This window comes from Balaenoptera musculus, chromosome X (genome assembly GCF_009873245.2).
Source record: "Balaenoptera musculus isolate JJ_BM4_2016_0621 chromosome X, mBalMus1.pri.v3, whole genome shotgun sequence".
In the NCBI taxonomy this organism is placed as follows: Eukaryota; Metazoa; Chordata; class Mammalia; order Artiodactyla; family Balaenopteridae; genus Balaenoptera; species Balaenoptera musculus.
In genome coordinates, this window is record NC_045806.1 from 29,289,291 (window position 1) to 29,433,469 (window position 144,179).

Below are 144,179 nucleotides of genomic sequence, written 5' to 3' on the forward strand. Positions count from 1 at the left end.
CGGGTTTATTTATTTATTTAAACATCTTTATTGGAGTATAATTGCTTTACAATGGTGTGTTAGTTTCTGGTGTGTAACAAAGTGAATCAGCTATATGTATACATATATCCCCATATCCCCTCCCTCTTGCATCTCCCTCCCACCCTCCCTATCCCACCCTCTCTCAGGTTTATTCAGTGCTATATTCAAGCAACTAGGGCAGTGTCAGATGTTCAATACACATTGAAGGAATGGATTAATAATAGGCGACAATATCCTAGCTTTAAGAATCGATTTCCAGTGGTTGAACTTCCAGCATTATAGACAGGGTTCTTACACTACAACTCAGGGGCTGCTCTATTCTGAAAAGTTTTATACTAATGAATATATCATACTGTTCTACCACTTTAAATATACCTCCTTATCTGCTTATTTGTCAAGTAAAATAAAAGCCATTAGTTTTATAAAAGTGTACTAGGATTTTAATATTTTAATAAATATAGATAGTAAATTAAGCACATTAGGAAAGTGATAGCTGAGTTAGGATGTTTAGACCAAGAGATATATTATAAAATAAGAATCCTGTAAAACTGAAAATTAGAGTGTAATGAATCAATCCCTTTGCTTGCACTAGCAAATAAATGTCATGTAGAGCTGGTTTAAAGAAATTGAATACTTGTGAACATGAATGTGACTTTTGCCTGGTGAAATTTAATTGGTAAAAGTATATCATAGATTCAGAACTTTATAATTATATAGACCATTAGCAATTGTTTAGTTTATTGCACAGCTTTTTTGTTTTGTCTTTGTTTTTTTTCTTACTCTCATCTTTTCCCATGGCATATGGTTCTCACTGAGCTACAAATCACGATAAACTGCCCTGATCACTGAATAGCCACATGACCCAGACTTAGCCAACCACACTCATCAATATGAATGCTGAGAAAGAGAAAGATTCTCAAATAATACAGTTTTAGTTTGTTGAATACTCCAGCCTGGCTTTCTACAGTTGCATGAACTAATAAATTACCTTCTTTGTATAAGTTAACCTTAGTTGATCTCCATCTGGTGTAACTGAAAGAATTATGATTAATGGGTAATATTAATACCTTAATCATACAGAAGACAAAATTGTGCTGAGAGAAGTTAAGGAAATTACTCCACACCACTCTACTAGTGAGTGAATGATCCAAGAATAGCCAGATAGCCTAATAAGCAGTCTTCCTTCTTTAAATGTCTTTCAAACTTCCCTCTTTTCTTGCTTCTGCTATTTCTTATTCCTTTGTGAAAACTTCTACTTCTGTACTATTTATGTGTTGGGATATCAATACTACTGCGTCCTTTTGCTTAGGCACAACTTCTGTCAGTTCTGCAACTTCATGACTACTTAGAGGATTCAGTAGCATCAAATGCCTTCAATCATCTGTTTGCAGCTTATTACAGAAATGAGATTAATTTGCCTTAGGGGATTCATAAATGAGCTCCAGAAAGCCCTAGATGTCCTCTCCCTTTGGAGCTTTATATCAATTTTCTCTCCTCATATATTTTTTCTTTCTTATGCAGTTAGAACAGAAAGGTAGAAAAAGACCATAGCCATCACCAAACATGACTTGTCATTCCTCTAATTCCATACTTCTAATTTTTCCTTACTTTAATATTAACATTTTTAGGAAAAAAAATCTGTAAATTATTTTTAGTCAAGTGCACAGGAGACCTCCACTGGCCAATAAAATCAGTTGCCCCCTCTACAGTGTACAGCCCTGAGAAGCAGTTGGCGAGAATAAGCCTATATTTGTACGTAACTATCTAGGTGTGACCATGTGACTAGTTTTCATCAATGGAATTTGAGTGGAAAAATGAGGGTCACTTCTGGGTCAAGGCTTTGAAAAAAGAAATATGCCTTTTCCTTTCCTTTTTTCTCCTTCCTTTTACTAGGTATTTAAAACGACAAGGCCTAAGAGCTTGCTGTCTGATACAGTAGCCTTAGCCATGTGTGGCTATTTAAATCTAAAGTAATTAAAATTAGATACAATCATAAATTAAGTTCCTCATTCATACCAGCCACATTTCAAAAGTTTAGTAGCTACATTCTCATCGCTGCAGAACACACTATTGAATAGCACTGGCTCAAATAATGGTAGAAACACAAGATGGAAAGAACCATGTTTGCTGAATCTCAGTGAAGAAAGGAACCTACCCGTTGGACACCTACGAGACTGTGAAATATCCTCTGGGTTAGTCAAGTATACATTTATATATTTTAGGGTCCATATTTCATAGCATTTTGGCCTATCCCAATTAATACAGAAGCTTACTGGTTATTTATAAAACATTCTTTAACATCTTGTCAGACATCTGGAAGATCCCCCACCTCCTTTGTATTTTGTTTGCTGGATTCTTTTTCATACAATCAAAATAAAAACAAAATAGAATATGCGTTTTAAAGCAGAAGGGTTTAAGAAGTAGCATCCTCAAGAAAATAGTCTAAAAGAAGTTTCTCCTAGAAATACATTCAGAGTGTGGGAGCAATAATGAAACTTCAGTTTTCTGCTAACTCCTGCTCTCCTAGAATTAGAAGATAATATCCTTATAAACATGAGGTCATGAAAGGTACAGTCTTTGGACTCAGAGTCTTTGGGTTTGAGTATTGGTTCTTTGATATCTGTAAATTTTGTAGTTTTATGAGTGTCCATAAATAACAATGATTGAGTCAGCAGAGTTAGGCAGGTGAAGATATCAGCTTAATTACTACTAAGAGCTGGGCTGGAGAATATGGATTAAATGTGTGGCAATAATGAGCTTCATGATACTCTTTTTTTTAATTATCAGTCATCAATTTTATACACATCAGTGTATACATGTCAATCCCAATCGCCCAATTCAGCACACCACCACCCACACCCCCCGCCACTTTCCCCGCTTGGTGTCCATACGTTTGTTCTCTACATCTGTGTCTCAATTTCGGCCCTGCAAACCAGATCACCTGTACCAGTTTTCTAGGTTCCACATATATGCGTTAATATACAATATTTGTTTTTCTCTTTCTGACTTACTTCACTCTGTATGACAGTCTCTAGATGCATCCACGTCTCAACAAATGACCCAATTTCATTCCTTTTTATGGCTGAGTAATATTCCATTGTATATATGTGCCACAACTTCTTTATCCATTCATCTGTCGATGGGCATTTAGGTTACTTCCATGACCTGGCTATTATAAATAGTGCTGCAATGAACATTGGGGTGCATGTGTCTTTTTGAATTATGGCTTTCTCTGGGTGTATGCCCAGTAGTGGGATTGCTGGATCATATGGTAGTTCTATTTTTAGTTTTTTAAGGAACCTCCATACTGTTCTCCATAGTGGCTGTATCAATTTACATTCCCACAAACAGTGCCAGAGGGTTCTCTTTCCTCCACGCCCTCTCCAGCATTTATTGTTTGTAGATTTTCTGATGATGCCCATTCTAACTGGTGTGAGGTGGTACCTCGTTGTAGTTTTGATTTGCATTTCCCTAATAATTAGTGATGTTGAGCAGCTTTTCATGTGCTTCTTGGCCATCTGTATGTCTTCTTTGGAGAAATGTCTATTTAGGTCTTCTGCCCATTTTTGGATTGGGTTGTTTGTTTTTTTTAATATTGAGCTGCATGAACTGTTTATATATTTTGGAGATTAATCCTTTGTCCATTGATTCGTTTGCAAATATTTTCTCCCATTCTGAGGGTTGTCTTTTCGTCTTGTTTATGGTGTCCTTTGCTGTGCAAAAGCTTTGAAGTTTCATTAGGTCCCATTTGTTTATTTTTGTTTTTATTTACATTTCTCTAGGAGGTGGGTCAAAAAGGATCTTGCTGTGATTTATGTCATAGAGTGTTCTGCCTATGTTTTCCTCTAAGAGTTTGATAGTGTCTGGCCTTACATTTAGGTCTTTAATCCATTTTGAGTTTATTTTTGTGTATGGTGTTAGGGAGTGTTCTAATTTCATTCTTTTACATGTAGCTGTCCAGTTTTCCCAGCACCACTTATTGAAGAGACTGTCTTTTCTCCATTGTATATCCTTGCCTCCTTTGTCATAGATTAGCTGACCATAGGTGTGTGGGTTTATCTCTGGGCTTTCTATCTTGTTCCACTGATCTATGTTTCTGTTTTTGTGCCAGTACCATATTGTCTTGATTACTGTAGCTTTGTAGTATAGTCTGAAGTCAGGGAGTCTGATTCCTCCAGCTCCGTATTTTTCCCTCAAGACTGCTTTGGCTATTCGGGGTCTTTTGTGTCTCCATACAAATTTTCAGATTTTTTGTTCTAGTTCTGTAAAAAATGCCATTGGTAATTTGATAGGGATTGCATTGAATCTGTAGATTGCTTTGGGTAGTATAGTCATTTTCACAATATTGATTCTTCCAATCCAAGAACATGGTATATCTCTCCATCTGTTGGTATCAACTTTAATTTCTTTCATCAGCATCTTATAGTTTTCTGCATACAGGTCTTTTGTCTCCCTAGGTATTTTATTCTTTTTGTTGCAATGGTAAACGGGAGTGTTTCTTTAATTTCTCTTTCAGATATTTCATCATTAGTGTATAGGAATGCAAGAGATTTCTGTGCATTAATTTCGTATCCTGCAACTTTAACAAATTCATTGATTAGCTCTAGTAGTTTTCTGGTGACATCTTTAGGATTCTCTATGTATAGTATCATGTCATCTGCAAACAGTGACAGTTTTACTTCTTCTTTTCCAATTTGGATTCCTTTTATTTCTTTTTCTTCTCTGATTGCCATGGCTAGGACTTCCAAAAGTATATTGAATAATAGTGGTGAGAGTGGACATCCTTGTCTTGTTCCTGATCTTTGAGGAAATGCTTTCAGTTTTTCACCATTGAGAATGATGTTTGCTGTGGGTTTGTCGTATACGGCCTTTATTATGTTGAGGTAGGTTCCCTCTATGCCCACTTTCTGGAGAGTTTTTATAATAAGTGGGTGTTGAATTTTGTCAAAAGCTTTTTCTGCATCTATTGAGATGATCATATGGTTTTTATTCTTCAATTTGTTAATATGGTGTATCACATTGATTGATTTGCGTATATTGAAGAATCCTTGCATCCCTGGGATAAATCCCACTTGGTCATGGTGTATGATCCTTTTAATGTGTTGTTGGATTCTGTTTACTAGTATTTTGTTGAGGATTTTTGCATCTATATTCATCAGTAATATTGGTCTGTAATTTTCTTTTTTTGTAGTATCTTTGTCTGGTTTTGGTATCAGGGTGATGGTGGCCTCATAGAATGAGTTTGGGAGTGTTCCTTCCTCTGCAATTTTTTGGAAGAGTTTGAAAAGGATGGGTGTTAGCTCTTCTCTAAATGTTTGATAGAATTCACCTGTGAAGCCATCTGGTCCTGGACTTTTGTTTGTTGGAAGATTTTTAATCACAGTTTCAATTTCATTGCTTGTGATTGGTCTGTTCATATTTTCTATTTCTTCCTGGTTCAGTCTTGGAAGGTTATACCTTTCTAAGAATTTGTCCATTTCTTCCAGGTTGTCCATTTTATTGGCATACAGTTGCTTGTAGTAGTCTCTTAGGATGCTTTGTATTTCTGCGGTGTCTGTTGTAACTTCTCCCTTTTCATTTCTAATTTTATTGATTTGCATCCTCTCCCTCTTTTTCTTGATGAGTCTGGCTAATGGTTTATCAATTTTGTTTACCTTCTCAAAGAACCAGCTTTTAGTTTTATTGATCTTTGCTATAGTTTTCTTTGTTTCTATTTCATTTATTTCTGCTCTGATCTTTATGATTTCTTTCCTTCTGCTAACTTTGGGTTTTGTTTGTTCTTCTTTCTCTAGTTCCTTTAGGTGTAAGGTTAGATTGTTTGAGATTTTTTTTGTTTCTTGAGGTAGGCTTGTATAGCTATAAACTTCCTTCTTAGAACTGCTTTTGCTGCATCCCATAGGTTTTGGATCATCGTGTTTTCATTGTCATTTGTCTCTAGGTATTTTCTGATTTCCTCTTTGATTTCTTCAGTGATCTCTTGGTTATTTAGTAACATATTGTTTAGCCTCCATGTGTTTGTGTTTTTTACGTTTTTTTTCCCTGTAATTCATTTCTAATCTCATAGCATTGTGGTCAGAAAAGATGCTTGATATGATTTCAATTTTCTTAAATTTACTGAGGCTTGATTTGTGACCCAAGATGTGATCTATCCTGGAGAATGTTCTGTGCGCACTTGAGAAGAAAGTGTAATCTGCTGTTTTTGAATGGAATGTCGTATAAATATCAATTAATCTGGTCTATTGTGTCATTTAAAGCTTGTGTTTCCTTATTTATTTTCTTTTTGGATGATCTGTCCATTGGTGTAAGTGAGGTGTTAAAGTCCCCCACTATTATTGTGTTACTGTCGATTTCCTCTTTTATAGCTGTTAGCAGTTGCCTTATGTATTGAGGTGCTCCTATGTTGGGTGCATATATATTTATAATTGTTATATCTTCTTCTTAGATTGATCCCCTGATCATTATGTCCTTCCTTGTCTCTTGTAACATTCTGTATTTTAAAGTCTATTTTATCTGATATGAATATTGCTACTCCAGCTTTCTTTTGATTTCCATTTGCATGGAATATCTTTTTCCATACCTTCACTTTCAGTGTGAATGTTTCCCTAGGTCTGAAGTGGGTCTCTTGTAGACAGCATATATATGGGTCTTGTTTTTGTATCCATTCAGCAAGCCTGTGTCTTTCGTTTGGAGCATTTAATCCATTCACGTTTATGGTAATTATCAATATGTATGTTTCTATGACCATTTTCTTAATTGTTTTGGGTTTGTGTTTGTAGGTCCTTTTCTTCTCTTGTGTTTCCCACTTAGAGAAGTTCCTTTAGCATTTGTTGTAGAACTGGTTTGGTGGTGCTGAATTCTCTTAGCTTTTGCTTGTCTGTAAAGCTTTTGATTTCTCCATCGAATCTGAATGAGATCCTCACCGGGTAGAGTAATCTTGGTTGTAGCTTCTTCCCTTTCATCACCTTAAGTATATCATGCCACTCCCTTCTGGCTTGTAGAGTTTCTGCTGAGAAATCAGCTGTTATCCTTATGGGACTTCCCTTGTATGTTATTTGTTGTTTTCCGTTGCTGCTTTTAATAATTTTTCTTTGCCTTTAATTTTTGCCAATTTGATTACTATGTGTCTCGGTGTGTTTCTCCTTGGGTTTATCCTGCCTGGGACTCTCTGCGCTTCCTGGACTTGGGTGGCTATTTCCCTTCCTGTGTTAGGGAAGTTTTCAACTATAATCTCTTCAAGTATCTTCTCTGGTCCCTTCTCTCTGTCTTCTCCTTCTGGGACCCCTATAATGCGAATGTTGTTGCATTTAATGTTGTCCCAGGCCAGAATTCTCTTAGGCTGTCTTCATTTCTTTTCATTCTTTTTACTTTATTCTGTTCCGTGGCTGTGAATTCCACCATTCTGTCTTCCAGGTCACTTATCCGTTCTTCTGCCTCAGTTATTCTGCTATTGATTCCTTCTAGTGTAGTTTTCATTTCAGTTATTGTATTGGTCATCTCTGTTTGTTTGTTCTTTAATTCTTCTAGGTCTTTGTTAAACATTTCTTGCATCTTCTCCATCTTTGCCTCCATTCTTTTTCCGAGGTCCTGGATCATCTTCACTATCATTATTCTGAATTCTTTTTCTGGAAGGTTGCCTATCTCCACTTTATTTAGTTGTTTTTCTGGGGTTTTATCTTGTTCCTTCATCTGGTACATAGCCCTCTGCCTTTTCTTCTTGTCTATCTTTCTTTGAATGTGCTTTTTGTTCCACAGGCTGCAGGATTATAGTTCTTCTTGCTTCTGCTGTCTGCCCTCTCCATGATCCTCTTAACTACACCAGTTTAGCCCACACAAGGGAAAGGATGGCTCTTAAGGGAGGAGTTACTTAGGGTTACCACCTCTCACTGAGGGGAGGAAGCTGAGAAAGAGCGCAGAAAGAGTAGGAATTCCCAAACTTTAGGGATGATAGATTATCATTGCCCAATTTATAAATTCGAACTAAGGTCTATCTTTCCTGACCTGGTAACTCATTTCCCCACTGTGGAGAAGCAAAAAAACAAAAACAAAAAACATAAGCTAGAGGATATACAGAGAAAATTTCTCCTCAAAAAATCAGAGGAAAAAGAGAGAAAGTTTGGCATTGTGGACCTGTTTCTTTCTATGGAAAATGGAGATGGTAAAAGTATTGCCGTGAGTATTAAATTAGATAATTTATGCAGAGGATTTAATATAATAGCTTATAAACAGTAAACTCTTACTAATTTTATTATTAGTAATAATAATATAGTAATGCTATTAGTATTATTATTTCCTGTTGCCTGAACTTCCATAATTGGTGATTAATTATTTAGTAAACTTACGGGAAAAGTTATGATACTTTATTTAGTCATAAATATTTCATTTTGTGTGAAATAGAAGTTTCTTTTCGATTTTGTTTTTGTTCTTTTTTTAATGAAGCCAGCTGGAAAGAGAATCAGGCTAGATTCCTAAGGGAGGGTAACAACTAAAGAACATTTTATGGAAACTCTAAGCAATTTGAGCACTTTACTTTCTTTATAAACTTGTCTGGGTCCTGGTTGGCACTTAAACAACTGCTTACAAATACCTGAGAGGAAATTTACATATTTCAATCAAAAAAAAATGTGTTCATTCTTTGAGATTAAAAAAAAAAGATAAAAGAGACATATATTCTTATAATTAACATTTAGAATTGGAAAACTATTCGGGAACATTGAGGGTTGTTTTTTTAATTAATTTTTATTGGAGTATAGTTGCTTTACAATGTTGTGTTTGCTTCTGCTGTACAGCAAAGTGAATCAGCTATACGTATACATATATCCCCTCTTTTTTGGATTTACTTCCCATTTAGGTCACCACAGAGCACTGAGTAGAGTTTAGGGAACACTGAGATTTAACAAGACTGGCATCATTTATCTATCTGTTGAGTTTTACTGATCCACTGAATAATTCTTTAGTGTCATACATAGCACGTGAGAGTATACTATGGAGCTGCTGGGAATACAGATGAGCTCCACATTGATTCTGCCTTCAGAAACTTATAGACTGATATATGGAATGTGTGTCTAAATATTATAATTCTGTGTAGAAAGTACTGTCTCACAATACAAAGCAATAATTAGGGCTTTGAGGGTTAAGAGTAAAAGTATTTCAACTCAGGAGTTCAGAAGAAGTATTATTTTCAACTGGGGGGCTTGGTTATGGGGCAATGCATCAAGCGAAGCTTGAAGGAAGGAGCTAGCATACAGACTAGGTAACTTTTGGACAAAAGTTGTGGTGGCAAGGTATTCCTAGCTGACAAAACGGGTCGTGTATTTATGAGAACCAGACTATCTCCGTTTAGATAAGTGGAGGATACACAAATAAATCAGAAGCAGTACACAAACTTGTAATATAAACAAATAATTTGCTAAATAAGTTATAGTTTTACTTAATAAAATTATCAGAAAAATAACTGAAAGTTATGTTAGTAAACTTTTAAAAACTAGAATGTTTAGGATTGACTTGAATTTTAAAATTTTGAATTGGTTTAAAAACAAAAAAAAGATATGAATGAGTTGGATGTAGTTTCTGAAGAAGTGTTATAATGTTAATAGTGAGCTTGCCTAAATGCTGTTACTTCTTCATAGACATATTGAAATAAAAGTCATTTACAAAGATACATACTCAAGAGGAGGGAACCTTGTAGTGAAGATAAGATAGAAATGAGAGATATCTATCAGTCTCTTTCACATGAGCATATAGTATATTAAAAACTAACTTGAAATATAGTAAATTCTATTGTCAAGTTTAAAATAAAGGTTTGGAGTACTGAATACAATTTCAAGTATAAATCTTAAAAAGCATATGAAAAACTCAAGAAAATTTATAAATAGTCAAACAGATCTCCAGTTTTTCTTCTTTTATAGTGGAGAGATAAAAAAGACAACATTAGAGGGAGGAGAGAAGATGGCGGAAGAGTAAGACGCGGAGATCACCTTCCTTCCCACAGATACAGTAGAAATACATCTACACGTGGAACTGCTCCTACAGAACACCCACTGAACGCTGGCAGAAGACGTCAGACCTCCCAAAAGGCAAGAAACTCCCCCCGTACTTGGGTAGGGCAAAAGAAAAAAGAAATAACAGAGACAAAAGAATAGGGACGGCACCTGCACCAGTGGGAGGGAGCTGTGAAGGAGGAAAGATTTCCACGCACTAGGAAGCCCCTTCGCGGGCAGAGACTGCGGGTGGCAGAGGGGGGAAGCTTCGGAGCCACGGAGGAGAGCGCAGCCACAGGGGTGTGGAGGGCAAAGCGGAGACATTCCCGCACTTCCCGCACGGAGGCTCGGCGCTGACCAGCACTCACCAGCCCGAGAGGCTTGTCTGCTCAGCCGCCGGGGTGGGCGGGGCTGGGAGCTGAGGCTCGGGCTTCGGTCGGATCGCAGGGAGAGGACTGGGGTTGGCGGCGTGAACACAGCCTGAAGGGGTTAGTGCACCACAGCTAGCCGGGAGGGAGTCCGGGAAAAAGTCTGCAGCTGCCGAAGAGGCAAGAGACTTTTTCTTCCCTGTTTCCTGGTGCGCGAGGAGAGGGGATTCAGAGCGCCGCCTAAACGAACTTCAGAGACGGGCGCGAGCCGCGGCTAACAGCGCGTATCCCACAGCAACAGGGGCGCAGAGGGAAAAACGGAGAGACTCCCGCACAGAGGCTCGGCACCGAGCAGCGCTCACCAGCCCGAGAGGCTTGTCTGCTCCCCCGCCGGGGCAGGCGGGGCTGGGAGCTGAGGCTCGGGCTTCGGTCGGATCGCAGGGAGAGGACTGGGGTTGGCGGCGTGAACACAGCCTGAAGGGGTTAGTGCACCACAGCTGGCTGGGAGGGAGACCGGGAAAAAGTCTGCAGCTGCCGAAATGGCAAGAGACTTTTTCTTGCCTCTTTGTTTCACGGCGCACAAGGAGAGGGGATTCAGAGCGCCGCCTAAACGAACTCCAGACACTGGCGCGAGCCGCGGCTATCAGCGCGGACCCCAGAGATGGGTGTGAGACGCTGGGGCTGCTGCTGCCGCCTCCAAAAAGCCTGTGTGCGAGCACAGGTCACTCTCCGCGCCGCCCCTCCCGGGAGCCCTTGCAGCCCGCCACTGCCAGCGTCCCGTGATCCAGGGACAACTTCCCCGGGAGAACGCACTGCGCACCTCAGGCTGGTGCAATGTCACGCCGGCCTCTGATGCCGCAGGCTCACCCCGCCTCCTCTGTACCCCTCCCTCCCCGCGGCCTGGGTGAGCCAGAGCCCCCGAAGCAGCTGCTCCTTTAACCCCGTCCTGTCTGGGCGGGGAACAGACGCCCTCAGGCGACCTACACGCAGAGGCGGGTCCAAATCCAAAGCTGATCCCCAGGAGCTGTGCGAACAGAGACAAGGAGGGGAAATCTCTCCCAGCAGCCTCAGAAGCAGCGGATTAAAACTCCACAAACGACTTGATGTGCCTGCATCTGTTGAATACCTGAATAGACAACGAATCATCCCAAATTCAGGAGGTGGACTTTGGGAGCAGGATATATTAATTTTTCCCCTTTTCCTTTTTTTTTGTGAGTGTATATGTATATGCTTCTGGGGGAGATTTCGTCTGTATAGCTTTGCTTTATAATAGCTTTATTTTACTTCACTATATTATAGCCTCTTTCTTTCTTTCTATTTTTTCTCCCTTTTACTCTGAGCCGTGTGGACGAAAGGCTCTTGGTGCTTCAGCCAGGCATCAGGGCCATACCTCGGAGGTGGGAGAGCCAACTTCAGGACACTGGTCCACAAGAGGCCTCCCAGCTCCACGTAATACCAAACGGCAAAAATCTCTCAGAGATCTCCATCTGAACATCAAGACCCAGCATCACTCAATGACCAGCAAGCTACAGTGCTGAACACCCTATGCCAAACAACTAGCAAGACAGGAACACAGCCCCATCCATTAGCAGAGAGGCTGCCTAAAATCATAATAAGGCCACAGACACCCCAAAATACACCACCAGATGTGGACGTGCCCACCAGAAAGACAAGATCCAGCCTCATCCACCAGAGCTCAGGCACTAGTTCCCTCCACCAGGAAGCCTACACAACCCACTGAACCAACCTTAGCCACTGGGGACAGATACCAGAAACAACGGGAACTACGAACCTGCAACCTGTGATAAGGAGACCCCAAACACAGTAAGATAAGCAAAATGAGATGACAGAAAAACACACAGCAGATGAAGGAGCAGGGTCAAAACACACTAGACTTAACAAATGAAGAGGAAATAGGTAGTCTACCTGAAAAAGAATTCAGAATAATGATAGTAAGGATGATCCAAAATCTTGGAAATAGAATAGACAAAATGCAAGAAACATTTAACAAGGACGTAGAAGAACTAAAGAGGAACCAAGCAATGATGAAAAACACAATAAATGAAATTAAAAATACTCTAGATGGGATCAATAGCAGAATAACTGAGGCAGAAGAAAGGATAAGTGACCTGGAAGATAAAATGGTGGAAATAACTACTGCAGAGCAGGATAAAGAAAAAAGAATGAAAAGAACTGAGGACAGTCTCAGAGACCTCTGGGACAATATTAAACACACCAACATTCGAATTATAGGGGTCCCAGAAGAAGAAGAGAAAAAGAAAGGGACTGAGAAAATATTTGAAGAGATTATAGTTGAAAACTTCCCTAATATGGGAAAGGAAATAGTTAATCAAGTCCTGGAAGCACAGAGAGTCCCATACAGGATAAACCCAAGGAGAAACACGCCAAGACATATATTAATCAAACTGTCAAAAATTAAATATAAGGAAAACATATTAAAGGCAGCAAGGGAAAAAAAACAAATAACACACAAGGGAATCCCCATAAGGTTAACATCTGATCTTTCAGCAGAAACTCTGCAAGCCAGAAGGGAGTGGCAGGATATACTTAAAGTGATGAAGGAGAAAAACCTACAACCAAGATTACTCTACCCAGCAAGGATCTCATTCAGATGTGATGGAGAAATTAAAACCTTTACAGACAAGCAAAAGCTGAGAGAGTTCAGCACCACCAAACCAGCTTTACAACAAATGCTAAAGGAACTTCTCTAGGCAAGAAACACAAGAGAAGGAAAACACCTACAATAACAAACCCAAAACATTTAAGAAAATGGGAATAGGAACATACATATCGATAATTACCTTGAATGTAAATGGATTAAATGGTCCCACCAAAAGACACAGGCTGGCTGAATGGATACAAAAACAAGACCCATATATATGCTGTCTACAAGAGACCCACTTCAGACCTAGAGACACATACAGACTGAAAGTGAGGGGATGGAAAAAGATATTCCATGCAAATGGAAATCAAAAGAAAGCTGGAGTAGCAATTCTCATATCAGACAAAATAGACTTTAAAATAAAGACTATTACAAGAGACAAAGAAGGACACTACATAATGATCAAGGGATCGATCCAAGAGGAAGGTATAACAATTGTAAATATTTATGCACCCAACATAGGAGCACCTCAATACATAAGGCAAATACTAACAGCCATAAAAGGGGAAATCGACAGCAACACAATCATAGTAGGGGACTTTAACACCCCACTTTCACCAATGGACAGATCATCCAAAATGAAAATAAATAAGGAAACACAAGCTTTAAATGATACATTAAACAAGATGGACTTAATTGATATTTATAGGACATTCCACCCAAAAACAACAGAATACACATTTTTCTCAAGTGCTCATGGAACATTCTCCAGGATAGAGCATATCTTGGGTCACAAATCAAGCCTTGGTAAATTTCAGAAAATTGAAATAGTATCAAGTATCTTTTCCGACCACAACGCTATGAGACTAGATATCAATTACAGGAAAAGATCTGTAAAAAATACAAACACATGGAGGCTACACAATACACTACTTAATAACGAAGTGATCACTGAAGAAATCAAAGGGGAAATCAAAAAATACCTAGAAACAAATGACAATGGAGATACGACGACCCAAAACCTATGGGACGCAGCAAAAGCAGTGCTAAGAGGGAAGTTTATAGCAATACAAGCCTACCTCAAGAAACAGGAAACATCTCGAATAAACAACCTAACCTTGCACCTAAAGCAATTAGAGAAAGAAGAACAAAAAAACCCCAAAGCTAGCAGAAGGAAAGAAATTATAAAGATCAGGTCAGAAATAAATGAAAAAGAAATGAAGGAAACAATAGCAAAAATCAATGAAACTAAAAGCTGGTTCTTTGAGAAGATAAACAAAATTGATAAACCATTAGCCAGACTCATCAAGAGAAAAAGGGAGAAGACTCAAATCAATAGAATTAGAAATGAAAAAGGAGAAGTAACCACTGACACTGCAGAAATACAAAAGATAATGAGAGATTACTACAAGCAACTCTATGCCAATAAAATGGACAACCTGGAAGAAATGGACAGATTCTTAGAAATGCACAAACTGCTGAGACTGAACCAGGAAGAAATAGAAAATATGAACTGACCAATCACAAGCACTGAAATTGAAACTGTGATTAAAAACCTTCCAACAAACAAAAGCCCAGGACCAGATGGCTTCACAGATGAATTCTATCAAACATTTAGAGAAGAGCTAACACCTATCCTTCTCAAACTCTTCCAAAATATTGCAGAGGGAGGAACACTCCCAAACTCATTCTACGAGGCCACCATCACCCTGATACCAAAACCAGACAAAGATGTCACAAAGAAAGAAAACTACAGGCCAATATCACTGATGAACATAGATGCAAAAATCCTCAACAAAATACTAGCAAACAGAATCCAACAGCACATTAAAAGGATCATACACCACGATCAAGTGGGGTTTATCCCAGGAATGCAAGGATTCTTCAATATACGCAAATCAATCAATGTGATACACCATATTAACATATTGAAGGAGAAAAACCATATGATCATCTCAATAGATGCAGAGAAAGCTTTCGACAAAATTCAACACCCATTTATGATAAAAGCCCTGCAGAAAGTAGGCACAGAGGGAACTTTCCTCAACATGATAAAGGCCATATATGACAAACCCACAGCCAACATTGTCCTCAATGGTGAAAAACTGAAACCATTTCCACTAAGATCAGGAACAAGACAAGGTTGCCCACTCTCACCACTATTATTCAACATAGTTTTGGAAGTGTTAGCCACAGCAATCAGAGAAGACAAAGAAATAAAAGGAATCCAAATCGGAAAAGAAGAAGTAAAGCTGTCACTATTTGCAGATGACATGATACTATACATAGAGAATCCTAAAGATGCTACCAGAAAACTCCTAGAGCTAATCAATGAATTTGGTAAAGTAGCAGGATACAAAATTAATGCACAGAAATCTCTTGCATTTCTATACACTAATGACGAAAAATCTGAAGGTGAAATTAAGAAAACACTCCCGTTTACCATTGCAACAAAAAGAATAAAATATCTAGGAATAAACCTACCTCAGGAGACAAAAGACCTGTATGCAGAAAATTATAAGACACTGATGAAAGAAATTAAAGATGATACGAACAGATGGAGAGATATACCATGTTCTTGGATTGGAAGAATCAACATTGTGAAAATGACTGTACTACCCAAAGCAATCTACAGATTCAATGCAATCCCTATCAAACTACCACTGGCATTTTTCACAGAACTAGAACAAAAAATTTCACAATTTGTATGGAAACACAAAAGACCCCGAATAGCCAAAGCAATCTTGAGAACGAAAAATGGAGCTGGGGGAATCAGGCTCCCTGACTTCAGACTATATTACAAAGCTTCAGTAATCAAGACAGTTTGGTACTGGCACAAAAACAGAAATATAGATCAATGGAACAGGATAGAAAGCCCAGAGATAAACCCACACACATATGGTCACCTTATCTTTGATAAAGGAGGCAAGCATATACAGTGGAGAAAAGACAGCCTCTTCAATAAGTGGTGCTGGGAAAATTGGACAGGTACATGTAAAAGTATGAAATTAGAACACTGCCTGACACCATGCACAAAAATAAACTCAAAATGGATTAAAGACCTAAGTGTAAAGCCAGACACTATCAAACTCTTAGAGGAAAACATAGGCAGAACACTCTATGACATACATCACAGCAAGATTCTTTTTGACCCAGCTCCCAGAGAAATGGAAATAAGAACACAAATAAACAAATGGGACCTAATGAAACTTAAAAGCTTTTGCACAGCAAAGGAAACCATAAACAAGACCAAAAGACAACCATCAGAATGGGAGAAAATATTGGCAAATGAAGCAACTGACAAAGGATTAATCTCCAAGATTTACAAGCAGCTCATGCAGCTCAATAACAAAAAACGAACAACCCAATCCAAAAATGGGCAGAAGACCTAAATAGACATTTCTCCAAAGAAGATATACAGATGGCCTACAGACACATGAAAGAATGCTCAACATCATTAATCATTAGAGAAATGCAAATCAAAACTACAATGAGATATCATCTCACACCGGTCAGAATGGCCATCATCAAAAAATCTAGAAACAATAAATGCTGGAGAGGGTGTGGAGGAAAGGGAACACTCTTGCACTGTTGGTGGGAATGTAAATTGATACAGCCACTATGGAGAACAGTATGGAGGTTCCTTAAAAAACTACAAATAGAACTACCATACGACCCAGCAATCCCACTACTGGGCATATACCCTGAGAAAACCATAGGTCAAAAAGAGTCATGTACCAAAATGTTCATTGCAGCTCTAGTTACAATAGCCAGGACATGGAAGCAACCTAAATGTCCATCGACAGATGAATGGATAAAGAAGATGTGGCACATATATACAATGGAATATTACTCAGCCATAAAAAGAAATGAAATGGAGGTATTTGTAATGAGGTGGATGGAGTTAGAGTCTGTCATACAGAGTGAAGTAAGTCAGAAAGAGAAAAACAAATACAGTATGCTAACACATATATACGGAATCTAAGGAAAAAAAAAAAGGCCATGAAGAACCTAGTGGCAAGACAGGAATAAAGACACAGACCTACTAGAGAATGGACTTGAGGATATGGGGAGGGGGTGGGGTGAGATGTGACAGGGTAAGAGAGTGTCATGGACATATATCCACTACCAAATGTAAAATAGATAGCTAGTGGGAAGCAGCCGCATAGCACAGGGATATCAGCTCGGTGCTTTGTGACCACCTAGAGGGGTGGGATGGGGAGGGTGGGAGGGAGGGAGATGCAAGAGGGAAGAGAAATGGGAACATATTGTATATGTATAACTGATTCACTTTGTTATAAAGCAGAAGCTAACACACCATTGTAAGGCAATTATACTTCAATAAAGATGTTTAAAAAAAAAAAAAAAGACAACATTATAGGCAGGCAAGAGTACACACACACACACACACACACACACACACCACACACACACACACATATGCACACATAGATTCACTGGAGTACACACACACACACACACATATGCACACATAGATTCACTGACATGCACATAAGGAATGTCGCATGCAAGTTATCTATGCATGGAAATTTTTAAAAGTAAACTGGCATAGTCCCATTTCTTTGTTCTCTTTCTCTAAAAGCAAGATATCTACATTTAAAATTCTACTAAGTTTCAGTATGTTCATTGTATTTCAACTTCTTATAATTTGTATCCTGTTTAGTTTTATCTGCAATATTGAACCATGTATAAAAGCTAACAATAAGGAAATGTCTATGTTTCTCCACTGGCCTGAACATATACTGAAATTGAAGAGTGAACAATGAATTTTGTTATGCAAAATAGAAGATATGCAAGCAGAATAGTTTGATGTAATTTAATGGCTCTTCAAACACTTCCAATAATGGAAACGTAGATAAAGACACACTGTTTTTTTCTTTGATCGCCTAGTCCCTGTTTCAATGGTCTTCATACCTTTTGTTCATGTCTCCTCTAACGGGATTTTGAAAAACTTTTTATTCATTGCAAATTTATAATGGGATACCCATTTTTTAAAATCTAAGTTTAAGCAGTTGCAAAAGATATAATTTCTGGTATATTACATACATTGACATTTTAAAATAAAGCAATTACATCTGTCTTTTAAAATAGCTCTTATTATCCAAATACCATAATGATCTGATACAACCACACCACTGTGAAAAACAATGCATAAACAAAGCTCTTATTTCACAAGAATTTTCTATTATTCGTTTTCTTCTTGAAATCACATTAACATTGCACTTCCTCTGCATAATCCTATCGTAGTATGAGATATTTTATATTTGAACGTCTTTTATTGATCACAGTTACATGTTTCTGCAACAAAATATCTAAATTGACATTATTTTTATAAATGATTTGTCACCATAAAGCTCTAAATGCTGAATTTTCTTGTTTTGTTACCAATTATGAATGTTAGTTGTAAATAATCAAAGCAACATGCATATTTTATGAATATTGAGGAAAAATATCTATCACCTAAAGTTTAAAAAAATATTGGAAGTGTATTCCTAAATGAGATGAATGGGTTATGTTTTTTGCTTCTTCAATTGGGTTATGTATCTGTAGATGGAGATTACTTATTGCTAGCATGAGTAAAAACAATATCAATTCTATTTCTTTCTTATTTTATAGAAGTAACTGCTGAGTAAACTTCATAAACATAAATAGTTGATAATTGAGTTATGTTATAGCAATATTTCTCAAATCTTTGTACTCTTTCTGAGTTATCTGGTAACTAGATTAGGCCATCTTCAGTTTTGTTGAAAGCAAAGAATTGGAAATCACTTGAACTGTGATTATCAAAGCAACTTGATACCTAGTCATTAATGATATTAATTTTCTTAACATTGACAACACTATTGTAAATTGTTCCATTTTTAAACCTATAGGCATTTACACCACTGGACAACCCTAATATGATGAGTGAAAGAGAAGCCTTTCTTTTTTAAAGTAAGAGAAAGGTGAAAGTGAAAAGAAAGTGGGGAACCAAGATGATGCCTTGATCCTAATACTCAGTCTCTCATACAAATCAATTTTAGGATGGAATATGCACAGTAGTTGAGGATGTGGAAATTGCTTGACTTAAAACTATCTATACCCCTACATCCTCTTGAAAGTCCTTAGGTACCTCCTGGATACCACTTTTCTAATAATCTTTTTTCATTACCGTCCTGTGTTTAGCTGTGTTTTCCCCTCACTTTTTCCCTATAACAATGGACATGATAGGAATGGAAGCAATAAATCAAATAAAAACATAAAAATGGATGTGATTTTCTTTTTTTTTTTTTTTTTATGATTTTTTGTGAGCTTTGCTTTTTTTTTTATATATTTATTTATTTATTTATTTATTTATTTTTAGCTGTGTTGGGTCTTCGTTTCTGTGTGAGGGCTTTCTTTAGTTGTGGCGAGCGGGGGCCACTCTTCATCGCGGTGCGCGGGCCTCTCACTATCGCGGCCCCTCTTGTTGCGGAGCACAGGCTCCAGATGCGCAGGCTCAGTAATTGTGGCTCACGGGCCCAGTTGCTCCGTGGCATGTGGGATCTTCCCAGACCAGGGCTCGAACCCGTGTCCCCTGCACTGGCAGGCAGACTCTCAACCACTGCGCCACCAGGGAAGCCCTAATACCCCCATTTTACAGATGAGGATACCGAACACATTGAGGTTGAGTAATTTGCTTGAAGTCATACAATTAAGAAGCAAAAAGTTGGGATTTGATTCCAAGTAGTCCACCAAAAGAGTCAATGCTCTCAACACTCTATTTTCACTAACTGGAAGCATCAACTATTCAACTATCCATCACTGTCCCATTTTGATCTGTGCTAGATAACATCCCTGTTCTTTCATACGAAATGCCACTGACCAAACATGACCAAAGTTATAAGAGTTATAATGAATGTTTGGGGTATCACAGAGTGATTACTTACATGGTAATAGAAATTTAACATACAATGCTAGTCTTCAGTTTTCGTAGGCAATTAGCAACTTTTACCTGCCACGGAAGTTCCTCCTTTGCTGTTATCCTTCCAAAGTACCTAACTTCCTACTGTGGTCTAAGATCTTCTCTGACTGTAAAGTAATCATCTTGATACAATTACTCTCAATTTATGGGCACCTTTCTCCTCAGTCATTCAAGGGACAACTCTGATATTTCTGCTATTTTCTAAAATAGACCACATTAACCCTTTCTTTGCTTCGCTCTTTTTTTTCCCCTCACAATATGCCATTGCAGGCTGAGAAGGAGAAAGGTTGTTCCCTTTTAACACAAAAGATCCAATAAGATATTAGCCCAGAATAAAAGAAAAACCAAGCAAACTCTCCCCTGAGAATATACTTCCCGTTTTCCAAAAAGTTTGAGACACACGAACGCAGTCTCTTTGTAAAAGTAGTTTTCTCATAGTCTATGTTGTAAGTAAGCATATAAGTATTCAAATAAATATGCATATAAAATCTCACCCATATAAGGATTTTTGTTTTTTCACTGTTTTGTTTACATTGCTATTAATTCCTTTTGCCCTGACATAATATTACAATTATTTTAGCTTTATAATGTGTTTTATTTCTTTAGAGGAAACACCTTCTTCATTTATTGTTCTTTTTCTAAATAACAGCTGTTTTTGGTACCCATTTATTCTTCCATATGAATCTAACTGGTTAATTTAAAAAAATTCTGTGGAGACTTTCATGTGAATAGCTTTATAATTCAATTCAAAGACAGCAGACATTATGAACAGACAGTCTAGTGCATCTTTTTGCAATTTTTATTGTGAAATATTCCATGCATAACAGAAGTGCATAAAGAATATTTGACATATAGAACTGTTAAGAGTGTAGCTTGTAGATTCAAATAGTCAGGATTCAAACTGCACTTGACCACTCACTGTTTATATGATCTTATGCAAGTTACTTAATATTAATGAATCTTTCTTTCCTTATCTGTAAAACTAATAATAGTACCTATCTCATATGCCTGTTCTAAGAATTAAATAAAGCAATACATGTAATTCAGCATAATGCTTGGCATAAAGTGAGTGCTCAGTAAACATTATTTATAATTATTATTAATTTCATCATCCTTACAAAAAATACAAAAATTGTTAAATTTTCTTGTAAATCCTTTATTAATCCTTTATTTATCTTTTAATAAAATGAATGGGAGTTTTCGTGTAGTAGAAAAAGATCTAGATTTACTTTATAGAGATGAGAAAATTTAAACTAAGTAGTGGCTTGAAAATATTTTTGCTTCTAAATTATAGAAAATAGGTTCAAAAGAACAGAAAATCTGTGAGAAGAGCTCTTGAGCAGCTCTTGACTTAGTTTCCTGATTACAACATTAGATCACACCAAAAGTTTTGAAAGAAATCTCTTCTAAAGTTACATCTTAGAGGTCAAATTCCCTGGACTTAGATTCATTTCACTTTGAAGGCCTCTTGGTTCTTTGCCTTTGCTAATATCTTGAATGATATTCTTATCTAAAATTGGTGTTTATGGTATTTAATTTTATTCGCTTCTAGGTCAATTCCTGGATGAAGTGCATCCCTGTGGCTTCTTAGGGACTAATCTCAAGTCATCTGAATTTATTAACAAATTCATGCTCGAAGTAAATGACCCATTAGTTTAATGTGTATAGTTAGCTACTTGATAAGTATTGAGTATCATTAAACTGAAAAGAAACATGTTGGAGAAACACAAATTTTTCCCAGAATTAATACGGTATTACCATAAAATGCTTCATTTTCTGGGATCTGGTTCAGAAATGCATGCTCTTCCATCTCATGATCAAATTAGACCATAAGTTACATGCTGGGTTGTTTTTTGTTGCTGTGGGATGCTGGTAGGCTATTATCTCACTGCTAATGGTAGCCTTAGCGGCTTCCCACGGTGTTCCTCCCCAAGTTTCCAGGCCATTGTTTTAAAAATATGTTTAGGTCTTTTATAGCAAATGGTTGTTAATGCATTGTTTGTAGAACAGAGGAGAAGGGGAACACCACAATCTATGCTGGTGGAGAGCCATTTTCAGTTGCTGCTTTGCTATTAACACGAAAGAATCTTAACAGTTTCTCAGAAAATTCAGTGCATTTTACTCAACTTACAATTTCTGTGGGGTTTATAGACTCTACAGAGGATAAAGTTCTGTGTTTGAAAGAAAGAAAAGAGGTTATCTGTGGGATTAAAAATGGTACTTAAATGTATATTATATGTTTTCACACTTATTTATATACAGACTTTTAAAAATGATGCATTCAGTTTGTTATCCCATTCAAATATTAATTGCTTTATGATTCACTGCAGTTACTGAGATGAGTCTACAGTTTAGAAAGTCAAAAAATGCAGAATGAATGTCCTACTTAAACATATATCAGAAGTATTAGATCATGTAGAAATATATTTAGAGTACTTTCTTGACTTAGTTAACAATTCAATATGAATAAATTCTTGTGACGAAATGTTTTCATCTTTTACATATTACCGCGGAATCATTTGAATTCTTTTCACCCTATCCATAAGAAGGATTCCGACAAGGATTTTGGTGACTAGATATAGATGAATCATGCTTTATATAGAGCAAAAAATTGAGGAGAGAACGTATAAGTGATTACATCATTGATAACTTAACCAAATGGCATTGTCAGGGAGGAATAAATTTTCCTCTACCCTTCTAGGTTCTTCTGGCTGGTCTAAGAATTAAGCAGACATGAGACAGATTGACAAGAAAAAATATCAAACAAAAGTTTAATAACATGACTATATGGGAGAGACCCAGGAGAACTGAGAGACTCACCACAATGGCTGAAACCCTCACCTTAAATACAATTTTCAGCTGAAGATTGATTTTCGGGGTAGTGATTTGGGACTTCAAAGGGAAGGAAGGCGATTCATCAAGATGAAAAAGCAAATGTTTGGTAAATAAAAGTTTCCTGGGCCATACAGAAACAATGGGATACAGAGACGGATTTCAACAAATAGACTTTGCTAGGTTCCTCCCTGTCAACACACCTAATCTACACTATAGTTATCTATGTTGATAGTTCCTTTCCTGGAACAGGTCCTCTATCTACGTTCTTTAGGCAGTTAGGGGGATGGTCAAAATTTCTTCCTGAGTCTCTTGGGCCTTGATTGTTTTCACCACAAAATAATCCACATGCCAAAGAGACATTTTGGGGTGGCAAATTTTGTTCCCCTAAAGCATAATCTATATATTCATTTATTTAATTTTTTATGGCATACCTGTTATGTGCTGAGTACTGGGCATAACTAAGAACAAAGAAAAAAAGATCCAGATGATTTTGATGTTAGGAGAACCCAAGAGTGTTTTAGGAAGGAGGGATTGGTAAATGGTGTCAAACACTGCTGAAACTTCAAGATTTCAAGTAAGAGAAAGCCTGAAATATGTCTATCATATGCATCCATAAGAAGTCATGATAAGCATGATGCAAGCAGCGGGTTGAGTGTAAATGAGTGGGAATAAAATGTACACAGGGAATACTCACAATTTACTTAAGAAATGTGGCCGTGAAGGAGAAAAAGAAATGAGACATTGGCTAGAAGATCCAGGAGAAAGGATATCTCAAGGCCCTGAGAGGTTCGTAGGGTGACAGAAGCCACAGAGGTGGAGGAGCTTTGACCTGGTAGAAGGACACCTTATCCCACTCCAGCAAGAGGGAATGCTGAGATGCTTCAGTGAATCCCAAGATTTCAGAAATAACACTCTTTGCCACCTTTGTGCATTAACAAACCTTAGACCTAATGGTTATCGAGGTCAATTACCTCAACCAGTACAGTAAATCCTTTCCTGTGTCTGCTAGTTTATTGGCATGAAAGTCCCAAACGGTCAGGTGTTAGTCATAGATTCCAGTACAAAATAACCCTCACTGAATCCCCTGCATGAAATATTCCCTGCTCCCCCCTCAGCAATCTGCATAGCTTGACTATATGAATATGAGAAGCACAAGTTCTTCAGGTAGTTATCGGATGTGGTACTGATGAACACTCTCACTTTCACCCCTTGGTTCCTAAACATATTTATTCTAACTATTGAGGCCACATCACCGTGTACCAGCCATTAGTTCAATGCATACGCCACAATCTGGAGGATAGTACTCCAAAACGCAAATTGTTGTCACTGGGCTGGTGATTTTAACTGAACCATGAGTTAGCCATTATTCTATGCAATATGCTATCAGACAAGCTGTTTCTGGGTGATAAGTATATGATAAGACCAGTAAATCTCACAAGCTTATCAGAGACCTTTCTTGCACCTCCTCTGTCTCCTTTTGTCCAAGACAGTGTTGAGTAGTACACTATGTTAATAGATAAGGAATTATATAAAACTTCACAATGTGATGCTGGCACCAACAATCAGGCAGGAAAGGCAAATTCATTTCTGGATTATGTTTGCATTTAGATAAAGATTAACCAGTGACCCATCCAAGGAGAAAGAGATCTGACATAATCTACCTACCACCAAGTATCCAACTGATCTCCTTGAGGAGATCAGCAGCAGTAAAAGCTATACCAGCCATGCTGAGAGGAAGTTCATGCTTCGGCGCTAATGCAAAGCCTCCATCTGTGTTTCATGGCCAAGTATCCATTGTGCAAACCAAGGATCAAAGAGAGTAGGATGAATCACACTGTTCACCTATTTTCTGAGTAACTTTTCTGTGGTGGATGATCTCTCTGGTTGGAATTTATGTGAGATACAAAAATCAACTTGCCATGTACCCACTCCCACAGATACATTCACATTCTGTTAACCAGGCTAAAGTACTTTATTCTCCAGCAGATGGTTAAATAACTCACCCAACCCCCCTTGGAGACAGTAGCTGTGGGTTGAAGGAGAAGCATTGATGGAGCAAAGGTGGGGGCCATGAGAGTCTGGATTACTTGTTCATGGGTCTTCTTATCTTTCTCCATTCAAGTCCAGAATGTAAAATTTCTACCTTACGATGGATCGTGATTGCAGAGCTGACCTTATGCCTTAGTACTAGGATCAGTACATTTTTTTCTGAACAGTTCCAGAGAATAAATATCTTAGATTTTGTGGGCCATAACGTCTCTGTTGCAACTACTCAATTGATGTTGAAGAGTGAAAGCAGCCATTGACAATATGTAAATGAATGTGTATGGTTGAGTTCTAATAAAACTTTATTTGCTCAAACAAATGGAAGGCTAGATTTGGCCCATGGGGCCATAGTTTGACATCTGCTTTGTGAAGCAGATAACACCCACCTTTGAATGGATAGGTGAGAATGCTTAGATATTTGGTATTCTACGATCAAGTGCTCTATATTTCCTATGGGCAATTTTTCATATGGAGATCAGTTCTCTTCCAAGTAAGAAATTAGTTCTCTGCCTTATTCTAGAAATGTATTACATCTCTCTGATCTAGGCCATCAAGAGACTCCATACAGGAAACATATACCCCATACACATCCAGCACTATTGGGTCTGCTGGGTCATATGGCCCAAGTGGCAGGATAGCTTGCAGCTACTACATCCTATACCTACAGCAGAGTTCTCTCTTTCCCAGGATCTCATTAAAAATGGTCATCCAAATAATAGTTACAGCAGTATTCCCAGATGTGATACATGCTGCCTCCAAAATCCAAATAGGTCCACTAAGAACCGAGTCTCTTTGTTAGTGGTGAAATGTGGGAAATTCAGCTTGTTCTTTTCCTTAGAGGGGATGCTCTGGTATGCCATAGCTTATTGAATCCCCGAAGTCTACCAATGTGACTAGATCCTGAATTTTTGTGGGGTGTACTTCTCGCTCTATGGAATACATTTCACTTATTGTGGAATACAGTGTAATTGTAGTTCATGCTCACCAGATTTGATTAACATAATGTCATCAACATAGTGGAATTGTTTGGTGTTTTGTAAAATATCTTATCTCTTTTAAAACTCATCATGAAGTCTTAGTTCTATTTAAAGACTCAACGAGTTTCAACTGGCTATCTGGTTTAATTTATGTATTTATTTAGATACTAAGCTTTTCATCATTTATCCAATGGGAATACTTTTTAGCTGCCTTCTTTGAACTCTTTGGCATGCAAACATAATAAAAAAAAGTTTGTTGATACTTTTTGATTCATAAAGTGCTCAGCTTGTAGCAGACTTTAAGACAAAAGTAGAGGAAAAATATTCCTTATTTCTAGCTTGTGGTAATTCCCCCCAAATCTCAACTGCATAGACTATAAACTTTCCAGGCAGTACTTTAACATGTGAGTTTAACCTTCGGAGATGAAGTTTGATTTAAAGATCAGATGCACTGCACTATCCTTATAATAATGTAAAGGGTCCAGACCTCCCTAAAGATCCCAATGACATGTAACAAAACCTCAATTCAGATTGTTTTACAATCTAATTTCAGAGCCTTATCCAACTTTACCATAGAAAGAGTATCTCCTTTGGTACTACAGAATAAAGCCCTTGATTAAGGGTTAATTTCCAACGTGACCTGGTCAATGCCTCTAAAGTGGCCAATTCTATCTTATTCATGTCTGAAATTATTCATGCTTTCTGAAAAAAACTAGATGTTCTGGTCCATATTCATTTTCAATTCCCCCTAGAAATAACACCAGCTAAGTCCCAATGTGTTGTGGATTGAACTGTGTCTCCCCTCAAAAGATATGTTGGAGTCCTTAATGCCCAATACCTCAGGATGTGAACTTATTTGGAGGTAGGGTCTTTACAGAGGTAATCAAGTTAAAATGAGGTCATTAGAGAGAGCCTTAATCCAATATGACTGGTGCCCTTATTAAAAGGGAAAATTTGGACAAAGAGACAAACACTTACAAAGGTAGAACCCATATAAAGATGAAGACAGAGATTGGGATGAGGCTTCTACAAGACAAGGAACAACGAAGATTGTGAGAAAACTACCAGAAGCTGGGGAGAAGCATGGAACAGATGCTCCCTCACAGCGCTCAGATGAAAACAACCCTGCTGATGTTTTGTTCTTGGACTTCTAGCCTCTGGTACTGTGAGAGAATAAATTTCTTGGTTTAAGCCATCTAATTTGTGACACTTTGTTATAGCAGCCCTAGAAAACTAATACACAAGGAGTCTATTCTATTTTAGCAAATCTAGTGAAGGAAAAATATTATGTGCTAGTGGTACTCAACAGGTTATTTCACATGAGTACTTGTTGTCTGGCCAGAAAAAAATGTAGCTCACTTTAGTGGTTGTGAGGTATCCCTTTAAAACCACCAGCTCAGTATGATATTTTCATTTAGCACTAACTACATTAAATGTTTTATTTTATTTTGATGTAAAAGCTCTAAGACCCATTTATTTTCTTTCTTAGTTACTAGATTGTTTCTTCTTTGTCTGATGCAGCAGTAAAGTGAGCTCCACACCTTAAAAAAAAAAAAGTCTGCTGGGACTTAAGTTTCATTCATCTCTACTCTTCTTTTCTCACCAATACAAACACTGAATATTTCCAAGGCTTGGGGATTTTTTTCTGTCTTTGTACCAGCCCATACTTTGATTCTTTTTTTATCATAAAAAGGTAGAAAGATCAAGATGCTGAGACAGTTAATGGTCTTCACAGAGTCTTTTTCCTGAATCTAATCTATGAAAAGCAATATCCAGGTATTGTCTATTCTCTATAAATGTCCCCACATGAAGGTGGGAATCTTTAATAGTCAAAACAATTTTGACCCCCAGTCTCCCTGAATGACCAGTTGTCGATGATGAAATATTCTGGCCCACAACATTCTGTAGAGAAAGCAGGAAATGTTTCACCAAAAAGTGGGAGTATTTTAAACGCTTTTAATTAGTTTTGTTCTGAGGCAGAAATTGTGGATCCATGATTAAATAGTGACAGCTTCTTTTACCTTATTTGAAATACAAAAACACACATGTCTCCTTGATCTCTATGGAGATTATTTCTACCATAGATAACAGGTTCTGGATTTTTAAACTAAGAAAATAATGTGCAAATGTCAATTATTTTCACTCCATGTAGATATGCAGCTTATCTTTCAAAAAAGGGCCCAACAAACTTTTTTAAGAAGAATAGTGCTCATCTATTCGTCCAATCTGTTTTCACCAAAAGGATCATTTTATGGCAATTTCAGGAATCTCAGGTCCTGTTTGCAGAATGTACATTAGAAAAGAATAGCAGTTTAAGAGGCATTTTTTACATTTAAATATCTTCATTCTTTTTTGTATTGAGGTAACATTGGTTTATAACATTATATAAGTATCATGTGTATAACACTATATTTCTACTTCTGTATACCCTACAGTGCACTCACAACCAAAAACTTCAGTTTCCATCATAAAGTTGATCCCCTTTACCCATTTTGCCCTCCCCTCTGCTCCTTCCCCTCTCATAACCACTACTCTGTTGTCTGTATCTACATGTTTGTTTCTGTTTGCTTTGGTTTGCTTTGTTCATCTATTTTGTTTTCATTTGTTTTTTATATTTCACATAAGAGTGAAATCATATAGTATTTTTCTTTCTCCATCTGACTTATTTCATTTAGCATAATATAATCAAGCTCCATCCTTGTTGTTGCATATGGCAACATTTCATCATTTTTATGGCTGAGTAGTATTCCTGTGTGTGTGTGTGTGTGTATGATACTTTCTTTACCCATTCATCTGTTGATGGGCACTTAGGCTGTTTCCACATCTTGGCTATTGTAAATAATGCTGTGATGAAAATAGGGGTGCACATACCTTTTTGAATTAGTGTTTTTGTATTCTTTGGATAAATATCCAGAATTAGAATAGTTGGATCATACGGTAGTTCTATTCTTAATTTTGGGAGGAACCTTCATACTGTTTTCCATAGTGACAGCAACAATTTACATGTCCATCAACAGGGTAGGAGCATTCCCTTTTCTCCACATCCTCACCAACACTCGTTATTTTTTGCCTTTTTGATAACAGTCATTCTAACAGGTGTGAGGCAATATCTCATTGTGGTTTTGATTTGCATTTTCCTAATAATTGTGATGCTGAATATCTTTTCATGTGCCTTTAGCCAAGGACATTTTTTCACAGAAATAGAACAAAAATTTATAAAACTTATATGAAACCACAAAAGAACCAGAATAATTAAAGCAATACTGAGAAAAAAGAACAAAGCTGGAGGTATCACACTTCCTGATTTCAAACTCTATTTCAAAGCTATAGTAATCAAAATAGCATGATATTGGCAGAAAAACAGATACATAGATCAATGGAACAAAATTGAGAGCCCACAAATAAACCCACACACATATGCACAATTAATTTTCAACAAAGGCATAAAGAACATAAAATGGAGAAAGAATAGTCTCTTCAATAAATGGTGTTGGGAAAACTGGATGGCCATAAGCAAAAAAAAAAAGGAAGAAAGAAAGAAAGAAAGAAACTAGACCACTATCTCAACCACACACAAAAATAAACTCAAAATGGATTAAAGACTAGAATATAAGGCCTGAAACCATAAAACTCCTAGAAGAAAACATAGGCAGCACCCTCTTTAACATTGGTCTTAGCAATATCTTTCTGGATATGTCTCCTCAGGCAAGGGAAGAAAAAGCAAAAATAAACAAATGGCACTACATCAAACTAAAAAACTTCTGCACAGCAAAAGAAACCATCAACAAAAGGGAAAGACAACCTACTGAATGGAAGAAGATATCTGTAAATCACATATATGATAACTGGTTAGTATCCAAAATATATAAGGAACTCATACAACTCAACAACAAAAAAACAAACAACCTGATTAAAAAATGGGCAGAGAAGCCAAATAGACATTTTTCCTGTTTACATGTTTATTCAGTTATTTTTCCATAAAAACAGAATCATTTGTATGCCAATAGCTAAGATATATATGTAAAAACTATATAAAAACTACATACAAAAAGTGTAAATTTATGATTTATATTTAGAAATAATTTTTATAACTTTCTAGGTATTTTCCACTAATTTTTGACAAATTAATCTAACACTAATTTATATCTTTTATATTTTATTTTTTTAAATTAACTTCCCTTTAAAATTCATTGCTTTCAGAAAACAGATTTATTTGTGGCCTTTTCAGTTTGTGTCAACTTGATGTCATAAGTACTTGGAGACTCTTTTAACCTACTATTCTTGATCTTAGCAAGAAACATGAATAAGTCACTGTTTACTGAGTGCTTACTGTGTGCCTGTCACATATATTATCCAACTGATTCCTTACAAGGGCATTACACATAGGTTGTACTTTTGTTCCCATTTGACAGATGAGAAAAATAAGGCACAGAGCAGTTAAGCAATTTGCCCAAATTTACTTAGTAACTCTCTGATAAAGGAAAGATACAAAGCCAGGTCTGTGTGACTCCAATTACCACGCACCTTGAGGTTCAAATCTTACTCCAGTGTTACGTGGATAAATAACCTTAGGGAAATTATCTCTTTAGTACTCAATTTCTTCATCTGTGAATGTGGTAGACCAGTTGTTCTTAGAATTAAATAAGAAAATGAAGAGTTTAGCACAGTACCTGATACAGAGTAAATGTTCATGAAATGTTAGATATTATCATCATTATTAAAACATCTAATCATTTATCATCCATGTTCCCTGATCTGAACCCTTGACTCTTTATTCTATGACTAGGCTGAGAACCTCTCTACAGAGTAGTTCCTAAATGTGACTATGTGTTCTGCCATCATTTTAACTCCAATTAAGTATTTCTCTTTGAGCTAGTTTGAAAGTAACTCTAGGATTTTTCCCCTATTAGCAGTTTCCTATGTTATGGCATTAAGATGAAAACCTAGCATTAAATAATTGCATCTGCTTACTTGGAATAGTATGTAGACTAAAGCAGTCAGCATCTAAGGCTTCAGCACCCACACAGTTGAACTTCGTATTTTGCATTAATATTCTTGGGGGAAGTCCCATTTTAATTATTTTTCTTTTCATGTTCAGCTTAGTTCAGATAAAAGTATTTCCTTAATATTGCCTTTTACAACACTTGATTAAAAAACACTTTTTTATCTTGTTGTATCAGGACATGTTTTTTTTCCTCTAGAATTTTAGTTCAATGGCTAAGAGCCATGTGTATTCACTTAGCTATCTGAAACCAAAGAAAATGTTTCTAGCCAGTTATCTGTAAATGCTTTAGCTTTGTTTTTATCTATATAAGAAATTTTCTTGCACATTTCTTTTTTGAATTTTTTGTCTGACTTTTTATTCTAAAGACAATCTGTCTCTAAAAATATCAAAGCATCCAGAAATGTGTGAAGGCAAAGTGAAAATATAAACCACTGCAACTACCCTTGTCACAGCCTACACCACAAGATATCCAGGAGAAATAATCTGTGTGCATACCACATATACATTATTTTACTTTAGTTTTTTTTTTTCAAAGAAACACATAACATGAAATTTACCTCCCCAACAATTTCCAAGTGTACAGTACAATAACGTCTACCCCATGCACGTTGTTGTTGCAACAGATTCCCAAATCCCACTCATGATCCATGACTAAAACTCTACACCCAGCAAACAACAAATTGCCACTTCCCTATCCCCTCAGTCCCTGGCAACCACCACTCTCTTTTCTTTTTCTATGATTTTGAAAATTTTAGATGCCTCATATAAGTATTATCATGCAGTACTTATTATGTGACTGGCTTATTTAACATAAAATCCTCAAGATTCATCTATATTGTATTACATGATGGGATTTCCTTCCTTTTAAGATTCACCTATGTTGTAGCATATTTCACTGCACGTATATGCCACATTTTCTTTATCCATTCATCCACCGATGGACATTTAGATTGCTTACACCTCTTGGTTATCATGAATAGTGCTGCAATAACATGGGTGTGCAAATATCTCTTTGAGATCCTGGTTTGAAAGGTTTACAAAAAATATTTTTGTATTTCCTTTATAAATTTTTACAGTTCACATTCCTTTGTACTTTTCATCTTTAATTTATTAACCAACAATTTCTAATATGTAAATCAATCTACTAAAGTGTTTTTATCCTTATGTTTACTGGGAAACTGCCCATTTTTTACATTAATATCAACTATATATATGAAGTTGTTAGTATTCTTATGAGTTGCCTTTTTTAGCATGTTGGCTTTCCAATGAATTAATATAGGTTTATAAATACATTTAATTATACTTAGATTCACGGGAATTCACTTGTCTTCAGTGTAGCTATTTATAGTAATTATTTGTAGGGTGAATCAAAGCAAGAAGAAACAATGTTATCTAACTGATTGTAGAAAATCCTGTCTTAAATATTTTATCTGCTATAATAAGCCTTTGCCTATGCAGCTTTAGGGGAAATGTAAATAATTTCATTGTTTACCTCTCCTGACTACTCCCAAATTCACATAGATGAATTTGGAAGGAAATGGTAAAAACAAAAGAACAGCTAAAACAGAGAGTGTTCTTTTTCTTAGGATTGCTTAAATTCCAGGATTTCTTTACTTTCTTCAATAATGTTTACAAAAACACCATGCTATCAATGTAAGCATGTTATATCTCCCAACACAACTATGTTCACCTGGCATCCTTCTAAATCCTTTGCATTAGTTCATCCTCAAGACAGTGCCATTAGGCATATTCCTACCTTTGCAAGGGAATTATTCTTAGATCTTTAATATCCCCCAATCAGATAACCTTTCAGTTCTCTAGAGATTAGGGCAATTGACAATCAGATTCTGTTGTCCCAAGTATCTTCACATGAAAGGCATTCAAACAAGCTTCAAAGTGGTTTGCCCAAGAGAAAAGATTTCCTTGCACTTAGGAAGAACACTTACCATACTACCATCTGTGCCTTCTGTCAGGTTTTTATGCATACTGCTTTTGGATGTGCATCTTACATTTCTAATTTTATTTGTTTACCATTTTATTGAATGCAGATTTTATCATAACCAGTTAATATTATCCATACTTTAGATAAAGATAAAAGCTTAATGTCTTGACTATTAACAATATAGTCTAGATATTTATTATTTTTAAAAATCTGTCAGATGCACAAACATCCAATATTTGTTGCACAAAGGAAAAATTTAAATTAATTAAATTAAATTAAAATTCAAAAAATAGGTATGTATAATAAAGACATCAAAGGTGGAAAGTTCAGCATCTTTTATGCCATCTGAAGTTCACTTTGTGCTTTATAATTTTAACAAAAAGTTATTTCAATGTAAATGACAGTATAACAGATCTGATTATTTTTTTCTAGGACTTAAAAGTGATTAATGTTTATCTAATAGTCGTTTATCCTATTTTAATGCTTTAACAAATTTTAAATTCAAAGTTCCTGGTTCAAAGGTTTTCTTCTTTTTTTTTTATTTTTGGTAAATTCTATTTATTTCTTTAATGCATGTTTTTCCCAAATATGTTCCTTCAGATCACAGACAGTGACATATACTTTTTCTGAAACATGGATCATTGGTTCAGCTTTTATGTAAAATTGCTACTCATTGGAAACAAGAGGTTACATATATAAAAACCAGCACTTACTCATTACTAATATTTTAAACCTGGGGGCATCAATACAACACATCTCTATTGTATCTTCAGAAAAAAGCTAATTTAAACCTTGATCTTCCAAAGAATCATATTTACAGTCTTTTAAAATTAATCAATTCAATTTTTTAATGTCCGTTATAACAGACAGTATAGAAATAAGTTCACACATCCATGGAAACTCAATATTTGACAGAGTGGCCTCTGTAGATAATTAAAGAAATGATAGGTTATTCAATAAATAATGCTAGAACAACTGAGTATTTATAGGAAGAACTGCAATTGATTCTTTACCTCACACCATAAACAGAACTCAATTCCAGATATATTAAGAATTAGTCATGAAAAGTAGAACTTTTAAACGCTTAGTATACAATGTTGAAGAATTTATTTTTCACCTCAAGGAATAAAATGATTTTTTTTATGGATTTCTTAACCAAGACACACAAACGTGTGTGTGCGTGTGTATATACATACCTATCTTTATATATATAAAGAATGTCAAAAGGCACTTTAATAAATTGAAAATATAAACCACAAACTTAACAAAAAGATTTTCAATATACATGATCCACAAAGAATTATTATAGCAAATATGGAAGGACTTCCAGAAATTAAAAATATATATATACATAAACAAAGAAATGGGAAAATAGGCAATAAAGGTGAATAAGCAATTCACAGAACAAGGAAAAGAAAAAAGCCATACACGTAAGAAAATATGATCAATCTCTCTAATAATCAGAGATACACAAATTAAAAGTGTGAGATACTATTTCACCTGTCAAAATGGCAAAATTTAAAAGTCTGATAATAGCAAGTCTTGGCAAGGATGTGGAACAATAGGAAATCTTATAAACTGTTTGCTGGAATGCAAACTGAGACAACTACTTGGAGGGGGAAAAAACTTGATGTCACCCAATAGAGATAACACCAATAATTTCAATCCTGGATATATACCTTAATAAAACTTTTAAATTAACTCATAATTTTAAATAAAATTTTGGTTTATGAACTAGTCTGACAATTTAGGTGAAACTCCAAGAACATATATGTATTTTTTTAATGTTGCAGAAGAATGTATATTTTATGATACTATTTATAAAAAGTATATATATTTTCCCCATTATATTGTTTTAAGCCATGAAAACAAGAAAATATCCATATGTGTGTGTATGCATTTCTGTGTCTGTGTGCATACATAAATTTATAGATACATACTGATTAAGGAATAAAGGCATGCATGGGAATAAAGAGTGAAAATCACCAACTTCAGGTTAGTGATAGAACTTACAGTGCTTATTTCATGTGAGGCTAGTCTATGGACTCTATACACATACAATCCTTCAATCTTTACTCCAACTCTATGAATTAAACACTATTATTATTTGCATTTTTTTGGATGAGGAAATTGAGGCACAAAGGAGATAACTAAGTTCACAGAAATAGTGGTGTTAGAAGTTGGATTTGAACCCAGGGAGGCTGACTTCCCACTACAATCATAACCACTGGGAGGGGAGGGTAATGCAGAAAGGCTGATACTTTGAGGAAGAAGAGCCCAGGAGCTTTCTTCTGTAGTGTAATAATGTTTTATGTCTTAAGCTAGTTGGTGGGTGGGTATATGGTAATATTGGATTACTTTTATAACATTTGTTTCCATTTTTTTGGAAAAAATGTACATGACTCATACTGCTAATAGATATACTATTTTTACAAACAGAGCAACCATAACATAAGCACCTAGATTAAGAAACAATATTACCAGCAGCCTGAAAGCTACTCAGGTTCTTTTCCAGTCACCACTCCCCCAGCCCTCGGCACTATTTTCTGACTTTTAAACCCATATATTAGATTTGTCCACTATTGAACTTTATATAAATGAATTCATGCACTTTCTACTATTTGTGCCTAGATTTTTCAGAAATAAGAAAACAGTATTCATTCATTTAAGAAACATTTACTGAGAGTTTTATCTCTGCCAGATACTCTTCTACATCCTGAGGCACAGCAGTGAATTAAAATTTAAAAAATACCCTGCCTTTATAGAGCTTACATTTCCATGGGAGAAAGCGATAATAAACAAACAAATATGTTAAATGTATAGATGTCCAGAGGGTGATAAGTGATAAATAGAAAATAAAGCATGAGAAGGTTTACAGGAAATGTTGTAGTGGGGGTGAAATGAGGTTCATCTACATTGTTCAGTGTTGTACTAATTTTTTCCATTGCTCCATGTTTTCCATTGTCTAGAAATACCATGATTTAATTATCCATTTACTGTTGATAGGCAACTCGGTACTTTCCAATTTGGGGCTACTATGAATAGCGCTGCCATGAATATTTTTGTACATTTCTTTTGGTGACTATATGCACTTCACTATGTATATAGAGAGGAGTAGAATTGTGAGTCACAGGTGTGCATATATTCATCTTTAACAAATACTATCAACTTTCCAAATTCCTCATGCCAATTTAAACTACCACCAGCAGGATATAAAAGTTCTGGTTGCTTCACATCCTCACCAACACTTGTTATTTTTTAAATCTTTTTTCATTTTAGACATAGGGTGAGTATATAGTGCCTTGATACCTTTTTTAATGTCAAAACTATACAATATTTTTCAATAAAGAAAAAATTGAATAAATCTGCCAAATTATTATATTGTACTACATGTGCTTTTCTTGTGGCTTTCTTATTTTTAGCGAAAAGAAGAGCTATATTTAGATCCATAGCAAATCATTCTGTCATTCTGGTGCTGCCAAAAAAAAAAAAAAAATCTGGGAGCCAATTTTCAAGATTGGATGGAAATAATTCAAATTGTGAAACCTTTCACCAGTTCTGAGAGATAGAAATTGCAAGCTGTTAGCCAGTTTAAGAAGGCATTCGCCTGTCAAGGGGAACTCACCCATTCTACCCATTTCTTCATTTATTTACTTTAACAATTTCTAAAATGTTCAGTTATAGGACTGGTCCTCTAATTACCTTCTGGACAATTGCACATTGATACCATACCAGCACCGAAAGCTGATTAGCATAAGGAAGAAAGAGCACTGCACTGGGAATCTAGGGTCTGTGTTCATGGTTTGTCTCTGCCTCTAACTAAAATTATGCCTTTAAACTTGTAGCTTAACCTTTAACTCGTAACATCCTGAGAATGTTCCTCTTTTCCGTGGCTCACTCCCTCACATCCCATAGGTCTTGCTTGACCGTAACTCATTTAACGGGCCCTTCTTTGTCTTTGTCTTTTCTTTTTAGATAAAAGCCATTTGTCAACATTTTACAATCTTTCCATACTTTCAGAATGGGTATGTGGGTGTACATTAAAGTTATCATCATTATTATTAGTTGTTTGAGAGACATTTTTAACACCTGTCTGAGTAGAATAACATATCAATAGTTTCTCTTGTTATTTTTAATGTCAAACAATCCTCTTCCAAAGATTCAAGGACATCCAATGCCTGAACAACAGTATTCTATACTGTTAATTATTTGGTTTACAGTAAATCAAAGCAGATGATTCACAACATTATAAATGATACCTTTTTTCACTCTTATTTATACATTTCTTCATCTCCTTAACAATAAAGGGAGCACCTTGATTGCATTCCTCACCACAGTCATTAGAATTTTCTATTCTCCCAATCACTTTACTATGTGAGTTTCTGGCTCACACAGTAAAGGTCTCTTCTATTTCCAACATATTTAAAAGGTCACCTTCACCCCACTTTGACCCCAGCACTTCTGGCTTTATTGTCTTTTAGTACTTATCAGTATGCAACATTTATATAGTGAAATAATTTTTGTGTTTATTGTTTTTCTTTCAATGGAGTAAAAGCTAATGAGGGGAGGGTATGCTGTCATTTTAGCTGCTTGTCATATAGGAAAATCTCAAAATATGTCTTAAATGAATAAATATTGTTTTATAATCTCTGAAATGATTAAAACAGACAAAATGATCAATATTTTTCTTTGACTAAAATTTTGAGTCTATGATTGTAACAGATCTAATGACCTCCTCCAGAATCATGACTCTCCCTCCTATAATAAAGTGGGTTTTATCCTGAGAAAGAAGAACAAAGCTGGAGGTATCACACTTCCTAATGTCAAACTATATTACAAAGCTATAGTATTCAAAGCAGCATGATGCTGGCATAAAAATAGACACATAGACCAATGGAACAGAAACAAAATCCCAGAAATAAACACATATACAGTCAACTATATTTGATATAGGAACCAAGAATACTCAATGGGGAAAGGACAGCCTCTTCAATAAATGGTGCTGGGAAAACGGCAAAAGAATGAAATTGGACCACTGTATTAAACCACTCACAAATATTAATGCAAAATGAATTAAGGGCATAAATGTAAGACCTGAAACCATAAAACTCCTAGAAGAAAACATAGGAAAAAAGCTCCTTGGCATTGGTCTTGACAATGATTTTTTGCATATGACAAAAAAACACAAGTAACAAAAGCAAAAATAAACAAGTGGGACTACATCAAACTAAAAAGCTTCTGCACAGCAAAAGGAACAATCAACAAAATGAAAAGGCAACCTATAGAATGGGAGAAAATATTTACTAATCATATATCTGATAAGGGGCTAATATTCAAAATACATAAAGAACTCATACAACTCAATAACAACAATAATGACAACAACAAAAACAATCCAAAACTCCAATCCCCAATGTGACTGCATTTGGAATGGAACTTTTGGGAGCTAAGTAGATTTAGATGATGTTATAAGGGTGGGGTCCCCAAGATGAGATTAGTATCCTTATTAAAAGAGGATGAGACCAGAGTTGGATGTCCGTCTGCCATGTGAAGACACAGTGAGAAGGAAGACTTCTGCAAGCCAGGAAGAAGGTTTTCATCAGATACTGAATCTAATGGCACCTTGATCTTGGACATTCCAGCCTTTAGAACTATGAGAAGTGAATATATTTTGTTTAAGCTACCCAATCTATCATTTTGTTATAGCAGCCCAAGCTAAGATAGGGCCTATAGGAAACTAACCCTATAGAGTTTAACTGGACAGTGTAAGAATAAAACAAAGGCATATTAAAAATCTGACTAAAAAATGAGCAGAGGAACTGAACAGACATTTTTCTAAAGAAGACATACAAATGGCCAACTGGTATACAAAAAGGTGCCCAACGTCACTAATTATTAGAGGAATGCAAATAAAAACTACAGTGAGATATCACCTCACAGCAGTCAGAACTGCCATCATCCAAAAGTCTACAAACAATAAGTGCTGGAGATGGTGTGAAGAAAAGGGAACCTTCCTACACTGTTGGTGGGAATGTAAATTGGTGCAGCCACTATGGAAACAGTATGGAGGTTCCTTTAAAAATTAAAAATAGAACTACCATATAATCCAACAAACCCTATCTTAAAGAGTATCTGTATCTCATGTTCATTACAGTCTATTTACAATAGCCAAGACATGAAAACAATGCAGGTGTCCAATGAAAATGAAAGATGAATGAATAAAGAAAATGTGATATGCACATGCACACACGCGTATGCAAGTGTGCACACACACACACAGAGGAATATTATTCAGCCATTAAATAAAGAAATCCTGCCATTTGAAATACACGAGTGAAACTTGAGGGAATTAGGTTAAGTGAAATGAGTCAGAGAGAGAAAGATAAATACTGTATGATCTCACTTATATATGGAATCTAAAAATAACTAAAACTATAGAAAGAGTATACTGGTGTTGCCAGGGGCAGAGGGGTGAGAGAAATAGGTGAAGGTGGTCAAAGGGTACAAACTTCCATTTATTAGATGAATAAGTCTTGGGGCTCTAATGAACAGCATGGTGACTAGGTAACAATACTGTACTGTGTATTTGAAAGTTGCTAAAAGAGTAAATCTTGAAAGGTCTCACCACAAAAAAAAAGGTAATTATGTGAGGTGATGGATGCGTTAACTAACCTTATTGTGTACTGGGATAATCATTTTCAAATGTACACATATATCAAATCATAACATTGTACACCTTAAACTTATACAATGTTATGTGTCAATTATATCTCAATAAAGCTGGAAAAATATTTCACATAATTTCTATTATTAAAAATAAGTTACCAGGGGTAGAGAGGTGGGGGAAATGGGGAAACATTGGTCAAAGGGTACAAAGTTGCAGTTATATAGGATGAATAAGTCTAGAAATTTAATGCACAGCACGATGACTACAGTTAACAATACTGTATTCATCACTGGAAATTTGCTAAGAGAGTAGATTTCAGGTGCTCTCATCACACACAAAATAAATGCTAACTATATGAGGAGATGATATGTCAGTCACTTCACTGTGTATATGTATATCAAATGATGTTGTAAACTTTAAATACATACAATTTTTATTTTAAAAAAATTAAAAATAAAAATAATGTCCCACAATGGGAGTAACGAAAACTATGGACCTACACCTCTCATTTTTATACTGAATTTTAGACTATTTTGTATTGCTACTTACTGATTGTGTGTGTGGTGTTTCTTCAATATTATGTCTCTCCAAACTTATAATTGGTAGAAAAATCATCTGGAATTTTGAATGACGCTCTTCAAGACATAGTGAATATATCCCAGATACAAATTTCACAGCACACTACTCAGGTGGACAAATTTTCTTTTTGTTTCCATAACTGATAGTGATCTCTCTATTGAGTACCTCTTTAACTCAGTAGGACACAACTGAACCTAGTCATTTCTGTAAAATAGTTAATCCAGTATTTTGTTTTTCATTCAGTCCAGGATTTTCTACATTAGGAAAGGATTTACTTTCCCTCTCCTTTTCCCTGAGGTGGTATTCAATTATGGGTATGTAATGTATACTCATGTAGATTTATGAATGTGTTAGGGGAGGGGTGATCTGGTTCTAGGTTCCCTCACGTCCATCTCATGTATCCTATGGAATATATATTGTTCTGTCTTGCTCTCAGCTGTAATCATTTTCTGTCCTGACATTTACTAAGGTAGTTACGTTTTTTTCTGAATTCTTAGATTTGTGCTACTTTCTGCTGCACCATACCTTTATTTCAACAATGAGACCCTAAGGATCTGTCAGCTACCTCTCCTGCTTGTTTGCAATCTCTATTTTTCTGGCTTACTTTTGTGCCTTTCCTGGGAGCAGAGAAAAATCTGGATTCTTTCTCTTATCATTCTAAAGACACAAAAAGCTCCATGAACTGTGTCACACCAGATGGATCTGCCTAGTCAAACAGCATATCCTTGCCTACTTTACCTGCTCTTGCACCATGCTGAAGTGTAAAAAATGTTGGAATCTTGAAGATCTCTGGGTCATATGAAAAGAGAAAAACAGATTCCATCTACTTAAAAATTTTTAACTTGTTTTGGAGCTCTATTCCTCTTCTACAAACACCAAAATTTGGATGTGCTTCGAGTGAGGCATACTGGAGGATCCCTTTTCAGAAACTCACTCCAGCCTCCACTGTGTGTACTTCTTTTCCGATTCTTCCCCTCTTCCCCAACCAAGGGGTTTCTAGTTAAATTACTGTTGTGACCTCCATTCCATTGGGCAGTAGCAGTTAAAATCTGATTTAAGCAGTGACCACCAATGGGAAGACAAAGCTAATATAGGGAGATGAACACAGACACAGACACATCAGTAAATAGTTCAAGATATTACTTTGCCACAGCTAATCCTACTCCAATATTGCTTATAAAACCTATGATGTGATAAGCACATGGTACAAGCTCAGCAAATTTGTGAATTGAAAAATGTACTGGTTCTGCTAATTGCAAGATACAGATACTGTGTATGAATTCCTATGTTTATTATTTATTTATTTATTTAGGTAGGTAGTTTTTATTGAGGTATGGTTGATGTACAATACCATATAAGTTTCAGGTGTACAATATAGTGATTCACAATGTTTAAAGGTTATACTCCATTTAGTTATTATAAAACATTGGCTACATTCCCTGCGTTGTACAATATATCTCTGTAGCTTATTTATTTTATACACAGTTTTTTGCCTCTTAATCCCCTACTCCTATCTTGCCCTGCCTCCTTCCCTCTCCCCACTGGTAACCACTAGTTTGTTGTCTATATCTGTGAGTCTGCTTCTTTTTTGTTTCATTCACTAGTTTGCTGTATTTTTCAGACTCCACATATAAGTAATACATACACTATTTGTCTCTGTCTGACATTTCATTTAGCATAATACCCTCCAAGTCCATCCATGTTGTTGCAAATGGCAAAATTTCATTCTTTTTTATGGCTGAGTAGTATTCCATTGTGTGTGCGTGCCACATCTTCTTTATCCATTCTTCTGTTGATGGACACTTAGGTTGCTTCCATATCTTGGCAATTGTAAATAATGCTGCTATGAATGTTGGGGGTTCATATATCATCTCAAATTAGTGTTTTCATTCTTTTTTTTTTTTCAGATATATAGCCAGGATTGGAATTGCTGAGTCATACGGTAGTTCTATTTTTAGATTTTTGAGAAACCTCCATACTGTTTTCCACAGTGGCTGTACCACTTTACATTTCCACCAACAGTGTATGACTTTCCTCCACATCCTTGCCAACATTTGTTATTGTGTTCTTTTTGATGCTAGCCATTCTGACAGGTGTAAGATGACAACTCATTGTGGTTTTAATTTGCATTTTTCTGATTAATGGTGTTGAGCATCTTTTCATGTGTCTGTTGGCCATCTCTATGTCTTCTTTGGGAAAATGTCTATTTAAGTCTACTCCCCATTTTTTCATCGGGCTGCTTGTTTTTTTGATGTTGAGTTGTGTGAGCTGTTTATATATTTTGGATATTAACCTGTTGTGGGCCATATCATTTGCAAATATTTTCTCCCATTCAGTAGGTTATCTTTCCATTTTTTAATGGTTTCCTATGCTGTCCAAAAGTTTTTATGTTTAATTAGGTCCCATTTGTTTATTTTTGCTTTTATTCTTTCGCCTTGGGAGACTGATCCAAAAAAATATTGCTACAATTTATGTCAAAGAGTGTTCTGTCTAAATTTTCCTCTAGGAGTACTATGGTTTCTGGTCTTAGATTTAGGTCTTTAATCCATTTTGAGTTTATTTTTGTATATGGTGTTAGGGAATGTTCTAATTTCATTCTTTTATGTGTAGCTTTCCAGTTTTCCCAACACCACTTACTGAAGAGAGTGTCTTTTCTCCATTGTATGTTCTTGACTCCTTTGTCATAGATTAATTGACCATAAGTGAGTGGGTTTATTTCTTGGCTGTATTCTGTTCCATTGATCTATGTGTCTGTTTTTGTGCCAATACCATACTGTTTTGATCATTGTAGCTTTGTAGTATAGTCTGAAGTCAGGGAGGCAGATTCCTCCAGCTCCATTCTTCTTTCTCAAGATTGCTTTGGCTATTTGGGGTCTTTTGTATTTCCACAGTAATTTTTTTTTGGCCTAAGTTTATTTTTCTTCATACAACACTCCAAACTTTTTTATTTATTCTGAGTTGCCTTGTCTACTACATAGAGTTTATTTATTTTTTAAATTAATTTTTATTGGTGTATAGTTGATTTACAGTGTTGTGTTAGTTTCTGCTGTACAGCAAAATTAATCAGTTATACATACATCCACTCTTTTTTAGATTCTTTTCCCACATAGGTCATTGCAGAGTATTGAGTAGAGCTCCCTACTTATAAGTAGGTTCTTATTAGTTATCTATTTTATATATATATTACTGTGTTTATGTCAATCCCAATCTTTTGTTCTAGTTCTATGAAAAATACCCTTGGTGCTTTGATAGAGATTGCATTGAATCAGTAGATTGCTTTGGGTCGTATGGCCATTTTAACAATATTAGTTCTTCCAATCCATGAACACAGTTTATCTTTCCATCTGTTTGTGTCCTCTTCAGTTTCTTTCACCAGTGTCTTCTAGTTTTCCAAGTACAGCTCTTTTACCACCTTAGGTAGGTTTATTCCTAGTTTTCTATTCTTTTTGATGCAGTTGTAAATGGGATTGTTTCCTTAATTTCTCTTTCTGATAGTTCATTGTTAGTGGCTAGAAATGCGACATATTTCTGTATATTAATTTTGTGTCCTGCAACTTTACCAAATTCATTGATGAGCTCTAGTAGATTTTTGGTGGTGTCTTTAGGATTTTCTATGTAGAGTATCATGTCATTTGCATACAGTGACAGTTTTATCCTTTGTTTACAATTTGGATTCCTTTTATTTCTTTTTCTTGTCTGATTTCTGTGGCTAGGACTTCCGATACTATTTTGAATAAAAGTGGTGACAGTGGGCATCCTTGTATTGTTCCTGATCTTAGAGGAAATGCTTTCAGCTTTTCACCACTGAATATGATGTTATCTATGGACTTGTCACATATGCTCTTTATTATGTTGAGGTATGTTCCCTCTATGTCCACTTTCTGAACAGTTTATCATAAATGGATGCTGAGTTTTGTCAAAAGATTGCTGTGCCCCTACTGAAATGATCATATGGTGTTCATTCTTCAATTTGTTAATGTGGTGCTTCACATTGCTTGATTTGCGAATATTGAACTATCCTTGTATCCCGGGGATAAATCTCACTTGATCATGGTGTATGATCCTTTTAATGTATTGTTTAATTCAGTTTGCTAATATTTTGTTGAGGATTTTGTTGAGGATTTTTGCATCTATGTTCGTCAGTGATGCTGGCCTATAATTTTCTTTTTTGTCATATCTTTGCCTGGTTTTGGTATCAGGGTGATGCTGACCCTGTAGAATGAGTTCAGAAGTGTCCCTCCCTCTATAATTTCTTGGAATAATTTGAGAAGGACTGGTGTTAATGCTACTGTAAATGTTTGGTAGAATTCACCTGTGAAGCCGTCTGGTCCTGGACTTTTGTTTGCTGGGAGTTTTTTTCTTCTTTTTAACTGATTCAGTTTGATTACTTGTAATTGGTCTGTTCATATTTTGTATTTCTTCCTTGTTCAATATTGGGAGATTGTACATTTCTAGGAATTGGTACATTTCTTCTAGGTTGTCATTTTGTTGGCATATAATTATTCATAATAATCTCTTATGATCCTTTGTATGTATTTTGTAACTTCTCCTTTTTCATTTCTGATTTTATTGACTTGGGCCCTCTCTTTATTTATTTATTTTTTCCTTGATTTCTCAGGCTAAAGGTTTATCAGTTTTGTTTATCTTTTTAAAGAACAAGCTCTTAGTTTCATTGATCTTTTCTATTGTTTTCTTAGTCTCTATTTCATTTATTTCTGCTCTGATCCTTATGATTTCTCTTCTATCAACTCTGGGTTTTGTTTGTTCTTCTTTTTCTAGTTCCTTTAGGTGTAAGGTTAGATCGTTTCATATGTTTATTTTTGCATTAAATTACTATGGATTAAAAGTAAAACAAATAGGTGATGTATACCAGACAAGTGCTCAACACCTTGGGGGATATTAAGATCAATTTAGGCATAAAATCTGCCGTCAAAATGTTTGTATGCTGATAGAAAGAGACATGTTTGTTCCCAAATAACCGCAACAAAAAGCAGATTGTGTGCTATAATAATAAGATATATTAATAGCTACAATTTATTCAGCTTTAGTATCTGCCAAATCCTATGCTTGGTACTTTAAACACCTCAACTTATTTATTGCAGATAACAACACAGTGATGTTGTTGTTATTATTTCAATATATAAAAAAACAGGGAGGTGAAGCCATATGCCCACAGAAGCTGATTTGTATAAGATCCCAGAGAAAGGCGAGGTTAATACTAGTGGGTGGGTTTCAAGACCTGTCTCATTAATGAAGACACATTTGAACTGGGTCTTCTTGAAAATGCGTGGGAATTTGCAGACATATGTGGAGAATAGCGTAATGACATCAAAATAACACAGATTTTTTAGTGAGGAGGTAACATAATTAGGACTGCATTTTGAAGACAGCTCTGACAGAAGTATGAAGAAATGACTGGAGAGTATAAATCACTCTCATCAAGAAAAACAAACCTAGGTGTTATGCGCATCTTGAACAACAATCGACACTTTAATTGAGAATTACATATTTTAATACCTCTCTAAGTCGCTGCAATTTAAGCTAGTCTATAAAACTACAGACCAACTATACACCTGGACTCAAAGGTACAGTGAATGCAATGATATCTGTATACTCAAAACAAACAAACAAACGAAAAGATAATTAAATGTCTATTACTTTCACACACATAAAAATTTCAAAAATGCTATTATTTGAGAATTATATTGTATCAATTAATTAATAAGTTTGTAAAGACTATTTTTCAATCTTTGAAGAAAAATAAACAGCTATAGTCATCTAACAAACTGATTTACTAAACTAATCTAAGGGGGGCTCTCTGTTGAACTAACAATAAAATTATTTATGGGCTTTGATGGCATCTTCATAGGCATTAATTTTGTCACCTCAACATTACATTACCAATGTGATAATATATAAGGAACTAGAGCAAAATATTAAGAGATTACACATTTTGGGAGTCTAGGATTTTAGCTGAGTAAAAAATCAAATTGAAAAAGCATTATTTTAAGCAATGCCACTTTGAAATGCAGCCAACAGATTTAATAATTAATTACTAATGTGTCAGCAGTTTTGTGTGATTGGTAAGATTATGGGTCTAATGAAATCAAGATTACAGCTTTCATAATTGTATAGGTCAGTTAGCTTCCCCCAGATAAACATACCATATTTTTTTATTGCTATTGGTGAGGATTATGTTCAACAAAACACTGATTTAACTGGATATCAATAGGAATTATGCTATAAAGAGTTTCCCTTGTAATATAAGTTTGAGAAATATTAACTTCAAATGAAGACTAGCAGATTTTGTTTTATTTTATTTTTACTGCAGAATTTCTCTTTACTTTGTAGTATTTCTCAAAATAATATGATCACAGAATCCTTTATTGCCTAAACATTTTACTAGACTATTATGCTGTAAAACACACTTTGAGTATTCTATTGTATGCCATATAACAGTTTCTTGTAATATGTTTTGTTTTTACGTTCAGATTTAAATGACCATGATACATAAGGAAGAATGCATGATTACTTCATATGTGCATATCTGGTTTACTACTTTAATCAAATAATATTTATACGGAGGCTAATTGGACACATTTTATAACACAAGGCTATTTGATGCATGGTGATTGCTTAGTTTCAGTTTCCACAAAGTCAAATATTTAAGTACAAATAGTTTATTTGGAGGGACAGGGAATACCATTAGGAGTGTAGTGATGTAACACAGGGAAGGGAAAATCAGCTAATGGTGTGTTCTTATGCCAGCTACCACAATGGACAACTAGAGATCATTACTGCAGGAAAACCCTTGAAAACATTAGAAAATATATGCCTCCACATTATTCCAACTATAGGATGCTGGAGCTGTGATATTAACACCTCCATACTAGTTAGTCATTTGTTAAGAGCTGCCCTGGCTGGCTGTGAGTGGAGAATGGTGAGAGGCATTATTTCCTAGGCACTTCTGGGCAAAGTGGGCTCTGGAAATATTACCCAACACATTATTTGTTATCACAACATATTTACCAGTTATGGGAAGAACTTGTCAAATTGCTAGTGCATGTGGAGCAGTGAATAGATTGCAATGAATCATCTCATAACAGACTAATGGGAGTTTAGAACAAAGATGGTGAACTGGGCATGCATTTCTAACTTTCCACTCAAATGAATTAAGAAATGGGAACAAAAGCCTTGCAGGGGGAAGAATCATTAAAGCAGTGGGAAATAAGGAAAAGTACCACTAGTGGTCCAGAAATGTTGAGAAAGTACTAACAGGTAGCACACAGATAGAATGGTATTGACTGAAGAAATCAGTTCTCGATATGCAAAGATGCTGTTTATAGGCATGACTGGTTCTGTGGTAGCTGAAAGCTCAGTCAGTTCATGCAGGAATAGAAGAGGGTCCTGAAGTGTTCATCAGGATGATTAACTAGGGAATTTTGTTTGGAAAAGCTATGTTTACTGTTCTCCCCCTTCTCTTTTATTTATGCTAAGAATCTGGCAGAGAGCTGAAGGCCAAAGCAGTGTGTCTCAGTACTGAGGCTGGAGAGAAAAAACAGAGTTCAGATTGCCAATAGACAACCAGGAGAGGCATGGATCTCCCAAACCCAGAAGACACCCCATAAGAAGCATCTTCCTCCTCCTTTCATTCAGCCAGAACAGAGACTACAGCAAACAGGCAGGAGGACAGAGGTGCTCAAAAACAAACAACACTGGGCACACAGATACGAATTATTAAGTATTTGAGGTAAACAGACATCATAGATGGTAAAAGGATAAAATTAAGCAAGAGTAGGTTAACACTGGCCACCTCCTCCAAAGTGGGGAAAAGACACTTGATAGTTCATAGCTGAACAGTAGAATAGACCCTGCTAAGGAGTGAATCTCAAGTAGCATTGAACCAAAGCATTCTTCATTAAGGCAGGTTAAATGAGTAAATGCTGGAAAGTAAGAAAGGAAAATTGAACCTTAGCAAAATAGGTTCATACATACCAATATTTTTCTAGTTGGATATCCAGAGGGAAATGTTAGAGGAATTGTGAGGTGGAAAATCATTAAATCATGGAAGAAAATTTCCCAGACTTGAAAAAAAAAGGCTTGCACCTTAAGATTTAACTGCCCTACAGCCAGTTGGCTGGCAAACAGGATGAATGAAACTACCCACACTTTGATGCATAGTGATGAAATGTTAGGACAGCAAGAATAAAGATAAAATCTTTAAATGGTTCCACATAGGAAAAAAACATACAGCCCCCCCCCCAGAGAAAATTAATCATAGTGCTGTCAGAATTTTTACCTACAATATCAGATGCCAAAAAATATGGAGGAGGAATATTAGATACTAAACAACAGCATCAAGAAAAGCTCATGAACATTAAGCCCAGTCAGTTTAATGGGAAAGAAGAGAAGTGAAATTCATCAAATGCCTTATGGATTTAAAATCTGAAGTACTATCTAATCTCACTGAAAGTTCAAGAGGTAGTAAGGCATGGAGCCATTAATTAACTCACCCAAAGTACCACGGAGTTATGGGTAGATTTATAATTAAAACTCATGTTTACTTATGTTTAGATGCCACAAGCTCTCATTCTTTTCATTGCTATTTTCAATATAGGTCATTATTTTTAGACTCATTGATTGATTGGCAACTTCAGAACACAACTTAAAAAGCAAAGAAGACAGTAAAATTACTAGGCCCCAGCTGTTGTTAAAAGGGCCCTTAAAAATACTAATGATTTTTAGCCCATCCAACTCTGTGGGGTCTAAATGTATTTTATCTAGGATCTGAACTAACTTACAGCAACCTGGCATTAGAAATCAAAATTATCTCACTTCAGAAATTGATGAGAGAGTTAATACTTTCCCTGTTTTAAGGATGGGGAAATTAATAATCACTTAATGTACCACAATTTCATGGTGTCAAAACCATGACTAGAATCTAGGTCTCTTGTTTCTCAGAATATATTATACTAAGAAAAAATTAATACAAATTAGAGGATTCAGGAAGGCTTTCCATTTTTAGAGAGAAGCAGTCACGAGGAAACTTAGAAGAAAAAATGACACGAGTGCTGTTATGAATAATAAACATAGAAATTACACAAGCCTTGGAACATGCTGTCATGACTATTCTAGACTAAAATCTGAGATTAAAACAACATCGTTATATCAAAGATAACATGGTTCATATTTCAAACTTGTAGACACTGAATTATCCCTGCTTGTATTACCATCATGTATACAATAAAATGTATATTTTGCACTCTCTTACACATACAGTTATACTCAAAACAAGAAATAGAAATAGAAAGGCAATTCTATAAACACAATAAAACAACAAAAGCAACAAAGAAACCAAAGTAGTTATATAAGCAGTGATTGACGTCCCCCTGAGAAAAAGGGTCAACGTGGGTACCATAATGCTGGAGCTCAGGCTAATAACATGGCTTGGAGGTAATCACAATCCAGGATGCACACGAGGAGGCCCGAGAAAAAATTCTCACTGGAAAGTGAGGGCCTAAGCCTGAAACACCAATTATCTAAATAAGGCCAATGCCATGGGGAGAAACCCTCTATCAGAAGATGACACTTATACTGGAGCACTAGGAATATTAGAGTAATCTGTACAGGCCTAAAAATAAATGCCTTTAATACTCTCAAAAAAAAAATCATCATGTCTGTTATGTTAGTTAGAAATTATAAAAAAAGAAGAGCCATGAAATAATAAATAGAAGAAAAACCAAATAGTCATTTTTAAAAGAAATAATGTTGAAATAAAGTAAAAATCCTAGCATAGGCTTTTAGCTAAATGAACACAAGATGAAGGATGACCACAACTGAAGAACAGATGAGTAGGCTAAAAGGTCAGGTGTAGCAATTATCTAAAACAGATTTAAAAACATATATAAGAAAAGGAAAATTGTGAAAGAAAATGTTGGAGACATACATAGAGTCAGAAGTCCCAACATTTCTCTGTTGATTTCTGAATGAGAGGGTGGGAGAACGTTGGGTTAAAAATATTTGAAGAAATCATGAATGAAAATGTCCCAGAATTGAAAGTGTACTTGGATCTTGATACTGAAAGAACTCATTTTATGTAAAGCAGGACAAATGAAAAAATGAAACTCACCTAGAAACCTGTAGTTTAAATTCAGATCAAAGATAAGGAGAAATTCCTAGAGTTAAACAGTGGGTAGAGATTCTCAAATTCCTCTACAGAATTCCCTTAAAATTCTCAACAAATGTATCCATACTTCAACAACACCCAACAAAGAAACTGGGCTTTCCATACAGATGATAGTTGTTGCTGGTGCTCTTACTTTTTTCTTTTTCTTTGAGAGTAAAAAATAATGTTTAAACACAATAATCACATTTAGATTTCTTTTGAATTATTACATTAAAATTACGTAGCAATCAAAGGATGATTTACTATTTGGGAACTTTTGTCATAGATTTGGAGATCACTACTGCAAAAGATCAGCAATAATTTGTTTTAATGAATGAGGAGCATTGTCTAAATATATTCTGAATTCTTAAGAGTCTTGCTGCTCAGTTATATTAAATTGTATGAGTTATTGATGGGAGAAAAATCTCATAAGTAAGTAGAAAAACGAGGATAACGTTCCCATCAATACCCTGATACTGTTTTACTCCTTGCTGTAAAATACATTCTTCCACATGGTAAAATGCTACACATTTATATTTTATGGAACATCTATCTACCTATTATCTTTGAATACATATAAAGATACATACATATTATATCTGTATATTTGAGTATATAAAACCATCTCCATAGTTACTATTTTACATAATTATTTCATATATTTTAAATCACTTATGGTTTTAAACAATTGATACTGACATTGAATTTCAAAATTCTTGAGATTTTAGAGTCAACTTAATGGAATATCCAAGCAGAATTCAATGGGATGATCTATTTATAAATATGTTTTTAAATCAACATATACATACTTGTTGTTTAAATAAATCAACTATACATACTTGTTTTACATAGAATTATGTCCTTTGGAATTTATGTAATTCAGCTTTCAAGTGTAGCTAACATGAATTTTCTTTACCTAAAATTATATCTTCTTTGTAAGATATTGTTTCCCTTCACCATATATTTGACCACTTAAAATGGAGTTAAGAGGAAAAGATATGCATCAATGTCTAAGCCAAGTACACAAAATAAAACACCTATCTCTAGAAAGCTTAAAGACTGACAAGATCTGTTGAAGAAATATGGATAGGGATTAAATTGTTTTACTCTTTTTCCTCTATATCAGAACATCCAGACAATTTATTTACTATGACAATTTCTTCTATTTTATTTTTTAATAAATTTATTTATTTTACTTATCTATTTTTGGCTGCGTTGGGTCTCCGTTGCAGTGTGCGGGCTTCTCATTGCCGTGGCTTCTCTTGTTGTGGAGCACGGGCTCTAGGCGCGCGGGCTCTAGAGCACAGGCTCAGTAGTTGTGGCTCGCGGGCTCTAGAGCGCAGGTTCAGTAGTTTTGGCACATGGGCTTAGCTGCTCCGAGGCATGTGGGATCGTCCCGGACCAGGGCTCGAACCCATGTCCCCTGCATTGGCAGGCGGATTCTTAACCACTGCGCCACCAGGGAAGCCCCAAATTTCTTCTGTTTTTACACTCGAAAGATTGATATTAGGTTAAGGTAAAAAACAAGTTATCCGGGGCTTCCCTGGTGGCGCAGTGGTTGGGAGTCTGCCTGCCAATGCAGGGCACACGGGTTCGAGCCCTGGTCTGGGAAGATCCCACATGCCGTGGAGCAACTAGGCCCGTGAGCCACAACTACTGAGCCTGCGCGTCTGGAGCCTGTGCTCCGCAACAAGAGAGGCCGCGACAAGTGAGAGGCCCGCGCACCGCGATGAAGAGTGGCCCCTGCTTGCCACAACTGGAGAAAGCCCTCGCACAGAAACGAAGACCCAACACAGCCATAAATAAATAAATAAAATTAAAAAAAAAAACAAAAAAACCAAATTACCCAACAACAACAACAACAAAAAACCCTGTGCAAACAAAATTTAAACAAAAAAAACAAAAAAAAGAATTGCACATCTCTTTCTCAAAAATGTGGGAGGGGAAGAGAGATATTATGTACCACAGTTAGAAATATACAAGTGTAAAGAGCCATGTGCTGCTAAAGGGCAGTACCATCTTTTACTGATATTATTACACTTGATATCTACAACAGAATACCTGTCACACTATAGGTAGGCACACTATAAAATTTTGCTGCATAACTGAGTAAGCTGCCTATATAAACCAAGCCTTAAAGGAAAGTTCACAGATACTAAAGTAATACAGTTGCTAGTATTAGTCTGAATAAGATTTTATATACCTGGTTATTTTATAATGGTCTACTCTAGAGTATTGGAATAAAAGAAAGACATGAGGAACATTCTACAAAATTATTGACCTGCCCGTTTCAAAAAATATGAAGGTCATGAAAGACAAAGATAGGAACTCTTCCCAAATAAAGGAGACTTAAGAGACATAACACCTAAATGCATGTTATTTGGATCCTGAACCAGGAAAAAAAATGATTTTTTAAACTGTTTTGCTGTAATGAACATGAGGTCAACTGATGAAATTTGAAAAGGTCTGTAAATTAGATAATAGTAGCGTATCAATGTTAATTTTCTGATTTAAATAATGTACTATGATTGTATAAGAAAATGTCTTTTTTTAAAGGAAATTCTGAAATATTTAGAAATACATAGGCATCATGTCTGCAACATGAGCAGGAGAGGATGTGGCAGTATATTAACATTTGCGGGATCTAGGTGAAGAGTATACAAGAATTCTTTGTACTATTCTTGCAGCATTTCTGTAAGTCTGAAATTACTTTTTGCAAGTTAACTAAAAGAATGATCTTTTTGGGGTTTCCCTGGTGGCGCAGTGGTTGGGAGTCTGCCTGCCGGTGCGGGGGACACGGGTTCGAGCCCTGGTCGGGGAAGATCCCATATGCCGCGGAGCGGCTAGGCCCGTGAGCCACAATTGCTGAGCCTGCGCGTCTGGAGCCTGTGCTCTGCAACAAGAGAGGCCGCGATAATGAGAGGCCCGCGCACCGCGATGAAGAGTGGCCCCCACTTGCCGCAGCTGGAGGGGGCCCTCGCACAGAAACGAAGACCCAACACAGCCATAAATAATAAATAAATAAATTTAAAAAAAAAAAAAAAAAAAAAGAATGATCTTTTTTAGTCAATTTATTCACAGGTCTTACAAATAGCATATACTTGACAAAGAAGCAAGTATTAAGATATTTAGTTATTTTAAAGGATTGATTCAGAATTTAAGTGGGTAAAGAGGAAAGATACACAAAAGTAAAAAATGTTCATATTTACATATGTAATGCCAAAAAGATAATAACTAACCAGATAGCAAGTGTAGTTTTGAGGTACATAGTTCTCACTTTCTTAGCTCTGGTAACAGGAAAAATTTTTTATCGGTTTTAGGGCAAGAAACATCCTACCGTTTTCAAAGAATAAGTGTCCTGGTGGGATGAATTAAGGTACAGACTAAAAATACAGTTCCAAAATGACAATAATTTATAGGTAAGTTTAATAAATTGGAGAGATAGGAAACAAGAGAAAGAATTTTTGGAGGATTTTCAATAGCAACTGTCTGCTGTAGAACAAATCTGCAGTTGCTGCTTTCCCCTTAGTGCTGTGGTGCTGTTTTCATTGGGGCTTCAAGGGGGATCAGTGGCTGCTTGCCAGTTTCTGTGTTCTCATCCAGCTGTTCAGAGTTAAAGGACGTAAGTAGTTGTAAAGGCTGAGGTTTGGGCAGTCATGCAGGCTGCCTCTGAGACACAAGTAAGCATCTTACTAGACTATTTACAAATTTATATAAAATGGCAATCATTAGTACTGACAGATAGTGAAGAGACAATGTTCTTGCTTAACCAGAAAAATGAACAATACACCAAATACTCGAGAGGTGTTACCTGGTGCATCACTTTTCCGTTCCCATGTTTTCTTGTCACTACAACTCCCTGAATGCTCAAGACTCAGAATTTGACAAAGTAGAAAAACATTAGGAAAATTTACTGAAAGTTTTAAAAAAACAAACATAAACAGCTTTGCACAGTACACGTACAGAGCTTTTACATAACCCCTATAGATTAACTGACTTCCCACCTTTTAAAAGCAATAGAAAATAGAATTTTTTCAGCTTTACTGAGGCATACTTAATATACAAAAAATGCACATATCTAATGTACACATTTTTTGTGTTTGGATCTATGAATATATGTTTGATACCATCACCACAGTCAAGGTAATAAATATTTCCAGCACCTCCAAAAGATTTCTTGTGTCCCCTTGCTGTTTTTTCCTTTGTACCAAGAGCACTTAACATGAGATCTCTCCTCTTAACAAGATTATAGTGCACAATACCGTATTGTCAACTATAGGCACTATATTTTACAGTAGATCTCTAAAACGTACTCATCTAGCATAACTGTAACTTCATACCTATTGAACAATAACTCTCCATTTCTCCCTTCCCCATCCTCCGGCAACTACCATTCTATTCTGTACTTCTATGAGTTTGACTATTTTAGATATCTCATATGAGTAGGATCAAGCAGTATTTATCCTTGTATGACTGACTTATTTCACTCAGCACCATGTCTTCCACGTCCGTTCAATTTGTTGCAAATGGTAGGATTTCCTTTTTTTTTAAGGCAGAATAATATTCCATTGTATATATACCACGTTTTCTTTATCTGTTCATTTGTTGATGGACATCTGGGTTTCGTGCATGTTTTGGCTATTCCGAATAATGCTGCAATGAACACTGGAGTGCAGATATCTCTTCAAGATCCTGATTTCAACTCTTCTAGATAGATACCCAGGAGTGGTATTAATGATCATATGGTAGTCCTGTTTTTAATTTATCAAGAAAACTTTACACTGTTTTTGATAGTGGCTGAACCATTTTATATTCCTACCAACAGAATACAGGGTTCCAATTTCTTCATATCCTCGCTAACACTTATTATCTTTTGGGTTTTTTGTGTGTTTGTTTGTTTGTTTTGCTAACAGCCATCTGTAGCAGGTGTGAGGTGATATCTCTTGAGGTTTTTATGTGCATTTCTGTGATGATTAGTGATGCTGTGAATTTGAATACCTTTCCATATACCTGTTGGCCATTTGTATGTCTTCTTTGGAGAAATGTCTATACAAGTCCTTTGTCTTTTTTTTTTTTTTTTGCTATTGCGTTGTAGGAATTCCTTGTATATTTTGGAAATTAATCCCTTATCAGACATATGGTTTTCAAATACGTTCTCCCATTTCATAGTTTGCCTTTTAACTCTGATAGTTTCCTTTAGTGACAAATGTCACCCCACTTGTCTATTTTTGAAATATATGAAATAGAGATTAGAAAAACATTCCGTAACATCTTATGGAAAAACCCAAACGAAACTTTTGGCCAACCCAGCACAAAGGATAAGAGACTACTGTGCAAATTATATGCTAACAAATTGGATAACCTAGAAAAATGGATAAATTCCTAGAAACATACAACCTATCAAGACTGAATCATGAAGAAATAGAAAACCTGAACAGACTAATAATGAGTAAGGAGATTGAAGCAGTAACCAAAAACCTCCCAACTAAGAAAAGCTCAGGACCAGATGGTTTGACTGGTGGATTCCACCAAACATTTAAAGAATAATTAATGACAATCCTTCTGAAAATCTTCAAAAACTGAAGAGCAGGCAACAATTCCAAACTCATTTTATGAGTCCAGAATTACTCAGATACCAAAGCCAGACAAGGATACTACAAGAAAGGTCTTATACATGTGCTTATGAAAATGCTAACTATGGAAATCACTTGATCACTCCAGCTATATTATCAATTCCCATTACATGGGAAACCACATGAATTTGATTTTCTGACGTCTCTGCTGAAAATGCTATCATTCACAATTCTGATATCTATGCTAAGGACTACATCTCTAGATGCATCTTACAGTAGGAACATTGAATTGTCACAGAAGCATTGTTCCACGCATAATTAGGAAGAAATTCACTTCCCTCCCAACATGTATCACATGTTATAACATGGGTACCAAAGAAATGAGGCTTATACCCTAAAATCTCATAGACCTTCAGGAATACTGCTACTTTATTTTCTCTGTATCCTGTATTATCACAAATTATAGCAACAGTAAAAATGGCAATGCTTAAACAAAACAACTTTATTTTATGGAAAAGTGGGAGGCATATTGTAAAAAATTCAAATAATAGTTTTAAAATTATAAAATACAAGGAAGAAATAGATAATTCTAAGTCTTTCCAAAGGTGTTGGGTAATAGCTGGTGAATATCTTGCAATCATTTATTTATTCTTATATACACGTAGAAGAATTGAGACACAGACACATTTGTAAGTAGAAAAATAGACAATTTTGCAAGAAAGATGTACCCTATATGCTATATAAAAATAACATGAGCCTTCCTTGAATTTAATAGAAGAAAGGAAATGACATGAACATAAACCTGAAAAAATTAATGAACTTCAGATAAACACTGCACTATAATTTGGGATATTTCTTCAACTAAGGTTAAGAAACATGGTTATCAGTAGGATTAACTCTGGCTTTTAAAGATGTAGGTTTTTAACCTACAGATGTTTAATAATGACAGTACTTTTATTTCATTTTTACTTTGTATTTAAGATAAATTTACATTTCTAACTGCAATTTTAGTTTCTTGAATTCTAACTTAAAATGGAATCAATTTACACCACCAAGCATTTTATCCCAAATTTCCCAGTTTTTAATCATTTCTAGATCAACTAGATTTCATTATAACTAGACCCAAATGTTGCTTTTTGCCCTTATTTTTGAATGGCAATTTGGGTGAATAAACTATTTCAGAACATATTTTATTTCTTTCAGAACATTGAGGATATTTGTACATTTCTATTCTAGTTTCAGTGTAACTATGGAGATTTCTATGGTCCACTTTATTATTCCCTCAGTCAGTGGCTTTGCTTTTTATACCCAGATTGCAGTAGAATGCTTTCTTTATCCTTAAAATTCAATAACTTAACAGGATGTGCCTTGATGTCAATTGTTTTGAATGAGTTTCACTGATAAACAATCTGCTCTTTTAATCTGTAGATTCAATTCTCCCTTCATTTCAGTTAAATTTTCCTGTATTATACACCTCTGTGTGCATTTTATGTTTTATTTATAGATATCTTTTCTTTAGGGATGCCAATTACCCATAATACTGGTTCATTTTTGATTGCTGTCCAAATATTCTCTCTGATTAGTTTAACTATTCTCTCTATCTCTGTCTGCCTGTCTGTCTCTATCTCTGTCTCTCTGTCTCTCCATTCCCTGAGGATACAAAAAAGCTTTTCCTATTGATGGAAATGACTTTCATCCAGGTTTACTGTCTCCAGTTTTTCTTATTTATTTATTAGATTTGTAGTCATGTTATTTTGGTTTTCAATTTGTCTCATTGGCCCTCCAGTCTCCATATTTTATTTTACTATCAAGATTTAGCATCTCATCTTTGAGCTTTTGTTCAATTAATTTCATTTAAAATATGAAAGCTTTCACAAATGTACATGTCATCTTTTCACATGGGCTATGCTAACTGTTTACTGTATCATTCCAATTGTAGAATATATATTACATCTAATTAAACAAGTAATAATAACAAAATAAGTTTAGATTTATCAAGTGTGCGTCAGGCATTGAGCGAAGTGATTTACATGCATTAATTTATTGAATTCTCACAGTAACTCTACTTAGAAGGTATTATTATTTTTCTCCATTCTACAGATGAGGAAACTGGAACTAAGAGAGTTAAATAATTTGCCCAAGGATATATAACTAGCAAAAGACAGAACTAGAAACAGGTTTATCATAATGTTATGCATATTTACTGACTACCATTCTTCTGCTTCATTAATGGCCCATCAGGCCCAGATATGTAAGAATTTCACTATTAGGCATAACAGATTCTCTCTGTAATATCAATATACTTATTGAAGATAGAGGGACTAAGAAACTTAACCCCAGGATTAAAAGAGGGGCAAACTCAGGAAAATAATAATGAGACTAAGAAGAATAGAGGAAAACTGATATGCTAGAGATAGAATTTGGGAGATTTTAGTTTATGTTATCATGGCATCAGGGGAACGTTAATTTTAGACATTTCAGGGCTGACAATTATTATTTATCTTTTTGTTATTTTTTTAACATCTGTTTCTCTATTTTTTTTACATCTGTTTCTCTATTTTTTTTGTCCCTGGGAATAAGTATCAACAGAATATCTCAAAAAAACTGTGTCTGTGGTGCATAAAAAGGAGAATAGTAAGTGTGTAAGAATGTGGGGTGTTTGCGTGTGTGTGTGTGCACGCACGCATGTGCAGGAAATACCTATGAGACTGTTCACTGTGGCCTACTGTCCAGATGAAAGAGAACACTTGATCGGTAACCACAGGTAGAAATAATAAAAACTGAAATAGGTGATAGCAGTATTGGGTGTACATACATATATATATACATACATAGAATAGAATAGGATAGACTAGACCCGAATAGACTAGACTAGAATGGCAAAAAGATGTGAGCAGGCACTGGTGTGAAAATGCAGCCTTTTAATTATTAAATTGATCTTTTCCACTATATGTGGTCAACCCTCACTGGCTTCCTGCAACTCAGCAGAGTGGAGCAAAGCCGGAGAGTCTGGCCAGTGAGGTGTTCTACAATGAAATTTGAGGTTTGGGACACCCTGATTTGAAATTCTGAGATCTTCTTATTATTCAGGTAGTACTTTAATGGAAATTTAACATTTATAGTTTGTGAAAGAGCATTGTGAGGATTGCCTTAAAAATAAATCCCATTGTATTGTCTTGTTTTCTGAGGAAGAATGCAGACTGAGTTACAAAAAACTGATTCATTTGTGAATCTTTAACAAAAATCCAGCTCATGCCTTGGTATCTATCTTTCCCGTCTTAAATCCTTCACCTTTTCTTCTGTAGTTCTTATGATATATACCTATAGTCTATCACAAGAAAAACGAAGATTATTTTTTGTACCCTAAGGGACATAATGATTTAGAGCAAGAGAATGTTCCATTACTATAACTGAAGATATTCTGTTATCTCAACAATCTGAATTCTTCATTGTAAAAAGTAAATGCTAACAGATTCTTATTTTTCAAGATTTTAAGTTTAATCCTTATGATGAGTTCTGTTGTACATATTTCAGGACAAAAGTTTTGAAAATCAATTGCAGCAATAATAAAAGCATGATTGTGGGCATTTGACAAATCTTGGAAAACTAGAAACATCTTATAAATACCCTTTTAAAAATGCTATTACAGTAGACCAAAATGGCAAGGCAGGAGACCCCTGCTTATCCATCCCCCCACAAAACTCAACGACTAGACAGCTATTCACAAACAAAAACAGCTCTGGGAGAACTCTGGCATCCTATTAAATTTTAGCACCACAGTAGAACAAAAAAACCTGAGAATAATCACACAAAAAGAGAAAGAAGACAGATTCATTTTGCCTGCATCATCCCATTCCCCAAGCTGACATGGTTCAGCACCAAAAGGGAACTTCCCAGCTAGGAAGAGTTCTTCTTACTAGAAAAAGAAGAGAGTGGTAAGCAACCAGCTTCTCCGGCCTTTCGGAGCACCACACAAATGTCCTGCTTTGGTTTTACCCCACCCAGACTGGAAAGCTGAGATATATAGAGATAGCCAGGAACAAAGAAGAAAAGCAAGGCCTATTAATAGCAGCCACAAGGAAAGATAGTGGTTCACAGAGACCAGCTCCGCAGACAAACTCAGCAGATTCTACCAGTGGTGAAACCAACAACCAGCACGACCACCATGGATCCCTGTAAATTTTACAGGCTTTTGTCCCACAGGTAGTTGCACTCCTAGGTGCCATGTGCTTGGTCTCACCCTGCTCCCTCCCCTTCCCACCCAGCCAGAGCCCAGGAGCTTGTGAACCACACCAGAAGCAAGCTCAGGTCTCTGCAAATGAGGGCAAAACAGGAGCCACCTGAATCCTGCCCAGCCCTTTCCCTCCCCCAAGTCCCTGTCACAGGCCAGGAAATGCACCAGCAGCCAGCTTAGGCTTCTGTGGCTTCATGAGTACAAAACACTAGACTAGAACCCCCCATCTGACTCCCACCACTGTGTACACGCTCAGGGATAGCTATACCAGCTGTGCACCTGAATGTCACCAGCCTGATGCCCATCATCAGCCTCCACTGCAGCGTGCACAACTGGAGGGAGAGTAAGCAGCCAAGGGAGAGCAGGCCGACAGCCAGAGCCCCCAGAGCTGCCAGTGAGCCCATAGTTGGCAACAGCCTATGCTGCCTGCCCTGGCCCCCACTACTAAGCATATGACTGCAACTGGACTGTGCCACTGCTTAGGCACTTGCAGCTGGTCCCGTGTGTGTAACACCAGCTCCAGCCACTAAAGCTGCCTGTCCTAGTGCATAGCTGTAGGACCTGGAGGCACCACTGTGGGTCCTAACAGCCCTTGTAGCTACTGTGGACGTGGACTCATGGCACTCACTAAGGACCATAAAGTGGTCAATGCGGTGGAGCCTAGCAGCCTGAGCTGAAGAGACATCACCTCACCCCCACACAGACCAGGTGCCACCATGTAGCCCCAAATTTGGCACCCTGCATCACTAGACCAAGGGTCACAGCATACTCCAGTGTGGCCCCACTCTCAGGTTAAAGTCTTCCCTTACTAATATCAGTCTCTAAATCTGGAAGAGGTGACTGCTTCTTAAAATGTGCAGACACCTATGCAAGGCCACAGGGATTACAAAGAATCCAGAAAATATGACTCCACCAAAGGAATACAGTAAACCTCCAGTATCTGGTCCCAAAGAAATGGAGATTCAGGAACTGCTCAACAAAGTATTCAAAATAATTGTCCTAAAGATGCTCAGAAAACTATAAGAGCACACAGATTAAACAATTTTATAATATAAGGAAAACAATAAAAGAATAAAATGAGAAGTTCAACAAAGAGAAACAAAATATAAAAAAGAACCAAACAGAAATATGTCCAAAATATAACATTTAATCATGTTTACATTTATTAATGAAATATTTTCCATTATCCTTTTCATACTAAGTCTTTGAAACTTAGTATGTGCATTACACTTACAGCATATCCCAAAAGGACAAGCCCCATTTCAAGTATTCAATAGTCATGTGTGGCTAGTGTCTACTGTACTGGACAGTGCAGATTTAGAGAAAAGGCTCTCAAATGTTAGCGTGCATTAGAATCAACTGGAGGGTTGTTACAACACAAATTGGTGGGACCCTCTCCAGAGTTTGTAATTCATGAGATCTGGGATTGGGCCCAGGAATTTGTATTTCTAACAAGTTCACGTGTGACGATGAAGCTGGGGATTACATTTTGAGAATCACTAATTTGGAAAATTTACTGAGGTATTCAGTTTACTCTGTTTGTGAAAATTTGACTGCAATAAATTCTTTAATTCTTTGGGGACACAAGCAACAGGCTGAAGAAAGAGGGCAAGATTAGTTTCCTCTATGACACACTTATTTTTGACTTTGTGGTTCAGGAAGTTCCTAGGTAAATAAGGTCTTCTATAACAGTAAATAGATGGCCATCTGTGTCATGTGATTTTAGAGGTAAGAAACTCCTCAACACACACATGGAATATACATGGAATAAAGTCTTAAAATAAAAATATACTTCTGAGAGAATTAAAAATAAAGTTATTGGTTTCCCAGTTCTTTTAAGGATTGTTTCTAGTTGTAAAGATTGATAGTTTAAATAGCATATGATAGGAAAATTAGCCTGGACTCCAGTTAGCTTAATTGAAACCCAAGTCTATTTAAAAGAAAACAGAAAGGCTGAAAGGACTGGGCTGCTTGAGTCTGATATAAAGACCATTAATTTTAAGTTACAAGACTTGGGTTTCATTCTGTAGTCCAATCTTATTAGGTGTGCAAGTGGGAATAAATTACTTGAATATGTAATATCTTCATTTTACAGAACTGATAGGTAACAATTTTTACAGAATTGATAGGTAACAATATAATTGGTAACATCTGGTGAGGGTACACTATATGTTAGCCATTGCGATTTATATCAATCAAATCCTCAGTTCTCGAGCATATAAAATAATAAGTAAATTTTAAATATTTATTGAACATGTATTATGTCCAGTGTGTTTTAAAAATATATTACCTTTATTTTTTGATATTAAGCTGCATGAGCTGTTTGTATATTTTTAAAATTAATCCTTTGTTGGCCGAATCATTTGCAAATATTTTCTCCCAGTCCGTAGGTTGTCTTTTCATTTTTTTTTTTTTTATTCATTTTGTTTATAGTTTCCTTTGTTGTGCAAAAGCTTTTAAGTTATCATATATATATATGATAAGATATATTCCTAAGCATACACAATTGAATACATTGTTGGTGGTGTTATTTTGAACAAACTGTTGTCTGTTAAATCAGTTAAGAATAAGAAAAATAAAAGTTATTTCACCTTCACTTATTCCTTCAAAGGCTTTATTTTATGTACACCCAAGTTTCTAACTATATATTTTTTTTCTCTCTAAAGAACTTCTTTTAATGTTTCCTGCAAGGCAGGTCTACTGGCAACAAATTCCCCCAAGTTTTGTTTGTCTGAGAAAGTTTATTTCTCCTTTACTCTTGAAGGATCATTTTGCAGGGTACTGAATTCTAGGTTGGTGTTTATTTTCAATCAACACTTTAAATATTACACTCCACTCTCTTTTTCCTTGTATGGTTTCTAAGGAGAAGTCTGATGTAATTCTTATCTTTGTTCCTCTGTAGGTAAGGTGCTTTTCACCCTCTGGCTTCTTCCAGATTTTTTTCTTTATTTTTTGTAGTTTGATAATGATTTGCCTAGGTGTAGTTTTGGGAGCATTTAATCTGCTTGGTGTTCTCTGAGCTCCCCGGATCTGTGATATAATGTCTGACATTAATCTGAAGAAACTCTCAGTCATTATTGTTTCATATATTTCCTCTGTTCCTTGCTCAGTTTCTTCTCCTTATGCTATTCACATTTGCATATGTTAGTTGTCTTAGTGCCCTTGAATAGTCTGTTCTTTTTTTTTTTTTTTAACCTTTGTTCTCTTTGCTTTTCAGTTTTTAGTTTCTCTAGCTATATCCTCAATCTTAGACATTCGTTCCCCGGTTTTTTCCAGGCTATTAATAAAATTATCAGGAGGAGCTTCAAGATGGCAGAAGAGTAAGACGTAGAGATCACCTTCCTCCCCACAAGTACATCAGAAATACATCTACATGTGGAACAACTCCTACAGAACATCTACTGAACACTGGCAGAAGACCTCAGACCTCACAAAAGGCAAGAAGCTCCCCACATACCTCGGTAGGGCAAAAGAAAAAAGAAAACACAGAGACAAAAGAATAGGGGCGGGACCTGCACCACTGGGAGGGAGCTGTGAAGGAGGAAAGGTTTCCACACACTAGGAAGCCCCTTTGCAGGCAGAGACTGTGGGTGGAGGAGGGGGGAGCTTCGGCACCATGGAGGAGAGCGCAGCCACAGGGGTGCGGAGGGCAAAGCGGAGAGATTCCCACACAGAGGAGCGGTGCCGACTAGCACTCACCAGCCTGAGAGGTTTGTCTGCTCCCCAGACGGGGCGGGCGGGGGCTGAGAGCTGAGGCTCGGGCTTCAGTCGGATCGCAGGGAGAGGACTGGGGTTGGCAGCATGAACGCAGCCTGAAGGGGGCTAGTGCACCACAGCTAGCCGGGAGGGAGTCCGGGAAAAAGTCTGGAGCTGCCAAAGAGACAAGAGACTTTTTCTTGCCTCTTTGTTTCCTGGTGCGCGAGGAGAGGGGATTCAGAGCGCCGCCTAAAGGAGCTCCAGAGACGGGCGCGAGCTGCGGCTATCAGCGTGGACCCCAGAGACGGGTATGAGATGCTAAGGCCGCTGCTGCAGCCACCAAGAAGCCTGTGTGCAAGCACAGGTCACTTTCCACACCTCCCCTCCCAGGAGCCTGTGCAGCCCGCCACGGCCAGGGTCCCGTGATCCAGGGACAACTTCCCTGGGAGAACGCACGGCGCGCCTCAGGCTGCTGCAACGTCACACTGGCCTCTGCCGCCGCAGGCTCACCCCGCCCCCGTACCCCTCCCTCCCCCTGGCCTGAGTGAGCCAGAGCCCCCGAGTCAGCTGCTCCTTTAACCCCATCCCGTCTGAGTGAAGAACAGACGGCCTCAGGCGACCTACACGCAGAGGCGGGTCCAAATCCAAAGCTGAACCCCAGGAGTGTGCGAACGAAGAAGAGAAAGGGAAACTCTCCCAGCAGCCTCAGGAGCAGCGGATTAAATCTCCACAATCAACTTGAGGTACCCTGCATCTGTGGAATACCTGAATAGACAAAGAATCATCCCAAATTGAGGAGGTGGACTTTGGGAGCAACGATATATATATATTTTTTCCCCTTTTTCTCTTTTTGTTAGTGTGTATGTGTATGCTTCTGTGTGTTATCTTGTCTGTATAGCTTTGTTTTTACCATTTGTCCTAGGGTTCTGTCTGTCCGTTTCTTTGTGGGTTTTTTTTAGTATAGTTTTTAGCACTTGTTATCATTGGTGGATTTGTTTTTTGGTTTAGTTGCTCTCTTCTTTCTTTCTTTTTTTTATTACTTAAAAAATTTTTTTAATAATTATTTTTTTATTTTTAATAAATTTATTTTATTTTATTTTACCTTCTACTTTCTTTCTTTCTTTTTCTCCCTTTTATTCTGAGCTGTGTGGACAACAGGCTCTTGGTGCTCCAGCCAGGCATCAGGGCTGTGCCTCTGAGGTGGGAGAGCCAAGTTCAGGACACTGGTCCACAAGACACTTACCAGTTCCACGTAATGTCAAATGGTGAAAATCTCCCAGAGATCTCCATCTCAACGACAACACCCAGCTCCACTCAACGACCAGCAAGCTAAAGTGCTGGACACCCTATGCCAAACAACTAGCAAGACAGGAACACAACCCCATACATTAGCACAGAGGCTGCCTAAAATCATAATAAGGTCACAGACACCCCAAAACACACGACCAGACGTGGACCTGCCCACCAGAAATACAAGATCCAGCCTCATCCACCAGAACACGGGCACTAGTCCCCTCCACCACGAAGCCTACACAACCCACTGAACCAAACTCAGCAATGTGGGACAGACACCAAAAACAATGGGAACTACGAACCTGCAGTCTGTGAAAAGGAGACCCCAAACACAGTAAGTTAAGCAAAATGAGAAGACAGAGAAACACACAGCAGATGAAGGAGCAAGGTAAAAACCCACCAGATCAAACAAATGAAGAGGAAATAGGCAGTCTACCTGAAAATGAATTCAGAATAATGAGAGTAAAGATGATCCAAAATCTTGGAAATAGAATGGAGAAAATACAAGAAACGTTTAACAAGGACCTAGAAGAACTAAAGAGCAAACAAACAGTGATGAACAACACAATAAATGAAATTAAAAACTCTCTAGAAGGGATCAATAGCAGAATAACTGAGGCAGAAGAACGGATAAGTGACCTGGAAGATAAAATAGTGGAAATAACTACTGCAGAGCAGAATAAAGAAAAAAGAATGAAAAGAATTGAGGACAGTCTCAGAGACCTCTGGGACAACATTAAACGCACCAACATTCAAATAATAGGGGTCCCAGAAGAAAAAGAGAAAAAGAAAGGGACTGAGAAAATATTTGAAGAGATTATAGTGGAAAACATCCCTAATATGGGAAAGGAAATAGTTAATCAAGTCCAGGAAGCACAGAGAGTCCCATACAGGATAAATCCAAGGAGAAACATGCCAAGACACACATTAACCAAACTATCAAAAATTAAATACAAAAAAAAAAATTAAAAGCAGCAAGGGAAAAACAACAAATAACACACAAGGTAATCCCCATAAGGTTAACAGCTGAACTTTCAGCAGAAACTCTGCAAGCCAGAGGGAGTGGCGGGACATATTTAAAGTGATGAAGGAGAAAAACCTACAACCAAGATTACTGTACCCAGCAAGCATCTCATTCAGATTTGACGGAGAAATTAAAAACTTTCCAGACAAGAAAAAGCTAAGAGAATACAGCACCACCAAACCAGTTTTGTAACAAATGCTAAAGGAACTTCTCTAGGCAGGAAACACAAGAGAAGGAAAAGAACTACAATAACAAACCCAAAACAATTAAGAAAATGGTAATAGGAACATACATATTGATAATTACCTTAAATGTAAATGGATTAAATGCTCCAACAAAAAGACATAGACTGGCTGAATGGATAAAGAAACAAGACCCGTATATATGCTGTCTACAAGAGACCCACTTCAGACCTAGGGACACATACACACTGAAAGTGAGGGGATGGAAAAAGATACTCCTTGCACATGGAAATCAAAAGAAAGGTGGAGTAGCAATTCTCATATCAGACAAAATAGACTTTAAAACAAAGACTACTACATGAGACAAAGAAGGACACTACATAATGATCAAAGGATCAATCCAAGAAGAAGATATAACAATTGTAAATATTTATGCACCCAACATAGGAGCACCTCAATACGTAAGGCAAGTACTAACAGCCATAAAAGGGGAAATTGACAGTAACACAATCATAGTAGGGGACTTTAACACCCCACTTTCACCAATGGACAGATCATCCAAAATCAAAACAAATAAGGAAACACAAGCTTTAAATGATACATTAAACAAGATGGACTTCATTGATATTTATAGGACATTCCACCCAAAAACAACAGAATACACTTTCTTCTCAAGTGCTCATGGAACATTCTCCAGGATAGATCATAACTTGGGTCACAAATCAAGTCTTGGTAAATTTAAGAATATTGAAATTGTATCAAGTATCTTTTCCGACCACAATGCTATGAGATTAGATATCAATTACAGGAAAAAAATCTGTAAAAAATACAAACACATGGAGGCTAAACAATGCACTACTTATTAACCAAGAGATCACTGAAGAAATCAAAGAGGAAATCAAAAAATACCTAGAAACAAATGACAAAGAAAACACGATGACCCAAAACCTATGGGATGCAGCAAAAGCAGTTCTAAGAGGGAAGTTTATAGCAATACAATCCTACCTCAAGAAACAAGAAATAAGTCAAATAAACCTAACCTTACACCTAAACCAATTAGAGAAAGAAGAACAAAAAACCCCCAAAGTTAGCAGAAGGAAACAAGTCAAAATTTCAGATCAAAAATAAATGAAAAAGAAATGAAGGAAACTATAGCAAAGATCAATAAAACTAAAAGCTAGTTATTTGAGAAGATAAACAAAATTGATAAACCATTAGCCAGACTCATCAAGAAAAAAAGGGAGAAGACTCAAATCAATAGAGTTAGCAATGAAAAAGGAGAAGTAACAACTGATACTGTCAAAATACAAAAGATCATGAGAGATTACTACAAGCAACTCTATGCCAATAAAATGGACAATCTGGAAAAAGTGGACACATTCTTAGAAAAGCACAACCTTCCGAGACTGAACCAGGAAGAAATAGAAAATATGAACTGACCAATCACAAGCACTGAAATTGAAACTCTGATTAAAAATCTTCCAACAAACCAAAGTCCAGGACCAGACGGCTTCACAGGTGAATTCTATCAAACATTTAGAGAAGAGCTAACACCTATCCTTCTCAAACTCTTCCAAAATACAGCAGAGAGAGGAACACTCCCAAACTCATTCTATGAGGCCACCATCACTCTGATACCAAAACCAGAAAAAGATGTCACAAAGAAAGAAAACTACAGGCCAATATCACTCATGAACATGGATGCAAAAATCCTCAACAAAATACTAGCAAACAGAATCCAACAGCACATTAAAAGGATCATACACCACGATCAAGTGGGGTTTATCCCAGGAATGCAAGGATTCTTCAATATATGCAAATCAATCCATGTGATACACCATATTAACAAACTGAAGAATAAAAACCATATGATCATCTCAATAGATGCAGAGAAAGCTTCTGGCAAAATTCAACACTCATTTATAATAAAACCCTCCAGAAAGTAGGCATAGAGGGAACTTTCCTCAACATAATAAAGGCCATATATGACAAACCCACAGCCAACATCATCCTCAATGGTGAAAAACTGAAACCATTTCCACTAAGATCAGGAACAAGACAGGGTTGCCCACTCTCACCATTATTATTCAACATAGTTTTGGAAGTGTTAGCCACAGCAATCAGAGAAGAAAAAGAAATAAAAGGAATCCAAATCAGAAAAGAAGTAAACTTCTCACTGTTTGCAGATGACATGATACTATACATAGAGAATCCTAAGGATGCTACCAGAAAACTACTAGAGCTAATCAATGAATTTGGTAAAGTAGCAGGATACAAAATTAATGCACAGAAATCTCTTGCATTCCTATACACTAATGATGAAAAATCTGAAAGTGAAATTAAGAAAACACTCCCATTTACCACTGCAACAAAAAGAATAAAATATCTAGGAATAAACCTACCTAAGGAGACAAAAGACCTGTATGCAGAAAAGTATAAGACACTGATGAAAGAAATTAAAGATGATACAAATAGATGGAGAGATAGACCATGTTCTTGGATTGGAAGAATCAACATTGTGAAAATGACTCTACTACCGAAAGCAATCTACAGATTCAATGCAATCCCTATCAAACTACCAATGGCATTTTTCACAGAACTAGAACAAAAAATTTCACAATTTGTATGGAAACACAAAAGACCCTGAATAGCCAAAGCAATCTTGAGAAAGAAAAATGGAGCTGGAGGAATCAGGCTCCCTGACTTCAGACTACACTACAAAGCTTCAGTAAACAAGACAGTATGGTACTGGAACAAAAATAGAAATATAGATCAATGGAACAGGACAGAAAGCCCAGAGATAAACCCACGCACATATGGTCACCTTATCTTTGATAAAGGAGGCAAGAATATACAGTGGAGAAAAGACAGCCTCTTCAATAAGTGGTGCTGGGAAAACTGGACAGCTACATGTAAAAGAATGAAATTAGAACATTCCCTAACACCATACACAAAAATAAACTCAAAATGGGTTAAAGACCTAAATGTAAGGCCAGACACTATCAAACTCTTAGAGGAAAACATAGGCAGACCACTCTATGACATAAATCACAGCAAGATCCTTTTTCACCCACCTCCTACAGAAATGGAAATAAAAACACAAATAAACAAATGGGACCTAATGAAACCTAAAAGCTTTTGCACAACAAAGGAAACCATAAACAAGACCAAAAGACAACCCTCAGAATGGGAGAAAATATCTGCAAATGAAGCAACTGACAAAGGATTAATGTCCAAAATTTACAAGCAGCTCATGCAGCTCAATAACAAAAAAACGAACAACCCAATCCAAAAATGGGCAGAAGACCTAAATAGACATTTCTCCAAAGAAGATATACAGATTGCCAACAGACACATGAAAGAATGCTCAACATCACTAATCATTAGAGAAATGCAAATCAAAACTACAATGAGGTATCACCTCACAGCAGTCAGAATGGCCATTATCAAAAGATCTACAAACAATAAATGATGGAGAGGGTGTGGAGAAAAGGGAACCCTCTTGCACTGTTGGTGAGAATGTAAATTGATACAGCCACTATGGAGAACAGTATGGAGTTTCCTTAAAGAACTAAAAATAGACCTACCATATGACCCAGCAATCCCACTACTGGGCATACACCCTGAGAAAACCATAATTCAAAAAGAGTCATGTACCAAAATGTTCATTGCAGCTCTATTTACAATAGCCGGGACATGGAAGCAACCTAAGTGTCCATCTACAGAAGAATGGGTAAAGAAGATGTGGCACATATATACAATGGAATATTACTCAGCCATTAAAAGGAACGAAATTGAGTTATTTGTAGTGAGGTGGACCTAGAGTCTGTCATACAGAGTGAAGTAAGTCAGAAAGAGAAAAACAAATACCGTATGCTAACACATATATATGGAATCTAAGAAAAAGAAGAAAGAAAAAAGGGTCATGAAGAACCTAGGGGCAAGACGGGAATAAAGACACAGACCTACTAGAGAATGGACTTGAGGATACGGGGAGGGGGAAGGGTAAGCTGTGACAAAGTGAGAGAGTGGCATGGACATATATTCACTACCAAACGTAAAATAGATAGCTAGTGGGAAGCAGCCGCATAGCACAGGGATATCAGCTCAGTGCTTTGTGACAACCTAGAGGGGTGGGATAGGGAGGGTGGGAGGGAGGGAGACGCAAGAGAGAAGAGATATGGGGACACATGTATATGTATAAGTGATTCAGTTTGTTATAAAGCAGAAACTGACATACCATTGTAAAGCAATTATACTCCAATAAAGATGTTTAAAAATAAATAAATAAACTTATCAAAGGCTTTCTTCATTTCTGTTACAGTTTTTTTTGTTTTGTTTTGGACCTTCAGCATTTATTTTTGGTTCTTTCTTAGAACTTCCATCTCTCTACTTTCGTTGCCCATCTTTTCTTGCATCTTGTCTACTTTATCCATTAGAGTAGTTAGCATATTAATCATAATGGTTTTAAATTCCTGGTCTGATATTCCAGTATCTCTGCCATGCCTGGTTCTAACGTTTGCTCTCTCTTCAAATTGTACTTTTTTCCCGTTTAGTATGCTTTGCAGTTTTTTGTTTTGGTAGCCAAACATGATATACTGAGTAAAAGAAACTGGTAAATATAGCCCTTTAATAATGTGGTGGTGAGGTGTAGGGGGACACCTAGGATCAGGTTTCAGTCTTTAATGAAGCTGTGCCTCTGGACTGTGAACTTACAAAAGTTTCTCCCTTTTTTTCTCCCCCCTTAGGTAGAACAGGGTAGCTAGAGTGGACTGGAATTGGCTGTTTCCCTTTCCCCAGGTCAATTAGGCTCTGATATTATGCCAGCAAGTAAGGCTCTGGTTAACTAGCTTCTTTCTACAGAGGACGGGCCTTTTTATGAATACCAGAGTACTCTGGCATATTTCAAAATGGCTCCTTTACCCCTCCCCCTGCCACAAGCAGGAGGGTATATCTCTGATATTTACTGTGGGAACGTGACCAAACTCCTGGATATAAATCTCATAATATTGTGGGGCCCCTTTATGACTAGGTCCCCCTGGAGTTTTTAAACTCTCAGAATTGTCCACACTGAGCCTCCAGCAATCTGTCAATTACAGTTCAGTTTTTCCTACTTCAGCACTGGTTCCCAGGGCAGTTTTCCGCTCGAGACTCTCTGTTTTAGTCAGCTGTGACTCCCTCTACTCATCTCTTTCTCCCTCCAATCTTGGGGCAGCAGTTTGCCCTGAGTCCTCCCACTCATAAATTCAAGAACAGTTGTTGATTTTTCAATCTGTTCAGCTTTTACTTGTTAGGATGGAGTGGTGACTTCTAAGCTCCTTACATGTGGAACAGGAAACCCTCTCTTTGTTTTTATGTAAGTCTAAAAGATAGACAAAAGCATAAGTCTTTATGGTTAAAATATTATGATAGTGGAGAGTGTATGCTCGAGTTGGTGTTGATATTTGTGCAACTCGTCTGGTTATAACCTACACTGAGGTGGGGGGATGTTTAAGTATAAAACACTTATTTAAGAAAGGTACTAGGTAATCCTATTTGTTTAAAACAAAAACAATAGATTTAGAAATATATACATGTACATTAAAAACTGGACTCCAAAATCTTTATAACGTTTAGCTTTGTAGAGAGTAATGAGAGAAGGACAGGAGTGGTGGAAGTTTTTTCCCCATCACAATATGTTATTAACCTTTCACAATGTAAACGCACTTATATACAATTTACTACCAAACATGAAGGATTTTCTATTTAAGTCATTAGTATATTCACACAGCAAAAAATTAAAAGAATTTTAAAAATTAAAAAAAAGAAAGGTACTTAGACTAATTTTAAATATGCTTTTCCCTTAACAGTAACAACATTGTACATTACATTAACGAGTAATGTCCATTTAGATATCAACCACCTCTAATTATAGTGGCCTCAACAGATATCAACAGTAAATAACAATGGCAAAGTAAACTAAGTATTTTTATCTGAATGAGAAAAAAGTTGTCAAACTCATCTACGTTTTGTCAAGCCAAACTAAAACTAGACTATAGGGGTTCTGGGTACTACTATAAGTATATTAACCTAATATTTCATTGTGTATTCTGTGGTTTGTACTAAGTTTAAATGTCCTTTGAGTTCAGTTATTTTAAAAAGCAGAAAAAGTCAAAGATCTCAAACCAGTGGTGCAGACTCAGCTGAGAAGTACAGAATGCTTCTCCAGATAATATGTCTCTAAGCATCAGCTAGCAATGGCTTTTCTACTAGTATTGCAATTACAAGAAACTTCTTGAACTTGATTTTCAGAGAATCCATTCAAATGTACTATTTCTGACAATCTATGGAAGGGAATTATTCTGAACAAAGTTTTCATACTGTAATTTCTAATATGCATTGCAGATTAGATATATTCTCTTTTCTTCCCTATTCCTTTCTTGGACAAGGAGAAAGTAAATAATCCATATTTTTTGAGATTCTCTGTTCTCCTTTTGATCACTACAAGAGATGCTAAAGTTAGGTTATCATTGTGAGGATCAACTGTCTTTGAAGTTCAATTATTTAATGAGATTAATTTTTCTGTCACTAAGAGAACAACCCAAAATGAGCCATTTAACTAACTAGTATTAGCATAATGGTTCTAGAAACCTAGTTGATATATTGCTGAGATTCAAGAAAAATGCATTTGGAGGTCTCGTGACTTTTCTTCTTTTTCTTCTTTTCTTTTTGGTTAGATGATTCATAGAAAGCACCTATGAAATTTAGATTTTGGAGGACACAGGTGCATAGTATAATTACAGCTTTCTATTACTCACTAGTACATGAAGAGTAACATTTATTTTTGCTGAAACTACTATATGTTGAAATAAGATTCATTTCAGATACCAGTTTGCAAAATCCATGTTCAAGTTTAAATATTGATTTTTTTCTAAAACTAGTGTAATTCCTTACTATAACTACTTTTCAACTACAGGTTTTCTTGACATGACCAGGCACAACCCAATAATAATTTTTACCCCTTAATAAGCATTATATAAATAAAATTATATTTGTTACAGTGGAAACATAATATTTCTCCAGTGAGTGCCTATTAATACACACCTATAAAAACTATTTTCCTTGACAGATTCAACAACTGATAATGTATAACTATTTAGTACCTAGTTCCAGTAGACAAATTAGGAAAACAAACAAGCCCTTCTTTTGTTATGGATCAATATAACTACTCATTCCTAATTCAAATGTAGATAGAGTGTCATTCAATCCACACTGTAAGTCAAGCTGAATCTTGGAGACAAATATAGTCAAACATGTAATTTGCTTCTCAACTAGTGTCACATGTTCAGAAATGGAGTTATTTTTAACTTTTTAAAACAAAACTAGTTTCCCTGACCAAATAATATCTGAACCTAAAGTTGTCAAATTCTATTAGCCTCCATACCCACTCAGTACACACACATAAACAAACATACTCACAGACTAGTCATTTGTATCTGAAGCCTTTTTTTCCCAATTTGTTGTAGCTATGGAGAAGTTTTCAGAAAGAAAAGTAAAATCCTGAATTGGGAGCTTCAGGAAAAGCCATGTCATCCACCCCTCTCTTCCCCCTGCCACACCCCCTCTACATTAATCCAACTATGGCTTTAAGAATAAACAACAGAGAAACTGATTTCATATCAAAACTCAAAGGCATATCAACCACCCTGAACCACACAAGTAGATCATTTGCAAGCACTAACTTATCTCCTCAAATTCTGTGACCAATAAAGCTTCTGAAATGCCCACTTACCAATTTAGGAAAAAATGAAGGGAGAACCTCAGGTATCTTTTTATCTCTCTGTGGTAGGCAGGCTGAATAACGCTCTCTCCTAAAAAAAAAAAAAAAAAAAAATGTTCATTTCCTAATCCCCAGAGCCTGTAAATATGTTATCTTAATTGTTAAAAGGGATTTTAAAGACTTTAAGCACCTTGAAATAGGGGATAATTTTGCATTATTCAAGTGGTCCCAATGTAATCCTGAGTCCTTAAAAGTGGAACAGGAAGTTAGAAGAATGGGTTAGAGAGATGGGACAATGGAAGCAAGGGCAGGAGGGATTCAAAATGTGAGAGACTCAACCTGCTGTTACCATCCTGAGATGAAGGAAGGGGACCATGAGCCCAGGAATATGGAAGCCTCTAGAAGCTGGGAATAACCTTCATCTGACAACCAACAAGGAAAGGAGGTCCTACAATCACATGGAATTGAATTCTGCCAAAACCTGAATGAACAAGGAAATTGATTCTCCCTTAGAGCCACTAGGAAAGAATGCAGTCCTGTTGAGACATAGATTTCAGCTTGATGAGACCTCTATCAGACTTCCAAGCTACAGAAGTATAAGTTAATAAATTATGTTGTTTTAAGTTTCTAAGTTTGTAGCAGCAGTAGAAAAGTAATACATTGGGCTTCCCTGGTGGCGCAGTGGTTGGGAGTCCGCTGCCAGTGCAGGGGACACGGGTTCGAGCCCTGGTCTGGGAGGATCCCACATGCCATGGAGCAACTAGGCCCGTGAGCCACAATTCCTGAGCCTGCGCGTCTGGAGCCTGTGCTCCGCAACAAGAGAGGCTGCGATAGTGAGAGGCCCGCACACCGCGATGAAGAGTGGCCCCCGCTTGCCACAACTAGAGAAAGCCCTCGCACAGAAACGAAGACCCAACACAGCCATAAATAAATAAATAAATAAAATTTAAAAGAATAAGGCTTTAAAAAAAAAAAGTAATACATTCTCCCTACAAATAATTTCTGCAAATGACTTCCATTGGAGTGAATTTATTTTAAAACAAGAAAGGACCTGTGAGTTTCTATTAAAGATTCTTTAATAAGTTCTATGATTTTAGAACATTCTGGTATGATATTTCTTTTTAGAAAATGATTTGATTTCCTTCTTGTTTAAACAAATGAAATTTATTTTATCTTATCTTTAATTTAAGTCATCCTAGACTTGAAGCATAGTTCCATGTCTCAACCTTATTTATTGGGCTAACCTGTAATTCCAAAAAGTGTACAAAATGAACTGCTCTTGTTTCTGTGTCACTTTTAACTAGATGCTCTATGTCCAAGATCAAACAGTAATCCTTCAGATTTATTTTTATACTCAGACTTTCCCTTCACAATCTTCACCAAATTACAGTGGTAATGGCAGTTACTTTATCAAGTGGTTCTGAAATTTCCAGTGCTCACACTTTGTTCTCACAAGACTTTGAGCATCATAAACTAACTACAATATTCATTCATCATCAAAAGAAGGATCCGCTTTTTCCCCTTAAAAAAACCACAACTTACCATCTCCTTGTCTATTTCTGCAACAATGACTCAGGGTGCAAAGCAGTATGATTTTGAGTCAGTTTAAACAATCACTTTCTTTTTGGAAAAATAAATCTAAAAAGCAATCAAAGTTGAGAAAAAAGGAGTAAAAGTATTTCAGTTAGCTATTTTATGTTCTGTCCTTGATTGAGAACATATTCCAACTGGGAATGGGCCTTTTACAGTCTTGACTTATGTCAAGTGAAACAGTGAATATGACTATACTTTTCCTTTTTTTGGATTTGCATATTACTTTTTAACTCACATGCCATTTGTATTAATTTTTTAAATCATAAACTTTTGGTTATCTGTCTTCCTAATTTTGTCAGTACTTGAATTAATTTGCCTGTCTCCTAAAGCACTGAGCTTACTGAATGACAAATAAAATGTCCTCATTAGAAATGCTTGTTAACTTGAATTCTTGCCCTTCAAAGAGTTACAATCCAAGGAAAGAAGACCTTGGATTAAAAGACAGCATTTCAAGGTGATAAAACCCATAGAGAGAGATGTTGAACAAACTTAAAATACAGATACAATTAATCCAGGGTACAGGTGATTAGAGAGGGCTTCTTGAGAAATCTGGAGTGACAGGACATCACTCTAAGCAGCAGAAATAAGAAAAAAAAAAAAAGGTAAGAGGCTATGGAGGGAGATCCAGAAGACAACCAACCCAGTCCTTTGTTGAGGACTGTCAGAGAATGCAATTTTATACATCCGGAGAGCAAAGGGAGCTACAAGATAGACAATCCTAGAATAGTAAATTGTTCACAAGATACCTGTAAAACAAAATTGGTGTTTCTGAACGGGGAAGGGTGGTAGAAAAGAGATCTAACATTTTTTCAGCAGTTACTATAAGCCAGGCACTGTGATATTTATGTATGTTATCCCTTTAAATTTCAATAGCAGTCCAAAAAATAATATTTTCTTCATTTTATTGAAAAACAAACCAAGATTTATAGAAATTGAGGTCACATGAGCAGTAAATAGCAGGATTTAAACCTAGGACTACCTGGTTCCAATGTGTTCACACTTTTTCTACAATATTGGGAGATTGGACCCTCCCTCAACACTTATTCTCAAGTGAGCTATGACTTTGTAGAATAGCATGAAAGATGGTTGAAATTGTTCTCCATATGAACTTACTCAACACTGAAATTCTTAATTCCTTTTTAACAGTCTCTTTTAAACTCAAGTAACAATTTTTGTTTTATTTTCAACTTGATGCCATTTTTATATGTGCTTATTCTAATCATTTTGAATATTTTTATCACACACTGAATCTGCACATGGAATGACAGGTATTGCATCAAGAGAGCTTGCATCATTGATACTGATCTTCATTCAATTTTGGAAGATTCCACCATTTCTAAGTAATTTTTTTTAATGGTGGTGTTTTCCTAATTGAACCTAGCTCCAGATCTAATTATATCATTTAATTATTATATGATAGGAAGTAATGAGCTCCATATCACCAGGAGTTTTCTAAATTTGAATTGTATACAGTTGGCCCTCCATATCTGGGAGTTCCAAGTCCATGGATTGAACCAACCATGAATACGGAGGACTACACTATTTTTTTTTTAACATCTTTATTGGAGTATAATTGCTTTACAATGGTGTGTTAGTTGAAGGACAGGACTACACCATTTTGTATAAGGGACTTGAGCATCCACGGATTTTGGTATCCGTGGTGGTCCTGGAACAAATTCCCTGCAAATACGAAGGGATGACTGCCTATTCTTATATTGGAGGTTGGACAAAATGACCACTAAGGCTCTAAGATTCTGATATATTCATCATTACACACGAACATGTTTTAAACTCTTAACTAGTTAAACAACTGAAAATGAAAACAACAACAACAATTCTGATCGTTCTAAGCTACCAGAGTACCAACATAAAAACAAAATGTCTAATAGTCATTACAACTGAAACTGTGATAGTTTAGACAGTTGTATACAGTGCAGCAGAGAGTTTAAAATGGAACATTTTCTGGAAATCTACAGTCTGTACTTTAAGAAAAATTCATACCTATTGATGCATGAACTCAAAGTCTAGACCTGAAGAAATGAACTGGGAATTCCCCAGATTCCAGTGGTTAGGACTTGGTACCCTCACTGCCAGGGTCCTGGGTTCCATCCCTGGTTGGGGAACTAAGGTCCCGCAAGCCACACGGGGTGCAGCTAAAAAAGAAAAAAAGAAAAAAGAGAAATGAGCAGATATACAGGAAAAATTTATACATTATGGTACTGATTGTAGCATATCTTACAGTATTTTTTTTAAATGAAGGCACAGTGATCAAAGTAAAGGAATGGTCAAAATATTTTATCCACAGAATGGATATTATGTTATACAGACATAAAAATTGCATTTAAAAATATTTATATTCCTTAAGATGACTGTAATATAATACTAGAGAAAATATATAATATAGTTAAGACAATTCATAAGAAAAATGACTAGAAGTTCTTTAAATATTAAATATGAATGTGAATTAACTCAGAAATGATGGCTTATGAGTGATTTTTAAATTTTGTTTATAATTTTTAGAGCTTTCTACCATGAACAGACATTACATTCAGCAACGCAAAAAGCTTATTGTCAATTAAACAAGAATTTATTGATTCTTTTCTTTTTTCCCACATAGAACCCCTATGATTTCTCTTAGAACTTTGAAATTGCCATTCATTATTTTCAATCAATGGAATAATTCAAGTTGGGTTTGGACTCATTCCTTTCCAACCTTAGTATGATGGTTAATTTTATGTGTCAACTTGACTGGCCATGGGGTAAGGGAATACAGAATGAGTAGTCGAAAAATTTAGTCACAATACCAGCTACGGCCACGTGACCAGTTACAGGCAGGACTGTAATTGTCATGAGCATTTCCTACTTATTTTGCTATGAATATGTTTGTGTGTGTGTTTGGTTTCTTCCTGCTTTTTTCTTTACTTTTTCTCCCTTATCATGTAACACAAGATACATTGATTTTATATCATAGTATTTAAGTATTGCTAATTTTACATAATAGCTATAAAATTATGGGATACCAAGGAGAAGAATAAACATCACTCAAGACAACCTCCTCTCCTGGGGAAGAGTAAATTTTCAATTGTAAGCAGGATAGTTGTATCAGGCTAGGCTGAATTATGACCTTGGTTTGTCTTTATTTGGAGATAAAGTAGGGTTTAAGGAGATGCATATAGGTGCTAAATTGACAAGGGGTGAACTTGTGATGGTTAGTTTTATGTGTCAATTTGACTGGCCACATAGTGCTCAGATTAAACTTTATTTCTGGGTGTATCTATGAGGGTGTTTCAAAATTAGATTAGCATATGAATTAGTGGGCTCAGTAAATTAAATTGCCTTCTCCAATGTGACTGAGCAGCATCCAATCCCTTGAGGAATTGAATAGAAGAAAAGGCTGGACAAAGAGTAATTCCACACTTTTTTCCTGTCTCACTGTGCTGGGACATCTCATCTCATTTCTCCAAACCTTTGGACTGGGATTTACTCCTGTTTATCAGGCCTTCACACTAGGCTGAACTGTATCATCAGCTTTCCTGGGTCTCTAGCTTGCATATAGCATGATTGCATACAGCCTCTATTATCACAGGAGCCAATTTCTTAATCTTACTGCTTCTGTTTCCCTGGAGGAACCTGACAAATACATTTGGTTTCGAGGTAATATAAGTTTTTATTTGCATGCCATTTAAAAAGTTATTTTCATTGATGTGTAATTTATATACAACAAATGTCACCAATTTTAAGTATCCCCTTCGTTGTGTTTTGTCAAAGTGTATGTCATTTTATTTGTACTTGTTATTTTTTATGTGCCAAGTTTAAAGTTAGTGTGTGAATAACAACCTCCCCCATCATTACAAGTATAACACTGGAGCCCTCCAAATCTCAGATTAGAGAGAATTCCTGTTTCCTCCTCTCTTCTACTCTCTTTTCAACTTCCTTGATATATTTAAGAATCCCCCATGGGGTTCCCAGTATTGTTTGAAGTGCAAGTCCTTTTTTTCCCTTAGTCATTCCTGAAGATGTAACTTGATAAATCCACTCTCCACAGTGAAGCTGAAGATTTCCAGATGCCATTAGAAGTTAGTTACTTTAAAAGGCACCAGTGTTGGGTAGCAACCTGAAAACCTGGGAACCTACTGTAAGGCTAAGGAGCATAGATAGCCAGTGATATTTCCCCAGACGTGGTATAGCAATATTACAGTTAATAAAACAGATCTGCAATATTCAGTTATTTTGAAGTTCTATGACGTCAGTCCCCATCCAAACACTCTCCTCATAATCATCCTCCAATCTTCACAAAATCTGAGTGGCCAAGCATGGAGGGGTGGTAATGTAAGTAGCAATTTTTCCTCCTTTTCTGTTTGTTCATGTCTGTTTTCCTCAGACCTAAATTATAAAAATTAGATCACTAGGTAACATTTAACCTAACTCCTGACTTCTGCTCTACTGAATGCACGCAATGCCTTGCCTAACCTGTTGATTCCTTTCCTGGATTAGAAGGAGTAAGAATGAAGAAGTAAGTAGTTAAAGAATGACTGACTCTCTACTGCCAGCTTCCCCCTTAGCAAATTTTCAGGCAGACCATGCGGGCAAGATAGTATCCAAAGGAAGATCAGGAGAGGTCAGCAGGTCTGCGTGCAATGGAAAAATGACAAAGAATCTGATCTCCTACCTTAATAATTAACTGAGATTATTTCCCCTTTTCCCTTTAAAAAATTTCATGGCCGAGCAGAATCTGTGGAGTTGGTTTTGGGACACAAGTCCACCTTCTCCCCAGGTAGCTGGCTCCCTGATTAAAGCAGGCTTTCCTTTTCCAACCAACACTTGTCTCTCAAGTATTGACTTTTTGAGTGGCAAAGAGCCAAACCTGAGTTTGGTAACAGTAAGACAAACCAGAAACTGAGAAGCTGAAGTTAGACACCAGAGGTTACCATGAAAATAGAAGCTTCTTTGGAATTCCAGAAATCTTCAGGAAAGTCTATGCCTTACACAAAGTATTGAATGGAAATTGAAGCAATTTTACTGAGATAGCAAGAGGGAAACTTGAAAAATGGGCCCTTTAGCAGCCTGACAATTTGTGAAAAGGCCTGGAGCAGAGTTTACATAAGTATTTTGCTGAGACTTTCAAAATAAAACCAGGGAGATTGAAAGTATAACATACAATAAGATTGAAGCAAAAAAAAAAAAAAAGCTGCTTAGAAACTTTAACAAGAAATGTAGTTTGCATAGAAATGTCTCTAAAAAGAACTGGATTCAGCACAATAGGACAAAGTCACAGGGTTTCCTGAGCACACAGAGTATATCAGGGAAAAAAAGGGGGGGTGGATTGGGGCCAGTGAAACAGAATTATTTGTGAAGCTGAAGCCTTAAAGAAATTTTATTTAGAAAGATTTTTATTATGACAATATATTTAATGTAATACCTTTGAGGGTCCCCTAAATTCATATTTTTGGAAACCTTGAACCTCTCCAAGCATTGGATTATAATCTTTGCTACTTTTCAGGAATAAGCCTAAATTTCCTCTTCTGTGAACTGGGGATAACAACAGTGTTTGCCACAGAGGAATTTCATGAGTATTAAGGGCTTTAATGCATGTAAAACCCTTAACATGGTGCCTGAGAGATTAAGGGCTAAAGAAATAAATGTGATCCTCTGCTGTTGCTATTCTTTTTTTTATTATCATTAGTGATCTCATTTATCAGTAAAAGCCTTCTTAGAAATTTACATTAGGATGCTCATTATCTGTGGCCACAAACAGTTAAATTAAAGGACCAGGCAAAACATTGCCTGGGTCAATCAATGGAAATCACCTCTCTTCTCCCTCCCTCCTCTGTATTCTATAGTCTACCAAGGTGAGATCACTGGAGCTCATCATGGCGTCCTAAAATGTCAGAGCTGGAATAAAATTTTAAAAGAATCCAGGGCAAGGCCAAAACCTGAAAAGTCAGGAAACCTTCCCCAGAATGTATGAGTTGCTGGTGCAAAGTCAGTTAATAGTAGATTTGGGACTGAGGGAAAAAAAGAACTCTAATGTCATGATAATTACTCAAGCAGATGACAAGATGAAATTATTAGGACTTCAAGGACACTTATGGCTTTGAGGATAAACAGACGCCTACAAATAAGGCTGTAGCCTCTAGGTGCCTTACTTTCTTGACACAAAAAGTTTTCATCCTCGCACCTGAAGATACAAAGAACAGTAAATCCTATATATATAAAATCCACCTTTCCAACACCTTAAATCACTGCCCTCTCTCCTCTCTACTTTCTGTTTTCTCCCAATTGTCAGGCACACAATGACATCAGTATTTAAGTGACACTCCACTATATATATTTAAAAAATATTTTTATCTCAATTTTCAGGGTGCTGATTGATATAGTACTTATTGTTAAAAGGAAATACTGGAGCAAATTTCCATCTTCAGTCTTACTCCAGTAATAATCAACTAAATTATTTGAATCAGATATTTAAATATTTTAAAATAACACTTTATTAACACTTTAGAAACTCAATATACTATTGGTTAATAAGAATTCAAAATGTATAAAGTAATGTTTTAACATAATTCACTTTATTCTTGCATCCCATGTTTCCGACGTTAATTTTTATGAAGGGGCATGACCTCTCATGCCATTTTGACTTGATTCACTTAGAAGGGGAGAAGCGACAAAGTGACTGTCCAAAAGCTTTGTTTCTATGGAAACAGTTTCTTCCACTTCAGACCCAAGATGAATGGGGAGGATTAGTGGTATTAATATTAATATTCATAAATGCCAAGTTGAATGTTTCTCCCCCTTCTCACTTTTCTTCCAGTGATATTTAGGGGATGTGGGCTGTGAAATGGTCTTGCCCCACACCTGACACCGAAGGCTTGAGAGGGAAATAATTCATGGAATGGAGAAAAAGACCTGATGAAAATATGGCATATGAATAAGCTCATTTTAAGATATTTATTTAAACTTTACATTGTACTGGTATATAGTATTTTTTTATACTGGCAATTAACTACTGAAAATGAGACCTTAGAATGTGAATGTGTGACTGGCTTAACAAATTCTCAGAAAGAGACTTTGGAATAGTGTCCCAGAAAATCCCCTTCCCAAATAATGCTGCAGATAAGAAAGGTAACTTTGAATGAGTCATCATGTTTAGTAAGTAGTTATAAGGGTTTTAGAAATTAATGTTAATTGCTTGGTAGTGGTAGTGAATCAGAACCCAGATGATTACAATTTTCCATATATTTTAAACTGAAAATATTGAGTGGGACAAAGTGAAAATACCAGTCAATGAGGTAGAAGCATGAACCAACGCTCACGCAAGCACAGACACACACACACAATCACACAACCAAAACCTTTTCTACATCTTGATATCAGGCACTAAGATCAACATATATAGAGAATAATATAGAATCTTAATATAATAACTCCTATCTAAAATTTTTCAAGACATAATACTTTCTTTTTAATTAGAATGTAGGAGCAGAAACCTTTTTCCTTCTTCCCAGCCAGGTTCTTTGGCTGGTCTAATAATCAAATTGACATAAGACGGATTAGCAGGAGAAAAAAAAAATTTTGTATGTACAGGAGTCCCAAAGACATGAGATTCCAAGACAGGCGAACAACTGAGGCTTATATGCTATATGGAGCCAATAAGTGGGATAGGGACCTGGGGCTTCAAAGGGGAGGAGGGCAATTCACAGGAAGATAAGAAAAGCAGATGTTTGGTACTCAGATGTTTGCCCTGCCATGCAGGTAAGTCTTTCAGATAAAAAAGTTCTCTCTGAAAATAGCTCTTTTCCTGGGCCAAGCTCCCTACCTAAATTATTTTAGGCAGTTAAGGGAGAGGCAAAAAGCTTTTCCTGAGTCTCCTGGGTCTTAATTATCTTCAGCTCAAAACAATCCACATGCCAAAGTGGCACATTTAGGGGTGGTACATGCTGCTCCCCATCAAGCATGTAGTATTTACTTCTTACCTTCAACCAGCCTTTTCTTGAGCAAATAAAACAGAACAAACATTACATCTTCACTGGTTTTTCAGGGTAGCCTAACTGTTGAAAAAAAAAAAAAAAAAAGGGAAAAGTCAGTAAATTAGCAAAATGGCAGTTTATTGTTCATTGAAATGACAGTCCAACAAGTGTGACTGTGGTCAGGTGACTCAGGGATTCAGGACTCAAAATGCATTTGGGGGACTAGAGATGGATTCTCTTCACTATCTTAGTCTGCAAGTGACACATGACATTTCTGCTCTCATTCTTTGGTGAGAACTAAACACATGGCCCTACCAGTTGCAAGAGGCTGGGACTTACAGTCTAGCTTTAAGCCCAGGAAGACCAGGAGAACCAGGTATTGTTTAACACAGTCTCTGTTACATTCACTAAGGAAATAACAGAGTACTACAGTTAATTGTTTTTTTGTAGTTTTGTCATTTAAGGCTCATTAAAGTAGCAAACATGTTTTATATTCAGAGAAATGTGACAATAAAAACAAAGTGTTACAAAGAAAAGGATAGTTGTCAGACATATTATTTTCTCCTATAACACTTGTATTGTAAGTTCTGAAGTTCAGCTTTTGAAATTATGTAATCCCACTCATATGACAGTCATAAGGCTTGTCAGCGTAGACATGTGGACATTTGGGACTGAATTAAGTAGTTGGTCTTTAACTCAGTTCTGAAAAGTCAAAACAAAACAGCATAGGACATGGTGTTTGGAAACACTGGCTCTGTTGTCTAACAGATCCAGCTCCCCACTCTCTAGGGGCCTTCCGCATGTTAGGCAGCATGTGGCTAGTGTTCTTCCAGCTTTATTCAGCTCATATTATTTTACACAAAATATTATAAGAATTTCTTTTTTAATTATATAGGGCCTTCCCATTCTGCTGAAATAATTCCCTCTTCTTTTGTAGCTCCATTATCTGCCAATGAGGCTTCCTGAACCTGTTTAATGGCTCAAATGATGCTGCTTCAGAACTAAAGGTTGAGTGTGGAGGGATGCCACCTCCTCATGTAGTAGTGTTGTTAGACCACTGTCCTCTGAACTGACAAGGTTACCTCTGATTGGGTGAGATTGTTGACATTTCCACTCTATTATTTACTTGTCATCAGAGGCTCACTGGAAGTCTCAGACTCTGCCAAACACCAACATACAGTATGAGAAACTACTAATGCCTTTTTCTGTTGCACTGTATGCATGAGCTAGAAATGCCTCACACTGGTCCCATTACGTCTTTTCGTCTGTACATACTGACCGACATATTCAATAAAGACCTACTGGAAGCCTTCTATCTGGAATTAGATTTGGGAGTAAAAAGAATAACTCAAGATTTTTCCCTTGAACTCAGAAAATACATTCAACATTTTCTTGGACCACATCAATCTAGTGTTTAATCTAATCCTGGAAATCCAGTTATGCACAGTCCTCAGAAGCATTAAGTAGACATTTGAAGTAAAACAAAAACAACACCACCACCATAATTGTTTGCCTGGTCCTTTCAGTGAGTACAGTAGTAGCTGGTGTAGCACTCACTTCATTTGTATTCATGTCTAGTGTACTTTAAACAGTTACCCTGACATTGACAGAACTCCTGAGCATCCCTACTGAGAGGAACTTTTCTCTCTTCTGACTTCTTCCCACTACTGTGGGTTTGCTTATTGAGTTCTCTTCTACTTTTTTGCCCAAGTAAGGTAGATGCTGAGTCATGGCAACATTGCATAGCACTGAATACACTGTATTAACAGTTTAAACTTGAAAGGGTTCACCTTGAAAATATCCTCTGAACTAATCAGTAGTATTGCACTTTAGCATGTAAACTTTAGTTTGCAAATAAACGACAACATCTCTCTTTCATATATACTCTCTACAGAAAATTGAGTAATCGTCTTTTCCCTGTGAATCCTTGTGGTAAAAAGCATCCCGTCATCCTCAAAGACCTCATCAATATATAGGATAAATTCAGGCAGTAACATGTCTACTAAAACTCTCAAAGGCCTTTATGCAGCCTTTGCTTCAAGGATTCTAAAAAGGGTTAAGAATACTGGCTGGTTGTGTTTCCTTTCATTTTGAGTTCCTTTTATATCCTAACACCAGGCTGGCAGATTAGGCTCAGATCATACAGAAGGTTGGCAAGGTAGAAGTTATGTTTGACAAAAATTTTGTAATATCCACCGAAGCACACAAGTCAGCAAGAAATTACACATTGTAGTAAGTGAAAAGAAGGAAGGACACCTTATGTTTTTATAGATATTGCATGCACGTGCAGGAAAACTTAGATAAGGTGGTCAGAAAAGGCTTATTTGAAGAGGTCCTCATGATCTGATATTTGAATTAGAATGACTAACCCTTGCACAGTGCTGGGCAAGCAGCATATTTCAAACAGAGGGAATAATAAGTACAAAAATACTGACATGGAAAAGCATTTGCCATGTTCAAAGAATACATGTGAGTAATGTGATTGAAGTACACTGAGAGGAGATGGTGTGAAATGTGTTGGAGGACATATACTAGAACCAGGGAAATGGCGAAATACTTTGTACTTCATTCTGAGTTAAATAAGAAGCCACTCAATATTTAATTAAGGGACTGTCATATCAGATATTTATTTCAAGACATTACTGCATTTGCTGTATGGAGATTGAATGGAATTTGAGCAAGTGTAGGCACAGGAGTGTTATTTCAGTAGTCTGAGTGGTAGATAATGGCATCCAGAATAAGTGAGTTTTCAGTGGAGATAAAGAGACGTGGATGGATTTCAAATATGTTTTAGAGATAAAAGTCATGGAGCTTGCTGATAAATTGAATGCAGGATGCAAGGAGTAAGGAATGGGGACCAATGAAGGATAATACCCAGCATTTTTATTTGTTTGTTTTTGTTTTGTTTTGTTCTTGTCTCTTGTGCTGAGTGAAATTTTGGTGCAGTCTAATATTATTGTGGAAAATAAAAGAGAAATATTTGGGGCCAGGGCAGTGGGTATCAAAAGCTCTTTGAGAGGCAGAGTAAGCATCTGAGTTGACACATCTAGTAGGCCATTTGACATACAAGTCTGGAACTCAGGAGAGTGGTTTGTAAGAGATAAAAAATATGGAGTCCTAAGAATGTAGATGATATTTAAAACATTGGTATTGGATGAGCTCATGTAGATTGAGATTGAGATTGGAGATAGAGAATAGAAAGGAGAGAACATCCTGAGGAATTATTTCAGTATTTAAAGTTTGAATACAAGAGGCACAAATGATATAGAATAAAGCATGGCCAGTGATATATAAGTAAATGTGGTAGCAAAAATGCTAAGAGAAGAGGATATTTATAAAAAAGGAGAAGGTGAATTGTGGCAGTGTTAGCTAAGAAGTGGAGTAACACAAGAACAGAGAAGAATATTAAATTTTGGAAACAAAGAGAACATTGGCGACTTTGTACAGAGCAGCTTCAGTAGGATGGTAGTATTATAAGTCACACTAGAGTGGGTTGACTAAAGTGGGACTTAACACAATACAAAAATAATCCAGTTGAATTAAATTTTGTCTAAAATCAAAAGACAAATAAATGACAGGATGTAGTAAATTACATTGATTCATTAATAAAGATGATAAAAAACTTGAAAATAACACAAAAATATGAGTATGTGTCCTTTCAGTAACATACTAGAGTACTGTCTAACAGGACTCCCCAGATATCATTTAATTCTCTGGGTAAACGTACCTTTATCGACACACTAATTACTGTTGTTTGTGGATAGACTCTGTGAAGTTGTGGATAGACTCTGTGAAGTTAAATGCTAATTTGTACATTTTTATCTGATAGAGATGCAAATGATTTCCTTCCGGTAGAAACAAACCAGTGATTGTATTGTCCTGTAGGACATTAACTAATTTTGTATCTAATATTGCAATCTTATTCTAAAAGTCTTTCTTCAGTGTCAACAAATACTGTTCCTCAAATGTTCTTTGAACCAGCTTTATCGTTCTGCTGATTGACTCTTTAATGAGTTTAATACATTTTAAAATATTTATTTATTTATTTTTGGCTGCGTTGGGTCTTCGTTGCTGTGCGCGGGCTTTCTCTAGCTGCGGAGAGAGAGGCCTACTCTTCGTTGCGGTGCGTGAGCTTTTCTCATTGCGGTGGCTTCTCTTGTTGCGGAGCACGGGCTCTAGGCACACAGGCTTCAGTAGTTGTGGCTCATGGGCTCTAGAGAGCAGGATCTGTAGTTGTGGTGCACGGGCTTAGTTGCTCCGTGGCATGTGGGATCTTCCCGGACCAGGGCTCGAACCCGTGTCCCGTGCATTGGCAGGCAGATTCTTAACCACTGCGCCACCAGGGAAGTCCCCTAATAAATTTTTAACGTGTTTATTTACATTTGTTTGATGCATTAGTTTTCCTGGGCTGCCATAACAAAATACAATACCAGAGACTAGGTAGCTTAAATAACAGAGAATGATTTTCTCACAGTTATGGAGGCTAGAAGTCTAAGATCAAGGTGTTGGCAAGTTTGGTTTCTTTTGAAGCCTCTCTCTTTGGATTGCAGATAGCTATCCTCTTGCTTGGTCCTCACTTGGCCCTTCCTCTGTGTGTGTGCGTCTCTGGTGTCGCTCTGTGTGTCCAAATTTCGTCTTCTCATAAAGACACCAGTCAGATTGAATTGGAGCCACCCTAACGGCCTCATTTTACCTTAATCACCTCTTCAAAGGCCCTTGGTCCAAAGACAGTCACATTTTGAGGGGTTAGGGCTTCAAGATATGAATTTTGGCAGGATATAATTCAGCCCATCACATATAAGAATGTTTTAAACTTTTTTTCAAATTATACTTTGGTAGTTTTAGTGGTCCCACAAACAAATATTTCAAGTGTTCTTTCTTTATCCTCTCTTTTAAAAATTATGCTTTGACAGACTATTTCAAATCTTATGTTGCTCATTTCCATCACATATATGTAAAATAAAATTTGATGTTAGTTGCAGGTTGAGCTCTCTGGGAAGGAGAAGCTGAGATGGAGTGAAGAGTCAAAATGTTTATTGTAGAGTAACAGATGGGGAAAGAAAAGGGAGGAAGTAGGATTAGACAAAAGGAGCTGTCAGAACATAATTCAAACCTGACAAAATTTCAAATAGCTCAACTGGGAGCTCCAGAGTAAAGATTGCTCATTAAGGAGATCCACACTAGGAGGCTGGCTAGGCCCTTGGACTATAATCTTGCTCCATCATTGCTCAACTGCCCTAAAAGATCATAACGTTGGCTCACAAGTAAACATGGACCCTGATGATGCTAACAGCTGGGGGTTGTCAACTAATCACAATCCTTGGAGTTGGGCAGCAAGCTCTTTCTTGAAGAGTGATCTGAGTGGTGTATCTCTGGGTCTGCCACAAAGTTTAAGTCATAAACATTTAATAGATGTATGAAAAAAGACAGGAATATAAATCAATTCAAATATCTAAGCAATAGCAATGACTGATGTTTTTGACCACTTGCCATACACCAGACACTATTTAGCACTTCATAGCATTATCTACTTTTCCCCCATCTTCCTCAGCACAAAGAGGAGAAAATTTATAAATATACAAAATGAGTCTTTCTACTGTCAATGATTTTAGTTCTCATATGTGGGCACCAAGAAACATTAACTACAAACAGCATTGTTCAGAAAGGAATATCATATGTTTATTACAGCATATGCTGATTTAAAAAGATTCAATTACTGTGAGAGTCATTTATTTAGAATAATATTCTGGCATAAAAATAGTACAAAATTCCAAAAAGAAATTAATGCATGCCATTTAATAATCTCCCCAAGCCAAATTTATTAAAGGATATGCATGCTTAGATGCACGTACAGTTTTTAGTATTGGGCTACAAACGTTTCCCTTTTGCACCTACTGATCAGTAGGCTTTTACAGATTTTCAAATAAACTAAAAATAAAGTTTCAAAGGTTTTAAAGAGAGTGGCATTTGCAACTCGTTCAGAGCTTAAATTTCCATTTTTAACTTTTTCATTTTCAATACAAGTCATTTTTTCCTAAGGTAAATATGCAAGAAAGGAATAGAGTAATTAGGTGGAAAAATATGTTTATGGGCTAAGGAATTAGATTGATGTCCATAATACTGCTAGCTATCCAAAAGAAAAAACAAAGTGGTTGAATCAAAAGTCCAAAGCTTGTACACTAAACAGGATACCATCTATAAAGCTGACCATCACCTTAAGCAGTTAAATTTTGAAATTTCCTAGGTCTGCTTATGTTCTTAAAAATAACTCAAAATTAGATAATTTATATGTAGACTCAATCTTAATAAACAGAATTCATAATAGTAAAATTTGTTAAATATGATTAGGCAATTTAAAAAACAAAAATAAGAACAAAGGAGATTTCTATAAAAATTTAAGTTTATAGCCTACATTGATTAAGGTTTCCAAAATGCTTTATCTCGGTTTAGAAACTTAACCCTCCATTTTGTTGAATGATTACCTTGGAGAAATTCATTTAAACGATGAATAATTATTAAATGAAATTCTTCAACATTAGAAAAACTTATTTTATATGGTACAGAATCTATCTTTAATTTCCCTCTGTTTCTCTAAATTGTCGCTGTGGTAAGACTTGTCAGTTAGAGAACAGTATGTTCACTGGCAACCTATCTTCGGCTATCTTTTTAATTAGTCTCCAGAGTGAAAATTTCCAGAATGTTCATATGCCTCTTCAAACACAACAAGTTTTAAGCACAACTTTGCTCCACATACAGTTTTTTTCGGCACATTAGTCTTGTGCTATGAAATTTCCTCAAAACACTAATTAAGTTGATTTTGCAACCCTAAGCTTCTTTAAACAGGAAGTACTGTTAAGTCCTCTTTATCTGCTCTCCATATTACACTAGGTAATATATATCAAATTAAAAGTTTTCAAATATCTAATTCTCCTGCCTTCTCAAGAACCACCTCCCCAAACACAAGCAGTTTTATCCTGCAGTGGTCCCTAGTAACATAAAGTATAGTAAAATGTTTATTCTCCTTAGCATGGCATGCATTGACTTCTAAGGCCTTGTCTCTCTGCCTATCTTTCCAGATTTCCCTCTCAGTACTTTTGTCTCATAATTTAAACACTAGCAAAAGCAATGGTAACGCCTCTCTTGTAGTTCACCATCTCTACTCACACTTCTTACTCTTTTCTAAGGGCCAGTGTCCTTTTATTTTCTCTGTGTTGCATTCTATGCACACCTCTGTAATTTCACTCTTCCCATTTTATTTTGATTACTTATGCCTACATATTAGTTTGCTTCAATAGGGCCTATGTTATAGCTATCTCTGCATCTGAATTTCAAGCTCTGACCGTTCACTTATATGATATTTTTCTTCCAAATTCACAATAACCAGAATAATACTTTTAAGAGTTCATGTATATTTTCCCACATATGCACAGCCTAATATACTGATATCAGAGTGCTCAGAATTTACAATGAGTAAGGTCATAATGAATATATCAAATTAAGTCAGTCTTTCTCTTTATTTCCTTTGCATAAGGCAACTTTCTCCTAATATTGAGAGAGAGAGAGAGAGGGAGAGAGAGAGAGGGAGAAAGAGAGAGAGGGAGGGACTTTAACGAAAGTTTCCTTTAATGAAAAGGAAAAGAAAAATTTAGTACCTTTTCCCCCCATTAACCACCTGCTGATGGTTGGAATTGTGTGTACAATATATTTACTCCCTCTTTTTTTCTAATGCTGGGCTTTGCCTATCAGGCCTTTTTAGAATTCCTATTAAAGAGCAACTCTATTTACTTCCTGTATTAGCAACCTAATATATCTTATCTTGTCAGGTGCTGAGCATGGAATAGGTTGTATTTTTAAACACATTACTATTGAATTCTGGCTTCTTTGAAATTTTCCTCTAATGCTCTAAATCTGCTCCGTTGTATTGCTCTTGTATTTCTGCTTACACCTTTGTGTTGTAGTTGGATCCTCATTTAGCTTTCCTCCACTAGACTATTTTTCTGTGCTAAAGCTTCTCTTGATTTTGGTAACTTGGAGAAAATACTGTGAAGCTAGATTTATATCTTTCTATTTATAAAATCATACTATATGCATTACAGTTGCTTTATTCTATTACTTTTTGACTGATGATGATAGATTAATGAGAAACACTGAATCGGATAGTTGTGCTACATGAATAACCAACTCAAAGTTAATGGCTTAAAATAATCATTTACTATTAGAATTCTCTGGGGGTCACCTGGTTTAGGTTAGACCCAGAGGAGTGGCCCTGCAATTGGATTCCTTTATGTATCTGTAGGTTGGATGGTCCACTCTACTTTAGCTTGGGAGCCAAGAAGCTTAGTTGTGAAGGTCAGTTCCATGTGCCTTGAATCCATGAATTTTGAGCAACCCTAGCTAATTCAACCCCACCGGATCTAACTGAAGACTATATCAGTTTGGGTCCTCTGAGAAGCAGACCATAAGATGGTACTGGACGCACAAGAGATTTATTAAGAGAAATGTTTCTGAAGGATAAAGGAGAATGGGCACAGGGCCAGACTGGGAGAGACTTCAGATTGCAGTGTAGGACTGACCCCTGTGAAAGGAGAAAAAAACAGAAGGAGGATTTGGTAGAAAGAGCCTTTGGGCTGCAGTGCTGATTTGAGAGTCTTGGCCAGATGGATGGGGAGTTCAAGAACACAGATGCCCATTAGAGGAGTTCCATGTTGTGCAGGGATGTTTTGGCTCTTGTATAGTCACTGTGTTCAGCCACTGGCCGGGACTGGCCTGAGGAGAGAATAGCCTTCGCAAGAATGCAGAGGTAGATCCAAAGGGTGTATCAGTGGGAGGTTTTCAGCTAATTCCTCTTCTCATTTCAAGTTCTCTTTTGAAGGGAAATTTGAGTAGAACTCTTTCTAGAAAATCAATACTACAATCTATTTTAATCAATCAATTATAGACTAATGGATTTATTCTGTATTATCTAGAGTGTAAACTTATACTTCTTGATTAATAAAACCATAAGAGGAAGAGAATATTTTTTTTATTGGAGAACCACTCAATGAATTTCTTTACTATATGTGTTCTTAACTGGTAAGTTAAAAACAAGCAACCCACAATAGTCAACACAATACTGAATAAGAACAATGTTAGGAGACTGACACTGCCCAACTTTAAGACCAACTAAACCTATAGTAATCAAGATACTATGGTATTGGTGAAAGAGCAGACAAATATATCATGGAACAGAATAGATATCTCCAAAATACACCCAAAATACACCCAAAATATAGTCTTTGACAAAAGAGAAAGAGCAATTCTATGGAGAAAGAACAGTCTTTTCAACAAATGATACTGAAAGAACAAGACATCCTCATGCAAAAATTAAACCTATACATACACCTTACACATTTAGAAGAATTAACTCAAAGTGGATCATAGAACTCAATGTAAAATGCAAAAGTATAGAACTTTTAGAATATAGCACAGGAGAAAATCTAGGTGACCTTGGGTTTGGTGATAAATTTTTAAATACAACACCGAAAGCATGGTTCACAGAAGAGAAAAAATGGACAAGTTGGACTTCATTGAAATTAAAATGTTCTGCTCTGTGAAAGACACTGTTAAGACAAGCTACTGACTTAGAGAAAATCTTTGCAAAACATATATCTGATAAAGGATTTTTATCCAAAACATAAAATGAACTCTTAAAACTCAGCTATAAGCCAACAAATAACCCAATTAAAAATGTCAAAAGATCTGAATAGACACTTCACCATGTAAGTTAAATAAAGAGTAAATATGCACATTAGAATATACTCAACGTCATATGTTATTAGGGAATTGCAAATTAAAAAATGAGATAATACTACATGCCTATTAGAATGGTTAAAATAAAAATTTAAAAAACCCCAAATCTGATAATACCAAATGCTGGTGAGGATGCAGAGCAACAGTAACTCTCATTCATTGGCTGGTAGAAATGCAAAATGGTACAGCCACTTTGGAAGATAGTTAGGCAGTCTGGAAGATAGGCAGTTACAAAGCTAAACATAGTCTTACCAAACAGTCCAAAAATCACACTGCTGGGTATTTATAAAAATGAGTTCAAAACTTCTGTTCACATAAAAACTTTTACATTAATGTTTATAGTAGCTTTATTCATAATTAACGATAACTGGAAGCAACAAAGATGTCCCTCAATAGGTGAACAAATAAAACTGTAGTATACCCATACAGTGGAATATTATTCAGCACTAAAAAGAAATGAGCTATCAAGCCATAAAAAGACATGCAGGAAGCTTAAAGGTTATTGCTAAGTGAAAGATGTCAGTCTGAAAAGGCTACATACAGGCATACCTCATTTTATTGTGCTTATATTTACTGTGCTTTGCAATATTGCATTTTTTAAAAATTGAAGGCCTGTGGCAACCCTGAGTTGAGCAAGTCTATTAGCATTTTTCCAACAGCATTTGCTCACTTCATGGCTCTGTGTCACATTTTGGCAGTTCTCACAATATTTCAATTTTTCTCATTATTATTTGCCATGGTGATTTGTGATCAGTGATCTTTGATGTTACTCTTGCAAAAAGATTACAATGGGGAAGTGATGAAGAGGTCAAGCACAGAGGATCTTTATAGAAATGAAACTATTCTGTGATTCAATTATTGTGTATGAAACTGTAATGGTGGCTGAATGATATTATGCATTTGTTGAAACCCATAGAATTGTACAATACAAGGAGTGAACCCTCATGTAAACTATGTTTTTTATTTAATAAAAATGTATCCATATTGGTTCATCAGTTTTAACAAATGCACCACACTAATTCAGGATGTTAATAATAATAGAAAATGGGGGGAGGATTTTTAAAACTTGTCTGTACTAACCACTCAACGTTTTTGTGAACTGCTGTAAAAAAAACCTTAAATTCTATTAATCTAAAAAAATAACAATCTCAGAATTCATTTATTCATATTGTAGTGATCTTTGTTTTCCCTTTGACAGATTTTAGAAAGACAAATTGCCTTCCTGATTCTGCCTCTTGCTGGTTACATGACCTTAGCTGCTTCTCTGAACCTCAGTTTTCTCATATGTGAAATAGGGTTAACAATATGAAACATGTAATACAGTGAGGATTCCTAGCTGGAGGAACATGTGCATGGGATCCTCAATACATGTCCCTTCCTCCTTGTTTTTCAAATACTCATTCTCCTGTTACTAAAGGGTGGCAAACTGGCTCAAACATCCCTTGCATGCTTTCTGCTTGCACGATGTTTACTCCATCGCCCACTCCCCTTCCCCCATCATCACTCAAATTTCTCCGTTTTACTCTTCCCTCTTCTATTTCTTCAGATCCCAGAGCACAACTTAGAAAATAGCTAGAGGGTTCACAACAAGATAGGGGTGAGTTGTTCAGCATTACAGTAAGAAATTCTTTTTGTTGAATTGTTGAGGTAGTGACTGCACCCTAGCCTTAGCTCCATGAGAGGTCCTGAAAATAATCATGAATAAAACATGATTCCTGCCTTTAAGTAATTCACAGCGAAAAAGAGGAGATGCATGTGAAGGAACCATACTGATACAGTTATCAACACCCCAGTGTGAATTCATTTTAGATACTTTTCTCAGACTTTATTGAAGAAGGAGAGGTGGCCCCAGCATCAGAATGCTGGGGATTAGATTGGGGAATTAGATTGGCATCAGAATGCTGGGAATTAAAGGGAGGTGGGGGACTGGAGAAATTGGGGTGTAGTAACACTAAATAACACTCCATTTATTTTGAATTTAGAGTACTTGAAAGCAAATACCCTCCTCCCCAAATCCTGTTTTCCGATTGCGCTGCAAAAGGCAACTATCAAACACTTCTATCAGTGGAAATCAGGAAGAAGGAATTATTCAAGTACAATAAGCATTGAACAGAATTAGCATTTTTAATAATTTCATGCTGTTTATAAGAAACTAATTTTGATCATATTGCTGTACAAAATTAACATTCCTAGAGTTTGTTTGAGCTCTATAATTCTCTTGCATGCACAATTTTTTCCCCCATAATGACACCATTTTATTTAATCCCTAGAAGGGTGTATGAAGTGGCAATATTGTCATCCCATTGCACAGATGAGGTAACTGAGTCACAGAGAAGCTAAGATGCAGAACCAAGTACTGAACCTTCTGCTTCTGTAACTATTCTGCTTCTTGCTAAGCACCGCGGTACAGGGACCCTGTTGGAGTGTCGGTCTGGAGGCTGTTGTCCCCACCACCAGGTGTGGAGCTTGTCGCAGAGAAGCAGGTTGAATAAACCAGAGGCCTGGGAGGCTGGGCAGGGGCAGGCCAGCAGACATGGTGCCCTGCTGCTTGGCTCTCCCACACTCTGGACCTGTAGGAGGGACCCAGATCCCAATCCATCACTGTTCCCCAGAGCAGCCCAGACCTTGCCCCCTCGGGGAAAGAGCACCAGAATAGGCCTCAAGGGGAGCTGCATGCACAAATTTTGATTATGGATTCCAAAGAAAAGTTAATGATTTTGTTTTTGTCTTGCTTTTCCCTAATTTAGATGTTACTTACAATCAAACTATATGACATCACAACTTGTGAGACTAAAATTTACTTTAATCTAGCTTTCCTTTTTAGTAATTGTATTAATAAATTATATGTTTCCAGCATTATTTTAATTATTTTCATCCATGAAAGTGGAGAGTCACAGGATTTTCCCTAGATTAATGGTACCTACAGAATTTGAAAGTAAAAAGATTTCCAGGGATTTTGAGTTTACCTGCATTTTCGATATTCTAAGTATACTTTTCATAATTTTATATTAATTTCATAATTTAATTAATTCAATAAATAGAGTACATATTACAAGGTAATACCCACAATTCTAGGCATGGATGGTCCCATGTTCCTGAAATCCTCTTTAGAAAAGTTATAGGTAATATTAATTGGATATGTATGATATTAGCTCCTCATCTGTGTAATATGATATAAAGCTAGATCCATCAAATGTAATTCTAATCCTGCCCTCCATATTATCCCCGCCCCCCTTTTTAACATAGCAAACTATTTTTCATGTTGTTTTATATTGTTCCAAAGTCAAAGAGGTCAAAAAAATATCCAAAAATCCCATGAAATTAAATCTCCCTTCCAGAGATGTTTACTAAACATTAACTTGGCATTCATGACTTTAAAACTCTTGAAAGGTATCACAGAATTAAAATTACCATGAAAATATTACCAGCGGCATACATTTTTCTAAGGCAGTACTTTTCATCACCTTTATGTCCAATGAATTTTTACTGTTTCTCACTATGTCTTAAACTCTTAGTGTTTTAAATAGTAATTCTGTCTTTGAATATAAAAATAACTGATTTCAATGTAGAGACTTTTACAAAGAACAATACAGTGAATGCTATTATTAGGTATTAGACCAGAATCTGTATATTCTTACACTGAATATAGATATGCTTATAAATCTATTACTTCAGAGATTATAATTTTTACAATGACAGTGAACACTCACTAGTGGGTACAAATAGGGTATGTTATAAAGAATAAAACTCACAATTTCACAGCAGAATTTAGATTTCCTTCAATGAGTATATCAGCAATCAAATATAGAAATGACTTTACCAACAATAGTAGTACACTTTGGATGAAGAGAAAAGCAAGTGTGTCCCAAATGCCTTAGGAGAACATTAATAGCATCATTACAAATGCCAGATACTCACTGTGACATCAATATTTACATATATTTGAAATTCACTGACCTGTGTGACCTCAAAGTTTCCAAATATTTAAGTTGTATCTGGTAAAGTAACTATCATAATAATACTTGCCTTGGCCCTCCTAGGGATAGTCCCTGTTTCAGGATTAAAGCATAATCATTTTATTAATAATGTTAACTGACTAAAATGCAAATAGTCAATAGGGGAAGATGATATTGGCTTAAATGATTCTGAAGATCATCAGTTGAGCTTGGCAATGTGGTATAATTTAAAAAGAAGTAATATCTGGCTCTGTCATCAGGTAAAAAAAAAAACTCCATTTCAGGATAAAGACCATTGTTGGATGACCTGACATTTAAGACCATGAATATATATAGTCCATTTAACCTCCTTTTAAAATTTTAAAAAATATTGCCTTTTGGTGAAAATAATACTTGCTACTGAGTAGAAAGCATTTAAACATGAAAGTGCCATGTTATGTAACAGTGGTGTTTTAAAAGTATTCCATCACGTTATTTTGTTTTCTCTCACTGTGTTTTCTGCTCTTCGCCTCTATTTTCTAATTATTGATCACTATTTTAAAGATTCTCTCATTCCTTCTTTCTTTATTCTCAAGATCACTCTCCTTTATTTTCAGATATTCTTTCTAGTTTGATATTGAAGTCCACTTTATTTCAGGCAACTAATTGAAGATGAAGTCAAATAAGAAAAACAAAAAAGCAAAAAACACGTCATCAAGTAACTCCTGGACTGGGCAGGCCTCACTTCAGAATGCTAGTTCTCAGTTCTCGGTTTAAGAGACACTGGTCAAAGCAGAGATATTAGGTCCTGCTATTTATACTTCTTATTGCATACCCCTCTCACATCCAAGGGCAGCTATACCATAAAGGCTAAGTGATGCCTGGTATGAAATATTGCCCTCTGTTAGCATTTTAAACTGTGCAATTTAATAGAATGTGAAGATTAAGAGGTATATGATATAGAGTAAAAGACAGGAACAACTTTGATAAGTTATGTGCTATTTGAAATAATAGGAGAGCAAAATTTAAAAGGAAGCGGAAAAGCCATTTGGTTACAAAAAAGCACAGAAAAACACTCAAAGAGAAGCTGAGATGCCAAGAGGGACAAAGAAAGCCAACCGCTGCCATGTTTCCTGACGAAACCAACCTCGTTCTAGTTTTAGTTCATGGGCATCCCCACAATAATTCTTTCTGCTGAGCTAAACTAAGTGAATTCCTGTTTGCATCACAGTCATCATTAATTCTTCTCCCTTTTACCCTACATCTAGTTTATATCCTTCAAAATATTTATAGAATTGAAAATGGTCTCACAGCATCCAAATGACCAATGATCAAAGAACCATCATCTCTGAATTATAACATAGCCTCCTTGTTGCCCTGTTTCTGCTGTTGCCCCATTAAAGTCTATTCTCCAACAGCAGCCAGAGAGATATTTATAAATGCATGACAGATGATGTCATTTCTCTGTTCATAGCCTACAATGGTTTCCCATCTCACTCAGAGTAAAAGTAAAAATGCTTACAAAGTCCTACATGACCTGCCTCACCCTGCCTCCTGCCTCCTGTGACCTTACCTTCAGCTCTCCACACCTGTCCCACTCCATTCCACTGCAATGGCCTCCTTACTCTTCCAGGAATCTCACCACATGTTTCTGCCTCAGTTATTTGCACCTGTTCCCTCTGCCTAGAAATCTTTTCTCCTAGATATCTACTTGGTTCTCTCTCTCACTTCCTATCACTTTGAGGGGTTTCAGCTTGTTCTTCACAGCACTCCCTGTTCCCTTCATCCTGTCATTATTTTTATAAGAATTATTACAACCTGATGTAGCACATGTTAATTTATTATGTTTGTGGTCTGTCATCTCCTACTAGAATAGAAGTTCCATGATGGAGAGTGATTTTTTTTTTCTACTGAATCCCTAGTGCCTAAAACAGTAATGGGTACTTATAAAACACTAAATAAATATTTGTTAGATTAATTAATACATAAAATTAGATATCATAATTATATGATTAGAATCATAGAATTTCACATAGAAAGAATGTATGATAATTAGAAAAACATAGGAAAAGAAAAGAGAACATTAATAAGCAGATGGAGAAGCATAATTAAAAATAAAATGTGCACTTTTATCTTCACAATGACAACTACATTTTACCATCAGTTTTCTAGAGATCCGATGCAAATATCAGGAATAAGGAGCAAAATATGTGAGAATTAAAAGGCAATGAGGGCTTCCCTGGTGGCGCAGTGGTTGAGAATCTGACTGCCAATGCAGGGGACACGTGTTCAAGCCCTGGTCTGGGAAGATCCCACATGCCACGGAGCAACTGGACCCGTGAGCCACAACTACTGAGCCTGCGCGTCTGGAGCCTGTGCTCCGCAACAAGAGAGGCCGCGACAGTGAGAGGCCCATGCACCGCAATGAAGAGTGGCCCCCGCTCGCCACAACTAGAGAAAGCCCTCGCACAGAAACGAAGACCCAACACAGCCAAAAATAAATAAATAAATAAATAAATAAATAAATAAATAAATAAATAAATAAATAAATAAATAAATAAATAAATAAAATTTAAAAAAAAAAAAAAAGGCAATGACATTTAATAATGATGATTCATTTAAAATGTGATAGTATAATATTTGTTTTTATTAGAATTTTTGTTATAAATCCAAGAAAGAAAAATACGAAATGGAAGAGGAAATGTGGAATGTATGACAGATAAAAATTGTATTATTAATCAAATACTATGTTTTCCTAGTTTTATCACCTAACACTTCCTAATTCATAAATAAATTTTGACTCTATTTTATGTATATTTTAAGTTGTAAGTAAGTTTGATAAAAATTATGACTAAGGAAATATATATTACACTATTAGCACACTGTTGGCAGAAAATAAATATTTGAACAAAAGGTGTATTGCTTTTCAAATAATTTCCTTAGAGGAAGTACAGTGTTACCACTGAAAATTAAAACACTGATCTAGGTGAATTGACATATTGCTTCCATGTCTGACTTCTAAGATTCTAATGCTTTTAGTACTTATATGCCTTTGTTCTAAGATATTTGATGCTCAGGAGTGTATATTAAAAACAGATTCTACCATGTAGTTTAGGATAAAGACAAGTGATCACAAGAGATATTATAACACCATTACTCATATATTTTCCAGGTACTGAGAAGAATTTGTAGCCATCAATTCTTCCCTCCCTCCTTTCTCTTTCCCTTTCATTATTTTTTCAACAAGTTTTTGAGGGCTTATAATGTACCAAAACACCGGGACAAAAATTCAAAATCCCTGGCCTTAAGAGAAACCAGACAGTCATCTTTTCTTCTTCCCTTTTTCATTCCCTCCTTTTCCTCCCTTCTTTCTGCCTCTCTCTTTTAATTACACAAGTAATACAGGAGTATGCCATTCTTCCCCTTCTCCTTTCCTTCCTTTCCTTCCTTCCACAGGTGATATAGGAATATACACATGTAAAAGATCCAAATGATAAAGAAGTGTAAAGAGTGAAATATAAATGCCTCTCTTTGTCCTCCTTCTTGTATTCTACCACGTAGAGAATCACCTTTGTCCAGAGGTTGGTGAGCAAATGCTCATTTAAATTTCCATCCATTTACTTACATATGAATGCACAGACACCCATATATATTTTGTTCCTTATATTTAAGGATGTATAAAATTTTTATTCTCTTAACAATATATACTTCATTCTTTTAAATAACTACAAAGTATTATACTGAGAAGGTGTAACACAATTTATCTAACCACTGTCCTATGATGGCTATTTTGAATTTACTTATTCTAGTTATTTATTTATTTAGGTTATATGATCAATGCTTCAATGAACGTCTTGAACACTGATTACTCGACACTTGTGTAGGGTTTCCAGAAAATAAATTCTTAGAAGTGGAATTGGAAAAAAAAATGTATTGGCATTCACATTTTGGTAGATACTAATAAACTGCCTTCCAAAAATGGTTAACAAATGTATTCTAATAGGAGTGTATTCATATGCCCATTTTCCTACATTCCCACTGACATCTAATATTTTTATCTTCTTTTAATATTAGGAAATAATAATACTTTGCAATATTCTATTGCTCTGATAATTTTTAATACTCTTGTGCATATTCTCTTATGTTTATTGGCCATTTGTATTTTGTATTTTCTGACTTGCCTGTTCTGATTTTTTTTTTTGCCAGTTTTTTGTTGGGTTGTGTCATTTTTTATGGAATATGTAGAAACTCGTGTTTTCTGGATGTTCATCTTTGTTTATAAAATGACTTACAGGGCTTCCCTGGTGGCGCAGTGGTTGAGAATCTGCCTGCCAATGCAGGGGACACGGGTTCGAGCCCTGGTCTGGGAAGATCCCACATGCCGCGGAGCAACTAGGCCTGTGAGCCACAACTACTGAGCCTGCGCGTCTGGAGCCTGTGCTCCGCAACAAGAGAGGCCGCGATAGTGAGAGGCCTGCGCACCACGATGAAGAGTGGCCCCCCGCCTGCCACAACTAGAGAAAGCCCTCGCACAGAAACGAAGACCCAACACAGCCAAAAATAAATTAAATAAATAAATAAATAAATAAATAAATGAAAAAAAATATATATATATATATTTTAAAAATAAATAAATAAATAAAAATGACATAAATTTTTTCCTACATTGTACCTTTTCATTTGACATTATGATCTATATTAAAATATGTTAATATTTTCATTTATGGCTCCTTCTGTAGTATATAGGAAGGCCATTTCTACACTGAGATTTAATTTTTTCGACTATTATATTTTACTGTGTAGCTCTTTAGTCCATCTAGAATTTATTTCTATGTATGATGTAAAACAGGTCTGAATTAATTGTATTTTTTTAATGGACAGCCAATTGCACTAGCAAGCACTTACTGATTTAGAGGAGAGGCTGTTCTTCACCACTGATTAGAAACCTACCACTCTATTCTAGACCACAGGCACTGCCATGATTAGAGTTTGCTACTCATTGGCCTAGGAAATTTATATTTGTAGAATTCTAAAGTCTGATTTTCCTCACTATCTAAATCTTTTTTTCTAGATTTATTTCACAAATTTCACAAAGATAATTTTACCTACTTTAAGTTTAATCTGAACAATCTAGTTACTACAGACATACACATTTTTTCCTCTTAGAATATGTCTGGTTACAAAATCACAACACTATTTATTTTACACAATATTTATTTTAGTTACATCTTCATGGCAATATGTTGGTTTGATGATTCTTTTTATAGAGTACTAAGTATTTTCAGGGTCAAAAACTCGGTTTCTGTACTTAACTCTGAAACATTACTCTGCAAATATTGGAAAGGCCTTTGCACAAAACATGTAAAATCTACCTTGAAAATTAGCATTTTTCAAATTAACCCTGCTTTTGTTGTTTTAGAATTAATTAAAAATAACATTTTTTGCTATACAAAAGATTAAATTTATATCTACCAAGGCAATTATGATTGAACATCTGACTGTTACCTAAAGATTTCCCTTAAAATGTAAATTGGTAGGTATTTTTAAGTGCTTTTTTTCTCAATATTGATAGATATTTTAGATAATTTTCCTACATGATTTTAAACTATTTCCAGTACTTCTACTAGTAAAATCTGAAAACACAGTGTCCCCCAAGCACATAAATATTCTTATGTTTATGAGGAAAAGGTTATATAGTTGATAATAGTAAGAAAATTACTAAGTAGAATAAGAGCCTCTAGTTTTATTGTCACTCTATGTTTCCTTGTTATGAAACGTGAGAGATTCTCTTGGTACCTACAAAGAATTAGTAGGGATTTACTTTACAAGGAGATCACAGTGTATTACATGTTAATGACAGTATAATATACTTTTTTATACTTTATAAGACAGTACATATCTTGTAATACTTTCTAATCCTCACTCTTTAGCAACAAGAAGTTATAAGGAGTGTATTGGATTAGGTATTATAATCACACATGTTGAATAGTCAGCCTCTTTGTTTCTAATTTGATTGTCACAAAAAGGAAATAGGGTAGCAAATATTATTTCAAATATGGGATTAAAAAATTCAATCAACTGGAAATTCAAAATAAAGTTCTTTTCCTTTTTCTGTGATTCCTTCTTTAAAAATAATAATTCTTTTTAAAGTTGCAAATGAAATGTGTTTATTTTGATAAATTCAGATAATAGAGACATACATAAGGTATAAACTTTATACTTTTTCTATGCCTGTCGTACATACATACATGCATATGCATACAGTTTTACCAGGAGACTATTAAAGTTTATATTATTTATAAACTAATATAATCCATCCTTTTATCCCTGGAATTTGTGACTATGTAATCTTATATGGCGAAAGGGACTTTACACGTCATTAACATTACGGACTTTAAGGTAGGGAGACTATCTTAGATAGTTCACATGGGCCTAATACAATCACATGAGGCCTTAAAAGCAGAGAACATCCTCTGGCTGAGGTAGAAGAGAGATGAGGATGACAGGAAAGTCAGAGAGATCCAAGCATGAGAAGGAATGGACGTGTCTTGCTGGCTTTGATGGGAACCCAATCAGCCAACACTTTGATTTTAGCCTTATGAAATCTGGAGCCAAGAAACTAGCTGAGCCAATCTAGATGTCTGACCCACAGACTTGTAAGATAATAAATTTGTGTTTTCACAATGTTATTCATATTATTTTAATACTATTATATCATTCTATTCATATATCTATATTATATTGCTAAATTATACCAAGCTCTATATTTTTACCCTTATATTTAAATAATTTTATGTAAAACATATATCTGTGGAATAAAACCAGCAGAAATGCTATTAAACTTAAGCCTTTATTTCAATATGTGGATTATGAAGGACTGTTCTGGCTTAGAGGAAGAAGGACAGATTTAGCTTCAGCAATAGGGTCAGTCAGAGATCAGGTGGTTTGGGAATAATTACTTCACAACTGTTCTCAAAAGAGGGAAGAATTGATCTTGTGAATGGGCAGCTGAAGGCTGGGCAATTTGTGTTTTATCAAGAATGGTGGGGATAAATAGGGGCTAGAACACATAGATTCACAGTGGAAATTTTTCAGTCCTTTGTGGTCTCTTACCTACATTCTACCTGTCAAGTAGTAATGAGATGCTCCTTCTGAGTTCATTTTCTACGTATTTAAAGCTTACCCCCATGGACAGCAAACTTTTTGTACTTATTTTATTGATAAATATTTCTAATAGAAAGCTTCCTAAATGGTGACATCAGCTTCCTAAAAGGATTTTTTTCTTAAGGAAAAAAGTCAAAACTATTGATTAAATTCCAATAATGCCCTACAACAATAAAACCCTCTAGGGATATGGACTATTTATTTATAGGTTAAAATGGCAAAATAAAGAAAGAAAGAAAGATTGATCCATGCTTCAGGAATTTCTGTAGCTGGGTTTCATTTTTAAAATTACTTTTAAAATTTTTTTAAATTTTATAATTTTTAAAAATATTTTAATTGAAATTATTTTTTATTTTAAAAAATTTTAAATTATTTTTTGTAATTTGTATTTCTACCTGTACTATCTATCTACCATAACCTGTTCCTTATTTTTCTATGTCCCTCTGTTTTGCTAATTATTATACACATTACGACAAGTGAATATACTAACAAACTTGGAGGTTATTATTGAGCAAAATCCTCTTACCTCTTCTCCCCAATCACACTTTGAAGGTAATGACTTCTAATACTTTGCTGTGCAACCTTCCAAATATATCCAGGAATATTTAAATACTTATAAATTAAAGCAAAAAAAAAGCATGAGATATATATATATACACACACACCACATGTATCTGTGTATGTGTGCTTTAAATACAAATTAAATATATAATTCATATAATTCTGCATTAAAAATAACATATTAAATCCTATTGGGCATTTTCCTGCATTGCTACATAGAGATTTATTAATTCTTTAGCAGTCTTACACACTCTGCATTTCCTTTACGGTAACTGCCACAATATTAAATTATCAAATTTTTGCTTCTTTATTGTCACTAAATATTTATTAGTCAAAATGCTTGTCTCTCCTCTTCTTTGCTCTGTTTCCCAGTACCTGTATTTAGATAACTAGCTGCCCCATAATAGATATTCAGTACATATCAACTGAATGATTGAATGAATGGGTGGATGGGTGGATGGATGGATGGACGGATGGACGGATGGATGAGTCTCTATTGTATAACCTTTACTCACAGACCTTCCCTCCTTATTTATCTGTTCTCTCACATTGCAGAAAGTGGAGAATGCCAGGTTAGTGAACTCTAAGAAAATGACCAACAATGAATACAAACTAGAGGATCTGGTCTCCTAGGAGTAATTTCATAAAAGATAAACTAAGAATGAGCTGAAGCTTGCAAAAAATTAAGAATAACATACAGGGTTTCAGAATCATTTTCAGAGCAGACTCACAACAATAAAAATCACAGTTTATTGGGAGTTCATAGTCTAGTTTATTGGGCAATGTTATGAGGTGACAGAAAAAAGTGAAAAGTCTCAGCTTCTATTTTGTTTCAATATTTTTTCTGTCAGAGTGAAAGAGCATTAGACTGGAGGGGAAAGAACAAATATTGTCATGAAAAAAATTGAACCTTGAAAAAAAGAGGAAAGAGGAAGAGAATACTTTACCCAGAATGAGTTGTGTTACAAGACTGAAGATAGGGTCTTGGCAAAGGGATCCCCTAAAATTTAACTTTGACACTAGGACATGGGTGCAGGTAATTGATTTTGAAGATCATCAAAGGAAGCACAAGTAGGAAAGGGTAGGTGGGGAAGGGAAAAAGGCAATCAAGGGCCTATTAATGAGGGGCTTATACCATACTTATACTCATACCTAATCTACCAGGCTATCTGGGGTTGGGATCAAAGCATCAGCCATTTTTAAAGTTTCCCAGGTGATTCCAATATGCAGCCAAGTTTGAAAGCCAGTGTTCTGATCCTTACTATTTGAAATGTGTTCTTTCAAGCAATAGCAGCAACAGCAGCAGATGGAAAAATACCGAAAATGCAGAATTTGGAGTCTAGCCTCACAGCTGCAGAATCAGAATCTTAACCTTAACAGGATTCCCCCAGTCATATGAATTTGCAGGTCTGAGAAACATTCAGTACTGCACAAAGGAATCACTTGTAGGGCTTGAAAAGTACTAATACCCCCAAAACAAAAAGAATTGATACCAACTCCAGAAATACTGATTCTTTTGGTCTGGGGTGCAATCTGGGCTTCAGGCTTTTTACAGCCTCCCTCTGCTGATTGAATTGTACAACAAGGTTTGATAATCAGTGTTGTAGATCGTTTCTTTTGGAGTTGTATTTTAAAAGATATTTATAGATTTCCCCTATAGTATCTCAATGCCAGGCTCCTATGAAAATTATTATGCTAATGTCACACATTAAACTTTTTCTTTTATTCTTTACTTTCTCAGTCATCTCTGAATACTGTTCCTTTCTCTTTTATATATTCTCCTGTACTTTTTCATCTCTTTTTCACTCAGTTGCTGCAAACTTGTTTGATGTCTCTACCAGAGACTATATATACAACTAATACAGAGTTTTCCATCTTAGCTACTGTTTAGAATCATGTGGGAAGCTTTTAAAAAAGAAAATGAGGTCCAGGTGCTACCCCAGAGCCTTGTAGTACATTTAGTCCTGTCCAAAAGATCCATAATATATTTGGTCCATGCCAAAAGTTCATTGATATTTGGTCATATTTGGACCTGCCCAAAACGTCCATGGAGACATTTGGTCCACGCCAAAAGGTTCTTGATATTTGATCCCGTTCAAAACTATCTGGCATGGACCAAACATGCTCATGGACATTTTGTAAAGGACCAAATATCAAGGACCTTTTGGCATGGACCAAATGTCTTATGGATGTTTTGGATAGGATCAAATGTCTGCTAACTCCACAGAAAGTCTGATTTAATGATCTATGATAGGTTCAGCAATGTTTTTTTGTTTGAAAGCTCTGCTGAAGATTTCAATGCATACCTAGGCTTGAAACTCTCTGAGCTTATTTATCTTGTCTAGAACTTTGAAAGAGAGGCAGAAAAGAGTAAGTAAGTGGTCGTGGAACACCTGTTAAATGCTTTCCTGTATGACCCCTTTAATAGTTTTGTCTGTGCATTGTCATTTTATTGCTTAGCACGATAACCTTACATTGTTATAGTGTTTAATATATAATTAGTGAAAAACTGTGGGATAAAAAGTCCTCAAAAAGCCTCTTAACTTAATTCTCGTAACACCCCTGAGTTACATATATTTCCATGTTGCAGATGAGGTTATGTGGCTGAATAAGGATCATCACGAATTTGTGGAGGTTAAAATAAGATGGATCAAGTTGTTACTAGTAATGTTTTTCCGGGTTAAGAAACTGAGTGGGTAACACTTGCCCCACAGTGCTCCCAGGGCACCTTTCATGTGTGCCCCACTAAAACATATACAATCCAAATGTATCAAAAGCTAGAGCAGTTCCAAATTTGAGTGCTATTAAAATTCCTGGATTTTCATGAAGGTGCTTCCCATCTAGGGACAGAAGGTAGATTCCCTTCCTTGCTGTGAAAAGGTCCACTAAAGTTTTTTTTTTTTCAATTTTCCAAATAGTTATTTTTTTCAATTTTCCAAATAAAAAGTAATAAATTTCTATCTTCTGGTATTCAAAGAAGTTTCACCGTCATCTATTAAACAGGCGTAATGCCTACTTTATTGATTATGATGAGATGAATTATTTATAGACCACAGTTACTTGACCTATAGGAGATGCTCAGTATGATAATCCTTATTATCAGTACCAATTATCTTATAAATAGCATCTAATAAAGGGCAGTATTATGTGTACTACTGATATTAATGAACATGGTATTCATATATGCTTCTAGACATTCTAAATTTATTCATGTGATAAAATGAGCCTAGAAGTTCCAGAAGTGAAAACTGGGAAAACCTGGTCCCACAGAATATTAGCTAGCTTTGGTCTCAAATAGGTTCTGTGATGAAATGTGTCTGGGAGACACTAGGTTGAACAACTTTTAATAAACTTCTCTATGAAGGACTATTCAGGGTCTTTATTGTGCTCTTACTGAACAGGAATGTCCCAGAAGGTTATAATATAGGACACAGCATTTCACAACTTATCTGAGCATTTTGAACACCTTTTTAAATTATGAAGTTTGTATTTCCTGGGGCACATTTTGGGCATGCCCAGTTAAACCATTAATTTTGCACCACATCAAGTTAGTCTCTTGAACAACTGACTTTTCTGAAATGTGCTTTAATGTTACATGTTCAGATTCTCTCATAGTTAATGATAAGAAAGATTCCTATGGTATATACTTCTCACCTTTGCTGTTAAATATTATTGTAGTCAATGTACACTTTATCATAGAATGCTTTGCAGATGAATGTCTGTTGAGAAGTTTTAGGACTTTAGTTCCAGGAATATTTTTAATTCCCCTGAATAAGTGGTATGTTTTCCCACTCTGATTATGAGAGCTATGGCACTATGTCATGTTTGGCTTTCCTTGTCCAAAATCAAAAGTCAAATTTTATGTACATTCATAGCATATCAAAAAAGCTATCATATCTTGGATATTTTTATTATTCCTTTCCTTAGACCAAATATTCAGAGTCTATTCTGTTGTCTTATATGGATTTTGCTTGAAGCCTCCTCAAACCTTTTAAGAGAGATATGGCATACAAATAAACTTTATAAATGGAATTCACTGTCTCATCCATTTTTCATGCTTTTTCTAGGCTATCTGTAATTACACCCAGGCTTAAGTCACTCTGTGGTTTTCATTCTGAGTCTCAGCAGGGGCCATTTTTTTTCTCCTCAGGAAACCTTGCCATTTGAGTAGGAAAATGCCTCCTTTCCAGCCATAACTATCAGAAAAAGAAAAATCCCTTTCTTTCTCTCTCATCCATCTTTGCATGAAAGAAGTTTCCAGGGGCAGAAAGTCCTCTATATCAATACCATGAGAAATCAAATTATGATTACAACCTTATGCCTTTAATACTTTACTGTACATCTATAGCTGCTTTATGACCTTTTCTCAGGTTAACTGTAGTTTCCATCTATGATCTCCTGAGATTTCCTATTGATTGTCTGCCCCTGCCATGTTTTTAAGGATTGAATCAGTCATCTCTTTGCTCTCATATCCATGCCTATCTGTCCTCTGATCTGTCCTGCATTACCAGGTATTGACCATTGAAAACTACATTTCCCAGGTCCCCTTGCCAAAATGATTCCTGTTAGATTTGACCAATAAGAGGTACCTACGAAAGATTGGAAGAAGGGAGGGACAAAGAAGTCAGAGTATTTACACCTCCTCTCTCTGTTTAAGCAGTGTCTCCATGAAGTTGTTGCTTCTGCAACATGTTTCCTCCGTGATTCCAACTTTCAGAGAAAGGCTTTTCATTCATGGTCTTAGCTCATACCTGTCAGCCCAGCTGTGTTACTTTAACAGCACTTCTTAAACTTACCCCCTTTATTTAAAAAAAATTCTGGCTTTATTGAGATATAATTTACATGTAACATTGTGTAAATTTAACGTGTACAATGTGATGATGTGATATACAAATATGTTGCAAAATGATTATCACAATATAATCATTATGTAATTGATTACATATGTAATATGGTATATATTCATCACCTCAAATTGTTATCATTTGTGTGTGTGTGTGGGGGGGGAACTTTTAAGATCTATTATCTTAAGAAATTTCAAGTGCACAATACAGTATTGTTAACTATAATCACCATGTATACATTAGATCCCCAGAACTTATTCATCTTATAACTGAAAGTTTGACCACCTTCACCCATTTCCTCTACCCCCGGCAAGCACCAATCTACACTCTGTTTCCATGAGTTGTTTTTTTGGGTTTTTTTAGATTCCACATATGAAATAATACGGTGTGTCTTTATCTGCCTGACTTATTTTACTCAGCATAATGCCCTCAAGTTTCATCCATGTTGTCACAAATGGCAGGATTTCCTTCATTTTTATGGTAAAATAATATTCATATGTATATTCATATATACTAATAAAATAATATGAAAATATGAATAAAACAAGAATAAAATACTATTCATATATATATATATCACATTTTCTTTATCCATTCATCTGTTGATGGATACTTAGATTGTTTTCATGTCTTGGCTATTGTAAATAATGCTGCAGTGAATGTGGAGAGAGGGTGCAAATATCTCTTCCAGATAGTGATTTCATTTTCTTCAGATATATACCCCGAAGTGGAATTGCTGGATCATATGGCAGTTCTATTTTTAATTTTTTGAGGAACCTCCATACTGCTTTCTACAGTGCCTGAAACAATTTACATTCCCATCAAAAATGCACAAGGGTTCCCTTTTCTCCACATCCTTGCCAGAACTTGTTACCTCTTGTCTTCTGGATAAGAGCCGTTCTAACAGGTGTAAAGGGATATCTCATTGTGGTTTTGACTTGCATTTCCTTGATGATTAGTAGTGATGTTGAATACTTTTCAGGTACATCTTGGCTGTTTATATATCTTCTCTGAAAAAAAAATGTCTATTCAGGTACTTTGCCCATTTTAAAATTGGATGATGATGATGATGATGATTTTGCTATTCAGTTGTATGAATTCCTTACATTTTTTGGATATTCACCCCTTATCAGACAGGCAGTTTGCAAATATTTTCTCTCATTCTGTAGGCTGCCTTTTCATTTTGTTGATTGTTTCTTTTGCTGTGCAGAAGCTATTTAATTTGATACAGTTCCACTTGTTGACTTTTGCTTAGGTTGCTTGTGCTTTTGGAGCCATATTCAAAATATCATTTCCAAGACCAATATCAAGGAGCTTTACCCATATGTTTTCTTCTAGGAGTGTTATGGTTTCAGGTCTTACATTTAAGTTTTAAATTCATTTTGAGTTAATTTTTGTGAGTGCTTATCCCCTTTATCCCTCCATCCCTAGGAGGGCTAAGAGCTTCCTGATATTGAAAATCCTGGGTTACTTAAAGTTTTTTGTTCGTATTTTCATCTCTTCCAAAATATTTAAATATTTGCTATTGAACTACCTGGTGAGGGCTTTCTTTTCCTTCCTGGAATCTGACTGATATAAGGATTGAAATATGATTTCGATTCTTCCTAGTTTTATTCCATCTTTGAGAAACTTAATATATTCAGATTTTTGGATAAAAAAATTAAACTATATATTTTTTAAATGTTCCCTCAAAGTAGTAACATATCTATATTCATTTATCTAGCTTTCTACTTATCTACCCATCTATAACATTAACAGATCTGTGGCTTTATAGTTCGGTTGCTCTAGTATTTTCACACACAAGATATACATTTACTGACAAATCATGACAACTTTCTTTGCACATCTTTAAGTTTTGGTATGATTTTACATTCAAATTAAATGTATGGAAGGAACGTATTTTCAACACAAATCCCATATCAAGATGTAAGATGTGTCTCTTGCATTGTACTGGCTTCCAGAATTAATAGTAGAAGAAAAATGCAAACATTGCATGCAGTAATAGCTAAGCATGGCTGGTAACAGTTTGGCATTATGGTTAAGAATCATTGATGAAATATGCAATTTATAATGTCTGCTACTAATGCATAAGTAATTTTGTTCCATTGCTGCTGGGAATTAGTTTTATTTCCCATGCTACATGCATATTTTCCATTTCATTTGGATAAACACTTAAGTATGCGATGGTCTCACCAGTTATAATTTTCATTTATCTTCTGCAAGAATGAGCACCACTGCATCGTTCTGATAGCTGGTTTGTCTTGCAAGGTTTTACTTCTTTTTCCTTCTGAACTAACATGTTCATGATAGAACAGGGCAGATCAGGGAGAGTATAGGTTTAAAATTTAGTTGCACTGAAGAAATGAAAATGGGCACTCTGAGTAGTTACAAAGTATCATTGATTTTTCTCAGCATGATGATTGGTATAGAATCTATTCTGGAGTCTCTTTTTCATCAAAAAGGACTTAAGGTAGACTTAGATAAAATTATAGTATTAAGAGCAACTTCCATAGAGAGGGAAGTACTAGAACATAGGTTTTCACAATATTATTAAATGTACTTAGGCCATATAAGTACTGGGACCCATATTAGCAAGAGGATTTTTTAAAATTTCTTTTTAATTATGAGTTCCAATCAATGGCTTTAGGTTTATTTCTTTTTCAAAATATTAGTTAGAGTTAGGGAAGGAGGTTATAAGTAACAACTCTAATACTTGGAAAAGTAGGAACAAGAGTGAGAAGTGAGGACTTTACTCAAGGCAAATTGATTAGGTTTTCTTCACTCAACTTACTTAAGAGTAAGGAAATGAGTCACCCTCTCCCACTTGTCCCTATGACTTTACAGTCTACTTTGGGAAAGAAATTCTCAAAATAATTTTTAGAGTGTAAATAAACAAAACATAGTGCAATATTGACATGACATATTTCTACTTTTATAAAATTTTACTTCAGGAAAATAAATTTATTTTTTATCAATTAGAGTGAAGTCTGCCTCGGTTTCTGTGCATAAAATCATTGAGGGATGTAGATGGTTTCAAGTACCCTAAAATAATGAAACCTATTCAACTAGAATACATCTAGCAGTTCCTAACTTTCATATTCACAACTTCTGACTAAAATACTTACAAGAATATAGAAAAAAAAGAAAGAAAAAGAAAGGAATTAGGTGGTTAATCACAAGAATCCATAAGAAATATTTACTAACATCAAGGACTGTGAAGCAAATAGACTGGTGTTAAAAGAAGGTACTAGGGAGCTACGTTGGCCTCTCTCTCCTCGCTATTTTCTTTGGCTTCAAAAAAATCAGAACACTATGAAATTATTTATCTAACAAAGGCTAATCTTTGAGGAATTATGGGCTGGCTCACTCTGCTCTCCCTGTATTCATCACATACATAGTAGTTCAGGAAGCCACATTATGGACATAAACTAGTGATGATGAACGACATTCTGGCAAGTATAGCTTCTCAAAAATGAAGCCCTAATGCAGGGGGATAATTTGGAAGAGTTCTGGTAGCAGGAATGTTCTCCATGAGTTTGGAGTGTCAGGAAGTGTAAAGAATGGGACTTCAAATTTTTATTCTCCATTCTCAGTGAGTGGCTGCTGGGTATTTTTAATCGAAATATTAATTTGACTTAAATTTATGTGTGAACTAGAGATACTTTAATCTCCTGAATTGACAATAAGAGGTGGAAAAAATGAAACAAGAATCATATGGGAAAGAAAACTTTTCTGAAGCCTTAGAGAAAGAATATATCTCTGTTATTTTTATTATTTGTTTTAAAGACAAGGGAAAAGATTTGAAGAGACCTGCCAGGTGTTCTTAAAAAATTGCAAGGGTCCCTGGTGTTCTAAAAAACCAGAACAAAAAAATCAGTGACTGATAACAGAATGAGGTGAAGACAAATGAACTATATGTAAGAAAAAAAGTCACATCACAGTATACCTAGGTTTCATTCTCTTTCTTAAAGTTTCTCTACCTTGCAGAATACTTTGTAAGTTTTTCCTTCTCATAATAATTTGATTTTTTGCCATTTCAGTTATATTCAATATCACCTCAATGTATCCATTTTGAAATTTAATGATAAAGAAAAAAATGTCTTGTAATAACTAAGAATAAATTCTCATTTTTCCCTCTATAATAATCTGATTTCATATTTCTTAATCTCAATCTCTAAAGAAACGAAAACAATATATCCACTGTATTCGCTGGTAAAAAGTTGTAGTTAGTACTTATATACCTAATTAAATCATTCTTCAAATTGACTGGGCCATAAAAATGCATTCTGAAATGGGTGGTAACACCAAATATCACACTCTGGAACTTTTCCTCCATAAGCAAATCTAAGATTTGCACCAATGGGTCAAAAATGAAACGTCAAAAATTATATGGTGAGTATTGATAGCAGTTTTGGATATAGATACATAGGATAAATATGGTTAGAAAACTGACCAAAAAAATCTTAAAAGGAAAAAATTATACAATTATAAAAGTACATAATAGTGTATTGGTTAAAGTTCTAAGTTAAATTATCAAAGAATGGGCTTTGGTCAAGAGGTGGCAGGGAAACAGAGGTGTGTTAAATTTTCCATCATGTGTTAGGGGGAGACAGATTTTCAAATAACTTGTGAATATATCTGGCCACTTAAGGTAGTCAATATATATTTTGGATTAAATAAATGTATAAACAAAAGGAGAAAGAAAATTGCAAGGAACAAATGAACCAAAGAGCATAAATAATTATCGAAATGAGGCTAGTAAATTAAATTCAGGAATAAAAATATGAGAGATTGAGCTCTCCTCTGCAAATAAAAGAAAGGTACTATGATCTATTTGAAGGACAAAATCATAATATATTGTAAAAATAAAACACATACACATACACATACATATGCAGAGTTATTTCAAAATAGAAGGACAGATGAAGTTATGCACTTGGAAACAAATGCAATCATTTGTAGCACTATCAATATCAAAAAGTAAACCTTGATAAACATTAAATAAGAAAACAGTGATCCTTTCCTATTTTTTATGAGCCTGATCCAGAATGATGGCACTACATTAACAAGTCTTTAAGCACAGATTAATATAAAATAATAAAAGCAGAAACAAAAAAAACCTTAGGAGTCATTAGCAGATACATGTTTTTAGGGGATTTGTAACATATCTTTCAACATTTCCATATCAAGAAAATAAAAAAGGACATCAAGATTATGATAGGTCTACTTAAAAAATTGAAACTGAAGAAAATGAAGCATTTTAAGCTTTCTTCAAACATTTACAAACACTTATAATTAGTGTTTGTAAACTACAAATTGTACCAGCTGTAATGCCTAACCACAATTCTTCAAAATTTAAAATTAATCATAGCTTAAGACATCAATCAATAATAAAAAATTGGAAATTGGAAAGCAAAGCACTTTTCTGCATTTAGTAAAACAAGTAATAAGAATACAGATTCTAGAAAATAATGGAATTTTTTTCATTTCTAAACTTTTTATAGTAATAATAGTAATAAACAACTAAATGAAAATAACATCAAAATTAAACAAATAAATAAATCTAAGCAATTCCAAAGAAAGAAAAGCAAAGATTCAAGAATAATTGCTCTTGTTTCTCCTTATTGTAGAAATTAATAATCTATAAAATATGAGATTATAACTACTGAATTAATAATCTCAAATATGGTTATTTTCAAAAAATAAAAAAAACAAATAAAATAGAATAACCTATAAATGTAAATAAAGGATAAAATAAAGCAATCGTAAATACAGTTAGAAATGAGAAAGGCAATACAAACATGTTTACAAGTATACTGTGTTAACAGATTTTTAACATTCATAAAAATGGATCATTTTCCACAAATCATGAAATTAGCTAAAAGAAGAGGTAGAAAACTTGAAGAGGATAAAAATGAAAGAAATGGACAAATAAGTATCAAATAATCATCTCTAAAACTAACTCTTGAATGGATTTTTCGGCGAATAAACAGTTCAGAAACAGAGGAAAAGGAGAAAGATACCTAATTTTGTGTTTTATAAAACTGATAAAGCTGATAATCATAAAACAAATTAAGAAAACTACTGGGCAAACATATTTACAAACACAGATTTTTAAAAGCCTTAGTAAATTATTACAAGTGTAAAAAATAAAATTTTATGCCTAATATAATGAAGAATATAGTATTATAGGTATAAAAATATTGTTAATATATTTAAAAATTGTAATGTGATAATAGTAGATTACCCAGGAAGAGAAATACTCCCAATAGATACCAAAAATTGCATTTGGGGAAATTCATCACCTACTTTTTTAAGCTCGGCAAAAGTATTTTTTTTTTTTAGGTATTTCTGAGAAAAGGGTTCCATGTTCAAACAAGTATGAGAATACATAGTGGCATGTATGCATGGCACATCCTGATCCCTCAGTTTTATTTGGAGCCAGCCTCTTTTGCTTCCCCAGCCAACCATGTAACCCTTGCTGGATTAATCACAGTACTGCTGGCATCAGTGATCATTTCAATGGCAAGCACAAGACCTAAGTGGGTCCAGTTAAAGCACTTCTCTGCATGCACATACAGATTTGCCAATCAGAGAGAATGGAAATCTACAGATGTCAGCAGTCCTTTTTATACTGCATAGAGATTCCCTCTGTAAATTGAAGCCAACATACAGAAATAAACAGAAACACAAGAAAATGATAGCCCTTGATGAGGCAAATTCTGCTCTCGGATCCAGACAACCTGCAGACAATTTCTCCTATGGTCTAATTGATAAAATTCCTTCTTTAGAAAATTTGAATGGGCTTTGTATTATTTAAAAAATTTTTAAAGCTCTGGGTATTAATTAGAACATACTTCTCTGTCACATAACATTACAGAAACTTTTTAAGGTTAATTTGCATCATGAATCTCCAAGAAGAGTGGCCAAATTTATTTAATCATGGAACTTATTTTTCTTTTTCTGAGGAGAACACACACTAGACACTACCTCATATCCTAAAACAGGCAAGCCTGCTCTCTAGGTTTGTTTCTCTTTACACATGCTTTTCTACTCCTTTACTCAGAATAAGCCAGTCTCATTTATAATCTATGAATATCTATATTATTACATTCTGAAACTATGTCTTTCTTGAAGATAGGGTAGAGAAGAAGAAACTGAGCCTAAATGTCAATTTTGCAAGCGCTTATCTTAGTGACTGTCTTGCCTTACTGATTTTTATTTAGCATAGTGTAGGGTTTCAGTTGCCCAGCCATGAGGTACTATAATCTACCACTTCGTACCCAAAGAAAAATACTTCTAAATATAATTGTGAGTATCCATGTTAAAGCATTAGTTGACATTATATTGAAAACCAGAAAAGATGGCAAAGATGAATGCCATTACCAATTTTGGAAAATGTTAGTGAGAATGTTTGGTCCAAAGCAAATAAATAGTCACAAAAAACATGAATAACGTATTAAAAACAACAAAATTTTCATTTTTGGTGTATGATATGCCTTGAAATTCTAAAATAATCCCTGGAATTAATTGATAACTAATGAGAGTGTCATAAATTGAATAGGTATAAGGTAAATAGATGATGTAAGAAGTGGTGTATGTTTGCAATTACAAAATTATTTCTTAAATGTCTTCAGTTACAATAGCAACAAAACCAGAACTACACATGAATAAATTAATATGTGAAATATGTTTAAAAACAAAAATGCTTAAAGATCTTTATTTGGAAAGAAATACCTACCATATTACTGAATATGATTATAGATACATATATATTCTTATAAATTATATGTATAATCTCATAATTAATTGCAATTGCAAAATAAACTTCAAAGGACTATTATTATTATTAATTTGAAGCTTGGCTACATGATTCTGAAGCTCACCTTCATGGGAATAAATGGGTGAAAATAGAAAACATTTTTAAAAAGAAGAATGATGTTTTCCTTTCTGGTTTTAAACTATATAATAAACTATAATTTTTAAGCATGTGATTATGACATGAGAATCAACAGACTGATTGGGAAAGAGAATAGCTAGTGCAAATGCAGTTTTTTTTCTTCTATAAACATTAAGGTATGATAAAAATAGCATAAAGGAGTAATGAAGAAGAAATGGGCTGGACAACAACTGTCACGGTTTGGTTTCTCCTGAAGAAGATGCTGGAACAGTGTCTGGAATGAAACGTGTTTATTACACATCAATATCTGCGAAGGAAGAGGGAGGAAACAGGACAGGACATAGGGAGAAGCCAAACTGCGATGGCCTGACCATCCTCAGCCATCTCAGCAGGAAGCTGTGGAGCAAAGACTGCCCACAGTTTCCTGAGTTGGGCAGAAATTGCCAGGCCTTTATACGAGATGTGTGCTGCTCAGGGAAGAGTGGGGCATTGTTTAAGGCAGCTCTCAGCAATGAATGCAGACCATGAAGCACCTGACAGTGGGGGGCTGTCTGCTGACTACACTCCCAGCAGCTGGGTAACAAATGCTTCCTTTAAGGAGGGTGAGGGCTGGGTGGTACCTCTCCATATGTAAACTAAATGACTGAAAAACTTGATTAAAAAAACAATAAATAACATCATATTCTCACATCTTTCTTCAAAATAAATACTAAATTTAAAATGTTTAATAGAAAATGAAATTCTTAGTTAGAGAAGAATGTTGTTGACTCCACTCCTTTGATTTGCAACTGAAACATTTCACCCTGATTTTAGTAAGGGATGACTAGCAATATCTATAACAATGGAAGAAGTCACAAGGAACAGCATGAATAGATAAATGTAAGTCTGAGGGTACCTTCTAATTCCATTTTCAGCAATATAGAAATCTCCTCTATCACAAATCTAGAAATTCTGCATTTTGAAAGTAACTGAAAAATAGTGAGAGCTCGTCAGCATATATGCACCCAATATAGGAACACCCAAATACATAAAACAAATACTAACGGCCATAAAGGGAGAAATTGATGGGAATACAATAATAGTAGGAGACTTTAACACCCCACTAACATCAATGGACAGATTTTCAAGACAAAAAATTAATAAGGCAACAGAGATACTAAATGATACAATAGAACACTTAGACTTAATTGATATTTTCAGGACATTACATCCAAAAAAAGCAGAATACATATTCTTTTCAAGTGCACGTGGAACATTCTCTAGGATTAACCACATACTAAGGCACACAACAAGCCTCAACAAATTTAAGAGTATAGAAATTATTTCAAGCATCCTTTCTGACCACAACAGCATGAAACTACAAATCAACCACAGAAAAAGGAACAAGAAAAAAAATTACATGGAGATTAAACCACATGCTACTAAAATAACCAATGGGTCAACAATGAACTCAAAGAAGAAATTAAAAAATACTTTGAGGCAAATGACAATGAAAACACAACAATACCAAGTCTATGGGATACAGCAAAAGCATTTCTTAGCAGGAAATTCATAGTGATTCAGGCCTTCTTTAAGAAATAAGAAAAATCTCAAATAATCTAATCCACCACTTAAAAGAATTAGAAAAAGAAGAACAAACAAAACCTAAAATCAGCTGAAGGAAGGAGACAATAAAGATTAGAGAGGAAATAAATAAAATAGAGATTAAAAAAAACAGAAAAAAATCAATAAAACCAAGAGCTGGTTCTTTGAAAGGGTAAACAAAATTGACAAACCTCTGGCCAGGCTCACCAAGAAGAAAAGAGAGAAAACCCAAATAAACAAAATAAGAAATGAAAGAGCAGAAATCACAACTGACACCACAGAAATACAAAAAAACCATAAGAGAATACTATGAATAATCATATGACAACATATTCAACAACCTAGAAGAAATGGACAACTTTCTAGAAACATACAGCCTGCCAAAACTGAAACAAGAAGAAATAGATAACTTGAACAGACTGAAAACTAGAAGTGAAATAGAATCTGCAGTAAAAAAATTCTCTACAAACGAAAGTCCAGGATCAGATGCTTCACAGGCAAATTCTACCAAACACATAAAGAACTTATACTGATCCTTCTCAAATTCTTCCAAAAGAGTGAAGAGGAGGGAACACTCCCAAAGACATTCTATGAAGCCACCATCACCCTGATGCTAAAAGCAGACAAAGACACTACCAAAAAAGAAAATTACAGGCCAATATATTTGATGAATATAGATGCAAAAATTCCCAACAAAATATTAGCAAACTGAATCAACAACACATAAAAAAGATCATACACCATGACCAAGTTGGATTCATCCCAGGGTCACAAGTATGGTTCAACATATGCAAATCTATCAATGTGATACACCACATCAACAAAAGAAAAGACAAAAAACACATGACCATCTTAATAGATGCTGAAAAAGCATTTGATAAAATTCAATATCCATTCATGATAAAAATCCTTATGAAAGTGGGTATAGAGGGAACATATCTCACCATAATAAAAGCTATTTATGACAAAAAAACAGCCAAGATAATACTCAATGGTGAAAAGCTAAAAGTCTTCCTGCTAAAGTCTGGAATAAAACAAGGATGCCCACTCTCAACATTTCTCCTCAACATGGTATTGGAAGTCTTAGTCACAGCAATCAGACAAGAAAAAGAAAGAAAAGGTATTCAAATTGGTAAGGAAGAGGTAAAATTGTCATTATATGCAGATGACATGATACTATATATATAAAACCCTAAAGTCTCCACAAAAAAACTACTAGAACTGATAAACGAATACAGTAAGGTAGCAGGATACAAGATTAACATACAGAAATTGGTTGCATTTCATTACACTAACAATAAAATATCAGAAACGAAATATAAACAAACAATCCCTTTTAAAATCACATAAAAAAAAATACTTAGGAAAAAGCCTGACCAAGGAGGTGAAAGACTTATATGCTGAGAACTACAAAACACTAATAAAGGAAATTGAAGATGATGCAAAGAAATGGAGAGATATCTCATGTTCTTGGATTGGAAAAATTAATATTATCAAAATGGCTATACTATTCAAAGCAGTCTACAGATTTAATGCTATCAAAATACCCACGACATTTTTCACAGAACTAGAACAAATAATCCTAAGATTTATATGGAACCATGAAAGACTCAGAATTGCCAAAGCAATCCTAAGGAAAAAGAACAAAGCAGGAGGCATAACCTTCCCAGACTTCAGACAATACTACAAAGTTACAGTGATCAAAACAGCATGGTATTGGCACAAAAACAGACATATAGATCAATGGAACAAAATAGAGAGCCCAGAAGTAAACCCACATACCTATGGATGATTAATCTTTGACAAAGGATGCAAGAATATACAATGGGAAAAAGACAGCCTCTTTAGCAAGTGGAGTTGGTAAAGTTGGACATCCTCACGTAAATCAATGAAACTAGAACGGACCCTCACATAATATGCAAAAATAAACTCAAGATGGCTTAAGACTTAAATATAAGACAAGACATCATAAAACTTCTAGAAGAGAACATAGGCAGAACATTCTCTGACATAAATCGTACCAATGTTTTCTTAGGTCAGTCTCCCAAGGCAGTAGAAATAAAAGCAAAAATAAACAGATGGGACCTAAAAACTTACAAGCTTTTGCATAGCAAAAAAAAAAACCCCCAAAAAACAAAAAGAACCAAAAAAAAAAACCCTATAAACAAAACAAAAAGACAACCTACAGACTGGAAGGAAATATTTGCAAATGATGTGATGAAAAGGACTTAATTTCCAAAATATAAAAACAGCTCATATAACTCAAGAACAAAAAATCAAACAACCCAATCAAAAAGTGGGCAGAAGACCTAAATAGACACTTTTCCAAAGAAAACATACAGGTGGCCAATAGGCACATGAAAAGGTGCTCATCATTGCTAATTATTAGAGAAATGCAAATCAAAACAAAAATGAGGTACCACCTCACACCAGTCAGAACGGCCATCATCAAAAATCTAGAAACAAGAAATGCTGGAGAGGGTGTGGAGAAAAGGGAACCCTCCTACACTGTTGGTGGGAGTGTAAAGTGGTGCAGCCACTGTGGAGAACACTACGGAGGTTCCTCAAAAAACTAAAAGTAGAGTTGCCATATGATCCAGCAATCCCACTCCTGGGCATATTCTCCGACAAAACTATAATTTGAAAAGAAACATGCACCCCTATGTTCATAGCAGCACTATTTACAATATCCAAGACATGGAAACAACCCAAATGTCCATCAACAGATGAATGGATAAAGAAGATGTGGTCCATATATACAATGGAATATTACTCAGCCATTAAAAAGAATGAAATAATGCCATATGCAGCAACATGGATGGACCTAGAGATTATCATACTAAGCATAGTAAGTCAGAAAGAGAAAGACAAATACCATATGATATCACTTATATGTGGAATCTAAGATACAACACAAATGAACTTACTATGAAACAAAAATAGACTCACAAATATAGAAAACAGACTTGTGGTTGCCAAGCTAGGGGGAGGATGGGGGAGGGAAGGATTGTTTGGGATTAGCAGATGCAAACTAGTATATATAGAATGGATAAACAATAAGGTCCTACTGCATAGCACAGGGAACTATATGCAATGTCCTGTGATAAACCACAATGAAAATGAATATGAAAAAGAGTATATATATATATATATATATACAGTTATATATGTATAACTGAGTCACTTTACTGTACAGCAGAATTTAAAGACAAGATTGTAAATCAACTATCCTTCAACAAAATTAAAAAAAAAAAAACTAGTGAGACGATTAAGAGTCCAATAGCTTCACTGTGTGGTTTTTCAGACGTTTTTAATCCCAAAGGAAAGACAATCATCACACAGTCCATAAGAATGGCAAAGGGAAGCAGTAAATGAAGCCAACATTTTCAAAGACTACTCACTTTATAAAATGTAGGTCAAAAAATTCTTCCCACTGTTACAGGGGCATGGCAAAAAAGCTTGTCTGCTTGGCTTAGGCTCAGAGTGCAGGTAGGTAAGAGGATAGACATTTTCCCATTGACATTAAAATCACAATCCTGCCCACTGAAGACTTTGGAGTTCAGTTTTTCCACTATTTAAATGATTCAAGAACTCTCAATTCGAGAGAGAGAGTGTGCGAGAGCGAGAGAGAGAGAGCAAAAGAAATAAATGATTCTAGGTTGGTGATACTGCTGAGGCACCAGCAGGAAACAAACACAAACCTTTTCAGAGCAATCTGCTCTCAGCCCAAGTATTTAAAATTAACAAGCAAATATTAAAATTTTTAGCATGGATAAAACTCAAGAACACAATATTGCACAAAAATCAGAAGTTGTAGAAAATTATGGAAATAAATAATTTACGTACAGATTGAAAAACAGCAAATCGATTGCTTGGGGACAAATATCTACTTAATCATAGCATAAATGATGCCTCTGACTTTGTACCACTAATTCTGGATGGTGGTTTACTCTGAGAAAGGACAAATGATGGAGAGCAATGAGTTTGGAGATCGATAATCAGGAATTTCAAGTCACGCTCTATTTCTTTAAAAAAATCTGGAGCAAGTACAGTAAAATATGGGTGTGCTTTAAATTGGATCTTATTCCTTTCATTGTTTTAAGTACTTGATGGAAAATATATCTTGCAGTGATAGAAAACTTCTTGTGTTATTTCCTTCAAAATTGTCTCTGCTTCCCTTTTCTGGAGCTTCAATTAGATGGATAAAGAGAATTGATAGGTTAATAATGAAAAGTACTTAGAATGGTGCCTGCACATATGAAGTGCTATATTTGTGTTAGCTATTATTATCTTTACTACTTCTTTTATTATTTAATTTCATTAACTATTTATTCTGTCCTTTCAGCAGGTTTCTTCAATTTTATCTTCCAACACTTACATTGAACACATTGCTCCAAATAAATCCTAGTTTTACATATGGATTTATTATTTTATAACACAGAGGCTTACACTTTTACTGCTGTTATTCAAATATATCAGTCTTTTTCTTTGTGGCTTTTTGTATTGTTTTTATGTTTACATAAGCCTTCTCCACCAAAAATGTAATAAATACCTTATTTTGTTAGTGGTTCAAAGTATACCAGGGCCATCATTCCTTTAACGCCACACCTTTCCTTCTCATTCTTGAATTCTTCATGTGAATCCTATTTTGGCTAGTTGGAATATAACTTTGAGTAATGATGACAAAAAAGAAATAAAGTGGTAATTTTTTTTCCCTGAACCACCACATGTCTGAAAATTTGTCTTTCTTGTTCACAGGACAACCTAATAACTATAGAAATTTTGGATCATAGTATTTGTCCTCAAGTCTGTGTATGTCTCCATTACCATCATGTATGTATCTTTTAGTGCATATATATTGAATATAAACATAGAGAAATGTCCCTGAACTGAAGAAAAATTAACCTTTTCAATTGAAAGTACTCCACAAGTTCTAAGTTGAGAGAAAATTTTATAAAGTTTCAGATAGTTAGTAGGTTACTTACAAAGATGTATCAGGAAGATACATATAACAATTCAATATCAGGAAGAGTGAAATTAAAAGCCAAATGCATTAAATATGACAAAAAAGATATTTTGATATCATAAAAAAGATGATGTATAAATTACATATAGCAGTAATAGAGTTTTATGTGACAAAGGACATAACTGTGAAATACATAAGAAAAAATTCTCCTAGAAATAAAAAGAAAATTTGACGAACCTCTATTATGGCTGTGGCCTTTATTATAGTCCTTATAAAATTTGATCTATCACGTATAGAAAATGTAAGCAAAGACATTAAAAGATATGAAGGCAATAAGCAAAGTCAACTGAAGATTTATTCATCCAATAAAAATATATAGAGTGCCTACTCTGAGGAATGGGGAAAAATTCAGTGACAAAACTGGCAAGGTCAGTGCCCTCAGGAAGCTTACATTCAAACTGGGAAGACAAAAAATAAAGAAGCAAAAAAAAAAAAAAGATACTTAAAGTTTGCTGTAACATCTATGATAAAACTATTAAGGGTGATACAATAAAGCATAACTGGACCCTTAGGCAGAAATTGGATGGAAAGCCTGTGTGTGAGGAAAGCAAGGAGTCAGGGAAGGATAGCCTTTAGTTCTCAACACTTTGAGGGATCACTTCAGCTGCAGAGAGCTTCCCCAATCAATGCACCCCCTTCTCAAGGAGGCCCCATCTCTTATGACAGATCAAGACAGAGGTATAAAGGCCAAGCCATTTCGGCTCAATGAAAGACAACCATGAAGGGTGAATATATTGTCTGGAGGACCCCATGGGATTGGCTGAACTGTCAGGCTTGTATCAGAGCTCCGTTTCTCCCTCCGTTTAATCCTGCTTTTTTTCTGTTCCTTTCTACAGGTTATAATCTCAAGTGTGTTCCTTAATAAACATATTGCACACTAAACTTTGTCTCAGAGTCTATATTCAAGAGAATATAACCTGTAAATATTGAATCACTATGTTGTGCACCTGGAACTAACATTGTGTTGTAGGTCAGTTACACTTCAATAAAAAAAATTACTTAAAGAGAGAGAGAAAACACAACCTGTGAGGCAGGCAGGAGATAGCACATATAGCTCTTACTCAGCCACTGTACCAAGTTTGATTTTATTCAAACTTCAGTGGAATTCAAAGGAGGTTTTTAAGCACACTTTCATATGTTCATGAAATACTTACCAATATTGATCATATATGTGTATATATGTGGCCATAAAGAATACCTTAATAACTTCCAAAAATTATATTTAATACATACCATATTCCCTTACTTAAATGAAATACTCTGTGGGTTCCTGGGTGGATGGTGAACTGTCAGTAGAATACAACTGAGGACCCCATGGTGTCCAATGATCTCCACTGCCTCCACAATATTTTTAAATATCTTAAACTTTTTACATTCATGCAATCATTCTTGATCAACAAGTGTTCTTTTCTTTGGATTAGTGAGTGCTAGTTTCATGACATTTCTTGATTCTTACTTAGGCATTTATTCAAGAAGAATTTGTTTAGTACTTTTTTATGTTTCAGACAATAGGCTAGAGCCTGGGGATCAAGTGATGAAAATGACTATCTTGACCTGACTGCCTAGGAAAGTGAATGAGAAATAAAATTATCTAAAATTCTCTCTGTCCCTGCCTCCCTCCCTATTCCTTCCTTCTTTCCTCTCTCTTTTCCTCTCTTGCTGCAAATCTATATCAGAAATCCCATTCAATTTAACAAATATTTATTGACTGTATCTTAAGTACTAGGAGGCAATGACCAATATGCTGAGAGTCTAACGCTGGTCTTCTGCGTTTAGAAAGAGGTATTTACTCTGAAAATTCCATGAGGTTTTTTATATCTGACCTGTAGAATCTTTCCATAGGTCCAGTGGGTTTTCTGTTTGCTGTTTCTAGAGGAAGCTGTGCTATGTTGATTTTGCTTTTGTTATGACTGCTTCTCTTGAAGGAAATAGTTCTGCCACTGATTTGTTGTGGCCACTTGCTCCCAAGAGGAACACCTAAAACAGACACTCCTTTATGCTGGCTTGCTGAGATGTGTGAGTGTACCCATCAGCCTTAAAGTGAGCCCTTACCACTCTGAAAAATGGGATATTAATAAGGTTTTGTTAGGGTTTCTTCCACTAATTCTCAGCCTTTGAAATCTGAAATAAAATGTTAAAATAAATATTAGGCTATAAATCAAAAGTAAACAATACCCAATACACTGCACTAGGGTGATTCAAGATGGAAATCCTAGCCATGTTCAAATATCTATTCAATTCTTTCCTCTGTAGGAAGTCTTTGATGATTCCATAAATAGGGTGAAATCTCCTTCTTGGAATCCTTATAGTTCTTCATGAATTAAACAGGGTATTTTCACAAACCCTGAAGCTTTGATGCTGTTGATAGTCAAAATTAAATGCCATCTTACACATGACATAGACGATAGATAGATAGATAGATACATACATACATACATATGAATTTTAGTCTTATTGGCATAAGTAAATATGGTCATTATTTGCACCTACAAATTTACACAGGCAGAGACTAGTTTTCCAGTGGAAAATGGTTAAGTACCATGGTTTTCAAACTTTTCTACACAGTGGTATCCCTTGGTTATCTTTAAAAATACTGATGCTTGACGTGAAAAGATGCTCAACAACACTAATTATTAGAGAAATGCAAATGAAAAATACAGTGAGGTATCAGCTCACACTGGTCAGAAAGGGCATCATAAAAAGTCCACAAATAATAAATGCTGGAGAGAGTGTGGAGAAAAGGGAACTCTCCTACAGTGTTGGTGGGAATATAAATTGGTGCAGTCACTATGGAGAACACTATGGAGGTTCCTCAAAAACTAAAAATAGAACTACCATATGATCCTGCAATCCCACTCCTGGGCATATATCCAGAGAAAACTCTAATTCGGAAAGATACATGCACCCCAATGTTCATTGCAGCATTATTTACAGTAGCCAAGACATGGAAGCAACCTAAATATCCATCAACAGATGAATGGATAAAGAAGATGTGGTATATATATACAGTAGAATATTACTCAGCCATAAAACAGAAGGAAATAATGCCATTTGCAGCAACATGGATGAACCTAGAGATTACCATACTAAGTGAAGTAAGCCAGACAGAGAAAGACAAATACCATATGATATCACTTATATGTGGAATCTAAAAAAGAAAAAGATACAAATGAACTTATTTACAAAACAGAAAGAGACTCACAGAGATAGAAAACAAACTTATGGTTACCAAAGGGGAAAGGGGGCAGGGGAGGGATAAATTAGGAGTTTGAGATTAGCAGATACGGACTACTATATATAAAATAAACCACAAGGTCCTAGTGTATAGCACAAGGAACTATATTTAATATCCTGTAATAAACCATAATAGAAAAAAATATGAAAAAGAATATATATGTCTATCTATCTATCTATCTATCTATCTATATCTGAATCACTTTGCTGTACACCAGAAACTAACACAACATTGAAAATAAACTATACTTCAATAAAAAAAAATACTGATGCCTGGCTCCAACCCTCAAACATTCTGATTTAACTTATCTGGAGTGTGATCTGGGCACATCCCACTAAAACCACTGAAATAGGGTATAACTCTCCTTCCACAAATCATAAGTAAAGATATTTAAATATGTATGAGAAGTCAGGGTGATACCCTTCAATACCCAATTGGGAAAAGAGGCAGTGGTCACTCTTAAGAAGAGATTTACTCTGAGATAGGGTGCTGGGTATGTGAGCTACCTTTAGTGTGGAGCCCAACTGGGGAAATCTTGCTAGATCATTTTCTTGCCTAGATACCCCCGTGCCTCATGTGAATTCCACACACACACACGAAACCTGCCTGAATGCCTTTTGAAGATTCAAAATGATATTAAAACTAAAGGACTACATCAACTGGGGCCCTGCCAGTTTTGCTGTGGGGTCCTGCTGATTAGGCATAAATAAGTATGATCTATTGTAACTTATCAAATCACTTCCATTTTGAAAAATCAGCAGAGATACGCCCTAGTGACAGATGGTGGACATGAATGGGATAAGGGGATGTGTGGAGTGAGCAGATTGTTCAGAATCTCATCTTGGTGTTGTGGCCAGGACTTCTACACTGTGATCAAAAACTGTAACTGTCCAAGACTGGCATTCATGCCGGAGCACAGATGACTGGAACATACAGGGGGAATGTTCAGTAGGTGCAGAATGCAGCCTTATCCACTGGCACACTTCTGGCAGGTAGAAGCAGGTACCTGAAAGAGGGTGGGCAACTGTAAGCAAACCTGGGGATTCGCTGAAATATTTGAAAATGGAAACCCTCGTAAAAAGCTGAATTTCCTGCTAAATTGGCACATCAGCACTTGGACAATTTATTATATTTTGGCTATTTCATACTGATGTGACCTTATTCAGGAGTCTGATTTGTTGAGTAATAGACCTGTATTTGGTACCTGTCATCCTGTGCTATGAGTCTTTGTCTTATTCACCCACCATCCTCATTAGTTGTAAACCAAAACTTAAAATCATTTAAGAGTACTGACTCTGGACTTTGATGGCTTAGATTCTAATCTTTGCTCAGTCTCTTAAAAAAGGTGTGACTTTCAGTTTCTTAATCTGACTATAAAGTAAGAAGCATAATAGTACCTGACAAATAGGGATGCTGTTAGATTTAATTGAAATATTATAGATAATGCATTTTGTATTTATCCTGATACATAGTAAATTAACAGCTAATAGGTATCATTCATTTTTTACATTCCCTGCAATAAACAGTACAATGTTTTGTATATGCTAGGTATTTAATATGTATTTCTCTGAGAAGAACTGAATTCTGATGTCATCAATCTGAGAAAGACTAATGTATGACTTACTAGGTCTAGGAAAGGGGTGTATTCTGAAAGGAGAATCTTTTTTTTTTTTTTTCCTTTTTTTTTTTTTTCACACACACACACTGTATTTTATTTTTACAAGAGATAAACAGACTGACACCAAGCATTGTACATGGATGACCACAACAAAAGCAACAATGATTGCAATTACCAAACATGAAACACACTCATACTATGTCATAATATTGACATTCAGTCCAGTAATCCCCCACTGTAACAGCTTGAAAGGAGAATCTTTTTAAATGTAGACTTTTTTATTCTAAGAAACAGAATTTTTCTAGAAATATTTGAAACAGCATGCTATAAGAGTATATATTAGAAGGGAAATGCTGAGATTTGTAGCCGAAAAGCATACAGCAGCTTCAAAATGTTCTGAAAACTTACTGCCCCATACACTTGGAACTAAGCTGACTAGCAGTCTGAGACAATATATTTATATGTACTTCCAATATAGGCATACTGGTATCTGGTATCCCTTGCACCTTGAGTAGATTTTCTTTCCTCTAAGTCTTTGATAGTTTGGAGGGAAAAGAAAATAACTTCACAGTGCTGTTATATAGCTTTATTGATTAGGTATTTCATTCGACTTCTTCAGGCTCAGCTTCCAAAGATTCATTCATCTAAATCAGCCTTAGGCTTCACTTACCTCCAATCCCCCCAAATCATGTTCAGACCAATGGCATAAAGCAGTGATCTCACTTTAAATTTACTTAACCTTCCATTTCAGAAGTTACAATGTGATTTTTTTTTTTTATTCTGCTCAAGCAATCACAGGTTTTAAGTTTCTTTGAGTTTGTTCTTCAGTGGAAGCCTTCAGGATGCACTTAGAAAAATCCATTACGAGTAAGAGTGGCAAGCAAATGGGACACATTTCCTGTGTGTCCCATGTGTTAATATCCTGGGGCTTACTCACCTTGCTCAACCATTCATGACATTCAAATTTGTAAAATTACTCATCACCTGAATGTGGCTTCCATTAACTTTTAGCTTATATTTTCTCTTTTAAATGTGCCTATATGTAACTCTTATGAATTTTTATCAACTCACGCATCAGTTCTAATTCCTCTATTTCTTAGAAATGTCTCAATCAGAATTCAGCTGATTAATAAGCAAGTTGAAGAAATTACTTTAAATAATTTTATTCTTGAATGAATAATTTTATGAAAATACCAGCAGCACATGAAGCATACACGAAGGACATATGCAGTACAAAATATTTCTGTACAGTGAAATATGAACTTCTATTTTTCTTTGTGCTTAATAGAAAAAGATACTAGTTATTCAAGCAGCAAAAAGGTCAAGTAATGTGACTCAAAAGAGTTTCCTAAACTAACTATAAATTCTGTAAGACAAGGAAACAGTAAAAATGTGTCCTCCCAAACACTGTGAACAAGCTAAAATACTACTTTGTGAAATAAATTATTTTAGTAGATATGGGGTATTGGTTTGGCCTATAAAAAGATACTTTTTATCTGTTTCTTGTCATCTCTCCTATTTAAAAAATTTTGAGAGGAAGCATCTGAAATGTAGTGCTTTGTCTTTGCCAACATTATACAACAATATTCTCCTGTCCTATATTTATTCAGATTAAGCAGTCAGAAATTTGTATGTGTCCACCTATGCATTCTAGCTATTAACAAGTAGAAGAATACATTTTAATATCTATTGGAAGACTTCCAGTGGAAAAAACTTAATTGATATATAGCCAAAATAGAATGGTAGTTAACTACATAAATTGGTAGCCAGAAATCAAGATATGATGATAACCTTAAGAGAGAGAATGGAAATTCCAGGACTGTACCTACTGCCATGGAATAAAACTAGCAGAAGAAAGCTGTTGGAAATTCAAGCAGCCCTGGTGATACAAACTAAAGAAGGAAGGAACAAGCTTTTCCGTGGCAACTTTCCCATTCTTTACCATTATTGTTGTTCCCTTAGGAGATAGCTTTTCTGGAAATTGCTACTGAAAAAGCAGTGTGCTGTAGAAGGCAAGTGGCTAAGAAGAGTTGAGTCCTAACTGCCACATTCTGGTCATTTATTGCCTAAGTTACTCATTTGTAAAATTATATATAATTGCACCAGTCCAAACTACCTTAGCAAATTGTAATAAGGATCAACTGACATGAAGCATATGCAGATTCCTTATAAATTATAAATTGCTATAAACATATGAGGAATTCTTACTCTGCATGGAGCTTTTTCCAATACTGAATCTTAGTAATTTTCAACTGTTTGTTCAGGCAAATAATTAAGCATCAATCAAGTACACTAGGGCATTGTGACTTTTTTGTAAATGCTTCCTTCATGATTCCCAACTTTAGTTAACTTCCCTCAAACTCCTTGTGGACTTGGCTATATCACTTGCTTTGGCACATGTGATGTGAATGGACATGACAAAAGTAGAAACTTGAAATGTTCTTTTACATTTGGTCTTGCCCTCTTGATCTTCTGCCATCACCATGAAAAGAGCCTGCCCAGAAAGCCTGCTGGTCTCTGAAGGATTAAGCGTATGTGCAGCAGACCTCACCCCAGTCTGAGTCCTGGAGCCAAGCTCAGATGACACCAGCCTAAATCACCCAAATGCCAAACAAGTCACGGTTGTGTAAGTGAGAAATGATGCTCATTGTTAGAAGCCACAGAATGGGAAGGCTTGTTAATCAAAATTATTTTAAGTATAGGTTATTCATGAGGTTGCCATGTTAAAAAGTCAATATATAGAAAAATCCAAATGAGGCACACTCTTAGAGATTTTAAAAGACTGCTGAATATCTAAATTTCTACTGCTGAATATCTAAAATCTACAGATTTTAAAAACTTATTTATGCCAAAAAGGGCATATTTTTCAATGGCCTCTTCAGTGCAGACCAGGAAAGATGATGGTAGAGGAGGAATCTTGGAGCTAAGACCTATGGAGAACAATGGACCAAGGAGCCACTCCCAGGGAATATAACGAGGGACTAATTAAGAGCATTCGCGATCTCCAGGTAGAATAATTTAGCAACATTTGCTCAGCAGGATTTCAGAATTCTTAGACCAGCTAATGTTATGTGTCTCCCACTGTCCCCCTTTTGAATGTGAGCACATCCTTGTTTCCCCATTGTATATTATGAATGTTGTCTTTTAGTTCATGTGTCTCTGGATCAAGAGGAGATCTGTGGTAGGCCTTAACCTTACCTTGATTGGAGTCAAGCTCAATCATATGTATATGTATAACTGATTCACTTTGCTATAAAGCAGAAACTAACACACCATTGTAAAGCAATTATACTCCAATAAAGATGTTAAAAAAAAAGAGACCAGTCTAGATCAGATGACCCCCTCAGTTGCATGAAAGAGATATCAATGCTTATTGTTATAATCCACTGAGTTTTGGGTTAGTTTGCTTTGCAGTATTAAGAGAACAGCTAAATGATAGAAGTGTCACTGCTAGACTAAAATTTTATGAATCTGAAAGAATCTGATGGATTTCAAAATGCTAGACTATAGACTAGATTGAAAATTTATCCACAGAATAAATTAAAAAGTTGTCCATGGTGGCAACATACCATGTGCTGGTGTGAAGTTTGTACCTACATTTTGAATCAAAAGAGTAGGGTATGTTTCAGAAAGAGAGTACCTTTTTGTATTGGACTTTTTTAGTTCTGCCAACTTACTTGCCATTGTGACTTCTTAGTCTTTCTAATGGAATAAGATTTGCCTTTCAGTGACAAAAATAGTTTTCTTGATAAGATGAAGGACAATATTATGAACTGAATGAGGAATCAGGCATCATAGAGCCATGATCGCTGTGTTGAAGGTTTTCTTAGAACAATCCAAAAAAATATTAATTGAAGCTCCTACATAATGTGTAACATCAATTTCATCGAGTTAATGGGCTGAAGTAAAACAGACATTATATTTATTGAACTAGATAACTCAAATGAACTTCAGCACTCTGAACACAAACATGATTTTAGGAATGGAGAGGTGTTTCAAAGGGCCTAAAAATAAATTTAAGCAAAAGAACAATGTTTTTCTGTAGAATATGTAATCAATATAAAAAAATTTTTAAAAAAACACGTGTTGACTTTCCTAAACTCTAGCTACTATTTGTAATTTATCTTGACACTAACTTCGAAGCAAAATAATATTAGTGGCAGCTGATGTTTTATTTAAATTAAGCAAATGATTAAGTTTACTAGAATTTTAAACATTTTAATTAACAACAAAGTTAGGAAATCTAAGTCAGATAATAAATAGAATCTAGTATGTTTTTCTGTGAAAACTATAATGGTATAGACATTTCATACTTATTTATCTTTTAAATGTTAGCATAAAATAAAAACAATGTACTAAACATGTTCTCTAAACTTTCATGAACAAATGTCCCTTCGCTAATATGGGAGAAAAAAATGTAACTTCTGACTTAACTAATTTTAGAATCTTAAGTTGAAAAGTCTGTGTTGAACTCCAGATCAAAACAAAACAAAGACCCCCATACCCCCAAATGTGATAGTTTTGCATTCGGGAACACCTATTGAACATTGGCAATTAAGTGTAAAATTAGTTGAACCAAAAAGAATAAAACAGCTAGGAATAAACCTACCTAAAGAGGCAAAAGACCTGTACACAGAAAACTATAAAACACTTATGAAAGAAATCAAAGATGACACAAACAGATGGACAGATATACCATGTTCTTGGATTGGAAGAATCAATATTGTGAAAATGACTATACTACCCAAAGCAATCTACAGATTCAATGCAATCCCTATCAAATTACCAATGGCATTTTTCACAGAATTAGAAAAAAAAATTTTACAATTTGTACGGAAACACCAAAGACCCTGAATAGCCAAAGCAATCTTGAGAAAGAAAAACGGAGCTGGAGGAATCAGGCTCCCGGACTTCAGCCTATACTACAAAGCTACGGTAATCAAGACATGTGGTACTGGCACAAAAACAGAAATATAGATCAATGGAATAGGATAGAAAGCCCAGAGATAAACCCATGCACCTATGGTCACCTAATCTATGACAAAGGAGGCAAGGATATACAATGGAGAAAAGACAGTCTCTTCAATAAGTGGGGCTGGGAAAACTGGACAGCTACATGTAAAAGAATGAAATTAGAACACTCCCTAACACCATACACAAAAATAAACTCAAAATGGATTAAAGACCTAAATGTAAGACTGCACACTATAAAACTCTTAGAGGAAAACAGAGGAAGAACACTCTTTGACATAAATTGCAGCAAGATCTTTTTTGACCCATCTCCTAGAATAATGAAAATAAAAACAAAAAAACCCAAATGGGACATAATTAAACTTAAAAGCTTTTGCACAGCAAAGGAAACCATAAAGAAGACGAAAAGATAACCCTCAGAATGGGAGAAAATATTTGCAAACGAAGCAACTGACAAAGGATCAATCTCCAAAATATGCAAACAATTCATGCAGCTCAATATCAAAGAAACAAACAATCCAATCAAAACATGGGCAGAAGATCTAAATAGACATTTCTCCAAGGAAGACATACAGATGGCCAAGAGGCACATGAAAATATGCTCAACATTGCTAATTATTAGAGAAATGTAAATCAAAACTACAAGGAGGTATCACCTCACACCAGTCAGAATGGCCATCATCAAAAAATCTACAAACAGGGCTTCCCTGGTGGCGCAGTGGTTGAGAATCTGCCTGCCAATGCAGGGGACACGGGTTCAAGCCCTGGTCTGGGAAGATCCCACATGCCACGGAGCAACTGGGCCCGTGAGCCACAATTACTGAGCCTGCGCGTCTGGAGCCTGTGCTCCGCAACAAGAGAGGCCGCAATGGTGAGAGGCCCGCGCACCGCGATGAAGAGTGGTCCCCACTTGCCGCAACTAGAGAAAGCCCTCGTACAGAAACGAAGACTCAACACAGTCATAAATAAATAAATAAATAAATAAAAGAACGTGAATTTCTTTAAAAAAAAATCTACAAACAATAAATGCTGGAGAGGGTGTGAAGAAAAGGTAACCCTCTAGCACTGTTGGTGGGGATGTAAATTGATACAGCCACTATGGAGAGCAATAGGGAAGTTCCTTAAAAAACTAAAATTAGAACTACCATATGACCCAGCAATTCCACTACTGGGCATATGCCCAGAGAAAACCATAATTCAAAAAGACACATGTACCCCAATGTTCACAGCAGCACTACTTATGATAGCCAGGACATGGAAGCAACCTAAATGCCCATTGACAGATGAATGGATAAAGAAGATGTGGCACATATATACAATGGAATATTACTCAGCCATAAAAAGGAACGAAACTGGGTCATTTGTAGAGATGTAGATGGACCTAGAGTCTGTCATACAGAGTGAAGTAAGTCAGAAAGAGAAGAACAAATATTGTATATTAACTCATATATATGGAATCTAGAAAAATGGTCCAGATTAACGTATTTGCAGGGCAGGAATAGAGACGCAGATATAGAGAATGGACGTGTGGACACGGGGGGAAGGGGAGGGTGGGATGAATTGGGAGATTAGGATTGACATATATACACTACCATGTTTAAAGTATATAGATAGTTAGTGGGAACCTGCTGTATAGCACAGGGAGCTCAGCTCGGTGCTCTGTGATGACCTAGGTGGGTGGGATGGGGGCAGGTGAGAGGGAGATCCAAGAGGGAGGGGATATATGTATACATATAGCTGATTCACTTCATTGTGCAGCAGAAACTAACACAACATTGTAAAGCAATTATACTCCAATAAAAAAATTAGCTGAACCATATAGATTTATTACTTTGATAGCTTCATCAAGCATTTTCTGAAATTTGGTAGCAGTCTATCAAAAACACACATCTGGCTACGATATAATTATAAGTAAAAATTAATATTAATAAATAATAAAGATATATGTTATAATTATGCATTTATAGCCAATTTGGGATAATACTGGTGTATAAAACCTGGCACAAATTGGCTAACTTTGAAAAGTATCCAAAAGTTTTAAAAATCAGTAAAGAAGATATTCAAAAGAATTTAGTTTTTTTGTTTAAATCATTAGTTTGAAAAAGATCAATTTTAGTAGAAATAAGTTTACAACAATACTAATGAATTTAAGATGTGGCATTTTATTGTCTAATTATTGTTTAATTATTTGGATTCGAGCATAAATATGACCAAACTTTTTTCCATCATTTAATTCCTCAAAGGCCCATCTAAAATAAATTATGTTGGACTTAGTAAACTTTCACTGATAATAACTGTTTGTCTTAACCCCTAGAGCTGAACCCTAACCCAAATGGAGAAATGTAAATGGATCCTATCTACATGTAAGACCTATCCAGACATGAAAAGCAGGAGGCGGTTTAAAGACACCTCAAGTGAGAGTTAAAAATAACTGTCTTCGATCAATGCACTGTGTCATTGAAAAGAAGTTTAACTAAATCACTAGTTATGGAAAACCTGAACGAAACTGGGTATTTTCATTTATCAGTGATAAATACAATATATTTTTATTGTATCTTCCAATAAAAATTGTTGTATTGTTTTTATAAAAAACAAAAAAAGCCATTATTTGGCTGGTTGCTTCCTAATATACCTAACCAAACAACCAAGCTACCAAGAAAACTTGAAATATTAATGTTCGTGCCATTTTTTCCTGCTCTTCCAGATATGTGAACTTCCCTCCTACTTAATCAGAAAGAAATCATATTATCATAAGAAAAATTAAGATTGCCGTAAATGTTTTCATTTTTTATCCTCTAAAACAAACCTAGATCACAGACAATAATTTTGGAAGCCAAATTTTTCATTTTTAAGACAGGGACTTGCTTAGATAAAAGGCACTTGACAATCAAAAGCCTGGTATTTGAAAAAACTCGAGTTTATGCCATTTCAAAAGACTGGAGAGAGAATCAACAAAAGCTTAGTAATCTTTAGGAAGGGACTGGAGGAGGGTCCCTGAGCTGGGGAGGAGGGGAATAGTTGACACAGCAGGACTGAGTAGAACTGCAGGAGCTGCCAAGGACGGCATCAGATCTGGTGGAGGAGGAGTGGGATAGGAGATCAGTTACAGAAAGACTATTGAAATGTATTATTTATAGCATCAGAAAGCTGCACAAATGCGAACTGATCCTTGTAGACTATACATTATCATAGGCCTTTGAGTGAGGTGTGCCTATGTAAGTAGCCATGCTCACTGTTTTTATCACTGAGATCCATCCATGACAGCTCTCTGCACCATTTAAAGATTCGCCAGCTGAAATCAGAACTACTCATGATTGACTTGCTCAGCCCTACTTCATCTGCCTATGTAGACAAATCTCTTTCAGTAATATGTCATAGTTGTGAGGTTCCCAAAACAGAGGGTGGGATCCTGGATATCCAAATGAAGTGTGGAATTAATAGTTATGACTGCTTAGAAGGGAAACCATTTCTAAACTTTCCAGCCCTCGAATGTGTATAAGTCCAAAGCAGTAGTTACAATTTATTACCACTCCAATTGCAGTTATTTATTTTACATGTTACCATACAAGTGAATGAATCATGTGGTAACTGGGCAGTACAAAGAAGAGAGTGGACACTCATCTGAGATAGATTTTTTTTAAGATTGAGTCAGAATTCTTGAAAGATGAGTAAGAATTTGTGTCTTGAGCCAGAATACTGGCTTGGGCAGGTACACCTAACATTAAAAAATTGATATTTAAAGCATCAACATACTGAAAAACATACCATCATTAGGGATGAATTGAAGGATTAATGATGAGGGCGTACAGAAAAGAAACTCATACTTGAGAAATGGGGAATTTCTATATCATCAAGGAGCTTGTGTCATCCTAAGTCTATCAGATTTTATTCTATAGGTCAAGGGATGTCACTGAGGAATTTTAAAGAGGTGAGTGAAATGATAAGTTTTGCATTTTAGAAAGATCACTCTGGCAAGATGAAGGATGTTTAGACAGAAGGAAGACCTTTGATATTTTATAGCCCTTGAGTCTTGCTTGAATTGTAAGTAGAACAAAGATACATGATCTTTTGGATATACCTGTAAGTAATTATTGAGAAAATTCTTCAATCAATAATTTTAATATTTTGCAATAATTTATGTTCTATATTTTGTTTTTTATTAACATCATTTTTTCCTTATGGATTTCTTGGTGTCCTTTTGTCAATCTTTAATCCTTGTGAAACATAAAACGTTAAGTTTTACACCTAGTATATACCCAGGCACATGCTGACAGGCAAGAGGAGAGAAAGATAATGTTAATTGACCACTTATTATTTAATAAGTACTGTGATAGGTACTTTTCATTTACAACTGCCTAAGCGATAGTAGGTGAGAAATAGTTAAATAGGAACAAAAGCTCAGCTGCTCTAGCCAGGGATAAACAGTTACTGGTTTTGTAGAAAATATATGGTGGTGTTTGCTTTTCAGCCTGAAGGGATTATATATTTCATTTTGGACCACAATCAGAAAATAAACTTTTCCTATCAAAGGATTTTTAAAATTCCTTCAGATGGCACAGCACGTAAAAAATGCTTTTTGTTCTGGTGAACTAGTGAATATAGCATGTGTACATAAGACACCAAGTTCTTAAAACAGAAAAGAAAACACACTTATAGACCCATATAGAGAGAAACATATCAGTAACAATAATTTGTTTGCAGAGGGCAGGATAACAGAATTAGAATATCCTAGAAGAAGAGTCATCAACACAGCATAGTTGAAAAAGACAAGAAACAAGTAATCAAGAGTGTACAGTAAAAGAGTCTCAACTTTTAGTCAAGGACCTTCAGCTGCTCCTTCATGAGGGGTAACGGTAAAGGTCAATGAACCCTTGGCTGGAAGGTATTCGCTCTTGCTGTTTCTAAGTAAGGCCAGATTAAGCTATTTCTCTTTAACAGAGGTTTTGTTAGTCCAAAAAAATCCTTTGTTGTCTATACATCTCTTAGTCAAACATGCCATTCAAATATCATCCTACATAGGTAAGTGGCCTGGATGATCCTTTTCTTTTAATCAAGATTTTTATTTCTGGATAGAAGCATGGTAAATCATATCCCTTCCAGATTTTTTTTACTCAATAAAGCAGATTATTTCATATTCCATTAATTTACATGAGCATTCTACAAGATGAATTTTTTTTACCCACATTTTACAAAAAAAAATGAATTTTGGAAAGTATTATGCTTCTTAATCAAGACCATATATCCCATAAGTAGTAGAGATAGGAAGTAAATATAAAACTGGGTAATTTGGGCTTCCCTGGTGGCGCAGTGGTTGAGAATCTGCCTGCCAATGCAGGGGACACGGGTTCGAGCCCTGGTCTGGGAAGATCCCACATGCCGCAGAGCAACTGGGCCCGTGAGCCAAAACTACCGAGCCTGCGCATCTGGAGCCTGTGCTCCGCAACAAGAGAGGCCACGATAGTGAGAGGCCCGCGCACCGCGATGAAGAGTGGCCCCCGCTCGCCGCAACAAGAGAAAGCCCTCGCACAGAAACGAAGACCCAACACAGCCATAAATAAATAAATAAATAAATTTATATTAAAAAAAAAAACTGGGTAATTTTAAATCACATAGGTCTTTTTCTATAATAATTTTAATCTAGATATGCATCATATCTGTGAATGTTTTCTCTTTTTTTTAACATCTTTATTGGAGTATAATTGCTTTACAACGGTGTGTTAGGTTTTGCTTTATAACAAAGTGAATCAGCTATACATATACATATATCCCCATATCTCTTCCCTCTTGCGTCTCCCTCCCTCCCACCCTCCCTACCCCACCCCTCTAGGTAATCAAAAAGCACCGAGCTGATCTCCCTGTGCTATGCGGCTGCTTCCCACTAGCTATCTGTTTTACATTTGGTAGTATATATATGTCCATGCCACTCTCTCACTTTGTCCCAGGTTACCCTTCCCCCTCCCCGTGTCCTCAAGTCCATTCTCTAGTAGGTCTGCCTCTTTATTCCTGTCCTGACCCTAGGTTCTTCAGAACCATTTTTTTTTCTGTTAGATTCCATATATATGTGTTAGCATATGGTATTTGTTTTTCTCTTTCTGACTTCCTTCACTCTGTATGACAGACTCTAGGTCCATCCACCTCACTACAAATGACTCAATTTTGTTTCTTTTTATGGCTGAGTAATATTCCATTGTATATATGTGCCACATCTTCCTTATCCATTCATCTGTTGATGGACACTTAGGTTGCTTCCATGTCCTGGCTATTGTAAAGAGAGCTGCAATGAATGTCAATGTTCTATTAAACTCCTCACTGAACTGAAAGTGGTATTGGTGTGTGAAAGGGATACATAAGGATAAAAGTGAGAGAAAATTATTTCAGTTCTGCATTCAACAAATATATATTTAGTGCCCATTATATACCAGGTTCAGTCTAAAAGACTGTCCTGGAGATCATGATGAAATGAAGGCTGGATCCTGTGCATGAGAGTTGGTGTTTGCTAAGAAGAATGGGTAGGAACATTTAGCATACGAGAATGGAGTCTTCTAGGTGAGAATGAGATGTAGTTCTTAAGGAGATATGCCAAAGTACACCGGTTTCCTAGAAACTAGAGTTGACAGATCTTGGTGGCATAACAAGACATTTCCTTTAATGACTATGTTCTTACAGAGAGAGGATGGATATAGAGGTGGGTGAAGTCTAAGGTTTTGAAATGTCAATGTTTTCCAGTTCTCTGTTAGTATACTGTGATGTATTCTTAGAGTAGTTTCCTTGAATACTTCTTTGGACCAAATTAATTACCAAATCAATCAAGAAACAATGTTTCAATGCCTACCTAAGATGGTATCATGAAAGAAACCCAATTTTCTAAGCTAATGAAATAGCACACTTAGGGGTTGCCAAAATTTTACCATTTCTTTCAACATTTTTTTTTTTAAAACGAGCCATTCTGTTTTTTTGAAGTTTTAAAATGAAAGTTTTCAATCACATCGAAAAACCTGAAATAATCTTACAATGAACACCACATACCCTCCATCTACATCCTATAATTACTGTTTTTCTCTGCACACTTTACCACATATCTATCCATCCCCCATCAACCTGTCAATTCATCTTATTTAAATGATGCAATTCCAAGGATATTGCATACATTCATACACATCACCCCTAAACTCTTCAGCATGCATATTATTAACTTGAGATTAATATTTGTTTAGGCCCTTTTTCTTACTTTATTCCGATGTAATTTATGTACAATAATCTGTACATATTTAAAGCGCATTTGATAAGATTTGATACATACATATATGCATATATCATAACCCATCACTGCAGTCAAGATAGTGAAAATTCTCTTCATCCACAAAGATTTCCTAATACTACTTTGAAATCCATTCCTCTCTGTACTCCCTAGACAAACACTAACCTGTCTTTGTCACTATAGATTATTTTTCATTTTCTACATGTTTATACAAATGGAATCATACAGTATGTACCATTTTGTCTATCTACCTTCATTTGCCACAGTGTTTTTGAGATTCATCCATGTTATTTCATCAATGGTTTGTTTCTTTTTAATGCAGAGTAGTATTTCATTGTACAAATATACTATAATTGGTTTATCCACGCTCCTGTTGATGGGCAACTTGACTGTTTCCAGTTTTGAGGCTAATATGAATAAAGCTGCTTGACTATTCTAGAACTAGACCTTTATAATCGTACACTTTGATTTTCTTGGGTGAATACATAGAAGTGTGCTGATGGGTCATAGGTAGGTGTCTATTGTTTTATTAAAAAAAACTGCCAGAACTTTGCCCAAAGTGGTTGTACCATTTTATAATCCCAATATTAGTGTAAGAAAGTTCTGGTTGCTCCACATTCTCATCAGCATTTGGTGACGTCCAGTCTTTTTTTTTTTTTTTTTTTTTTCAGTCTTTTTAATTTTAGCCACTTTGGTAGGTTTGTGGTGGTATCTCCTTTAGTTTTAATTTGTATTTCCCTAATAATAATTTCTAAAATAATCTATAGTGACTAGTGATGCTGAGCACCTTTTCAAGGGAATTCATATACCTTGTCAGTATCAGTGTCAAATCTTTTGTTTATGTTATAATTGAATTGTGCCTTTATTACTGACTTACAGATATTCTTCATATATTCTGGCTACCAGTGATTTAACAGATATCTGCTTCTTGACTATCTTCACCCAGTCTGTGGATTGTGTATTCATTTCATTAACAGGATCTTTTGATGAGCAGAACTTCTTAATTTTCTAATTAAAAAAATCAAAGTTTCTAATTTATTACTTTTAAAAATTTTATGTTTATCCCTTTCTGTGTTCTAAGAAACCATTGTCAATACACAAGTCATGAAAATATTTTCCTATGTTTTCTCATAAAAAATTTATAATTTCAACATTTACATTTAGGTATGTGAGCCATCTGAAATTAATTTTGGGGTATGATGTGAAGGAGGGGCCAAGGTGGAATTTTTTAACATATTGATGTCTGGCTGTTCCAGGAAGATTTGTTTCACTATTTATTTCACTAGATTGCTTCGGTGTTTTTGTCAAAAAAATCAAGTAACCATACGCATGTGGGTCTTTTTCTAGGCTCTCTATTCTGTTGCATTATTATAGTTCTAACCTAGTATCAGTACTACACTTTGATTACTGCAGTTTACAATATGTTTTGAAATCAAGTAGTATAAATTCTGCAAATATTTTTTACAATTACTTTGTATACTGTTGTAAGTTTTCAAATTTTAAACTCCATTATTCAAAACTATTTATTAAAAGTATTTAAGACAGTAATTAACATTTTAAAGATTTTTTTAAAATTAACTCTTTATAAACCATATTTAAATCATGAAAACTAAAGATCTGAGAAAAGCATCCACTGACGTGTCCAGGAGGTTTGTATTTTTTTTTAAATTATTTCTCTTTTATTTTTTTAATTTTTTTTTTTTTTGGATGTGCTGGGTCTTTTGTTGCTGCGCGGGGGCTTTTCTCTAGTTGAGGAGAGCGGGGGCCGCTCTTCGTTGCAGTGTGCGGGCCCCTCATTGGGTGGCTTCTCTTGTTGCAGAGCACGGGCTCTAGGCACGCGGGCCTCAGCAGCTGTGGCACGCAGGCTCAGTAGTTGTGGCTCACGGGCTCTAGAGCGCAAGTTCAGTAGTTGTGGCGCACGGGCTTAGTTGCTCTGTGGCATGTGGGATCCTCCCAGACCCGGGCTCGAACCCGTGTCCCCTGCATTGGCAGGCGGATTCTCAACCACTGCACCACCAGGGAAGACCCCAGGAGGTTTGTTCTTGTTGTTGTCTTTTAATTATTTGTTTTATAGTTGGGAAAGGAAATAAAGAGTTTGGGATTGGGACAGTAGCCCAGATGACAAATGAGAGGACAAAAAGGAAGGGATGAGTTTGTCTCACACTGAGACCCAAGGGATAGGATTTTTGCCCCTTTGGGGAAAGGGATTACAGGAAGAAATTAACAGAATTTATTTTGAAAGATTTAGGACACAATCAAAGCTACTTTAGGGCCAAAAAAGGAAAATATTCTACCGCCTGTTCATTAAGAAAATGTTTTGCCCTGTGGAAGAACACATTTTTAAAATGTTAATAGTAAGTGTTCATAGGGATGTAGGGAAACAGTCTCTCTGATGCACTATTGAGGGATAGTAAATGAATTAATCCTTTTGGGAAGACAATTTAACAGCATGTTATTAAAATGTTAAGGTACATATCATTTGACCCAACAGTCCCTCTTTTGAAACCTTATTTAAAGAATTACCCATATGTGTACACAAATATGTACACACAAGTACCTTCATCATTTTAATGTCTGTAATAGCAAAAAAGAGAAAGCCATTGTTATGAGTTGAATTGTGTCCCCCCCCAGAAGATATGTTGGAGCTCTAACCCCCAGTACCTCAGACTGTGACCTTATATGGAAATAGGGTCCTTATAGTTAAGATGAGGTCATACTCTAGTATGATGGGCCCCTAATCCAATATGACCAGGGTCCTTATAAGAGAGGAGAACACCTTGTGAACACAGGCATACACAGGGAGA

At 35.7% G+C, this 144,179-nt stretch overlaps 1 non-coding gene across 1 annotated transcript; it reads right to left on the minus strand.

Moving 5' to 3' along the window:
• Positions 1 to 57,597: 57,597 nt before the first annotated feature.
• On the minus strand, positions 57,598 to 57,703 carry LOC118889316. Its single transcript, XR_005018459.1, has one exon. It is a non-coding gene; the product is annotated as a U6 spliceosomal RNA (small nuclear RNA).
• Between the last annotated feature and the right edge of the window lie 86,476 nt (positions 57,704 to 144,179).